Raw genomic sequence first — 144,179 nt, forward strand, 5'->3', positions numbered from 1 at the left:
AGCTCTCTGTAAGATTGTGCTGTCTGTGCTATCAAGAAAAAATATTCATGTTGATATTTTTTCCTGCATGTAGAGGATAACAGTATCTGGCAAAGAAATCTTTAATAAAGCTGCACATGACCACTAACCTGTTGTGTTAAGGAAATTTGAATATTTTTCCATATTGTAAAACCAGCAAGACTTAAACACTGCTGTAGATAAATACCATAAATCTTGAAACGAAAGCATATGTTTCTTTCACACATTCCCACTTTTCTGCTTTAATTTGTCCCAGCCTACCTGAGGTGTTTCTACTGAAATTAGATCTGTTACTAGTATAAAATTATAGCTGTTCTATTTCTGTGATATAAAAACAAAGAAATAAAAATGTATCTGGTTAGACTTAGCATTGGATATTTTAGTATTGTTTCCTAATCTTGCTGTGGAAATATAATGTAATATAGAACATAAGAGATCACATTATTATACTTATAGCTATAATATAAGCAATCAGGAATTAAAAAAACCCCAACAAAGAATAATGGATATTAAAAATCTAATTATTTGTGTCATTTAGAGCATAGTATTTGTTTTGTAATACAACCATGAATATGGCACATTTGTGTAACACATTCTGTTTATTGAAAAACAAATGAAGATGAGATAATTTTAACTGCATATTGTATCATGGGAACAGGAGATCTGTGGCAAAACACCAGGAAAAAGAAGTAACAGAAAGGAATGAAAAAAACAGTAGGTGAGAAACATACAGCAAGGGACCCATTTCTTCTTTAGGATGGTTATGCTAATTTTTGGTACTTGCTGGAGCAGCAAAGTAGAGATTTTAGGATGAAGGCATCAATTACTAAATACTAATGCTATAAAGATATCATTAGCTTCTCAAGGTAATTTCAAACACCCATTCATACCCTACTTTTCAAGTGCTGCACTTTTACTTGAACTCGGTAAAACTCTTTGAAAGTCAATAAAACTTAACAGTTTCCTTAAGAAAACAAAAGTGGTTTCCTTGGGAAATATTATGTTCTAATCCTCCACTAATTTGAAAAAAGATAATAAACTATCTAGAGGCCCCTAAATAAGACCCAGAATTGAGATATTAGACTACTGATGTACTATTTTTAAGGAAGTGTATGCTTGAATGCATTTTAAGCCTTACTAAGCACTTCTTACCTGAGCTTAGATTTGCGTCTGTTCCCTGACAAAATAAGGCAGTGCATGAATAAAATTCAAACTATTGATTTCTAGTAACTTATTTTTGACAAAAACATACTTCTCAATTTAAGTCACATAACTGCATGAAGTCAGAATCCCAAATTATTAAGGAAAATGACTGGGTGAGAGAGGGACACTGCATCTAATGAAAACATTCTAGCAGGAAAGCAGACATATTTTTGCCTTAACATTTGACTTTATACATTGATCTATAATGAAATAGTCCTGCTTCTTACTTTCCCTCATTTTGCTGAAACTTAATACACAGATGGAAGTGCAGCAGTACTTGTGAATGTATGGTCAGGACTATTTTCTTTCCATATGAGTTCTAAATTAAAAATCTGAAATCAGGCCATTATCACCCATTGAATTCTCAGGCATAGCTTACAGAAACAGGCGTTTGGGGGTTTTGTTGTTTTTTTGTTTGTTTTGTTTTGTTTTCCTAGTGACTTTTCTTTCTATTCTCACAGCCACATTTCCTTTAAGATTCCCCAAAGCAGCAGTTCTCCCAACTCTTCTTGCAGTGTCTTGCAGTGTCAACTCTTCTTGGGGTGTCCTGTGCAGGGCCAGGAGTTGGACTCAATGATCCTTTTGGGTCCCTTCCAGCTCTGAATATTCTGTGATTCTATGATTCTGTCTGCCTTGTTATCCGAGGTATTTTTTTTATTATTGATAATTATCAATATATACACAGCTGAAATATTTTTTTTAAAACAATTGTTTTGCATATATCATCTACCTGGCTTTGCGATATTAAAGAATTAAGCAATGAGATACACATGCAACAGTCACATCAACATTGTGGAGGTGGTATTCATGGGTGGGTTGAAAGCACCAGACTTCAGAAAACAGACCTACTTTGTGTTCTAAGTGCAAATGAAATTATTTGGAGGTGGACATAAAGACACAACAGCCTTCTCAGCAACTGCTTTTGAGCTGAGCAAACCTCTGAAGGCAAAGGTTGATGATTCTCCTCCTTTTCCTTAACTCTGCATCACAGCAGATACCAAGAACAGGATGCAGAGAACATTTTGCACTGCTTCATCCTTCCATTGTGGCCTGGCAGAGTGGGAGCATGTATAAAATCCATGTTTCAGAGACTGATTTGCCTGTGTGCTTTGAGCGGGAGCTGAGTCCTCCTGTCTTACATGGTGAGTTCCTCTTTCACCTGTTGCCTTGTAGAAGGTACAGAAGGAGCGTGGTTCCATTCCCAAACAGAAAATAAGTTAAAATATTTTATGCCTTTTTTTGTTTGTTCGTCCCTCCCTCCCATCAGTTCCTTTTGGACTCTTGTACAGCTGCTGCTTTGCTTCATAATCTCACTTCAGGTATGCAGACTCTTGAAGGTCACTTAAGATCAGCATTACTTTTGCATAAACATAGTCTGTGAAGTTTTCATGAACTGTGTTCTGGCTCACCCTCCAGCATTTTAAATAAGATTTTTTTATTCCAAGAGAAAAATGGATATTTTACTGCTATCCCTTCTCCCTCTTAAGAGAAGCTTAAGAAATGCTTTCTATAAGACTGCTTTATTATTACTGTTTAAAGTTTAAAAGCAAATGCAATAAACCACCATCACCAAATGGCCTCTATTATATAATAACTTTAATTTACTCTGACTCTCTGAGGATCTGAGCAGTCTGAATAATGTTATTTTCTGATATATTATCAGAAGAAAAGAAACTGTGGTTTTCATGCAGAATAATGAAAGAAATGGGCCATGGGTAAATCAGAAATGAAATATCACAGAAAACAGCGGTATATAGGAGATATTAATGCAGCAGATTTATTTCAGGGTTGGAGTAGCTAATATTCTTCACCTTGGTTCCACCAGGTGACAAGGAAAACGGCATTGATATTTTCAAAGATCAAGTATCCAGTAAACTCATACAAGCAGACAGAAAAACACAGATTGTAATTTTGAATGGAGTTCTGTTTCTTTTTCAAGAAAACATCACCATACAAAGATAAATGTTGTGAGACACATCATGGTCTTACCAAGACAACTGATAACTTATGGCTGATGAAGCCTTGGTAGTTAGGAAAGACAGTCTGTGAAAGACAAGTTTTTAATGGATTGAATATAAGAGGAAAAAATTAGCAACAAACAATTTCACTCTGTAAAAAGCTGTCCTAAGAACAAAGGAGAACATTCATTAGCACACAACACAATGTGCTAAAAGATGTGAAAGCAGGAAGAGGACAGGTGCAACAGAGATAAGGGTACACTGGATTTGGCATCACCCACGTTCAGAGCAATAAAAGAGGCATGTGGGAGGACCAGATGCATCAAGGTTTGCAATACACATTGATTGTCCCAGCACTAGAGAAGGCAGTCACAAAGTACTCAAAGCAAACCACTTTTGTAAGCATACTAGGCAGGAATATAGGAAATTAAAGAGCATACAATTTTGCAAAAGCTCCTAGCAGAGGAATTTAGCAATAGTACAACATTCCTTTATAGCTACAATATAAGGTCAAGAAAGGAGTACTAAAAAATTATTTATATTCAAATATGACACAAGAGAAAAAGAATAACCAGAAAAAGTTTTTTGCCATGATAATATCTTTTGCATCATTGGAACTATAGGAAGTGTGTATTAGCAAGTACATAATAGAAATTACAAAATCTAGATTTTTAACAAATACTTGTACAAAGCAAATAACAGGCTATAAAATCATTGTGCCTTATTCAAAACAAGATTAGAAAAGACTCTTTTAATATGACAAAATGCTTCAGAGCAGAGAATACAAAGTTCATCAAGATGCCTACAGGCACATCATATGACCGAGGCACATGTGTGTGCAGCTCCAGGACTGTGCACACTGCTACAACTGCCATTAGCAAAATGCCTACAGGAAAGAAAAAAAACCCTTCAGATCATGGCATACATTAATATAGTGACAAAGGTGGTGAGTTCACTGCAATGTATTGCCTCAATTACTGCACTAGAAATGGGAGAGACTGTTCTGATACAGTGTGTTAGCCTTTAAGACCTAGAAAGAAAATAAAGTGGAATAAAGTGGATAAAATTTACCTGCTACAGATGATGTAATCATTTTGTTTTACAGGTCTCGTACATTCTATGTACTATGTTCTACCTTAACTTGCCTGATTACCTTGATGAGGTCCAAAAAGAGCCTAAACTTTGAACTATGAGGCAAAAGGTATAAAAGAGAAACCTGGGAATTTTTAGAGAAAAGCTTTTGAAAACAATTTCTTATGGACATCTTGTATGACAGTATACTCTTATCTATTTTTTTTTCATATTTTAAAACACATGCATGTTAAAAAAAAAGAAAAAAAAAAAAAGCCAGAGGAATATTGGAGAAAAGAGCGCAATGTTACTTTCGTCATGCCTAATAGAACTTGGCAAGTAACACACTACAATATTAGGGAAGCCAGAACCTACTTAGCAACATGCTAGTCAGAACTGTGGTGAGTCACATCAATCACTAGATGTGGTATTTGTGACAAACTATTTCCCAAACAGACCCTGCTTCTACAGGTCTTCAGCTATGTGCATTTTAATGAGTTGAAGTCTCAAATAAATAACGATTCTGTAACAGTCTGTTGTGGTTTGAGATTTAAGTCAGGAGCCCAGGAGTTAATCAGAGGCAAGAACTACATTAGAGGCATGTAAAGTCTACCACAGAATTGTAAATAACCCCAGCAGGATGACAGCCTGTGAGTGTGATGCCTTCTGTATCTGGAGTGAGGGTGCTATGTCAACAGACTCGCCTTGATCGGGCGCCTTGTTGTAGATCCCAACCACAAGGTTGATTTTGCCTAAATTACCATCCACCCAGCTGGGTTCTTCTCCTGTGACAAGTGTTCCATCTATTCAATGATCACACCAAGCTGCCACTGACTGTGGTGCACTTGTATCCCACAAACCCAACCCTTCCCTGGGCAAAGCCCCATGGGCAGCAGGTCTAGGGAGGGGATTCTGCCCCTCTGCTCTGCTCTCGTGAGACCCCACCTGCAGTGCTTCATCCAGCTTTGGGGCCCACAGCACAGGAAAGACATGAATCTATTGGAACAGGTCCAGAGGAGGCCACAAAGAGGGTGAGAGGTCTGAAACACCTTGCCTTTGATGACAGGCTCAGTGAGTTGGGGCAGTTCAGCCTGCAGGAGAGAAGGCTCTGGGGAGACCTTATAGCAGCATTTTGGTACTTAAAGAAAAGAACAAACATTTTAGTAGAACATGTTGTGATAAGACAATAATGGTTTCTAAGTAAAAGAGAGTAGACTCAGACTAGATTTAAAGAAGAAATTCTTTACAATGAGGGTGGTGAAATGCTAGACCAGGTTGCCCAGAGATGTGGTAGATGCCCCACCCCTGAAAACATTCAAGGTCAGTTTTGATGGGGTTCTGAGCTACCTGATCTAGTTGAAGATGTCCCTGCTCATTGCAGTGACAGAGTTAAAGTGGATGACTTTTAAGGCCCCTTTCAACTCAAACCATTTGATGGGTCCATGGAAAGACAAATATTTAGCTGTAATTACAGTATTAGGAACAAAGACTTAATGGTGAAATTACTGCTTGTTACGTTGATCCAACAAATAAATAAAATGTAAGTTCATTAATTTGTACAGAACCCATATTCCAGTGAGAGGACATAGCTCAGTTTCTGCCTCTTTACACATGGTCCCCTCACATCCTGTTGGCACAAGAAAGTGAATCTCACTCCTGAGAGTGAAGATAGCAACACAGACTAATGGTTCTAACACATATGAGTATTAATTTTGGCACCTACAATTTTAGCTTATAGATATGCAGGCACACTGTCAGGTCAGATAACTGGTGCCTTAAAAGGAGCAATGGATATTAGTCTGACATGGTTCCTGACTGATGTCCACCTAACAAACCGACTTCCTGAGGCTACCACATGCATTAAACAGCAAAGCAGACGTGTACTGTTAGAGAGCAAACACATTTAAGTCATGAGTTTTAGAAGTCTGGAGTCGCGGCTTTTCAATATTCATGAATCCTACAGCTAATACTTACTGGGCAGCTCCTTGAGCAAGCTGCTTTTCAAGCTTTGTATAGATTTCGGCAGTAAGAAAGCAATCAATCTTCAAGAAGATGGTGTTTCCTGCCTTTCCTGGACAGTAAAAATGATGCTCAGCAGACTTTTCCCAGCTAACCACATCCTGGGCTGCTTTCTAGGGCCCAATGCTTGTCATTTCCCATCCTTTCTTCCCTCCTCTTGTTTTATTGCATCGTAGTGAATTTCATTGCAGAAAACAATATCCTGCACTTGTTATGTGCATGTTTGAGTTTGAACAATAGGGTACAACGTGGATAATTTTATAATTCCTATATTATTACAGACCTGGAGAGAACCAAGTCTTCAGACTTCCAGTAAGTCTTTCTCTGTTGAAAGCCAGAGGGAATTGGTATAATTTGGGAAGAAATACTGTGGTTTCTTGAAACACCAAATGTTTATTTAATCAGTTACCAGGGAGAATATGACTCTTTCCAAGAAAGGTACGTTGTGTTTTACACAATTTGTAATAACATAGCTACCTTTCTGTCTGAGGTCCTTGATGCTTTAGTGGGACTTTAAGTACATTTAGGCTTTAGCGGCAAACATAGGGATTATTTTGCTCCAGGTCATTCAATAAAGATTACACTCCTACACATTGTTCTGTGTCAGGGTTGTATGTGCCTGCCTGTTTCACAACAGATGGCTGCATTTCAGTACTTTTATATAGAAGATGTATATGGAAGGTTGAAAAAAACATTTGTTTTTAATTCAACTTCTTCCAGCTGCTTGTATGCTTTAGTTGTATCCATCAAGCTTGATGTCATGCAAGAGAATTTTTAAAATAGAACTTTGCAAATTTGTTTCTGCTCATTCTGGATCAAGATTTATTTGGAATTGTTGTACAGAGAGTGTACATCGAGTATGTTTCATGTTGTACCATACGAGGCATGGTTTCATGGGATATTGCAATCTGTGAAACACAACAAGGAGTAAGATACCTTAAAATATGGTCTTTTGGTTTTCAGGGTGAAAGAGCACTTGCAGTTCTGAGAAGGGAGCCTTAACCTCTGCTTCCAGGCTTTGAGTGAGCATTTCTCATGCTGGTTTACCTTTTCAGAGCTTTTTTCCTCCCTGTATTGCAAGGATATCAGTAAGATACATTGCATACATTGCAGGTCCTTTTTTTTTTTTTTTTTTTTTCAATACAAAACTAAATGTATGGCTGTTCAATTTACAGATAGAAGAGTGTTTTCAGTGGCCTTTTAAGTCTAGATCATCAAAGTTTCTTACTGGATTTTCCAGTAAATGTTGATTTTAAATGCTACTTTATGGGTTCGGCTTCAGTGATTTAGTAATTTTCCTCTGCTTTGCCCTTGTGCTCTGTGACAGAGAAGAGCTGGTCTGGCTTCCTCCGGGCTTTTGTCACCCAAGATTTATTGATGAGATACCTAAGGACGAATAAGGAACCGATGTAAAGTCTCAAAGCTAAATATCAGAGTGAATAATGATCTAGTATAACAAATGCATCCCCTGAAAAAATAGGAAAATAGGCTAGAGCAAGGTCTTCTGAACTTTGCTTCTCTTTCCTGTTTTAGAACAGGGTGAACCCCAAATCCACTTACAGCCGCACATCAGGGCAACTCATCAGAAATACGGTTTTCTGACTGGTATTTATAAAGTGGCTTGTATTACTAGAGGTGCAAGTACAGAACGCGGGATAGAGGATACCGCTGTTTGGGGCAGTGGAAAAAAAATAATCCCCTTTGCACTCCTTTCAACACAGTCTTTGTCTTTCTCCGCAAGGTATGACAGGGACGAAGAGGACGCCGTCCTGGATCTCCAACCCCTCTCACCGCTCCTACACCCCGGGGAAGGCCCCGAAGGGAATCGTGTGTCGGAAGGGTCGCTGTGGGGTCGGAGGAAGTTCTACGCTCCTCGCTGGCCCGAACACAGAGCGGCTCCAACTCCGCTCCCGGCACAGAGCCGCTCTGGGAGCGCTCCCTCAGATCGGCCCCGCACCGGCCGCGGGGAGGCGGGGCCAGCAGCACCCACCAATGAGAAGCTGCGGTCCGGCGCTGACTGACAGGCCACGCCATCCAATAGGAGCCTTCGCTTTGGCAAGGGAGCGGTGCTGGGGGGGCTCTGCTATCCCCGCCCATTGGAAGGGGTCGGGGTGGGGCACCGCTCCTGGGCGGGGCCAGGTGCCGGCGGGGGCGGGGTCTGAGGCCCGCATATAAGCCTGGCGCGGCGCATTTCCCCCGCTCAGTCGGCGCAGCGTCGCCGCGGGGGTTGTGTGTGCTGCGGGTCTGTGCGCCGCGCCCACCGCCTTACGGTCCCCCTTTTATTGTGTGCGGGGCCGCCGTCCTGCCTGGGTCAGCGGCTCCCGGGACGCCTCTCTTCCCCCTTTCCTCCTTGTGCGCCTCCGCAGAGTGATTTCTCAGCGCCCCTCGCCCGCTGAGGGGGGGTGTCCCCCCGGCCCGCGCCCCTTTTCTCCCCGCTCCTGGTCGGGGGCTTGCGGCGCTTCCTTCTGGATGCGTCCCCGCAGCCCCGGGCGGGAGGCGGCCAGGGGGAAGCGCTGCCTCCGAGGATTTACCGCCGCCTGGGACTCGGACCCGCTCCTTCCCCGCGGGTGCACCCGGCACCCCGGCTCCGTTGCCGCTCCGGGCCGCTGCCATGGACGAGAAGTACCTGCCCGAGCTGATGGCGGAGAAGGACTCGCTGGACCCGTCCTTCACCCACGCCTTGCGGCTGGTCAACCAAGGTGAGGGGCGGCCGGGCACGGCGGGGCGGAGCGGGGTCGCCTCATCCCGCGGTGGGGTCCGGCCGGAGTGAGCGGCGGCCACCGCGGGTGCTCAGCCGGAGGTTCACCCCTCCCATTGCACCGCTTGCAGGGGTTTGTTGTTCTCAGGCTGCCGGTGTTTGTCGGCGCCCGGCGCCTTCCCCTTTCTCTGCCGGGCAGCATCGCCCCGGGCAGCCGCGCACGCTGGATGCCTTCTCTCATTGCTCCTCTTCCATCGGTGTTTTCTCTGCCATCGCTCTCTGCCCGAGTTACAGATTATTCCGAGTTGAATGGCCGTGTAGGACCGCTGGGTCTGCTGTCCTCTGCTCGGGCTGCGCGTCATTTAAAACCCCAGAAGGTCTTCTGTTTTACCCCGTTTCTGAACAATGAACAGCCGATTGTTTACATGTGCGTGAGCCTTCTTAAGAATGAGCCGACTACCGATGTTCTTCCTGAGAAACTTTGGGCTCTGCAGCTAAAATATTAAGGAACCATCAATACATTTTAGTAAACCTTTAAAAAAGCCACAAAGCATATTTTGTTTTGCAATTACATAACTCCAGCTAATAAATTACTCTCACCCCTTCTGCATCTGTCATGTCAGATGTGCTTTAAAGTGCTAGCTTTTTGTTTTAGTGATGCAATACTGGCTAGAAAAGTCATTCTGTGTGAATTAAAGTATGGATTACTGTACATTTGGAGATACAGTATAATTGGCAGGTGACTTTCAAGTACAGCTCTGGAGAGCTAAATGCTTGATCCAGTGCTTAGGATGCTGAAGTGAAATAAGTTATGAAGTGATCCTCTTAATATAACACAGTGACAGCTAAAATGATTTTCTGCTTCAACTGCAGTGATTACAAAGCTGTGCTTGATGTACTTTACATCTTATAACAGGAACAGGTTTAAATTGATGTGGCTTCTTCTAATGTCTTGTAGGTTTTGATGTGTAATAGATGCAAATGCCCGTCGCAGAATCGGGAGAATTACTATTGTCTGAAATACTCTGGAGTTAGGGGTTGCTGTCACAGCTTCAGCTGTGGAATGCATATGCCAAGTGTGTTGTAGCAGCATGTCCATGGGTGGTTGAGATTTTGCATAGTTTTCCTAACTTTGAATCCATAAAAATGCTACTGTTGATAATGAGAAAAGGAGAATTATGTTAAAAAACAATTATTTGTTGTGTAAATAAAAAAACTTACAGAAATTCAACTTGATGGCTGCATATAATGAAGTTCCTCTCCAGGTAGTGAAGAATCTTCTTGCATGTGTAAATTATTCCAGGGAGTTAGAGAAGTATGTGATTTACTATTTTGTAAACAGTGTTAAAGGAAGTATACCTGACTTCTTGACTTTTATGAAAATAGTGCTTTTTTGAGTTTGATACTTTTTGAGGCTCTCACTGAAGTGAGAAATTGGAGGACTGAAACTTGCCTTTTCATCATGGTATCTGCATGCGTACATTCAGCTCAAAAAAAACATTGTCAGTGAAAAAATGTAGAAATATGTGAATCCAATCTCTGTAGTCTAGTAGGTATCTTGATTTTTTTGCTTGCTTTGAAAGTGAAGTGTTTCACATGTTAGAGATGGGAAAAAGAAAGACTGAGGGTGACTTACCAGCTGGTTAACTCTAGTTCAAGATGGAAATTTGTATAATACCTATGTAAAATAGATATTTTAGTTGTAGAATCACCAGAAAGCCAAATAAAATGAAGTAACTGTGTAATACAGGTGGGAAATGTGACTTCAGGAGGGGGTGTTTTACAAACCCATCCTGCCATGACACTAACTTTATCAGGGACTGTTGTTTTTTTTCCTCAATTGTAATAATTCTATGCACTTAAGTGAATGCAAATTATTACTGGAAATATATATGTAATGGTTCTGGCTTGGATTTTGTGTGCCAGGTCCACTGAGTATTTTCTATGTTAGTTCATGTGGAGGCGAATGAAATGGCTTGTCTAATTTTTTTAACTGGATTTGTTTATCTTTTAATTTTAGAATGAAACAGGTTTCCAAGTTTGGCTTCTTTTTGGTGTCTGTGAGAATGTCTTAGCAGAGGTTTTAAGTGCTTTAAATAACCATCTTAATTATGTAATAGCATTTTGGTGTCTTAGTAGTATTAATTTTGCTATCTGTATTTACTTGAACTGAAATACTGTACATCAGCCAGATTTCTTCAGAAACTCAAGATTAATTTGTGAGAGTTGTATGGATGAAGTAGAATCCTTCTGAGATCCTGAAGTAATTCAGGTGTGTTTACTGCTTAGACAGAAGAGCCAAATTGCTAACAAATTCCCAGGCATGTTGAAATTTGGTTTCTAGGGAAAATCCTGGATCTAGACTTCTGAAATCTGGTAATTATAGTTTTCAAATGGAAGGGGACAAATTTGCATATTAAGCTTATAATTACACATTGTAATTTGTGTACACACAAATTACATAATTTTAAATTTAAAAAGTGGAGCTTGACCTGCTTCAAGTTCCTGGGTAACATTTCAGTTAGAAAAGAACAGTGTGGAAGTAACTAAGGTGCTATAGGAATACTTTATTGGGCAGTATTATTAACCTGTCTTTCTAAATTAAGATATGACAGAAATTTCTCTGCCTTGTTTTGAAAGCACTAAAATCAAATATCAATATCCTTCAATGTTCCTGCATAGTACCTATAAGTGCTGATTTTTCTTGTTGAGAACTCTGCTCAAGGATTTGATGCTTTGTCTCCTTGGGACACAAATACAATACCCATTGCTTAAATATTGTTTTAAAGCGTTATTGAAACATTTAGCTGCTGCTTAAATTTTAGAACAGTGGGAGTCTTTTCCAGGAGACTAGACTTTATCCGCTTGATCTAATTAAGAAGATTTATTTGTATACCTGAAGATTAAGCCATCCTAAAAAGGGGATTTTTTGCCTGTAAACCATTAAACATGTTATAGATTGGAAGTAGACTTATTTGCGTGTGTAGTACGATGACCATGCTAATAAGATTAATTTGTAGCTGGTACCAGCCAGTGGGAACTGGAACATTTTGTCCAGTTATTAGCTTATAGTAAGTTCTGTAAATGAAGAACCTTGAGAAAGATGAGGTTCTGTGAAGAAGCAAGAGCTTAATGCATTTGTATTTGTATTTTTCCTGTTTTCAACTCTCATGCGCTCATCTTTATACAAAATCTGAAAAATATTTCCGTCTGTGGAAGTGATGCTAGTCATGAAATCAAACCTTATTTCGAAGGCTGACTTGCAGTGGTGGTTGTATGTAAATGTTGGTAAATGTGCAAGTGTAGTGTTGATTGTCACAACTTGGTTCATGAGTGATGCTCTAAAAATACTGAAAGATCTGTGAGAAAAAAGTTACCTTTTTTCACATATATTTATAGTAGTGATTCAAGACGAGTGGTTAGTGAATGTTGAATGAAGTATGTGAAAGTGCAGATGGAAGAAGCTAACTGTAAATAAAACATGTTGATACCAGACTCATTTTGTAACAGGGGAGACATGGAAGTGTGCTTGGCAGTTGCTTGGTTTGTGTAAAATAAAATGTGTAGGTAATGAATGTTAGGGCTGCTGAAATCCTTATGTCAGAAGGTGATGAGTCCTGCTGCCGTTGCTGAAAGACAACTCTCTTGTGCAGACTGGAGCTCTGGAATTCTTCCTTACAAGCTCATTTTAGTGGCTTTGAGATTTGGGGTAATGTCAGAAGTTGGCAAGGCTTCCTTTAAAATGTCAATGAGATGATGTACAGGAATACCAAGCCTTCCTATCAGTAGATGGCTGTATGTGCTAACTGTGTGTTGAATGGTCTCCCTGAGCCACATGTCTAGTAGTGATCAGCAGGAGCTTGCTGTTTATTGTGTCAAATTTTGCTTAGGAGTTCAATAATCAGAGTAGTATCTCCCTAAATTTCAGGGAGAATGGAGTGTGAGGAAGTGTACTCACTTTCTGCTTTGTAGAGGATATTAGTGGTCTAATTTTTCTTTTTTTCCAGCAGGTAAGGGATGGCTTTGTAAAAATGGTTGAAGTAGGAGCTCAGTAATAAATTAGGGTTCCATATATATTACTGACTTTCCATGCTTTAAGCTCAGCTTGGTTCGTAGGTACTGTGCAGCCACTTGTTCCCTGTCCCCCGGTGGAATGTGGGGGGAATTGAATAAAGGTACTACCTGTGGGTTTAATGACTGAAATAACGTAAAATATAATATTTGTATTGAAAAGGAAAAAGACAAATAAAACCCAAGAGAAGTAAGTGGTGCAAAATACAGTTGTTCTTCATCTGCTGATTGATGCCAGGCTGTCCCTGAGCTGCGATCAGTAGCTCTGAGTCAACTCCCCCCAGTTTATATACTGGGCATGCATCCTGTGGTGTGGAATATTCCTTTGTCCAGTTCAGGTCACCTCTCCTGGCTGTGCTCCCTCTGGGCTTCTTGTGCACCTGCTCCCCAGCAGAGCATCAGACACTGCAAAGTCCTTGATTTAGAGTAAGCACTACTTAGCAACAGCCGAAACATCAGTCTGTTATCTACTCTCATACTGAATCTGAAGCACAGCACTGTACCAGGCACTAGGAAGAAAATTAACTCTATTCCAGAGAAACAGGACAACTTCCAATAAATCCATCTAGGTATGCCAGGGGTTTTGTGCTTTTCTTTAATATATCAAAAATAAAGTTGATTATTTGTAGTGACATACATATGCTGTCATGTAAGCAAGCATTTTGCTATTGAAGCACCCACTTTCCTGTGTGGACAAGTTTCATGGCATGGCACAGACACATGGTGCTGCTCGTTCCCAGTCCCTGATGGTGTTAAGTGTACTCCATCAGTGCAACCTCAGACTCTCCTTTTTCTTATTGTAGTATCAATCACAGGAACAGTAATTGTTTCAAGTGTCCTACTCTTTGAGGATTTCAAAGCACTTCATGAAGGTCATAGGTGTTTTGAAAATGAGATATAACTGTAGAAAGCTGACAGTGTTTTAAAATTATTCAGAGCATACTATTAAATATAGTAAATTTTGTGCTCAGATTTTTTCAGACAGCAGGTCACTTTTAGTTGTTGTTCTTAGAGGTTAACCAGAAATAAATTCTTCTGGTTTTAGTCTGATTACTAGAAGAGAACAGCGTAAGAAAAACATGTTGGTGGAATTGGATATTTTCCAGGCCAAGTGTGATGAGAAGTTTAAGTGACAATACTGGGAATGGATATGATACAATGGTTGCACCATCAAACCAGGGAAGGCTGACTTAGGTTCTATTTCTGTCTTATTAAAGCAGCATGAAAAGTAGTGAGTCTTGGAGGGGAGAAGGGATATATCAGAGTCTGTCCCTTAGCTATCTGTATTTGGTAAAACTTCAGAAGTTCACATTTTTGTCATGGTTGCTCTTTGCTTTTACTGCAGTGAAACCATTTTGGGACAGTCATAGGGCTAACTAAAAATTAGATTCCAGTCTTTCTCTCTTAAAAGGCTGGGGAAGTGATTTATCAGATATTCCAGTCATGTTAACAGGGCTTCTGTGAAATGCAGCTCAATATAATCATACTTTCTTCAGCCCTGGGCTCATCTGCTCTGAAGCCTGACTGAGCCTAGAGCCACTCACCGCGATCACAGTTAGTCTAAAGCTGACTCCTAATTCACTTGCACACTCACTTTGGCAGTCAGTGAGAGAGATCGAACTTAAAGGTTTCAAATGCAGGCTGACATGGTTTGTCACTTTCAATCCTTTTTGACACCAGCCATGCAAATTAAAACTGTAACCTTCTGAGTACTTATTTACTGGAGGAATCAGAAAGGAGGTCACAGCACTGTTCTTCTGGCCTGTGGCTTGTTTGACTTTACTTGCATGTACTTAAAATTTATGTATATGACCTTTCTACCCTCTGACTTTATTCCCCTCTCTGTCTTCAAATATAATTAAGAAACAAAAGAATTTAGGATGTGCTTTTGTTTGAAAGAATCGGGTATCAAAGTTCAGAGTTGAAAAGCCTCTAAAGTATTCAGTGTAGCACTGCATGAGTTTTTAATTAGTATTTAGCAGGGTTCAGTGAAAAGCGTGTTTAAATAGATTACCTGGTAACTGACACACCTAATATTTTATGGTGAATTAACTGACTGTTCTTAGCTGAGCTCTGCAGGAATCTTGCAAGCTTAATGTTTACATTATTAATACTCTTTTTCAAATAGAAGATGATGAAGGACAGGGCTTTTATACTGGGCATGTGGAATATCTTCACAAAGTGGGATTGTCTGCCCCTGAATCCTGGGAAGGCAAGTCTCACCCATGCCATGGGAGCTGCTTGGCAGGGGTGGTGGTAGTTCTGGGAATTATTTTAGAGCCATATATTTCTAGCCAAGTGTGATTTTTTTTTTTTTTTTCCAAGTACAACACTAGCTAGAAAATGAGTATCTTCATGGCCTTAAGCTGAGGCCATAAGGGCATATGGACTCAGGAATTTAATTTTCTTGTGACATTCTAGATACGGAAGTCCGTATGTCTTAATCTTTGAGGAAATCATGGAAAGAAATACAATGCTTTGGAAGCTTGAGATGGTCCGTAGGCCTCTTGCTAGTCTGATTGGTTTGTGAAAGTGATCTTCAGCTTGTGATTTGAGAACCTGACTGCCTTCAGGGATGAATAAAGGTGCTAAGAGGCCCTTTAAACCGATGGTGGAATGTGTGGCCAAGAAGCAAAAATGAAAAAAATGCACAGTGCTTTAGCAATGGATGATTAACTCTTAAACCAAGTATAAGGACTAGTAGATTGAGTGTCTTGACATCTTTGATTCAAAATGAGGTGCATTTATGGACATTTGGTCTCTGCTAAATTGTAGAGCTCTTTGAACTGTCAATGACTTGGGCTGTACAGTAGCTGTAGGTTGGCTGTTTATGACAAGGAACAAATTAAAGAGCAGTAACTGGAGAGGTAGCACAAAGAAGTATTGTTTGACTGACTGATGTATTTTTGTGCCTCAACAGCTGAGCAGTGCATGTTTTATTCTTTGTGTGCTTATCCTATCTTAAAATTTTCCTTTGCTTGAACTCACCTTTATCATGTTTATCACTTATTGTTCTTCTATGTTGTGTTGTTGTTTCTCAGCATTTTACCTTATTGTCAAGGTAAACTTATTAAGAAACTAGGCAGTTAAATCGATTTCCTTTCTATTCTCCATCTCCAGTTGCAATTTGCTGGATGCCTTTCTGTTGGGGTGGCTCAGCCTGCTCTCGGGCTGAAACCATCAAATGTCAGTCAAACCAGGGCCATCCACTGGGTGGATTTCCCCACCCAGGGCAGCGGATCGGAAGGCGGACCAGAAGAGATCTAGGTTACCTCTGCCTGGGTGGCTCCCAATCCTAAATTACCTCCCCCTGTTCCAGAAAGTTCTCCCTTTTTTAGTTATTAATTGGTTCCCTGTTATGACTCCTGCCTCCCTGTTTTCCCCATTTGTTCTGAAAAATTGTATCCTCCCCTCTGCTTGTACCCCATTGGTTCTTTTCTCTCTCCCTGCCTTGCTCCACTGCCCCATAAAGGGGTGAGCCTGATTCTTCTTGAGGCTTTTCTCTGGTTCCTGGACCTTCCTGCAAATAAACCTGTTGGAACCCATACCAGAAGCCCCTCCGGCCTTCTTTGCCTCTGGGCTAACATGAGCCTAATCCACGAGGTGCTTCCTCTGAGGAGGAGCCAGCGCCCGCACCCATCCCACGCCGATTGCACTGAGCCGTCCAGCGAGGACACTGTGGAGGCCAACGCTGCGTCCCCTCTGCCCGAGGGCACGCCGGGGCTTGTGGTTACTAGCCCCCGGTTGCGTTACCTTTCATTTCTTACTTTGATATGTTTATCAGACTTTTGGCTTCAGGTAGCAGCTCAACTTCAACAAAGTTGCAAGGCAGCAAAAAAATGTCAGCTTAATTCTTGTAGATGGTAAATCTTTCACTTTTTTGGCTGGTATAGGTGTTCTTTTATAGATCTTTATTTTCTAGGAAGAATTTGTTGACAAAGTGGTTGGAAACCTAAAAGATTAGAAATCATTTCAGTAAACCCATTGTACTTGATCCAACCGAAAATTTGATGTAACAACTGCTGGTGTGCTGTTCTTGGTATAATATAGTGACAGTAAAAACCTGAAGTTTCAAATCCTTTGAGGATTTACTGATATTCTTTGACTTTAATAATCCATCAGGATTGTTCAAAAGGAATAGTCTTACGAAGATGCCTTTATGTGGACAAGACAGACAATATAGGAAAGTGTCTTGAGTTTTGGGTGCGGTTTCAGACACCACAATATAAATCACAATATAAGAAAGATAGAAAACTATTAGAGGGGGTCCAAAGGAGGACTATGAAGATGAAGGGTCTGGAGGAGAAGTGTTATGAGATGCAGGTGAAGTCACTTGGTCTGTTCAGCCTGGAGAAGAAGAGACTGAGGAGAACTCATTGCAGTCTGTAACATCCTTGTGAAGGGAAGAGGAGGGGCAGGCACTGATCTCTTCTCTCTGGTGACCAGTGACAGGACCCAAGGGAATGGCCTAAAGCTCTGTCAGGGGAGGTTTAGATTGGATATTGGCAAATCCAATCCCAGAGGGTGTTTGGGCACTGGAACAGGCTCCCCAGGGAAGTGGTCACAGCACCAAGCTTGACACAGCTCAAGAAGCATTTGGACAATGCTTTCAGCCACATGGTGGGATTCTTGAGCTCATCTTGTGCAGGACCAGGAGTTGGACTTCAGTCCTTGTGGGTCCCTTCCAACTCAGGATATTCTTTCATTCCATAAATTGAAATTGCTTCTCCTCTAACTGCTGCTGCATTTGTTGAATGCTTGGAGAGTGAATATATCTGTAGCCTTTTACTGCCTCAGATTATTCAGTAGCAGTACTCTGGGAAGCAGACGTGTTTGAAAGCAAAAGGTTTTAGATGTTCTCAGCAAATTTATTCTACTGCTTTGGGATAAAAATGATGATTTTCAGATGTAGAAATGGAAGGACTGCTTTTAATGTGGTCATTCTTCCTTTCATGTGTGCTTTCCTGGTTGCTGGTAGTGTGCACAAAGGTTTTTATTACTGGTTCATTTTGATCCATGTCCTAATTAACTAGAGGTGGTCAAGTACCAATCCTGATGTGTCTCTGGTCAGCAGCCCAGTTTCTGCTCCCTGCAATCACATCCACAGTATCTGAGTCTGAGGGTTAAGGAGATTTTTGTTGCCTTACTTCTGCTACCAGGCAGAAATGCTGTGGTACCCTGTATGCAGACTTAAGTGATACAGCTCCATGGGGTAAAAAATTCACCCTTCTCTACCCACCTCCAGACTAATGCTAAATGATAAATTTCACTTTTGTGAAAGGCACTATGGTTCCTCATGTCTGTTTGGTTGTTTGACTTTTTATTGTGCTTAACTGTCCCCTGTCTCCCTTTCTGAGCTTGAAGGAAAGCAGATTTTTCTCAGCGAGAGGGACACAGTTTGGGTATGATGTTCTTGATCCATTTGTAGAGTCATGAAAGTTCAGAAAACATTTTTGCACTTCACTAGGTATTAAACTGCTTCATGACCACTTACAGCCTGTTATTTTAGGCTGAAGAAGTCCTAATTTTGAGTAAACTTGGTCACTGATCAGTTTTCTGCCTTCCTTAAAAGGGTTCCCCAAAATCTTTGTGGTAGTTGGAGGTGTTTCTCAAAGCAGAACAGTTTGTTCTTAATGATTGATTCAGTTTCTCCATGTAAAGCCTGGTGTGTCTGGGGGAGCTAAGCTGCTTCGCAGCAGATAGGCTGCAGTGATACCTTTAGCCCTAGTTAACACTTGCTCCTTATCTAGAGTTATCCCAGTAATATCCTAGGCTGGATAGTCTGCAAGGTGAAGTGCAGCATCTTTGTACTACATCTTAAGGACTTGGGGTCCAATTTGTCTTGTGTTACTCAAATGGGTCTTAAAGATTCTCTTCACTTGACCTTTTTATTATACCATGCATCCATGGTCTGGAAAAATGATTAGGTTTTTATTGGCCTACTATATAAAAGTATACAACAAAAGATTTATCATGTTTTTAAGGCTTACTGTATCTGTTCTTTAGACCTTTTTGTTTCTGCAGGCACCTGAGTCTTCACAGAAGCCTGTTAACACCATGTGAAACATGCTGGGAATGATGTAAGTGTAGTCATATAAAGTGCTTGTGAGGGACGTGGTGTTTTTGGCTGGGGTTAATTTTTGTGTTCCTAGTAGCCAGTGTGGGGTTGGGTTTTAGATTTGTGATGAAAGCAGTGTTGATAACACAGGGATGTTTTCATTACTGCTTAGCAGAGCTTACACAGAGACTCCACTGATGAGGAGGCTGAGGCGGGAACAAGGAGTGGGAGAAGACACAGCTGGGTCAGCTGACCCCAGCTGACCCAAGAGATGTTCCAGACCACATGGCATCATGCCCACCATATAAAGCTGGGGTGAAGAAGGAAGAGAGAGGAAGTTTGGAGTGATTGTGTTTGTTTTCCCAAGTCACCATTATGTGTGATGGAACTCTGCTTTCCTGGGAATGTCTGAGCAGCTGCCTGGCCATGGCAAGTGGTGAATGAATTCCTTGTTTTGCTTTGCTTAGGTGCGTGGATTTTGCTTTATGTACTATTAAACATTCTTCATCTCAACCCACAAAGTTTCTTAATTTTGCCTTTGCGATTCTCTCCCCCATATGCCTGGGGGAAGGGAGCACCTGTGTGGGGCTCAGCTGCAAACTGGGGTTAAACCATGACAGAATTAATGACCTCTGAAGACTTTTTCCAGCCTTATATCTTCTGTGAATTTGAGGATCTCGGGCGATTAAGAACTATTAATATGGGCACTTTGGAAAGAGCAGAAGTCTCCCACAGTGGGTTTTTCTACAAGAGTCTAATACAGCATCTTACATGTAGTGATGCAGAAAGCCTGACGATGTAGCCTATGCAGGAACGTTTTTGAATGCATCTTTGTCAGGCAACTAAATTATGCTTAGGACACTGGATGTTAGAGAAGGCATTAGGCGTGTTTCATTTTTGGGGGAACTGTCTCGGGAGGGCTTTAGAGCGTTTCGGGAATCACTTCGGGAGCCGTGCCGCAGCGCCGCGCGGTGCCAGGAGGGGGCGACAGCGGCCCGGCCCTGCGGGGCTCCCGGGATCGGGTGTGAGCCCCCGGGAGAGCCGGGATCGGGGCTCCCGGGATCGGGTGTGAGCCCCCGGGGGAGCCGGGATCGGGGCTCCCGGGATCGGGTGTGAGCCCCCGGGAGAGCCGGGATCGGGGCTCCCGGGATCGGGTGTGAGCCCCCGGGGGAGCCGGGATCGGGGCTCCCGGGATCGGGTATGAGCCCCCGGGAGAGCCGGGATCGGGGCTCCCGGGATCGGGTGTGAGCCCCCGGGAGAGCCGGGATCGGGTGTGAGCCCCCGGGAGAGCCGGGATCGGGGCTCCCGGGATCGGGTGTGAGCCCCCGGGAGAGCCGGGATCGGGTGTGAGCCCCCGGGAGAGCCGGGATCGGGGCTCCCGGGATCGGGTGTGGGCCCCCGGGAGAGCCGGGATTGCGGCTGCCGGGATCTCCCCTCGGGAGAGCGGGCATCGGGAGCGGGTGTCATCCCCCTGGGAGCATCGGGATTGGGGCTCCCAGGATCGGGTCTGAGCCCCCGGGGGAGCCGGGATCTGGGACCGTCGGGTAGGGTTCCTGGGATCGGTTGTGAGTCCGTCGGGAGCGACTGTCAGCCCCTCGGCAGAGCGGAATCAGGGCCGCGTGGGCACATGCGGGTGCTGGGTGCGATCGGTGTTCGCCTGGCACAGCAGCTCTCGCAGCCAGATGTGTTCTGTGTGTTCTGCGTCTCCAGGCACAGGTGTGTCCCTGTCCTGCTGTAACCCCAGCCCGCAGCTCAGCCTCCACAGCCGCTCGCTCCCTCCCCCGGAGGGGATGGGGGAGGGAATCGGAAGGGTAAAAACTACAAAACTCCGGGTTAAGATAGAACACTTTGCTAAGCAAGGTAAAAGCTGTGCACACAAGCGAAGGAAAACAAGGAATCCGTTCACCACTTCCCATGAGCTGACAGATGTTCAGCTGTCTCCAGGAAGGCAGGATTCCATCACGCCTGACTGTGGCTCAGGGAGACAAACGCCTCTACTTCGAGCATCCTCCCCCTTCCTTCTTTCTCCCACTCCAAATGTCCACCTCTTCTGTCTGCCCTACACTTTATATATCGAGGATGACACCGTATCATACACGGGGATGACTTTAAACTAAAAGAGGAGAAATTTAGATTAGATATTAGGAAGAAATTCTCTGTGAGTGTGCTGAGGCACTGCCGCAGGTTGCCCAGAGAAGCTGTGGAAGCCCCATTCTTGGAGTGTTCAAGATCAGGTTGGATGGGGTTTGGAGCAACCTAGTCTAGCGGAAGATGTCCCTGCCCATGGCAGGGGCTATGGAACTGGATGATCTTTAAGGTCGCTTCCCCCCCAAACCCTTCCATGACCTGAAGTAGCTTTGGCCTGTGGTGTTTTCTTCATGTATGCTTGAATTAGTCAGACTGCTGTCAGTCAAATTTGATAATGTTGGATGAAAATTTAAAAGAAACTTTCCCAGACTTTTAAACTTCAAGCTTTTAGAATATCCCTTTATTATCAGCTGATTAAATGGAGAGTACAGGGAAATTACCATAATGTTATTTATAAATTATTTATTTATAGATGCACTTATGTAGTTTGCCGACCTGAAATAATAGGCCTTGTTTGGAACCCTAAGTAATAGTTCACATAGTTCAATATAAGGTTAATTAAAAATGCTGATGTGTATTTCATTATGGCATAAGTGGCAAGTAGCTGGCTGTGGGATCAGCTCTCTAAAGAACTCTAGGCAAATTATCTTTTAGATTAATGCCCTGACAGTGGAAAATGGTTGTGATTTGCTTTCTTAACTGGTAGATCATAGTTTCCTTAGACTTAAGTGGTGTGCTGAGCATTGTGCTAACATAATGTATTTTCTGCCTCTGAGTAGGTTGTAGGTCCTGAAGGCACCAATCCCTTATTCCTGTTCATGTGTTCAAAGCAATGACCAAAGCTTCAAATGACTGCCTGGGCGAAGGCTGCCTGCTATGATGCCTTGCGTGAGGTTAATGCTGAGTATTTATTTACTTATAAATCTGGGCAATAGCTAAAGTACTCAGCTTGCTGGATAGCCTCCTGCTTGGTCCTTTTTCTGCAGAAAGCAGTGAAATGGATAGGAAATAATTGAATCCAAAGTTTCTTTCCCACTTGGATAAAGTATAAGGTAAAACTGTAGGCTTAATTCTTTAAAGTCCTTTCAAAATATTTTATACTATTGCACTGGAGTAGTAACTGACTAGAGCTCAACGCTGTAGCTTGTGTTTCAGTAAATTTTTTCAACAGTAACTATTCATGATTTCTGAGTCTGTGCAAATGATGCTCATCTTGTAGGTATGTCTTGTCAGCATCTGTATGAGGTATTTTTTGGCTCCTCGTGTGGAAGGTTTCATTGCTGTTATCAAAGCTGAGATTTGAAGCTTTTCTGCAGAGTCATTGAAAAAGAGCTGAGTGTAGGGAATGCAGAAAGCAAGCATAGTTCTTTTATTCAGGTTTAGTACCTTAAACATGGCTGTGCATACTGTTAGTAATGGATGTCAAGCTGTGCTGTAATAAAACAAATGTTAGCATTATTTTTCTTTCATTTTATTGATGACTAATCAGCTGTTTGAGCTGTATCAATTATAGTCAATCAGTTTTTGGTAATAACCCTTTTTCCCCTTACAGTATTTCATTCTCAAGACAACCATCCTGACATGAGAGAAATTTTTACATGTACCTAATTGAAATACTAACAGAATAGTGAATGCAATTTCAAGCTAAGCCACAAAATGAAGAAGCAAGAGCAGATGGCCCCTTCAGAAAAATAGATTAAAGAGAGTAGATGCTCCTGGCCAGCTACATAGTTAATCTCATGCTTCTTGTCAAGGGGTACTGCCAATAGATAGTTATTATGCAAGAGTAAAGTAAAAACTGTATGAGTTTAGTGAAAAAAGCTTTTCTTCATTCCCAGCTCTTTCTGATAACTTAGTGTTATGTTTGTATTTTTTAAGTTAAGAGTTATAGCAAGTGTGGATAGTAACTTATTAAATTAGTTTTGTCTTGCCTTAGAAAGGGATCCTGCAAAAAGAGTGGCTCTGGGAATGTAGTTCCATTTATGATCAACCAAGACGCATTGTAGCATTTCTGGTATTTTCTGTCTCTGTGACACGCTGGTGATTGAGTCTTTAAAACCATATGTCAGATTTGGTAGAGGGATTTGTGAGTGTGTTTCTCTGTCGGCATGAGGAAGAGCTTACCTTCCCTGTGGTTAAATGTTCTTTTCAGATTTCTTAGCGCATAGTCAGACTTTTCAGTTCAGTGAAGCACCTTTATTTCTTGGGTATAGGCAAAATAACACATTCCAGCCTTTTAGGTGGTTATTCTGTGTGGAGCTGGACATGTCATTCCCGCGCTTGCTCTGAGGTCAGTGAATCGAGAGGGGGAAGTGAGATTTGAAACTTAGTAACATGTGAGAGTTTCTTTAGGAAGACTTCTTTATGGGTGCACAAGTATCCATTGTGACTGGTTGGGTTTCTTGTTTATCCAAAATGCACTTTTCTGCTTTGTTTCTCTCTAGCAGCAATAGAAAAATCTACCATATTACTTGGTTATTGTTGTTGCAGCTGTCCTTCATCTTTTAGGCACCCAGACTCTAAATTTCTAAAGCAGCTGTATTTTTTAAAATGCATTGCCTTTGTCCTCTGCCACAGCTAGAAGGTAACTTCATTCTGTAATTTTGGAAAGTGGAGCATCAACATTTTCTTTCCCATATAAAAGCAATTTAAACATCACTGAATCAAGAAGTAATGGCACCTCAGGTAGTTTGCGTTGGCACTTTTCTTACTGTTTCTTGGCAGACAGAAGTGATGAAGGAGCAGAAACTTGAATATATGGGGCTATGAAGGCAGGTGGGGACAGGCAGGGCAGGTGTCTGGTTAGAAGGAGCTTCTGCAGGTTCCCAGCACTACTGTCATAAATATGACCACTTTTGTTTTTGCTGTCTCACCTTAAATGTAGGTGAACTTCCCTGACTGTGAATTGTTCCACTGCACTTAAATGTGTCAGCTGCCTTGTGCCTGTGACACTTTGTAGTAGTTGATTTTCTGTATATAATCTGTAGAAATGTACTGAAATCTGCTATTTAAACTATTGAATGTAGGGATTACTCCCCTAAGAAGTTCATAACAGACACACGCAGCCTGTCACTGGGAAAAAGTTGTGTTCAGTGAAAGTTGGCATTTTGAAATTAGCTGGATTAAAACTAAAACAGTAACAATGTCTAAAGTTAATTCATCACGCAACTACATGACAATGTGGTTGCAATAAAACTCAGGCATCACATTTTCAGTTTCTGTGTATGCATTTGATTTTAAACTATCTTCAAAACAAGTTAGTAAGACAAATGAATTTGAAGTATCTTGACTGCTGAGTGGTTGCACAGAACATGCTATTTTCCTGCTTCTTACAGCTATACCATAACCATGTCTGTTGGAAAGAAACTTGGACGTTTAAAAATACTTTTTACTGAAGAAAGATGCTTTTTGTAAACAAATTTACTAATCCAGAGTATAATTTACTCAGCAGGAACTCCTTAGTTCTGTTTAAGGTAAACATGAAGATACTTTCTTTAGAGAAAGGTTTTTGAGTCAGAGCTGTTTCTTATGGCAAGTAAAATGCTGCTAAACCTGTAGTATATTTTAGCTTTGTAAGGTGTGTTTCAGCAAAAGCTTACTGGCATAATTTGGTAGTTGCTTCACATATTTATGCAGGTATAGAATGTGGTCTGTTTCATTTTTTGTTAAATTTGGAAAGATGAGTAGTGTTCTATTAGGTGAATGCTAAAAATACTAACTTAAGAAAAAAACCTTTCTTCGAGAGATGCCGTGAAGGTTGGAAGGTTACCTTCCTCAGGGAAGGTGCTACGTGGACAGGCACATGGTCCAACAGAGCAGAGGTCTGTTGCAGCTGTAGATGTGGCTGCTCTCCTGCAGAAGCTGGTCTGCTGAAAGATGTTTGGTCCTTTCCCTGTGAGTTGCAGCTGGAAGGAGTCCATAAGCTGGGCTTTCAAGTTTTATAACACTTCTAGGGAAGTCTGATCTGGATCTACAGTTCTGTGAAGTGATTCAACTAATTTCATGGGAATAAGTTTAACAGCACCATATTTGGAAAAAAAATTGAATGTTGTAGCAATATGCATTAATTCTGTGTGATATGTGTCTTCATACACAGAAGATAATTTAGATTCACCTGCTATTGAGCATGTGGAAGGGATTGTAATTAATGTTATCCCTCTGCTAGTTAATTTTTGACTTGGATGCTAAAAGTTTTTAACATCCAGTTTATGTTGAAGCTCATACATAAAATTACCATACAAATTTCTTTAAGCTGCACTTTCCCATAGGACAGTAGATATACAAGCTGCGTCTGTATGTTTTCCCTGCCAAGGTACATTACTGCAACCAAGGATTGTAATGGGTGATGAAAAACAAAAGTACTGCCCACAATAGTTTTGTCAAAAGTGGTGCTTTGCCTCTTTTATCTGCCGGCAGTGCCAATGGTGGCCTTTTGAAGAGATCATGAAGCAGTTTGGGTTGGAAGGACCTTAAAGGTCATCTAGTTCTGTAGTTCTGACCCCCCCTGCCATGGGGTGGGACACCTTCCACAGGACCAGCTTGCTCAAAGCCCATCCAACCTGGTTTTGAGATTAGAGGATTAAGGGTTGTGTTAACCTAATCCAGGATGGTGTGTTGGAATTAGTCCCTTTTCTTTTACGTGTGCCAACTAATATCTATAGGTTTGTTTTCTACATCTGTAGATCAGAATGCACCAGTGCTTTAGGTTGTTACCTTCTTCATAAATATTCTGAAAGCATTTTTTTAGATTAGTGATTTTTTTTTTTGTTTTACAGATTAATAGACAACCCATCCATGTTATGACCTGGGACATCCACCTGTTTTTGTGGTTTTGTGTTCTTTCTGTACAAGATTACCTTTTCACACCTTAATTGCACATCAATAGTTTGTGCTTTAGTAAACAAAGTTTCAGACATGGAAGTCTCAGGATTCTGAGGAATTTACATCAAAGGACAAGGAGGCTTGTGTTAAAATCAGCAAGATGAGAAAATTATGAACAGTGGATTGAAACGAGATTATGAATGAAGGTTACTCCAGCATATACTGTTTTCACTGGCTGATCTTTTAGAGGCTCTAAGCAGTGATTGCATTCACTTTCCTAGTTCATTTGATCAGTGCAATGCCACAGAATGTATAGATGTTTTTATCAGTTCTATAGTAAGATTGAGGCTATACTTCTTGGTAGAGGTTATGTAGGATCAGTGGGTATGATTTTAAGTCATAGCAGTGTCTGTTGTTAACTCTGAATTTCACTGAATTAAGTATAAGAATTTAGAAACGTGATAGATACTTGCAGTAGCTTCATCTTTCCCTAACTCTGTGTGAAATATGGACAACGACAAGTTTTTATTGGACAGAAAATGCATTTTGGACAATGTGGTGTTCTGGGAAGCAGTGGGAAGAGCTGCCTGCTGTGTGCATTGTCAGCCATGCAGAGTAGGGTAATGGTGGGACAATGGAAAGAGAAAACAGAGGACTACTGTACCCTGGGTCTGTCTGTATCTGTTTCTCTGGATTGTTTTAGCATTCCTATGATGAATGATTAACATTAATTTATAGCATGCTTTCAGGTAACAAATCATGGCTTTCTCTGCTCCCGTATTTCATGACAAATAAATCTTGGGCTGGGGGAAGAATTTATTAGAACTAGTATTTTTTTAAAAGTACCAAAGATGGAACAAATCTTTACTTAAAAAAGTAATTTCAAAACTCTTCAGCAAAACAGCAGAAATCAAGATGCTTGCTGAAACTTGCATGAGTGCTGAGAGGAAGTATCACCAAAGTGCTGGCAGTGCTGTTCTGGTACAGCCCAGGTGCTGGTGGCCTTTGCAAGTGCACCTTCCTGGCTGATATTCAGCTTGTTTGAGCTTCAGGTCCTGTTCTGCAAAGCTGCTTTCTGGCTGTTTCGTTTCCAGGCTGTTCTCTTTTATGGGGTTATTCCTCCACAGGTACAGGACTTAGCACTTCTCTTTGAACTGCATGGGACTGCTGTCAGCCCATTCCTCCACATCTTTGAGGTACTTCTGAGTGTCATCACAACCCTCTGGTATTTGAATTGCTCCCAGTTTTCTGTTATATGTGAACCTGCTGAAACTGTGCTCTGTGCTGTCAGCCAGGACATTGATGAAGATGTTAAACATCATTGAGTGTTCCACTGATGTCTGGCCCCTGGCTGGCCTGGTTGTGCCACTGACAGAACTCTTTGAGCCAGGCAGGTCAGTTTTCAGTCCTCCTCATGGTCCATGTCTCTATCCTGTGCCTCATCAGTCTACATGAGAATGGTGTGGGAGGCTTATCAAAAGCCCTTCTTCAGATGGGGTGGACACATCAGTTCTTGTCTCATCTCATATTGTTGATGGCTCTGTTTAGTACAGTGTGACTTCCCTGCCGTAAATTTGTTCGAACTGCTCTCATCTTGTCCTTCTATGCCTGGAAATGGTTTTCGAGAGGTGCTTACTATATCACCTTCCAAGAGATCATGGTGAGTTTTACCATCCTGTGATGCCCCAGATCCCTCCTCCCTGCTCTTGAAGGTAGGATGGATATTTGCTTTGCCTCAGTCATCAGTGATGTTTCCTGATGACCATGACCTTATAAAAACAGTGGCCTGTCGATGACATCAGCCAGCTCCCTCAGTATGTGTGGATGTTTCCTGAAACTTCTGCTTTAGTGATGATTTCAAGTAAATTGCGACTTACAGAAGGTGTTAGTTGTGTTTTATTGGTATTTATCAGTGGGATATGACACATTACTGAATTAAGGATTGCCAGACTGTGAGGCTCAACCCTGGCCTTCTGTTAGTGGAACGGAGGGTGCCGGCAGAGCTCTAGCTGCCTAAAAATGATTTTTAGAGAAGTAGAAGATAACACTACTTTGTCTTGCTGATGGCTACATAAATCTTGCATAATGCTAAGTAAACAGCTGTACACGTATTTGTGTAACTATCAATTATACAAAACACAGCGATGTGTTTTGTTAGCACAGCTATCTGCCAGTATTAAATATGGTTTGTTTGAATCTGCTGGCAGATTTTTAGACTGCAGTCTTTGCCAGTGCCTTAAAGTGTGGTCTTTAATAGTGCTCAAGTCTGTCTGTTTTAAGGGTCAACAACTGGATGTGCTATGGCTACTGCTTCACCTTGGCAATAGTTTAAAATGTAATATTTGCATATTAAGAACTGTAGGTTGTATCCATTTTTCAATTGAGATCTGACTTATGCTTTTTCTTGTGAAAGTTGTCAAAGGAGCCACAAAGTTTGTAGCACTATGCAGTGCTATGTACAGGAAGAAAGATTATAGACCCTTCCTGATGACTCACCAAAATACCAAGTGAAATCTTTTGTAAGAGCTACCTGGCTGTGTTTGTATGCATAAATGGAAAAGGTGGAACAGCTGCTTGTAAAGGACTCTTGATAGAGAATATTAACTTCATTTTGCCTGAGTCCTATGCTCCCAGTAGTGTAAGATTCTCTGTATACTGGATTTTATTAAGTAACAGAACAAATGAGTTGACTTTTTGTGGTTAGTGGATGCCTGACCTTGCTAATTTAAAAATATTCATGCCTAAAGAAAGCTGTAAGCAATAGGTAAATCATACAGCTGATTTTAGCATTTTGTTATAAGTTATCTTCACAATGAGATAAATAATTTTCAGTGAAGTAGGTTGGGTATATGGGACTATGTCTAAGTCTGTGTCTACATCTTGTTTTCTTCCAGAGCAAGACTGACTAAACATCTGTTAATACCTTACACGTGATTTTGACAGTTCCTACTGTGGTACTTCCTGCATTACTGCTAGTATTAATCAGTTTAAACAGATTTTAGTGGAGTCATTTTTGATGTGAAGGTAATATGTGTTCAATCAGTTTTTAATTGCTTAGATAAAAAAGCCCATTCAAAATATTTGTCATATTGGTGACTGAAATGTGTTTTCATATCAGTGCAGACAGTAGTACTTAGACTGTAAAATAGAACTAATAATGCCTGTGAATGCAATTTAAATATAGATTGGTTTGAGTCCTTCAACAGGGATATTATTATTAATTTGAGGATTCTGAATGTTGTAGACATCATTCTAGCATGAACTGCTTATTTTATTGTAAATTGAAATTAGATTCTTTGTCAGTTGCTTTTACAAAATTAAGGTGGCATGTGAAAGACAGTTACTCGGAATTCAACTATTGTAATAATGCGCATTAGTTGAAACAAATTATTGTGGTTTTTTATGCACAATTCACTCTCTTAATGCTTTACTTTCTATGCCAGTTCAGAATTAGGACTTATTATGGATGCAAAACTTGTGATTTTCAAAAAGACTTTTTAAAGGATTAAAATGTTGGCTAAAGAGGGTAGGTGAAGTTTTCTGAGGTTCTTAAGGGAATGGGGTTGGGTGCAGTAATAGAGCAGCAGCATTAAAAATTGAAAATTCTGTTGCATTTTTTATTTGTGTTTTAGACCCATTCATGATGAGTCTAAATGTTGCCATTCCACATATATTTAGTTTCCTTATTTTAAATATTTTGAGGCTGTTTTTGTTTGCTTGATTACTTTAGTTCTCTAATTTGCCTTTTTTTCTAATAAAGATACACTAATTAGTATTTACTTTGGAAATATCTTGGAGGGTCGAAAAGGGGATATTTGTCTAAGCATTTACTCATATCAGAAAATGTTTAGTTGCTGAACTTAATTGTGTGTGTTTCTGGGAGATTGGGATGCTACATACAGTGGAAATTGGGAAATTCTGCATTTTTTTGTGAATGTCTACACAGAGAAATTGAAGCAAACTAGACTATGCTAGGCATGTTTTAAGATACTCAGAAGTAGGAGGCTAAGGTTGCCTCTTCTGTTTAGTGCAAAAATTGGCAGGGTTGTCCAGCTTCATGCTGATCAAGAGAACAGGGAGTGAGTAGTAGATCTCTCAGAGGCTGTTGTGAGGAAATCTGTGGGGTTTATTTCAGCAAGCCTTTTGAAATGTATTAAAGCCTTAGTGTGGTGATTCTAGTTCGAATTCATGCTGTGCAGTACTGTTTTCAGCTCAAAAGATGAGAAATACTGGTTGGAGAGGTGCTGATTCAAAGAACTTTTAATCATTCCCTAGTAGGACAGGGAATAAAGGAGTCTAGGGTAAAAGCTGTTTAATCTGAAGCAGAATCAAGACCATTTTACTACAACAAAAATGAGATTAAGCTCTCATAAGTTTAATCAAAATTAGACTTGTAATTGGGTTCACCATCCTGTGTTAATGTACTCTGGATTTACACAACTCATGGAAGGACTCTGGGCATTAAGTCAGCAAGTGGCACAGCAGACTTCCTATGACTTGGCTCCATTGGGAAAACGAATTTTTTTTTTTTAAGAATTGGGAAAGTTGTAATTTTTTTTTTTTTTTAAGAATAGGTATTCTTAAAATGTGTCTTCTGAGATAAATTGTGGGTTTTGCCACAGTGAAAATTTTAAAATAAACAGTATGGAATGCTGATATTGTCAGTTTTTTGTCCATTAAGGAAAAACTACTTTTTTTTTCTGAAATTCTGCTACAGCTGACTTGGAGTCCCCTTTTTCCACTGGGAGCTTGTTGCTTACCAAAGCTTGAATGTGTTCCTTAAACAGGGTCTTGATAAAATGCAAACTAATAAATCAAGGTCTGTTTTATGTACTACCATCACTTTGATTTTTTCTGATGTGAAGCCAAAAGGAATCATGCTGTCTTGGGGTGACGTTATGATGTGTATCCCATATCGCTGCCTATGCCCAAAATTAATTTTTGTGCCTTTCTGTGCCTCTAAACTGAGCCTGAGAGGGGGAAGGAAAAAACTGAGCAAAACTTTTTCAGGGCAGTTTGCAGCTTGTTCAAGGTCACACAGAGATAGCAGGTTTTTTTTTCAGCTGCGGGAGGAGAGCGAGGAAGCACCCGGCTTGCTGCTTTCCAGCCAGCTTTTGGCCAGTTGTTTCAGCTTCTTGTTCTCCGGAGAGAGAGACTGAGAGTTGGACTGTGTTTTTCCTTCTCTGGAATTCCGGATTTTCTCCCTTTTATACTGGACTGTTTTTTTCAACCTCAGAGCACATCGGGAGGACTTTCCACCGGGCACAGAGGGCCTGGCCCTGGCCCAAGCCCCAGCGCCGAGGAGACCAAAGGGAGGACTCTTAACACTTTCCCAGGTTTTTTTTTCCTCCACAGTGAAACATTTTATTATTTAGCCTTATTTTCCTTTTCCCGTGTGTTTGGTAAATAAATAGTTTTATCTTCTTCACTTTCCTTCGAGGAAAATTTATTTTTTCCCGAACCTGGGGGGGGGAAGGGGTAGCTGTGCCTTCTCTCAGAGGATATATTTCTAAATTTGGCCGAACCAGAACACATGCTGACAGAGGAGATGGCCATCCAGCTCAGTGCTCTGTCTCCAGCAATGGTCAGTAGCAGGGATTTTTCAAGAACTAAAAGGACTGGGGAAGTATGTAAAGATACTTAGGCTTCAGTTTGATGTAAGAGCTTTCTGAATTGAGGAGGGTGTGATTTTTCTAAGTCAACTGTCAAGTCTTGAGAATTCACTGATGAATACTATTCCTATTGGACTATGCTTCAGTATATGTTGTGTAACATGCTTGACTGAGTCAGTCTAAATTTTGGTGTTTACTTAGAAATTCAATAAAATTGCCCAAATAAAGCAAAATCTATTGTTTTTATTGTATAATGTTAGTAATTTTCAAATCTCCTTGATTTAGGAGTGTTTTTTAAAGGATAATGTGATTCTTAGAATATTTTCACTTTCAAAATGAATGTGGAAACTACTTCTAGTGCAATTGCAGTGCAGTTCTATCAATGCCCTGTTCTTGGAAGCCATGATCACGTGGATATCCTAGAATGGGACTTGCATTTTTCACTTGTTCTTCCATCCAAAGTAGGAAAAAATTAGTATGAAATTATTTGGGTATAATGGGGTGTTTGGTAAGACATCTGAATCTAAGGAAATACAGTAGAAAGTTTCTTAAGGATTTGAAGGTAGATTGACCTGGTTTCTGTTTTTCCTGTTCTTGTGTAAAGGAAATATTGCCTTAAGGACAAATGCAGTAATTTCTGTTTACTTTGAGTTTCACATTTGATCTTATATTTATTATATTGATTTACTACAGACAAATAGGGCATCACTTTGCTCAGCATTTAACACAAGTATTTATATTGGCTTAGCAGAGGCAGCTGGAATCCTGGATTGTAGTTTCTCCCCAGGAAGATTAATTCTCACTGAAGAATAATGTGAAACAATTCTACTTAGTCATTATCTGATGTATCTACCACTGTTATTTGGAGAATTAACTGAGGACTAATCATTGCTTAGATGTCTACTATGATTAAATGTAAAGAAAAAAATCCATGCAGTTATTACTGCATGCAGTTTAAATTCCTGTTGCATTAGCTGCATCCTTGGTCTGAGAACATGAGATTTTTATCTCTAGCATTATGGGAAGCTTTAATCACATGTTTATTTACTGTTAGTGATCTAGGAAATGGCATTGCTTCATATAGCTAAGCAGTGCAGAATGTAATCTAAGGATTAAGAAAAGGCAAATCTTCCTATCCATTTGACCTTGAAAATCTGATTGGATTTCCTGTGTGATCTGGCATGATTTTTCCCTAATTATCTAAAGCTTGATGTATGTGAATGATATTGCAAGAGCTGTGCAGATATGGATAAAATTCTAATGCTTAGCTGTATTTCCCATTAATCTTCAATTTCAAGTGCAAAGAAATAAAAAAAGCAAAATCTGAGATAAAATGTGATCAGTGGACTGGACTTAGTTCATTCAAAACTAAAGTCTTATACAATAGCAATGAACAGGCAGAAAGTCTTGAATCAGTTTGATTAACTTTAGACCATAACAGGAAAAAAAAAAAAAAATTTAATCTTACTTTGTACTGCTGTGGCAGTGGGCTATGGCTGTTTGTTAGTAAAGTCATTTGTCTTTAAAACAAATGGGGAAAATGGTGATCCATTTTGCTGAGAGCTGATTTGCAGCCTCTTAACAGGTTTCAGTAGTTTCTTCAAGCAAAAAGAAAGTTGTTTAAACAGTGCAAGTAAAAGAATAAAGGGTGTTTGCTTAAAATGGTCAATAAAGTATGTAGATATTTGGGGTAGGAAAACTGATTTTCTGAGTAATTAATGTGTTCCTTTAAATAATTACTTTAGCAACTTGAAGTTCAATATCTACTAGAGAAAGAAGAAAATGGTCTTTTTATGTTTTTTATTAGCTCGAAGTAGTCCCAAATTATGAACATATTTAGCATTAATCACATGGTTGCAACCAAGCCCTTCAAATAGCTAATTCAAATAACTTTTCTAAGCTAAAGTATTTAGGAAATACTATTAGCAATGTATTGATCTCTTAAGGAATTCATGCAGCTGGCTCAGCTGAAGAGTGTTACTGAGGTGGAACTCTGTGCCTAACTCTTCAAGTACATTTTAACTGCGTCTGAGGTGTCTGAATGTTCTTGAAACAACTCATTTCCAGGTGTAATATTTCTTGGCAATTTCTAGGAAGTTCCTTAAACCACTGTTGATTCATAAACTTGTGGTTCTCGTTTTCAGGTGGGCAGGGGGATTGCAGTGTATGCCATGCTGTGCATTTGGGAATAACAGCATATGACTCAACAAGAGAAAACAAATTTTTAGCTTTACCAGTTTATAAAAACTTGGTGGGCTTTAACATTGAAAGTACTTTTATTTTGCAAGTTTAGATTCTTCAGGAAAATGTCATTTACTGTAACAGTAATTACAATAACTGAGGACTTCTAAAAGTCTTGTATTAGGCTGGTATCAGTTGAACTACCTGGGGCTCTTGGTGCACTGCTCTGTCACAAAAAATACAGCACAGTGCATTAATTGAATTTTAATATTATATGGAGTTTAACTGTACTTTTCTGACTTTGAACAAATTTTAGTCCTAACATTTAAAATCAATACTAAATCAAATCATATCAATTTTTTTTTGTGACTGCATTTGCTTCAGTCATAAAAAATTGATGTATTTTTATTACAATTTTAACAATCAGCATTTTGTGGTGTAAAATATTGCTAAAGAAGAGCAGATTTCTGGTCAGTTTTAAGCTTTGAGTGGTTGTACTAATAGTGTAATACCAACCACAGCCTTAAAAATTAGTGTTGTACCACAGCCTTAAAAATTAGTGTTGTGTTCTTACTTTTAAAACATAAAAACTTCTAAGTATATAATCTTGTTTTTCAAGAGAAATCAAAGAGCTTTGTCACTCCTTGTTATATAAGGAACAAGGGGTATTAGATGTATATCTGTATTTGAATGCTGTCATAGTACCATGCTTTTACATCTGAATGTGATATTTGAAAACTTTGACTTCTAAAAGATACCAGTCAATGATTTCTGAGTGGGAGCATCACAGCCTATAAAATTTTAGTCTTAATTTCACCAGGAAATAAGTTCCAAATCAAACTGATGTAACTTTAAATCTGTTTAATTGCCCATAATTTCCTCATCTATAATGTGGCATTTCCAAATTTCCATTTTTACCTGAATTTTGACTATTAAAATGTTCTTCATTAGCTGTTAGCTGCTGAGATAATGGTGCTGGAGGCATTTTTTTACCAAGCAAAGGACATTCTGGAGCAAGGACATTCTGGAAGCAAAGGACATTCTGGAGCAAGGTTTCTTTGATAGGGATTCTCCAGAATGTTTACATTGCTACAATCAATAGGAATCAAAAACTTCCTAGAGACTTGACAAGGAGTTTCGGAGTACAGCTGGGGAAGGCTTTTCCTTCAAGAAGCCTTCATAGAGTCAGAGGTTTCAAACTGATAGTCTTGTTTGACTTTCTTAGTTTTCAGCTACTGTTCAGTAACTTGGGTAAATTGTGTTTACTTCCTGTTGTGTGTTAGTGAAGTTAAAACTTGCATGGAAGACAGGTTTCAGTTATTAAAAAAGAATTTGGCATCTTCATTTCTGTAGTGGTAAATGGAAATGGACGGGTATTCATTGCACAAATCTGCTAACAATGCGTGGATTTTTTTCTGTAGTTGGAAATGTATTGGTTTATTCTGTTTTTATTAGACCTTATTTCAAACTAGATTGTCTTTGAAAGTGTACTAAAGGGTGGTTTCTCCTATATTTTTGGTTGGTTTATTTTCATTCAAGTTTTTATCGCTGTCTCCTGTTGGCATAAGATCACATTCCCATTAAAGAAACTGGGAGGTCTCGATAAATGTCCTTAACTTCTACTGGTCGAGTAGAGTGGAAGAGTGTTGTGAAGAATTAACAAGATACATGGAGATGCTTGTGGAGGACAAGTGCTAGATTTCCACAAAAGAACTTCTGTGGCACTTCTGAAATGGATTGGATTTTGGTGTGTGCTAACATGTTTAACACTGCAGCCCCCCCATCATGATGGACCCCATCCAGCAAATACCTCAAGCAGTGCTTCACTTTGTCTCCCAGTATGTTCTCACGAATCCTCTCTAATGAAATGAAATCTGTAGTTTTTCATTAGCACACTGGAGAGTCAATATTTGGAGAAATTTATAATCAAGAGTCAGTTTGTGTGTATCTCTGGAATGAATAGAGTCATGCAAGCCAGGGTTTGAACTTCTAAATCCCATTCCTAATAATGTCATTGTTGGTATAACCCTAATCTCACATTTTTGGGTATGATCTATGTGCCTCAATTACATTCTGAAATTCTGAAACATTAACTTGACATTTGTTCCTAAGTGCAGTGTAGAAAGCCACTATTAAAACTGCATTCTTTATTTATAGAAGTGAGTATTAAACTATGCTGTGTGTTTTTTAATTTGAACATACTCAAAGGTATCTAGGAATAATGTTCACTTCTTAAGCCATATAAAAAATGTAGGTGTTAAGTGAGTACAGTGTTTGCAATGCTTATTCAAGGTGCTGATATAAACATGAATATAAAACGGCAAAACATGCTTTACCCTATTGGCCTTGTATAACCAGTTGCATGTATTAATTACACAACATGACATGTATGCCATACAGTATTAGCTCTGAAATTTATTTATACTGAAGATTCTCAGCTTTTAGATTGTTGTATTAAACTGATAAAATAACTTTTTTCTTTAACAGAAATTGAAAAATTCCAAAAAGGGGAAGGAAAGGAAGAAGAAAAGTATATTGATGTAGTCATCAATAAGAATATGAAGTTGGGACAAAAAGTTCTGATTCCAGTAAAACAATTCCCTAAGGTAAGACAAATTTTCATATTTGATAAATTTAAGTTCTTCTAAAAGATATTTCACTAGTATCTTAACTGGCTTTTTTTCATGTAACATTTAAAACTATTACCAGTCACTGCTGTTACTGTTCTGTAATCTGTTCTGTAGGAGCTCTAAGGTAGAAATTATTCTTGTTGGAATAAATGTGCAGGAAAGTGGTGCTGGTCACATAAAATAGTATGTTGAGAGCAAATAATTGAACCATATTTTTGGGATAGCAGGATCCTCCTCTTCAGAATATCAAAAGGAAAAACAAATGTTGAAGTTGAATCTGATGCCAGGCTTTGAAACTTTCTTATTGTAGCTAGAAGTGCAGCTTAAAATGCACCATTAAGGAACTAAGTGTGTAAATTTTCTTCTCATCCTCCTAAGTTTCAGCCATTGTTATTCTTGAATGAATTATAGCTTGACTGCTAAATTATGCAGTCTGTTCTGGAGGGGTAGAGACTGTTTCATTAATATCTTTGCCCACCATGAATTCTTAACACTTCTTTACTGCCGAGTATTATCCTGCACTAAAATATTGCTGCCTGGAAGCATTTATGCAACATTCAGTAGGCTGTGGAACTTTATTATTTTGGTACTGCTTAAAATTTTAAGGTTAATGTTATGACAATCAAATTAGCATTTTTTTAATTTGTTTGAAATGGCTTTTTCTTCCTATTAGAAATTTCAAGACTTTCTATTCATGGAGGAAAAAAATCACCATTCTTTCCTCCTTCTGTTTAGGAAAACCTTTTATAATTTTTTTTTTTTCTGCTCAGTATCAGTGTTTTTCTCACAGGCCTGTGCTGGGTGACTTGCAGGGATGTCTTTGCTGCCGTTCCAAGTTTCATGAAATACTTCTTGAGTGAATGCAAGGCTGCACATCATGTGGGCACCTCTTCGGAACTCTGACTTAAGTTATCTGTATGACTAAGTAGAGCCAAATACAAGCCTACAGACACAAAGATTGGTAAAATATAGGGACCTCTTACTCCACGGTCAGTGTTTGTAAACAGGATGTTTTTCTTCTAAATGTTGGGATGTAGATACTTGGGCTCAGGGGCAAGAAAGGCAAAATGGCTATTAAAAAGGGAAACTGCCTTCTGAAAGATACTTCTGCTTCTTTATCTAGTGTCAACTTTCTTTATAGGACTAAACACTGAAATTATTTAGGATAGCTAGTAGGGAAAAGCCCTTGCCATATTTTGAATGGCTAGAGATGCTCTGCTGTTTGATCAGTACTTCTGACTCATAGAGACACTGAACTGGAATAAAGTCTGGCATGTGATATGGAAAAAAGCCTGAACTTAGATCCAGGGGTGCAAATTAAAGCAGACATGTCCTGTGAGTTCCTGCATTTCCACTAGGACTGCTCCACAGAAAGCAAAATATTGGTATCTCTATTCACATAAATCTCTCTTCTGCCAGAGTGAATAAAATCCTAGATACTTAATATTTAAGAATATTTTTACCCCAATATTTGGGGGCTCAACTTCCCTTAAAAATTTCCATTTTATTACATATAGATGGATATTTGTTAAAGGTTACTCATTAAAGATTCTGTAGTCAAAATGAATTAAAATTTCTCACAGGAGTAGTCTGGGAGGTGAGTATCAATTCAGAATGATAATAGGTACTCTTGATATTCTCTGAAAAGCACCTGCCCTAAACCACAAGCAGTTACTGCAATTTGCTCTCACTTGGTTACTAGAACCAGGCTCTTGGTTTGATTTCTGAGATCTAGTAAATTATGGTACATTTTATGAAGTGACACAGCTTGAACATGGCAAACTAAGAACCTTATTCTGGCATACTGTAGTCTGCATTAAGTGACACAAGTTTTAAGTGCCTATGTGTAGGAGAACAAAGTCTTTTTGCATCATAATTTTTGAAGTGCTAATCCTATTTATATTTCACGTGTTCAGAGAAGGGCTCAGAAGCTAGAGATGCTTTGTCAAGATTTTTGGGAGAGATGTGGGGTTGTTCCAGTCATCTTGGCTCCTCTGAGCTGTATGTAGAATGTATATGTTGAATATTTATCTGTATTGTCTGATTGGTGACAGCCAAGATGGCTTCACTAGGGGCCAGTTGTGCCTGAAGAAACTGGTGTAGTCCTTTGACAGGGTTACAGGGTTGGTAGATAAGGGAAAAGCAGCTGATGTCATCTACCTGGACTTGTGCAAAGCATTTGACACTGTCCCATGTGCCACTCCTGTCTCAACTGGAGAGACATGGATTTGATGGATGGACCACGTGGTGGATAAGGAATTGTCTGGATGGTCACAGTCAGAGTTGTGGTCAAGGGCTCAATGTCCAAGGGGTAACCAGTGACAAGTGCTATTCCTTGGGGGGTGGTACTGGGACCAGCAATGTTTGACGTCTTTGTAGGTGACATGGACAGTGGCATTGAGGGTACCCTCAGCAAGTTCACTGACCTCCAGCTCTGTGGTGCAGTTGACACAGGCTGGAGGGACGGGATGGCATCCAGAGGGACCTTGAGAGATTAAAGAGGTAGGACTGTGCAATCCTCATGAAGTTCAGCAGGGCCACATGCAAGGTGATCCCTGTGGGTTGGGGCAAGCACAAATACTGGCTGGTCAGAGAATGGATCAGGAGCAGCCCTGAGGAGGACAGCTTGGGGTGTTGGTTGACAAGAACCTCAGCATGACCCCTAAATGTGCTCTCACAGCCCAGAAACCAAATGTGTCCTGGGCTGCATCCAAAGCCCTGTGGACAGCAGGTGAAGGAGGGGATTCTTCCCTTGTGCTCTGGTGAGATCCTACCTGCAGTGCTACATCCAGCTCTGGGGTCCCCAACATAAGGACATGGACCTGTTGGAATGAGGTAGTGGAGGCCATGAGGATGACTGGAGCTGGAGCACCTCTGCTAGGAAGATGGGATGAGAGAGTTGGAGAAAAGAAGGCTCCAGGGAGACCTTCCAGTACCTAAAGGGGGTTTACAAGAGAGCTGGAAAGAGACTTCTTAAAAGGGCATGGAGTGATTGGACAAGTGGGGATGGTTTAAATTGAAAGAGGAGAGATTTAGATTAGATAGTAGGAAGAAATTATTTACTGTAAGAGTAGGGAGGCATTTGGCACAGATTGCCCAGAGAAGCTGTGGGTGCTCCATCCCTGGAAGTGTTCAAGGCCAGGCTGGATGGGGCTTTGGGCAACGTGATCTAGTGGAAGGTGTCCCTGCCCACGGCAGGGGTGTTGGAACTGGATAATCTTCAAGGCCTCTTCCATCCTGTACTTTGTGTGATTCTCTTCTGCGGAACTTACAAAAAAATATTGTGATCCTCATAAAAACCTGAAATGGTGTTTCACATAAATGCTTTGTGCCACTGCACCGCTGTTCTCTGTGCATGTGTGCAGTTTCCTCGACCATTTTACCTGTGGTAGGTTGTTAGTATTGCAGCAAATATGTTGGTAGAAAATACCAAGGGAGAATTCCTCAGAAAAGTGGTTAAAAGAGTTGTTTCTCATTTTAGAATTTTCTTTCCTGCTGATCAGTGTTAGTGACAAATGCTTCAGAAGAATGAAATTTAAGACTTAAATATGGATTAAATCTGTACAAAAAGATCTTCTGCATGTTAATATTGAATTTAGAGCTCTCCTATCAAGCTGGCATGTTTGCCTGCAGTCCACACTAATGCTATTACCTGTTGTGCAAAATCCTGGACAGAGATACCTCAATTTTTTCATGAGATGTAGTCTTTATGGGGTTATTGACCTGAGAATCTGCTGTTTGAAGCTGACAGAATCATTGCAGTAATTTATAAATCTGTCAAACGAGCATTGCGTTACCAGTTTCGGTTTAATCTAGCTAGCTTTGGTAATCAGGATATAGTGAGAAAAAACAAGTTTCCTTCAACTCCATCGACACCATAGTCCCCTAAATAAACAATCATGATTTTAAACTGGATCAAAAAAACCCCCAAGTTATTAAAATTGTTTATCCTTAAGAGGGTTAAATATCTGATAATGAAACTAACCACAGATATAAGTGATTTTGTCAGCAGAAACTATTCCTTTGTTTATACTTGCCAGGGATGACTCTGGGAAGGAAAGATGCCTCTGCTATTCAGGTATATTGATATTTCATTAATCCTATCTTAATTTTTTCTTAAAAAAGAGGTCCATGAACTGAAACAGCCCATCAGTGCCCTGCCCCATTCAGACAGCTTGCTAAACCTGAAATGTGTATTATATTTTGCCTTCTTTTTCTTCAAAACTTTTCTGTTAACTCTGACTCCTTGAATAAGTCATAATAGCCTCAACACAGGTCAGGCAGTCCAGGCTCTGATCAGACCAGCCTGGCATGGTAATGCTTGCTCACATTTCCTGTCCTGTCAGATACATTCTCATGAGCCCATGGCTGGGTCCTGTGCAATTACGTCTGACAGCCCCGGAAGGTTACAGGTTAAGTGCAGGAGAAGCTCTTCAACTAAAGTGCAGAGCAGCTGGGTTTCTGTTGGAAGAGAATCTGGTAGACCTCACGTTCAAAAGTATGTATTGCACTTTTTTGGGCTTCTTTCCTCACCCTGGAAAACCTTATGAGTTTCTGGTCTTTCGCTTAGTGCACAAATAGTTGAGTGTTCCTGGTGATGTATTTAACTGGCCTCCTACCTAAGAGCTCTTGGTTCCTTCTGTGCTACTCTCTAATTATATCCTTTAACTGGGAACTTTTGACTTGCTCAGCCCTTGGTAGTGTTAGTTAACAGGCTTAATCTCATGCTACAGATAGTTAGTCTAATTTTTTTTTTTTTTTTTTTTTTGTATCTGGATCTTGATAGAATGTGATAGAATAACCAAGACAACCTGAATTTTGTCTGTGCTTTGAAATAATTCAAGATGGTTAGTCCTGGGAGTTATGTTCAGCTTCTCCTTGAGGCTGGTTATGCATTTGAATAATTTTGTTTGTGTTATTTACAGACTCCTGTAAAAAAAAGCCCCTGAATTAATATGTCTTGATATGGTGACAGCTAGTCTTACCGGGTAAGACAAAACCTCTACAGATTGCAGGCCCAGTCACATCTTTTCAAGTATACGATTGTGCAGAGTCTTATAGTTTTTTGGTTTGGTCCAGCTCTGCAGATTTCTCCAAGAGGTCTGAATTGCTGTGATACAGAAATTAATCTGAGGTATTTAGGTGAAGCTTGAATAAGCTTTGGTAATGCTGTCTGCAATCCTGTTGTAACTGGGGCATCCACTACAAGTAAGGATTAGAGAGGTTAGGCTTTTATGCAACCTTATAGGAAAAGGGCCAACTTTTTGAGGTAGAATTGAGTTCTAAATCAAGTTACCTATAGCTGGGAGTCCATGTGGATGCTGGATGTCTAAATTGCAGGTAGAATGAGATCTTGTCAGCTTAGGACACTAAGATTAGGGTGACTTGCTGTTTGATCAGCTGAATACCTCAACTGACTCTGGGTTGTGTGTGAAAATGTGACCTTTTGTCTCGGTTTGACACATGTGACAAATGTGTCACCCCAAGACACCCTTAAACCTGTATTTCTCTTGTGTTTCATGCTTGAAAATAATCTTCAAACTTGCACAGACTTAAAGTCAGAAAAGATGAGCTGGCCACTCAAGGAAGGTCCTGATGTGGTTGTGTTGGTGAAGGGACTCTGTGGATCTGTCCTGACTCTGCTATGAAGAGCCATCACGTGTGAAAGGTGTTTTAGAGCTTTGTTGTGCACTGAGAGGCAGGAAGATGTTATCCCCCTCTCATACATCTAATGAATATGCATTGTGAAGTAGTTTAGTCTCAGAAATCTGATTTTGCTTTGACAGTTTGCTGAACTTGGGTATTCTGAATTAGGGGAAAAAAATAGCTTGCATGGATGGTAAATGGAACCGTGATGGTTTTCCATGAGATGGAGCAAAACTGTGGGGAACAATTATTTCTGTTTTGACAGGCTACCATTTTAAAAATTGCTCATAGATCTACACTTAAATACTGGGTAAGTCTCACATTTCAGGCAGAAATAGTCTGTTGTTCCCTGAAGTGATACTTGAAATATATTTTCTCAAAAGTTACTGACTTGTGGAACTGGTATCCATTTAAGCCTTTTAGCTCAACTTTTAAAGAGACAATATCTGTTTTAAGATATTGTATTCATATACAATATATCTGCAGTTGTTATATAAAGTCATGGAGAGATTAGTATTTTAATCACATGACTAGTTAGAAAGCAATTTTTCATAATAACTAAGCTCTAAGGATTTCTTAGAGTAGAAATGAGAAAATGTGGTTGCGTAACCAGAAGTGATGTGGAGGAGCAAGCATCAATTGTAATACCAAGGATAACTTTTGAGCAACTTTATAGTAAAATGGACCAAGCTTTCTGCTGTGAATAAATGTTTAAAGACCTATTACCACGTTACATGAAGGAGAGTAGTTTGTGGTGTAACACAGATGCTTGAAGCACTTACCTTTCTATAGAAACTTTATCTTTCTGAGATGATTGGGAAAACCTCAAAGTTTTCCTTTTTTCAGGTCATTCTAAGGGAAAGTGCTCTGAATCTTAAATTAACTTTTTATTTTTTTTTTCTAGTGACCCTGTCACAGAGGAACCTTTGCAGAAAACTAATATGTCAAGAAAGATTTCTATGGCTTTAATAACAATGGAGTGCTTAAAGCTTTACAGGAAAGCATTTGGTCAAGAATTTATACTTTCACTAAGTATTTTAAGCTGGATGAACCATTCTTAGCAGTCTTGCCTTGGTTGGGGATAAACAAGGATTACTTTTTCTATTATATCCCCTTTTCTGTAATATATACATTTTAAAAATGCTGTAGCACTGGCATTAATTTTTTTTTTTTTTTTTTTTGTTATAATTCATATAGTAGATCAAATGGTTCTGAAGAGAATATCCTGTTCTTTAAATGTTCTTCGTAACTGTGTTTCTCTGGAAATGTTTTCAGGGAATAGTTTCAAGCAGTGATTTGGTAAGAAAACAAATCTCTAGATAACTGTTCAAGTCATGTTTTGATTCGGTGATTCTGAAGTAATGGGTGCTATGCAGTGATGCCCATAATCTCCATTGTATGATAACTGAAAAATGCTTCTTAAAATGTGGATTTTTGAACATCTAAGAAAGGAAACAATTCTCAAGCAAAAACCTTATAATCAATTTTATTTTGTTGTTTCTATTGTGAAAGATGTTTTCTATTTAAGATGTATTTTAAATTGGAGATTTTTGTTACACACTTTAGGGTAATCTGTAAAAGGGGAACAGATAGACTCTTTCAGTACAGTAAACCAGTACTTGTCAGCTAATAGACACCATGGTCAAGAGAAAACCCCATATCCCAGGAATTTGAGGAAGGGCTGTTGCACTGCATGGTATCTTTACACATAAAGTAAACCAGAGGTCCAGGAGGATGTGCTTTCAACGATCAGAGATTTTAGGAATAAGAACACCCCTCAAATCTTGCATACTTTTGCTCAAACTGATGTGTTATCTGATGATACTTTGTTCAGAGGGTACCATTTATCAATAGCAGAGTATTATTTGGTTAGAAATGTAGCTGAGGTGCTAATTTTTCCCATTTTATCTAATTGTTTCCTCCCAAGTCTGTTAATCTGAATCTTGATACTGTTTTTGCAAAGATGCCTGAAGTTTTGCTGTAATTTTGTTTGAGATGCCATATTTGTATACTCTTCAGAGCTGGCCTAGAAGCAAATTTGAGTTGGGGACTTTATCTCTTTTATATGCCGTTGTCCATAGTTTACTGATACTTACCTAATACATTAGAATCTGTCTTAATGCAGAGACAATTCCTGATTTGACAAAAGTGATCCAGTGTAGAGTAACATTTATGGTTGGCTCTTTAGAGTTCATCTGTCCTGTAGAACTGAAAACTTCACCAGCTTGCAATGGAAAGCAGTGTGACTGCTTTAATACAGTGTTAAACTGAAGCTGGTGAAGGTGAGGATTGTTTTTGGTATTTACACCAGTTTGGAGGTGATTGTGCTATACTTGAGAGGGGCAAGTAAAGAGGGGAGTCAGGCATATCTGATTCTGAGCCAAAACTAGTGATTGTGACTGGTCTGACTTGGGCAGAGCTGCTCAGATGTCTTTTTGTTACTATCCAATGTGTCTAATTCAGAGATAGTTTATAAGCTTGAGTTCAGTAATGGACCTGAATTTTTTCTTTGTTCTTGTGCTCTTGGGGCAAATAAACCCTAAATGTGGAACATGGGAAGCACCTATGGAACTTGTGAGCAATTTTGTGTAAGGGCTAACCTGGATCTGCCAGGCTTACTTGCTTCTGTTACACCAGCAGATAAACAGGATTTTCTAGTTTTATAAGTAAAATTTGTTTTACTGTGTGCTGGTTTTGTACCTTTAGGTTTGAGTCCTACTATTTGATTGAAAGCAGTATATAAGTAATAATAGTAACTTAGTGACTGATACTTTGAGTGTTTCTAACCTTTGATCAGATGTTTCCAATTTGATGTAAAAGGAAGATAAACCAATAGTTTGAAAAAAATGCAGTACCTGTTCAAAGTAAATAATCTGTTTTCTACTGAAAGGATTCCTTCAATATCATAAATGGATCTTATTTATGGAATAATCAACTGAAGTGTTCCAAAGCCTTTTAGCTTTGTTATGTGGGAGCAAAAATGCTTTGTGACTACATTGTAAGCCATTTTTTACTAACCTTTGTTTGTGCTTTTAAGCTACACCTAGAAGTACTGTGCTTTCAAATCAGCAGAATTTCAGACTTGCAACACAAGTTTCTTATGCTTCAGACTTGTCAAATTGAATATTTGGAGCCTCAGTGCACAGAAAAGAATAGTTCAGTGGATATCAGGATGCAGACAATGCATTTTCATGTTCATTAAATGTGTCTAGAACATGCCATCTGTGCAGTCCTTGTATAGCTGGTGCAATGTCTGGCTTTGGCACTAGAGATTTCATGGTTTTATAAAGATGACAACTTTTGGAGGTATGAAGTTTTGTTTGACAAGTTTTAGGTTTACACAGCATTAAACTGTTTGGTTTTAACTAAAAGAATACATCTGCAGTAAAGAGTTAGTGCTTGTTTTTATTTCTAGTAGCTTAAAAGGCTATTATAAACAGATATAAGTAATATTAAGTAATGCTTGAGAAACTGAGGTGGTTCCCTACATGAAAGCTTTACTTTGAGCTTAACTATGAACTTCCTTTAAGGAAACTCTTGAAAAGGAGTAATTGACTTCTGGAAGTTCAAATTTGTTACAAATTGTTTCAATTTGTTCGCTTTTTTTTAGTTATACCTTCAGAAACAGTAAAATCAGAAGTCTGAGTTAAAAGGAACCTCTAGAGAACATCTGTGCCTTCAGATGTTCAACCTTCTGTTGAAATAATGATTGTAAATTAAATTGCACAGGACCCCATCAGTGGCCCTGGGTCCTGAATATTCTCAGCAAGGGAGATTTCTACCTTTATCTGTTCAATCTTTCTGATTGATATTTTCCTTGATTTTATCTTAGGACCTACATGAAAACAAATGGACCTCTCTAATAAAAAAAATTAAAGAAATTGCCTGAGAATTTCTTGATGTGACCTGATAATTTCAGAAAAGACTGGTTCATTCAAGGCCTTAAATAGGTTGTGTGGACTGTAGCCATGCATAAGCTATTTTCTCAATAGCATTATGTCAGGTCTACATTGGGAATTGAACTTGCAGCTAGTAAGGGGAATAAACTTACATTTTCATATTTAGTTGACTTTTAATACTTGCTTTCCTTTTTGTCTAAAGCTGAAAGAAATAAGCTGGAGCTGTAGACTTTCTGCACAGTAGGGTGAGCGCAGCTGCGCCTTTCTTCCATCAGCACTTCCAGTGTAGCAACAAGAGATTTGGGACTGCCACTGCCCCATTGCCAAGTCCTTTCAAATTACTTCAGATGAGCAGGGAGATCAGTGCTGCCCATCTTGGCTCTTCAGTGATTCAGTAGTAGAGGGACAAGCAAAGAACTTACAAATTGTTTCCTAAATTTGAGGCCACAAAGCTTAAGCCCATTTGTTGTTCAGCATCACTATATTTTATTTCTGCCTAAAACTATCTTTTTAACATGATTGTGTCACTTCAGTTATTGAGTACCTCAACCTTCTTATCTGCTGTGACCAGTTTTCCATCACGGTTTATTGGTGGGAGCGGGGGATAACACCTTCTTTAATCTTCCTTTTCTGTTTGGGATACCTGCAGAAGCCCTTTCTGTTACTCTTTGTGTCCTTTGCCAGTTTCAGCTTCACTTGTGCCTTCCTCACCCCAGCTCTACACAACCAGACTTGATCTCTATACTCTTTCCCAGGTCACCTGTTTTAACTTCCTCTGTCTATGCATTTGTTTCCTGCCCTGTAGTTTGACCCGCTGGTCCCTACTCAGCCATGCTGGTCTCTTGCCTGAACTCTTGCTCCTGGAAATCGCTAGCTCTTGTGTTCAATGGAAGACTTCCTTAATGATCTGCCAGCTCTGTTCCACTCGCCTGTCCCTGAGGGCAGTCTCTCAGGGGATCCCACTGACTAGCTCCCCAAAGAGCTGGAAGTCTGCTTTGCTAAAATTCAGCAGCCCAACTTTACTCCTTACTTGATCCATATTCAATGCATGATCGCTGCCTTCAGTCTTGATGTCCCCAGTGAGCTCATTTGCATTGGTGGGAGTAACACCTCCCCTCTGGCAGGTCTGTCTATTACCTGGGTCAGGAAGTTATCCCACATGCATTCCAGGAGTCTCCAGGCTTACCTGCAGCTCACCGTGCCACTTCTCCAGCAGATGTTGGGGTGCTTGGAGTCCCTCAGCAGGACAAAAGCCTTGGGCACAATGCCTTCTGTAGCTGGAGCAAGAAGGCTTTGTCAACAGGCTCCTCTTGATCTGGTAACCTGCAGTGGACACCAAGTTATCCTTGAGTTCAGATACTTCTGTGTTGCTGGAGCCACTGACATTCTAGTTCTATGGTTGTACTTAATGTTTTTTAATTTATGATCTAATCATTGTTTGCACCTAGGACTAAAAGTTGTTCCAGCAAAATATCCCACTGTGCTCATTAGTTTATGATTAAAAATCCAGTGAGGTTAATGGGAGTTTTTTTTGTTTTCTTACAGTTCAACTTTGTGGGAAAACTTTTGGGTCCACGTGGTAATTCCCTAAAGCGTTTACAGGAAGAAACACTGACAAAAATGTCTATTTTGGGAAAAGGTTCTATGAGGGACAAGACAAAGGTAAGGCCTGAGTATGTCAGTAGATTTTTGTTACTTACTTTAAATTTTTGAGGAGGGGTGTAAACCTTGTAACAAAAATTGGGACAAATAAAAAGCATGGGAGATCCTAATACTGGTTTTTGGTTAATGAATCTCCTTGGCTAACCAAGCCAAGAATCCACATGCACTGGGCAAACCAAGCCAACAGATGTCAAGTAATGGAAGACAGAGAGGATTTTTTGGGAGCTAAATTGCTGTCAAAGAGGGATACTGGAAAGGGAACAAGCTGTAGCTTTTGTGTTGGTCTTCATGGGAAATGAAAAAAAAAAAACCTGAAATGCTTAATGTATGCCCAAGGTTGGAAGATGTGGGCCAGTGAGTGAGCTTATTTTCATTTGTGTGCTGTTGTAAGAGTTTTAGTGTGTAGTGTTTTCTTAGAATCACAGAATATCCCAAGTTAGAAGGCACCTACATGGATCATCAAAATCCAACTCCTGGACCTCCAAGTAATGGAAAAAGTAATGGAAGCATTGCCAAGTCATGTTACAGAAGTAAAATAAAATACAATAATAAAAGTGAACTTTGCAAAAAAAAGCATAGAATGACTTCAAAAGCTTGTTTATGGGAATGATCTTAGAAAATCCTGCATTGAAATTCTGTATGTTTTGTTAAAGGTGCTGATTGAAATGCTTTTTTACCAGGTACTACACAGAAAATTGTGACTTTTCTATTGCTTGTTGCTGTTACCAGCCAACTTGATTGATAAACACGAAAAGCAAGATTCTTAGCACTCTATTTTCTGCATAAACTAGCTGCACAGTGATTATTTTTCCTCTTTGGGAAAAAGGGACGGGGAATGCTTTATGCCAGTGTATACGAAAAGCCAAAGTATATGGGGAACTCAACTAGCTTCCAGTGCTAGTGATGGCTCATACATTTTGAGTAACTGTGCTTAAAGTATTTAACTGAGAAGCAGTTCCTATTAAAACTAAATATTTGAGCTGTGATGTTTATATTAGGTTAATTCTTATTTTTAAGATCTCTTATTTATATTGACAAAATAATGATTTTGCTGACAGTCTTATCCTGCTGAGTGACCTCTTAATATTCTTGCTGTGAGTGCTCTGACAGTGATCTAGACTATTTTTTTGTTTTTCTTTTAAACATCCTCGTAGTTAAACACAAATCATGTAGATAAGAATGTTACTCAGGAGAAGCAGAAATGGATTGTCACATATAAACCTCAACCCATAATTAAGGGGTGTGCAGGGGAGGAGATTTCAGCTATCATTGCAACTTACAATTTTAGTAATCTAAACGGTGAAGTGCTTGCCTGCTGCTTGCCAAGGACTGGAAGCTGCAGGGGAGCTTTAGTTTTTTAGACAGCAGAACTGCTAAGTATTTTATAAAATGTTATCTGGTAAAGCAATGAAATTATTTCTAGTGCTAGTTTCATCCCTCGGACCTGTCAGATACACACGGGTGGGGGGCAGCCTGAGAAAAGCAAGTGCTGCCCTTTAGGTCTGTGAATATTTTGCATGTGAATGTCAGTTTTTGAGAACTGAGCTCTGCTTCACTACATTGAACTCAGCTTTGCAGTCATTGAAGTGGGTTGGGTGAAGGAGGATGAAAGACAAGCTTGCTTCTGAAATAGCTAGTGAACTCTATTCGTTGATGTTCTCTTCCCTCATCTCACATGCTGTTAGCTTTATGTCCAAATAGCACAGTTCTGTGAAGGATGCACTCATTGGATACAAACTTCAGTGAGAACAGAAAACAAGTATCAAAGAGGTGTAGTAATACCAAGATTGAAATAGTATTGGTAAAAAAAATCTTGCTCTTGTGGAATACTAGATCAAACCTGTTTCTGTAGACTTTACTTTCAAGGAAAGAGTGTCTTCTTCATGGAACTGGTGCACCTGGGAAAACTCTTGGAAGCATTCCCGCTTGTGCTACAGTTTCTGTATGTGAGCAGAGCTGTTGGCTCTTATTTCATGTTACTTTCTTAGTTGCAGACATCTGAACATGAGTAAACAGTGTCTGCAGATTCCTCTGGAGAAACTTCAACACTTGCACTACAGCATTTAAAACAAGAATGTGTAAAACCAATCTTTTTCTTCTCTCCTAGGAAGAAGAGTTGAGAAAAAGTGGAGAGGCAAAGTATTTCCACCTAAACGATGACCTGCATGTTTTAATTGAAGTATTTGCTCCGCCTGCAGAAGCATATGCCAGAATGGGACATGCATTGGAAGAAATCAAGAAGTTCCTCATCCCTGTTAGTATTTTTTTTTTTAATGAGAATTCTGGTAGTCTTGAGTGAGAAATGTTATCTCTAAAACTGAGTAAGCTGGTTTAGTGGAAGGTGTCCTTGCCCATTGTAGGGAGTTTGGAACCAGATGATGTTTAAGGTCCCTTCCAGCCCAAACTGTTCTGTGATTCTGAACAGCACACAGTATTGGTCAGGTCATGTTCCTTAATTTCCTGTGTGAAAGAAATTATGATGTTGTCAAATACTTTACATTTTGATACAGGCAGTAATTGGGTGAGTCTGTAACTGTCCACACAAATCTCATGATCTGACCTACAGTAAAAGCTAAACTTATTCTTGCTTAACTAGTCGTGTGCAAAGTATCACAACAACTACAAACAGTTGTAAAAATCTGCAAAATGTGTGGCTTGTCTGTTTTCTTGGTACATGTGAAACATTAGTTTTGTTTAAGAATAAATACATTTGAAGTTGTATTATTTCTCTCACCTCCAATCCTGGTTTAGTGTTGAGTGCTGAGAATCAATACAGGTTTATCTTATATCTTTATTTTTATCACAATACTAGTGATACATGAGCTATACTTGTCTTCTGGTGTATACTTCAGCTTCCATTGTATGGATGTATAAAAAGAGATCTGGTTTCCAGTACAAGTTTGTACTCCAGGTTTGGGATACATATAGGCAATGGGTTTCTAGTGTCTTCTATAGAGAGATAGCTTTATTTGCTCATCATGTAAGGACCAACCTTACTGCTTTACAATATTAAACTCTCTTAGGAAGCTGGGGCACTTGAGGTGATGTTTCTGTGTGTAAAGTTCCCAACTGTTTTAGCTCTTGAGTGAACATTCTTCAATCTTTATTGGTAATCAAAGGAATGATTGTAGAAAGCAAAGCATCCCCAAGGTGCACTGACTTCTGTTTATTTTTACTGCTGAAAATGCTACCCAAGTGTTAGTCTTTATTTGTGTCAGATCTGGGAAGTGTGGGGGCCTGGCTAAGGAAACTTTCCTGAGGCATGTATCTGCATGACAGCAGCTTGTAAATGTTTGAGTGGAGCCAGCGTGGCTGTATTGGGGACCAGCTGGGGATATCTCTTGTACAGCAGTTGTTGCTGATGACCTGTCAGTGCTCCTGTATGTATTTTGGGGATTATAGTTGGTACCAAACCTAATCCACATCCATGAAATCACCCAGAGAGTGGTTGGGCATGGGAGCAGGCTCTCCAGGGAAGTGGTCACAGCACCAAGCCTGACAGAGTTAAAGAAGTGAACAGCACTCTCGGGCACGTGGTGGGATTCTTGGGGTGTCCTGTGCAGGGTGAGGATTCGGACTTAATGATCCCTGTGGGCCCCTTCCAGCTCCGGATATTTTAAGAATCTAAGTCCCCAGGTGACTGGAGCTGTGTACTTCTTGAGTGTTTCTTCTGGCCTGGTTTTGTTTGAATGGAGTGAGTTCACGTGCCCCAATAATGCACCATGGCACGAACCAAAACATGATAAACAACAGTTGTCAGGAGGTTTATTAGGAATATGACCTGATGTGAAATAACCCTAATGTAGATGCATCTTAAGGCTGTTAAAAAACAAGGAGATGTCCTGGGCATTAATGTTCTCATGTTACAAAGATCAAGCATCACATTATAAATTTGTCTGCAGGTTCCAAATGGCTTTTTCTTGATGTATATGAAAAGAGGTGAATGAGCATACTGCTGTTCAGGCATCCTAACTGATCAGACAGGGGATACTCAACAGAGTATTTGTAGGAATTCTGGGCTGTCATAAGGTCAAAGGTTACTGTATTTACGTGATTCATGATTTAATGGTGTGAAGAGATAAGGGAGAATTAAGTTCTTGGGTATTCTAGACAGCAAACAGCTGCCTTCTTTTAGATGGGAATATGTTCAATTTGATAAATGCTTCTGGCATGTCCTGGAAGGAAGGATATGTCTGATGATCCCTGTGCTCCCTCCATCAGAGGTCTTGTTTTTGTTCACTGAGCTTGATTTCCCTAATGTTGCCATAAATGAAGTAAGATTATCAAAACCTGGTCATTAGTTGTTAAGCCAGTAGAATTACAGACTGATAATGAGCAATTCCATTGACTGGTGATTATATACTTTTCCATCTTGATTTTTGATCATTGCATCTTTATTATACTGAGCTGAACCGATGCTACATAATCTTTCTTGAACTGTGGGATCAAGCCAACACTGTCTTAATTTCCCTTTGGCTTTTCAAATGTAATCTTATCAGAATTGCTCTAAATGCTGTAATCTCTTTTGCCTGCCCTCCCCTTGCAGCAGCCACTGAAGGAATAAGGAGCAGCTTTTTCTGCTCTACGACTAGTGTTTGGTTCACTGCTGCAAATGCAATTTGGTTTTTATTTTCTCCAAGGTCTGTTGTGGCTTTCTTAAGAAATTGTCTGTTTTATTTCAGGAAAGATGTCCTGCTATGAGTATATGATTATGATCATAATTTGCATTCTCCTTACAATGTAAGGTAACCATGCCTTCCTACAGTTTCAGGTGCTGAACCCAATTTATGAATATGATTATTGTTCATTTTTCAGATCAGTGCTGAACATAAGATCACATTTGGTGCTAGAATGCAGAATACAAAATATCCTTGTGGTAGTTGACTATAGCAAAAATACCTCAGCCTCTCTTATTGGATCTTCAAATCCATGTGCAAGAATCCTTGCATTGATGTTAAACCTCAAGCAGCTGTAGTGGTGTAATTTTATTTAAACTCTTGGCATAACTCAAACCAAAGCATAAAAACTGGTCTCGAGGGTATTTTTGGCTGTGCTTACATTGCCTTGACTCTTACCTTCTTCTGCAGTTAGAATTGTGGCTTCTGACTTTAAGTATATTCTTTTATCTTCCTTTAAATTAGCCAGCCCCTTTATTCTGGCCAGACTCTCTGGTCAGCACTCTGAGTATTAGATTGGTGGGTGTTGTGCTTGATAATAATTATCTCAGAATTACCTCTGTCAGGTCAAAAAGAGAGGTACTTCAAACCTCACCTGGCCCTGGTTGCTGTATTATACCGTGGTTTCAAGGCCAGGCTGGATGGGACCCTGAGCTACCTGGTCTAGTGGAAGGTGTCCTTGCCCGTGGCTGGAGAGTTGGAACAAGATGGTCTTTAAGGTCCTTTCTATCCCAAAGCATTCTGTGATTCTATGGTTATGGCAGTTTTAGCCATTAGAAGTTAGTCTGTTTTGCTTAATTTTTGAGTAGTGGCAGTCATTTGTCTTCTGACAGATACAGCACTAATTACCCTTTCCCATTGCTTACCAGAGTTTCTTGTTTTCCTTGTCTTTAAAGCAAAGTATAGAAATGTCTTCAAGAGAATAATCTATAGCAGTTATATGATGATGTGAGCAGAATTCGCAATCTTTTCCTGTAGCCTGTCTTACCTTCTGCATATTTGGTTTGTAAGATGTGGTGATGAAATAGCATTTAATGGCATTTGGAAGAGCTTGGTGGCCTTTGGAAACTCTCAGACTTTTCCTTAAGTAAGCTGGGAAATAGCTGTAAGATGTAAAAAAGTGGCTGGAAACATGAAAATAATGGATTGCTCACTGCCAGGATAAAGATCTACTTGAGTGTTTTGCAAAGCTGCAAAGGGTTTTGTAGGGATCTGTTCTAACATTATATAACTAAATAGCTCTGCTAATAGTTTGAGTGATAAATTGAAATAAGGTCTTAAGTCAGAGTGATCCCAAGAAGAGATGCTGCTAATGTGTTGTTCTGGCTGGGTGAAAAATCACAGATAAAATTTAAAAGAATGTTTAGTTAGATCATTAAAGTATGGGGACTTGTGGGATGAAAACCTCTTTCATGGATCTTGATGTAAATGCACCCTCCATGTTTGGATAAGACTGTAGTTAGTCAGGATAGGGAATTTATTCATAAAATGAGAGTACATCTGTTCAATTGAAATTCAGCAGCAGCATTTGACTGAAATTCAAGTGCTGCCACTGCCTAAGCTGTTCAGAGGAGGGATGCAGTCTAAAGGGCTTCCCTGTTCATCTTCTAGGTGAGGAAAAGATTGTCTGCTTAATTTGACTTGAAGTGTGCTGTTTCCAGCAGTGAGTATTCATACACTGACCATCTGCTACTTTTAATTGAGGAATCCATTTCAGAGTCTCATAGATTTAACACTGCAGCTTATCGTGGCTGCCTTGTACTGCCCCTTCACTCTGTATCCTCTGGCTGCCTCTGGCATGTGTGATAAGGGCCGTTGTTTTCTGTTCTGTGCTGTGCACAGTGGAGCCCTTGTCTGTGACCTAAGGCTGCTGCTGTGTCTGGTAATGTGCTGCAGGAAAGTGAGAAAGCATCAAGGAGAAAAGTAAAGGGACTCAACATACACAGTGGCAACCAAGCACATCTTTGCTAAGGAATTAAATGAATTGAGTATAAAATGATCAAAGGTATTTTTCCAGGGGCCCAGTTCTGAAAATGATGTTTTGTGAAGAAATTATAAAGGGCATCTGATACAGGCTTTCAGAACTTTGATATTGTGTGTTGGTGTTACAGTTTCTTGGCATTTTGTGTAAAGATTGAAGTTTTATTCTATACAGTACATAGAATTTTGCATTTGTAGCCAGTTCTGATCCAGCAACAAATAAAGTGGGTTTCTGTCTAATATCTGGCCAGAATAGTGTTCAGTTTCCTGTTTCTAGTCTACTCCCTGTGATGGATTGGTTATGTATTGGGTCTTGGCTGTTTAATAATGGAATCTGTTTCTCAAAAGCTTCATTTATGCCATTTGAAACAGTTATTTCAGTCTTCTAGACCTTTTTTATATTTGCTCTTTGGTTTCTGCTGATAAACAGAGGATGATCTCAGGTGGGCAGTTGGGAGTTAAATTTCAGAGCCTATTTAAGTCAGTTTGGACAAAATGCTGGTATGATGCTTCTTTTAACACCAGTAACTTCAGCAATGGCATGTAAAAGAAAACTTTTTTATTTCCATTTGTAGAAGTCTAGGAGAAGCAGAATGTTTCAAGGATAATTGAGATATTTGAATTCATGGAAGTTTTAATCTCCTTTCAATGCAAGGTTATGTTTCAAAGTCTGTAAGACTGCCTGATAATCTTTTGGTCCCTGTCTAGTGAATAAATGTAATAAATTCAGATTTGCAGTGAGATGCAGATTCTTTGTTTTGTCATTGAATTGTAAAATGGTTGGTATTAGAACAAACCTTCCTTCTTGAAATGGGAGGATTTGCAGCTGTTGTATCAGAAGTATGCCTTTGCTCCTATGGGAGGACCTATTAATATTTTGATACTCAGTTTGTACTTATGCACCTTGGGTAAAATAGTTATCTTTAATTCACCTTTATGGCTGCCTTCTGCTCAGCTCACTTTAAGTGGAGGAGAAATGATAGAAAAAACACCTCAAGAGTTCAGTGCTGGCTCTGTTTTATTCCCGTGTACTCTGCTTGTTTTGGAGGTTGACTCAAGGTCCCTGAAAACGGTGCTTGAGAAGTACCATATTAATTCCATGTACAAAAACCTGAGCTTTCTTTTTGCTAGACCTTGAGAGTAGAGGATTTGTGCAGACAGAACTAAGCCATATGTCCTTGGCATTTTTACCATTGCATATTATCAAATTTAATTTTTTGAGCTCTTCTTATTAGATAACAGTGTGAGTATTGAAAGAATTCCTGTGTTTATTCTATAATTCCTGATTTTAAAAGTGAGGATTCCTAATCTATTCCTTCATTTTCATGTCTTGCTCTCAACAGTGTATTTATTCTCTACTTGTTTGCAACTCTCTCTCTCTCTCCTCTTTGTCCTGTTTTTAACACACAATTGTTCTACAGCTGGAACGAAAAACTGGATCTCAGTTCAGAATATGGGACCTTGATTTTTTTTTTCTGGTTTCCTCCAATCTCTGCAGCATTTTAGCACTGGCAATGTTCTATGGCTAAAGCTACATAGAAATAATATGCAAAGGGAAAGAAAAACAGGCCTGAGTAAAAATGGCAGTTATTAGATAGAATTTTAAAATAATTTTTGGACTGAATATTATTATGCATGTTAAACTTTTTCAGTGGAATGTTCAGCTTTTTAAGAGGAAACTTTCAGGAGCAGTGTTTGCTGAGAGTGGTGCATAAACAGTTTGATTTCTTTTCTTATTCTGCCTCCCCGCTGTTTCAGGACTACAACGATGAAATCAGACAGGCACAGCTTCAAGAATTAACATATTTAAATGGTGGCTCAGAAACTGCAGAAGTTCCAGTTGTCCGTGGAAAAGCATCTATTCGAGCAAGAGGAGTACCTGTTCCTGCTTTGTCCAGGTACATGGAATTTCATTTGAATGTACATATTTCAAGCTTCTCCCTTCAGACACAATTTCCCTCCAGAGTACAGCAGTAAAATACATGAAGGATTCCCAAAAGAAGAGCAAAAGATCGGGGAAACAACTTTCATTTATTGATGAAAGTTTAGTTCATTTGGACTGAATTAACAATGGTGCTGAATTTTGTCTTGTGGAACTTGAATGCTGCCTTTGTAAAGAAGCAATGCACACCATAGGAGATGTTCAGTCCTACTGTGAGTAGCTTGATTTCTAGCTGTGAGTTGCTCTTTAGGTGCAGTCTGTGTTTGGGCCCTGTGGAGTTCACAGCTTTGCAAAACTGGTAAATCTGTCTTTCCTCGATTGATGTGAATTTCAGGCAGTATCTCCAATTTACACAGTATGTTTTTCTTTTTTTATGGTACTACTAAGTTTTCATAGTCATGATTAAATGATACAGAAGTGCTCTGGAAGTAGAATTTGGATTTTCTTGTCTGAGTGGCACTTGCTTTGTGAAAAGTGGCTTTTGTTTGATTTGGGAGTAGGCAAAGTCTACTGCTTTTGCTGTTTTTCTTTGTCACAGAAGATGTTTGATTTTTACTCTAGCATCCCCTGTCTTCCTTGCAGTGCTGAGAGTTTCAACTCCTTCAAGTTCTGAAGTGTGAAAACAAAACCTAAATAAAGTTCATAACTGTTTATGTTAGAGTACAGAGATTGTGGCTGCAGCACTTAAGTGTGACTGTTTACTGTGGTAAACTGTTTTCTTCTGTTTTATCCACAGTTCTTTTTAATGCAACTTGAAACTTGTATTTTAACTTGTAAAATAATTTCAGAATAAGACTCTGAAGCATTTTACCTCAGATGATAAAAAGCATGTTTGAAGAAGCAGCACTAAGGAAATATTCAATTTATATAGATCTTCTTAGTTACATGTATCCTGATAATGATTGCAAATGCAATGCAGAATGAATCTTAATTTAAAGAAATTACGTGGGTTGTGCCCTGTGAGGTAAAAAAAAAAAAATTCTCAATCATCACATTGTTGTTCTTGTATTTTGTAATATTGTGTAAAAAATATATATTCTGCTTTTCTTGATTTAAATGTTCTGAGTAGTGGTTATTATATACCAAGGTTCACCCCTTGGCACTGTAATCAGCCATACAAGAATTCTTTCAAATTGGAGACCTCATTTGATTTTGGAGGTTATTTTTTTTGCAAATTTTATTTCGGTTTTTAAACGGTTGTAACTTTGCCACAGATGCCTGTAATTATTCTGCTACAGATGCTCAGTACAGATACATTTGCAGTACTATTTCCACTTTATTTCATTTTCCATGTCCTTTAGCTAATATTTCTGGGATACAGAAGCTGTTGTTTGGTCAGATCCTATCATCAAAGTTTGATAACTAATTTACACTGTTAGTACCTAGTATGTGCATATATAAATAGTTTTTTATAGTACTGCTTTCTAACATCACTAGTTCTATCCTCTGGATATTGGTAAATTATTTTTTCAAATCTGGATTTTTTGCAAGAGATACACTGTTACACAGCTCACAGAATCCTGTAGAATCATTCTACAACTATTGAAGCGTCTTCAGGGTAAATTTAAATGTTATTAGTGTTTGATTTAGAGGTGACAGTAAAAGGTTGTGGTTTTGTCATCACCATTTTTCACATATATTCTAAGGAAAGTGAAAGGGTGTCTGTTTGACTTGTCCTTACTTTAAGGCTTGTCTTAAACTCCAAGACTTTGTTGTCTCAAATTGAAGTGCTCTGTTAGCATATTCCTTCAGTGAGATTCAATTCTATTGCTGCTGAGATCCTACAGCCATTGAGCTGAAGATCTCAAACTCAGTTATAATGCTCTGTTTCTTTTTTAGCAGAAATGGATTTCCATTAATAATACTTTTGTTGAAGCAAAGCTTTAAAGGCTTTGTCTCAGTGTTGGATAAAACAGTTTCAATAGGCAGCATCCCTGAGATATCCAGAAAAAGTTGAAGCAAAGCCTCAAAAGACTTGTAAAACGAAGTCTAAAACCTTGATCCTAACCTTCCTTTGTAATCTGCAGAATGGTTTTATGATTCCAGCCTTGATACATGAAACATCCTGTTGAGTGTGTTTAAGTTCCCACTTTTGAAACCTTTATTACTCCTGAATAGTTTCAGTTAAAAAAAAAAAAAAAGTACTAATTTATGCCTTTTTTGCTCCTTATCAGATATGTGGGAACTGGATATAATACATCTTATCAAATCTACTTTTAGCTCCGTAACAAAATTTTATTTTGTAGAAACAAATACATTTGGGTTTGCATAAAAAAGTCTTAGCTTATGTACAGGCCTTCCTGTATGTGACAAGTAATTTCCTAATGGTTGTGGTTTGGTAACTTTTTTACTCTTTTTCTGGATTGTTCCAGCTTTTCTTAAGTAAATTTTTGTTACTCTAGAGCGAAGTAAGGTTTTGTGGTTGACTGGATGGAATTTGTTCTGGAAGAGTTGTGTGTGCATTGTAAGCTTTGCCTTCAGGAATGTTCTTTTCTCATCATTGATCTTGGAGGATATAGCTGCTTCCTATAGCTGCTTCCTTCTCCCCCACTTTGCTCCCAGTTTTTGTCCCTAATACTGTTAAAGACAACCTTCAGAGGTAATCACAGCACTTCTATTTTCTGTAGTGTTCATGCTGAGCACTTAAACTATTTTGTCATAACCCCTCTTCTGTACAACAAGAAGGGAAAATAGTGGAAGTCTGCCTTTCATTTCTTTGTTTTTATTATGATGTTCTTAAATTCTTTTTTGAAAACAACTATATAAAATGATCATACCAGTTGCTTTTTAATTTATTGTGCTAGCAAGCTTAGAGGATCCATGGTGTTTCATGTGATGCTGTTATGGTGAGAAGCTAGAATATGTAACTCTTTAGGAATCAATGTTTCTTCAGTGCGTTTGTATTCCCATCCTGAATCAGTGCATCATAAATTATACCAACCAAAATGTGAATTTTGGCTTCTGATGAACTAAAAACTTAAAATGTACGTATGTTAACATTCTAGTGGAAGGTGTCCCTGCCCATCGCAGCTGGGTTGGAATTAGATGGTCTTCAAGGTCCCTTCCAACTCAAACCTGTCTATGACTCTGTACATGTAAATGTACACCTCTAAGGAGGTTTTGCAACTAAAGCATCATTTCCTCTCTAAAACCTCACACTATTTTAAGAATAAAAATAAGATTCAAAGATCGCTTAATTGTGACTCCAACTAAGATGTTTTAGTAAAGTGAAATTCTAGAGGATGATAGTATGTCTAAGAACATGGCTCAAAGTTCCTTGATACCTTGTGGTGGCATAGGTGGAACCACTGCATGTCACTTACAGCAGGAAATCAGTGCTAGAATCACAGAATGCTTTACATGGGAAGGGACCTTTAAAGACCATCTTATTTCACCCCCTGCCATGGACAGGACACCTTCCACTAGACCAGGCTGTGCAAAGTCCCAACCTGGCCTTGAACACTTCCAGGGATGCGGCATCTGCAACTTCTTTGGGCAACCTGTCCCAGTGTTGTCTGAGCACCCTCCTCACAGATTGCTTCCTTACGTCCGATCTCAACGTGCCCTCTTCAATTGAAAGCTGTTGTCCCTTGTCCTATCAGTACAGACCCTGATAAAATTACTCTCCTTTTCTTATAAGCACCTCCACTTAGGTATTGAAAGGCCACCGTAAGGGAGGGCTGGCTGAGTTCACACCCCAGATTGAGAGGTAGTATTTGAAAACAGGTATTTTGGTTTCATTAAGGTGAGGGAAGAAAAAACATAATTTGTCATAAAGCCAGTATCTATCAATAGTCTCATTAAAGAAATGGCAGATTTCTGGTTTATGCTTTCAAGAGGATGTGGAGGGTTTTTTTACTTTTCACATTTATTATTCGTATTTCAGTCTACGCATGGCTGAGATCCTAATGGTTGAATGACTGTCACTCTGTCTGGGGAAAGGTAAAACTGCTACAGAAGTTGTGAGTTAGAACTTGTTCTCTTATATGTTAGAAGTAAAATGAGCTGATGTGGATCACTGCAGCAGTGTGTTCACAACTTCCAGCTGTTTTCCTACCGTATATCTGGAATCAACTAGATTTCTTTTTTTGAAGAATAACTTTCTGTTGAAAACATGTAGGTAGTGAAGTGCAGAAAATTCTATAGCACAAAAGAAATATTTGACAAAGCCAGTTCAGGATCCAGGCCAAAGGCTGCTATAATTAATGTTCATTGTGTTTTGTTTTAGTTTTGTGATCTCCCATTTTTCACAAAATTGAAACATGAACATATATATTACTGTTCTAAAATGGAAATACAAAACAAAGCTTGTGTAAGAGTGTTAACTCAATGGTGACTTTCTGTTTTTTCAAAAAGGATGAAAAGGCAGAAATCTCAGTTCTGAGTTGTATCCAGATATGAGTGTTTTAGTATTTTAAAATGTCACCACCAAAATAACAGGTCTGTTATTTTTCAGATGTCTAATATGAAACAAAAATATTTACTGTTTGAGGAACATTGAGTGTAGCTGGCTGTGCTCAAATGAAGAAAATATATCAGCATCTGGTAAACAGATTTGTTTGATCTGTATATTGAACATTGTAAATCCCTGCAGATATATAGAACTGTGAATGCTAAAATTAAAGAATTCCAGGTGTTTCCTCATTGAATAATATAGGGTTTGAGAACTGGTCCTAAATTTTACAAGTATTTTTTATTTTAAAACTATTCTTCCATTTAGTGTTTTTGGGGGGAGATAAGGAAAAAGATCTTCATACCATAAACTGTTTTAATTTTTGTGTTACTAAAAGTGAAGGAAAGCTGTGAACTGACTCTAGTTGTGATTTCATGATCAGAATAATTTTACTAACTCAGACATCCAGTGATGGGTGAAACTTGAAATAAAAATCAGTGTGATTCTAGAGCAGAGAAAGTTCTAAATGAAATTATGAAAGTGGTTATTGCCGAGGGCAGCTGGAGATGAGCGTGAGTGAGATGCTGTGCCTGCTACTGTGGTCAAGAGCAGTAACTTAGTTGGCTGGAAATAAATCCTAGAAACACTAAGGGACTACTGTAAAGTAGAAAGGTCAAATATTATTGCTGACAAAGGCCAAAAAGGAAGTATCTAAGTTGTATGAGCTGGTAAAATACTATTTTAGTGGGAATCAATTATTACATTAGTACTTATGAATTCCTTCTGAACATTCATGAATGTTTTGAGTCTAACATTGTGTAGTGTAGCTCTAAGTGGTATTAGATTTTCTTGAAATATTTTTACACATATAAAAGCCTTGATTCAAATAATGAGATGTTAATCACAAAATTCAGTACTTTAGTAATACTGCAGCTGGACACAGTAAGATAGACTGTACATTTTTAGACATTAACCATCTTCTGTCTTTACTCCACAGTGTTTACAAATCACCTTAGCACCTTCTGACACTTTTGTTAGACGCTTTTTCCCCCTTCTCTAGTGTGTTTATAGTTTTATAGAGATTGTGCTTCACGTTGTATTTTCTTTTTCCTCATATACTGAATTGCAAGTATAAGTAATGAGATCACATCATGGGAGGAGAGTTAGATTCCAAGAAAAACAGCTTTCATGACAGTATCTTCAAGAGATGATGTGATATGTGAGTTAAATTAGATTATTCCTCCTGTTTTGTAGTGAAACAAAAGATACTAAATTTGCTTTACTTAGTCTAGTCCATGGTACCCAGATTTAAAAGCCTTTTTAAAACAAAGCCTACAAGTTAACTACCCAACTTTGGGAGTAAAATTATTCAGAATTTAATGATCTAAATTACTTCTGTGTTTAATGGGGAAGGCTTAACTTCCTTCACTGGATTTGCTACTGCCAGATTAATAAATTTAGGAAAATCAAACCCAAAGTGACTATAAAGATGAAACAAATATTTCAGATTTTCTGAAGCAATAATTATCTGGCAATAAAGTGTTTCTTTGAGAGCAGGGCACAATGGACTCAAGTTCATAGATGATCATTTTGTTGCTAAAGCCTGTCTGGAAGCGATGATAACAGCACCTGGCTAGGAGGTGGGATTTGCTGAGTGTGTTTACTGCCAGCCAATAATTAAGTACGAGTGTGTGTTTGATAGAAATTACAGTTAATAGGTACTTGAGTTTTTCCTAAAAATGTACCAAAAAGGAGACCAAACACTAGTGTCCTGTGTGATGCTCACTTGTGTACTGTAGTGTCATCCTCTGAGGGGGTTGCTACCAAGGACCTTTTTATTCCACCTGTCCTGACCATAAGACACTTGAACCCTGTTTTAAAGTATTTGCATAATCAAAGTACTCAGAAAGTTTGGAGACAGATCTGTGGGAGGTTCAGGGCTTATTTGTGCGCACCATCAGCCTGGATATATGGACTCAACATCGTAAGAAGTTTTTACATGTTCTTATTCATAAGGGGTTCTTACTGAGAACATTCAAAAGATCTCTCACGGGGACAGAGGTGACACCATGGCAGAGAGGAGGGAAAATAAAGGCAAAAAAAATACCTTTTATGTACTTAAGAATATAAGCTGGTAGTCAGAGCTGACAATGGGCTGACAAACAAGTTCTGATAATGTGTAACTTGTTATAAAGGTTTTATAAAGAAAATAAAACTAATCAGCAGTGTGTTAGCAAAGACTGGGAGAGTTAGTGGCACTTGAAATTGGGCCTGCAGAATGATCTCCTTGGGCAAAGAAGCAAGCAGTGTAAGTAGTCTAGGGAGCCATAAGAAGTTTGATTTGATTGTAAGCTATCTCTGAGTGCAATAGCACAGAGCTGAGATGTCTTGATTTGGATGAATTATGTAGAAGAATTATTGTAAGTATTAGCAGTTGCACAAAGGTTTTTTAATTTATAAGTGAGGTAGTTGTAGAAGAGAAGAGATAGAGAACACACCCTCTGTGTAGATTCTTCAGAGGCCTTGGAAGCAGATGGATACTCCTCAAAAGCAGTTGATTAGGAGACGGAAAGCCCAGGAAAGTGAAAGAACAAAATTTTAAAATCACCTCACTTCAGTTTTTTTCGGTCCTGTTGCTGGTCACCAGAGAGGAGCCCAGCACCTCCTGTTGCACTGCTCTCCTTGAGGAAGGTGTGGACTGTGCTGAGGGCACCCCTCAACCTTCTCTGTTCCTTTGATGCATCTGTTGGATCCATCAGATAAGCCTTAGTTGTCCTTGGTAGTATGAAGTGCCTTATCTACTTAATTGATCTTGGTATGTGAATGGTTCTAGACTGCTTGTCATCTTGACATAGTTTCTGATGCACTTCCAGTTACTTTATGTTTGGGGTTTTTTTAATTAGGAAAGAAGTTGAATTAGGAAACAAGTCTGTGAACACACACAGTTGAGTAGCAAAGTTTTGTATGTACTCTTATGTTTTCTAAAATTATTTTTTTTTAATATCCTTACCTCTGGACCAATCTTAATTCTAGAGATTCTATAGGCAGTCATAGTGCAGAACCTGTTGGTTTGTGTAATGGTAGGATATATAAATTTATATGTGTGTATGTATTAACTCCCACATGTCCCCTCTGTAAGCTGGATTTTTTTAGCTATTTTCTTAAACATTCAGGTTGGGATTCAGCTACAGATTAGAGTAGGCATCTGAACCTCTGCTGCATTTCATAGAAAAACAGTGCATGTACTTCTCTTTGTTCCTTTTGTTCTGTAATTTGTCTCTAAAGCATTGGCAGCAGTATCCAGTGGATTACTGTAAGAACAGCTCTACCATGAGAAACTTCCTCAGTCTTTCTTGATTGTGTAGCAAAAAACTTAATATGCATGTACATGTATACATTCATATATACAAATTGGTCTGCACTGGTGATTGAGGCTCACTCTGAGAGGTTTCCTGATTCTGGGAGGATTGAAGGGCTTCAGTTACTGTGGACCTGCTTTTCTGAGTATTTTGTTTTATTAGGATTTTTCCTTTGAGGTTAGAGTTGGGTTCAGCCTTTCAAGTGATACCTCTTTTAAAACCTGTTCTAGCCTTACTGAGCTCCTATTGCCCTTTCTCAAGCTTTTTCTTTTTTGATGATTGTTGTGTATTTGTCTGCCTTCCTGTAGAATTTCTGTCTTCCCATATCATGTGTATATGTACCTTTTACTCTTTCAAGCATTTTTAAACACAATTTGTATAGCTGCCCTTTTCAAATTAAGCAATACCTGAAGAGATCTGTTGTTTTTGCAGAGGTATGCAAAGGTTCCTGTTCAAGTTGTCCCTCAGTATTTTGAGTCTGTTCATTGTAAATGTCCATCAAGCTTCTTTAGTTCCCTGATAACTTCTTAAAGAAATAACAATTTACAGTTTCTAAAAATTTCCTCTTAGCATCATAGCCTGATACAACTCAAATCTGTGTGGTGGTGATTGAACTCTCCTGTCACTGGGTTTTCTATCTCAGTGTCTTTCCAGTCTCATCCAGCCTGGTGCAGTAACCATGAGAACCATACATCTCTCACATTAAGAGCTCCTGTAGGACGAATGGACAAAGTTATGATAAATTAAGATCATAAATGATCTCGTAATACAAGAGAAATACTATTTCCCACTCATCACCATTCCAATCCTATAAACTGTTTTTTGAAATGCAGAAAAGACCTCATCACATGGATCTGCTGTTCTAATTCCTTCTCAAGAATAAATCTATGCTAGCTTGAAAAGCTGTACCTTTTTTCTTCTCTTAAATGTTTTTCCATGTTTTTCAGCATGTCCCATTTCCTGCTTTCACGTGCACCCTGCCTGAAGGATGCTGTCATGATTATGCCTAGTGATTCTTGAATCTTTTTACTGATGTTTTTCTTTTTTTTTTTTTTTTTTTTTTTGACTTGGTGTTGACTATCGTCTGTGCCACTAGGTTCATTTCCCTTTCTCTGGCTTCTCTTGGAAAGTATCACATTTGCTATTTCTTTATATTACTTCAGCAGGCTGTGTCTGGGAACTTCACTGCTCACCCCTGCCCCCACTGCAATGAAGTCAAATAAGCAGCTGGTACCCTGTCCTGAGGAGGCATTCTACAGATTAGCCAAAACCAAGTAATAAGCACAGTTTTAAATCACTTACTGTCTAGGCTTGTTTAAAATACTTTGTGACTGTGTTTTGATCAGTAATTAAAATTAATAAAATCTATCCTGGTTGTATCTTTACATTTTTTGCATTCCTCGTTCAGTGATGCAGTTTTTGAAATACTACTTATTTGTGATAAAATGATTGTCTTGTTTTCTGATTAGTTTATTGACGTGAAGTTACCTGACTTGTATGAAATGGGATAGGAAATCTTAAGGTCAAATCTGGATCTTTATAATACTGTTCAAGTTGGAAATTTCTACTGAAATCAGGACAGAGTATTTCTACTCCATTACTACTCTTGAAATTAATTAGATAGTGGCTTGATAGGTAGGGTAGTGCTTGTGCCTTGTTTCCTTCTATGTATCTGCTAGAGTGTATGATAAGGGTTTGCCTTCTTTGGAACAATTCTATTTGCCCACAGCAGTCATTCAGACTCAGCTATAGTCTATGAGGTGAAATGATCTCCTTTAAAAAGGGGATGTCTATTAGAAGTGTTTTAGATGTCATCTTTAAAAGAGTAAATGATGCAAATTTCTCACAGATTGTACCTCTAAGTCTCTCCCTTTACTACAGGGAGGCAGGAGGAAAAGCCACCTCTAAATGGATCAATTGGGTTTTGAAAACTGGTTCAACTGAAGTCTCATATTTTTCATCCATATGTTAAGTGTCCAAAGTAATGGAATGCAAGTTAATACTTATCATGCTTTCAGAATTTTTAGACCAAATATACGGTTATTTAGTTTTCTTAAATACATGTAGGACATCAGGTTATATCCTATAATCACCCTGCACGTTTTATTACGTTTGGATGTTTCCTGAAACAGATGGAAATCTCTTCAGAAGCAGAAGAAAATGTATTTCTTGTGACCCAATCAGTATCTCACACACAGTGTGAGTTGTGTTCAGAAGCTTTCACAGGATCAGAAGGGAGTGGCAACTGATTCCTTGGTGCAGGATTTGAGTATGATATAGCCTGACACCTTCAAATGAAGCTGTTGTTCTGTGGTTGTGGTTTCACATACTAAAAGTCACATTCTAGTGAAGTTGACTGATTCCAGCAGATTGTTTCGGGTGTGTCTGCATATGTGAGAATGACTCAAGTCAGTGCAAGGTTCATCACTGAATCCCATGTCTTGTTTGTATCTTCCAGCATTTTTTTGCATAATGCGTGTAATCAGATTTAAGTTTACAGAGAAATTACGAACTTTAAATCTCCTTTAGACTTTTTCTGACTGTAGCAAAGCAAAACTGTCATGATGTGGGAGAGGGAGGTGTTGGAAGGGAGGCCCTGGGTATAGTGTTTAATGGTGAGTGATCCGTGTGTTCACAGGGGCCGTGGGGGAGTGCCTCCACCACCAGCAGGAGTGCCCAGAGGGGCACCAGCTCCCAGGGGAGTCCCTCCCAGCAGAGGTCCAGTCAGTCGGAGCCGGGGACTTCTGGCACCCAGAGCACGAGGAGTTCCTCCCCCTGCAGGGTACCGGCCCCTGCCACCGCCCCCGGCACAGGAGACCTATGGGGAATATGTAAGTGGAGCTGTGGATGTGCTGTGCATGCAGTGTGTGTCATTCTGGAGAGGGGACATCCCTTCAGAACTCTGTACAATCTCTGTAATTGCACCTAATTAAGTCCTACACCCAGCAAGTATGAAAAATTGTGGTCATCTCTCTTTACCCATTTAGACTTGAACTGCTTAATTTAAAAAAAAATTCAGCATATATGTTTGCACCACCATAAAGACATTTACAGTGCATTTGGCAAAGTAGTTATGTACCTCTTAAATGTTTTATATTAGGTTTTTGCTTTCCAAAAAATCTGAAAAATCACAATGTTGTAGACTTTTAATTCTCAACTAAAATAGAATAATATTCTAATCTTCCTTCCTAAGCCTATCTTTGTGGTCATATAGTTGTTTAATGATTAGACAAGTAAAATATTTTTATGAAGGCTTCAGAACTAATCCTAAAATTTTAACAATGCACAGTGTATCTCAATATGCCATACATATTCATCTTGATTTTATTGTATTAAACATTAGAATCATATCAAAATACTTTTTATGTTGTATATGACAAAATTACACAGTTATGAATTGTTAGGGAAAACTTAAATTGAACTTACAGAGCAGTAAGATAGAGAAAAAAGATCATTAAATCAAAACTATAGTGATAAAAATGAATTTAGTCTTATAGAAAAATAATACCTTCAAGGACAATGCTTTTAATGCCTTATATATACACTAAAGCTTTTAGTGTACCCTCTTTACAGCCAAATGTGTCTGGACTTTGTCTGTGTTGTTTAGATAAGCAAAAAAAAAAAAAAGATCCTGCATTTCTGAAAATGGTCTTTCTATTTAGAGCTTTTATGCTTTTCTCTTAACCCTTTTTTCACCTACCTTCTCCTCTCTTCTTCCAAAGATTCCCACCAAAACCTGCTAAATCAAATACCAGCTTTTGTTCTTTTGATAGAAATCCAGTTTTCTATATAACACTTACAGCTTTATTCAGAAAGAAGTTTAATGTTGTTAGTGTCAACACTTATGCATATGACTGAACAATTCAGAAGAAGTTTATGTACTTCATTAATTTTGAGGAAGAATACTTAACAACATGCCTAAATTTCCCCTGGCTATATTTGACTAGTCAGAGTGGGCACTGCAAATAAGTGGATCTGTCGCAATGCTTTCAAAGGCATCAGTCCTCATTGAACAGCCTGTTTCCAGGACATACATTCTTGAACACAGAGAGATGGTAGAATATAAACCTCTGAGTAACTTCATATTTATATATAATCTGCTATTTACAGCATGTGTCTATAGAAGTGGCATGGAAGTAGCTGTTTGACTCAGTATCCTGATGTATGCTTCACTTCTGAGAGAATAATTAGAAAATAGCACTGTACAGAAAAAGAGTGCTGTGCTAAATAACTTCTAAAAAGAATGTTCTTTAGAAATGGATTGCTTATCTTTTGAACAAGATACCTTAACTGGGATAGATATAGATATAGATAGATATAGTACTTAAAGCTGTAGTTGATAAAGCACAGCTAGATGGACCATTTCTTCTTCAGGAGAATGTTTAGCAGGGACATGAGCCATTGGTGTATTGCATGTTCAGTGCTAAATTTGATGCTTGGTATTTTTTTACCTGTCCATTGGTGGTACATTATCAAAGTGCCTTAACTGTGTCTTTTACTGGTTAAGGGAGCACAGTAGGAGTCATGAGCAGTATTTCTGCCCCTTCTTTACTAATTCCTGTTTAGTTATATCTAATATTAAAGCATTAGTTTGCCAACCTGAGCAGAATAAGGTCTTGTTGATCGAGAAGTGTCTGTAGAATGAGAATGTCAGAAAGTCTGGTGGGTACCATAAGTTATTTTAAGCACCATCAAAGCTTTGGAGACTGAGATATCCAGAGAGGTTAGAGCAGCCTTTGTGAGTGTATTGTGTTTGTGTGGCCCAGTTTTGGTACCAGAGGGGTGCAGGGGTGGCTTCTGTGAGAAGCTTCTGGCAGCTTCCCTCATGTCCAGCAGAGCTAGTGCCAGCCAGCTCCAAGGTGGACCTGCTGCTGGCCAAGGCAAAGCCCAGCAGCAGTAGTGGTACTGCCTCTGGGGTAATGTATTTAAGAGGGGAGAAAACCCCAGTCTGGAGCAGTCTGTTCCTAAAGGGCTTCACCCCATGGAAGGGACCCACACTGAAGCAGTTCATGAAGAGCTGCAGCCAAGGGGAGGGCTCACATTGGGGGAGTTTGCATTGGTCTGTCCCTGTGGGAGGGAACTGATGCTGGAGCAGGTGAAGAGTGTGAGGTGTCCTGTCCCTGGAGAGAAATAAGCAGAGACAACGTGTGGGGAACTTAGTACAGCCCCCATTTCCATCCCCCTGCATTGCTGTGAGGAAGGAAGTAGAGAATTTTGGAGTGAAGTTGAGACTGAGAAAGAAGGGAAGAGTGTGGGGGAAGGCATTGCCAAATTTAGTTTTTATCTCTCATCATCCTACTCCGGTTTAATTGGTAATAAGATAATTTCCCCCAGATGGGTCTGTTTTGCCTGTGTCAGTAACTGGTGAGTGACCTCTCTCTGCTCTCATCTTGAGCCGTAAGACTTCTTTGGCATGGTTTCTCTCCCCTGTCTGCCTGAGGAAGGGAGTGGTACAGAGCAGCTTTGGTGGGCACCTGGTGTCCAGTCAGGGTCAACCCTGAAGCAAGAAGGCTTTCCATTGAGGATTGGAAAGTCCTAAGGATTCATGGGGCTTTTCATTCCCTTAGGTTTACAAGCCTTTGCTGTATACTCATTAACCTAATGTCAAACTGCAGGTTCAGGAGGAAGCAAACCGTGTGCAAATGGAAGCTTTGAACCACTCACTCCTGTAACTCTGTGAATATCTCAAAGGTGATTTAGGGCTTTCAGTATGTAATGTCCTTGCCTATTTCCTCTGTTGAGTGCTATTAAATCTACCTTGTTACAGACAAGGAATTACAAACAGCTTCCCTTTTCCTTCACTCCCTTTGCTAACTCTGTGAAGTCCTTGACACAAATGAATTTTTAACACCTGTGAGTAACTCAGTTCTGCCTCCTGCTTATCCTGATATCTCTCCTTCCTCTTCTTGATTAAGTAGCTGTGGTTTGTTTGGTTTTTTTAATAGTTATCATTAAAATGGGAAGGGGAATGGCTACTTCATTCTGAAGAATTGGAAAGATTACTTCTGGAGGCAGTATTTCACATGGGAAAAATATCCCAGGCAAAAAGTCATAAATTTGAGATGCATTGTAATGTGGGCTCAAGATCAAGAAAACTGTGAACGTTGCTGTGCTGTGTTTAGAGCCCACAGGGAAGTCTTCCAGAACCTTGCCCATTACAGAATGCTCTACTCAGTGCGAGCTGCCTCTGTCTTCTGTCATCTTTCTGGGGACTTTGCATTGGTGGCCTTTGAATACTTTGCCTTTCTCTGCAGCAGTCACACAACATACTGGACTAATAGCAGTGTTTGCACATTTCCCCAGTTCAATATAAGCAGTTTTCCCACTCCACTGTTGCCAGTCTCACTTACTTATGAGTCTCAGCCCCAGAGCTCATTCCTCCTGAGACCCCACGCTGTTAGTACCATGATTGAGCTCTTGAAACCACTAAATGACGGTTCTTTATCATTTTCTCTGAAGACTTACTCTTTAATAGCTCTGGTTGCTGTGATAAACTTTCTCTGAAGACTAACAGGACTCTCATTTTTATTTCCTCAACTGCTCAGGTCAGGAGAAAACCTTTTGTGACATGTGAAGCATGGCCAGGTTTATTTTTATAATAGTTGGCTAAGGGAAACCATACTAGGTGGAGGGTACATTTATTGAAGCACTTACAGATGGTTTCAGGAAAATTTTTCTCATAATTAAATGTGATTTTTTCTCTACTTATTGAACTATATTGTGTAATAGATAAAAATATTTTTATGTGTTTTTAAGCTGACAACTTAACTCCACTAAGATAAGAAGTAGAAACTTTATTTAGCTACTAGCTGAAAATTTTAAGCTTTTCCACAATTTTCCAATAAGCAGGAAATTAGTAATGGTGTAAGGTCAATTCCTCAGTGAATGTTCAGTCAAACATAGGCTAGAACAGAACTGCTTAGCCTCAGTTACTGTCTCGTAACATTTGCTGCTCTTGGCCTCGTCCTGCTGTCATCTTCTTAGCAGCTTCCAATCTCTGAGGCTTTTTTCCAAATTAGCAACACAGCAGTGGGGCTGAAGCTTTTTCAGAGTATATTTTTATTTGATGCTGTTTTCATTTTACAAAGGCAAATATTTTGCAAATATTCTGCCAGTATTTCACTTCTGTACTTTGTGTGAATGTATTTGTGATGATGCCATGTCAAGTCCTCTTTTGGCTGCTTAAGTGTGTTAAATGCAAAGTGAGTTTTATCTGAGTTCATAATCAGATTTTGAGACATTACGAACTTTAAACATGGATTTAAAACCTGTTGCTCTGGCAGTGTGGAGTGTCTACATTGAAAAAATAACTCATCAGTCTAGCATGTTATGGCCAAGACTTGCTTCAACACTACTTTGAAAGGCAGTCAGATCTAAATATTCCTCCCAGTTGTGGGGAAAATTTGTGGCAGAGCCTTATTTCTTTTTGTGGCTATTTATTGATGTTTTCTGGTCTTCAGACAGGGGCTAACTCAGTGGCAGAGTTTTCTAATGCACTGATCACATGTATAATTTCTAGCAGCTAATGCTTTGATGACATTGCTTTGTGTGTTAAGAAATGGAACAAAGATGGAATGTCTACTAGTGAGAGACCAAGGGAGCCTTTCTAATGTTAAGTAAATTGTAACTTGAAAAAGAGCATTGTGAATTACTTCCAATTAGATGTCAAGTTTATTTTAACTTGGATACAGATACAGGCTACTCAGAAGGATGTACAGAACAGCCGGATACAAAAAAGTTTCTGATAACAACAAACTTCAAAATCTACTTCTTAAAATGTACATTTAGTTATTTCTGCTTTCTGCAAAACCATAAATGTTAGGGATGTTTTAAAGCTTTATCATTCCTGAAGCATTAATTTCTGGATATTTCCAGAAACACATTGCTTTAACTGATCAACAAAGCAGACTTCAGATTTAAGATTGTAATTTTCACACTAAGTCTGTATTGTGAGACTATAATTAACACTATATGTGTACTGTGAAGTACATGTGTATTACAGATATTACAATAGCATGAGACTGTGCTTGTTCTGCGTCCCATGAGAAATGGGGATGACCCAAAACATTACCATAACCTGCTGTCTAACAAGACCTCTCCCAAAATAAAGAGCAGATGATGTGTTGCTCTGTCTCTCTTTGTAAAGTGAAATCTCAGTAGTTTTCTGGTAGTGGAAGGCCTGTGGTTTGAATTCCTATTGCAGGTATTCATTTTCCCTTGGTTCTCTCTGGAGATGATGTGCTGAGCACCAGGGTACTGTCCCAGCATATGCAGTGCTTTCTGTCCTTTTGGTTTTGCAAGAAATCCTACAAGTTTGTGGTAAGCCTTAGGGAAAGTGGATTCACAAATAATATTTGGCTGGATGGCTAAGAATTAATTTCATGATCAAGTGATTATTACAAAATATGAATGTAGGTATCAATTAGCGAAAAACAATGATTGCAAAGTCTTACTGTTTACAGGGGAGAGCCCATTCCATTGAAAAACCTATAGCCTGTTATTTAGTTCACTTTCTTAGAAAGCCAGTGCAAATTCTGTTTTAATCTCTGGCCTTGAGCTTGAATTCCTTGTCTCCCTATTGAGATCATAATTAATTTAGATTTTGAAAAACTGAAAGTTAGGATTAATGTGGAAGCAATTTCTTGGAGCTATTAATACACTGCTGATTTGGTGTGGTGAACTGATTTTAGAGTTTTCTCATTAATATTCACTTGCTGCTTGGGGTTGAAGAAGGTAAGACCTGTAGGAAAAAAGGAGAAAAAACTGTATACCATATAGAAAAATTAAATTTTTTTTATTTACAAATAAAGGCTTCTTGAAGTTGAGGTGGCAGAATATTAGTGAAAGTAAGGGCTAGTCCAGATGACATGCGAGTTTGCAAAGAATTTAAATTCTTGAATGGAGTTCAAGTATAATTTCAGTGTCACTTTGCAGGATTTACACCATGTTTTAATTTACTTTGGTCTTGTGAGTATTGATAGCTTTCTAATGACATGCAGCATTTTAAATCAGTGGTTTTATTTGCTTAGTTGTTTTGACTGTGAAGCTTTTTGTTTGGGTTCCTAGAAAAGGGCTTGAATTAGCTTCAGTCTCTAACAACTAGAGAAATTATCTTTTGTCCTTGCTGTCCCTGTTCCCCTTTGTGGAAAATGTTGTATTTTCCATTTAGGTATCACACCATTTTCTGAGCAGTTTGTTTACTGAGTTCTGGCTTTTCAGAAGTGCTAACACTATTCTTAAATCAGGGGGAATTCGAGTAAGATTATGGAAAGCAAGTTCGTAACATGAAAACATGTCTTGGTTTTTACTTCCCAATCCAATGTTTTCTTTTTCATAGTAAATAGGACAAACAAGAAGAGATAAATGTAAAAAAAAAGGTTTCAAATTTTAAACCCTTCAATTAATTGTTTTGTTTAATTTTGACTCTCTTATCTTCTCTGGGGTTTTCAGGATGAGATGGAGAGAGAATGCAAAATGTTTCCATTTTCCCAGGAATTCGGTGACATTGGCTGTGGAAACAGTGGAGTGTTTTGGAGAAAAGGCTGAAAAGGTTTTCCCCTTGCCTATCTCAAAACTCATGTATAAAGTTCCTATAAAATTCTTTCAAAGTGTTTTAGTTTAAGCTGTTTATCTAAAGCTTGATATTACTGAATGAGCATGAGTCTTCCTGAGTCTGACACTGCTCCCTGCTGTTGTGTATAGAAAACCAGACTTGTTTTGGTCTGATAGTAATTTGGTTTAAATGTTGCTGTCTATATTCATTAGCAACTCCTCAGGGCTTTTTTGAGGTGCATGAAAAACAATCCACTCCTGCATCTCTTATTCCAGGAATACCTTATTTGTTCTGGTTGGATATGCATTAGGCTCCTTCTGGATGAAAACAGATGAAAATCTCCAAAATAAGAGCTTACAGTCTGTGCATGCTTGCTGCTAATGTCCTTGATGTTGGCACTCAGACTTTAGATGGTTGTAGCTACCCATATTTGTTTTGATTACCCCATATTCCCTGTTGATTAAATGAAGGGGGGATGTTATTCCCACGTAACAAAATGTTCGTTCCTTCCCTTTACAGTTCTAATTTGCCAGGAAAAGTTCATTGCACTGCACTGATGTTGTTTTGTGTTTTCTCCTTCAAGTTAATCTCTGCACAAACTTTTTTTTTTAATTTGATAGTTTTTTATGTAAAAGGGATATGTTCCTCCAGTATTCTGGGATAAAGTAGTTGTGTAAGTATTAATTTCAGAGACTGGTAAGGGAAAAAACCACAGTCTTTTACCTATAGTGGTAATGGCCCTTATTTTTTTCCCTTGGATGAATTTCTGTAGATGAGAACAGCTGGAAAATTGATTTCTTATTGATTTCATGATTTTTTTTTTCCCCCAGTGCTGCAAATGGCCTTTTTGTTAAAGGCCACTTTTACCCTGTTCTTTCTTCCTGTTTCTCTGTCTTGTTCTTTGAAATGTTGTTCATTTTCCTTAAAGAGGGTCCACACAGTAGTCTCATTGTCACTGCCAGCCGATTACAATTTAAAACCACCATTTCCTGTTCTCCGCTACCAGGGGTTTGTTTAGAATACTGCTGTAATTAAAAAGCACTGATAAGCAAGGCTTAACATGATTTATAATGTTTTGAGGAGTGCAGAGGTTTTGGCAAAGATTGCTTTTATAATTTTTTGACCCATTATAGTAACTTAATATAGTTGAAGGATGCATATTTACACTTTGCCTTTGATTCTATTAATGAAAAATGTCTGTACTTTACGCAAACCAATTAGAGCTACTAGTGCTGCTCTTTGGATTTATATCACCTGTGGGCACTATCATTGAGACCACTGCAGGCAGAGGCTTTAAGTAGAAATGCTTACAAGTTGGCTTAATAAAGGACTTTATTAATAAGCTTTGAGATTTTACAGAGTAATTTCATATTCTTTTTGGATGATCTGTGTTGTAACTCCAGCTGTTCTGTTACTTTGGGGGAAGATTCTTAAGGCTGAAATCAAGACACTTGTACCTTCCTGGTGGATACTTCAAATGTTGAGTGATAAATACCTGTAGTTTAGGAGGACTTCAGCATTTTCAGCTCTTTTTTGCCTGCATTTCTGTTGTAAGCACAGACTGTTCATCACAGTTGCTGCCTTTTGATCAGACTAAATCTGATAGGACAAGCTAGAAAACTTAACTCTTGAAAAGTAGAATAATGAATAACAAAGAAAAGGCTTCTGTTCATGGAATCAAGACATGATCTGGTGTGGGTTTTTTGGTTTTGTTGTGGGAGATGAACTGTGGGTTTGCCAGTAAACTTTCTTATATCTGAGTACATTTAGGAAAAGCTATTTATAGACATATGTAGTATGAATACAGAGGGAAGTCCATTGTATTACATTTAGTAGGTAGAAGGAATACAGACACTGTCATCCATGTGAAGAAGAATAATGGCTTTAAATATAAAAGTGAATGCTTTTATAAGTACCTGAAAGATGCCCTAAAATCAGCAGGAAAAATGTAATGAGAAGATCCTTATGAAGGTGTAATTCTTTTGTTATTGGATAGAAAGAAACATGTATTGCAATGCTTGGGCTTAGTAGAATGTATTTAGTACAAAGATGTACTTTAGTACAGGATTTATGTGCATGTAAGTTCAGTCCTGTCCATTTTTGTTATACACGTGTAAAAATGATAGTTACTTTCATTTAAGTTAGCATGGTATTTTATAGTGCTGAAACATGCCAGATGGTCAAGGGTATTTCACCTAAATACTAAATAAAGTTAAAGAAAACATTTGCTGAAGCCACTAGAGGTCTGATTCAGAAAGAAAATACCCAAGTAGTGTGGATTTAATTTAAAATGTAAAAATTTCTGTCTTGGTTGACCTTATTTGTAACCTTCTGAAAGAGAAAGTTTTCAAATACTGACTAAGAGCAAATACTGTCAGACCTAGTTCAGGGAAAGCTCTGAGACATACTTCAGCTGCTCCTGCCTAATTGCTACTTCAAAGGAGTCGTGCAGAGCAAACATGTATTTTGGAATTTGAATCTCTTGTTTCTTAACAGAACAGGCTATTGAGAGCAAACCCGTTCTATTTTTTTAGCATGTTGCACATGTTTATCTTTTTTTTAGTGTAAACTTTGAGGTTTATAACTGTAAATATTAGGGAAAATTTCTTTACTGTGAGGGTGGTGAGGCACTGGCACAGGCTGCCCAGAGAAGTTGTGGATGCCCCATCCCTGGAAGTGTTCAAGGCCAGGTTGGACAGGGCTTGGAGCAACCTGGTCTAGTTTGGATGCATGGAAGGTGTCCCTGTCCATGACAGGGAATGGAACAAGATGATCATTAAGGTCCCTTCTGACCCAAACCATACTGTGATTTTATGAAATACATTAATAAAAGGTAATTGATCTATTTAAGCAGATTATAGTAATTTCAAAAGCACAGGTTGATGATTTTAATTCTAAGTGACAGGAATCCCACATACAAACCACAAATCAGATATCTTTCCATACAAGGCTTCTAAGAGCCACCTTCAACATCATAATGCAGGGCTTAATTTCAGGAGTTGTCAACTTACTAACACACAAAGTGGTGAACAGTAATGAATCCTGGGCAAAAATTCTCTGGAAGACAAATTCTAATAAAAGAAATAATGCAGTCTGATACAGAATGGATCTCCCACAAATTTTCCTTTTGTTCTGTTAAACATCTTATGAAGAATCCTTTCATTTCAAATTTATTTCATTCATCTGTTTTCAAGAAGTCATAGAAACACAATAACTTCAGAGTAGTCTTTTATCGCCTTTTCTTCATGATCCATTTTTTCAGTAAAATAGTTAACATAAATGAGAATGAGAAGACTTAATTGCTCAAGAGGTCTCTAATGATTCCTTAGTGGCAAAGCTTTCCCATCATGTTAAAAGGTTAATTTCAGTTCTCTGCTTTCATTTGTTGCCACTGCTGGATGTGCCTGGTTTGAAGTTTGGAAGCACATCTCAGGGATGGCTGGTTCACAGCTGGGAGAGTCTATGTGAGGAGACCAAATGTTGTGTAAATGTTCTGGAACAGAGCAAATAAATTGGCTCAGGCAGCTTCTGCTGTTGGTCAGGGTCCGTATTGTTAACAGATGTCTGTGTATTGCATCAATAAGTAATAAAATGCCTGTTTGAAATAACTGCCAGGAGGCAGTGGGGTTGGGGGTTAGTCTGTGGCTTATCAAGAAAAATCCATACCTGATGGGCAAGAAAATCCTAAGAGTCTGGTTTAGTTTTTAGTTTCAGGGCAGTGAATTACTGAAAGAGAAAATGCATTTCCTTTTAACTGTGATTATTTATCCATGGATCTCCACACAACTGACAGATGAAAGAATCCTGGTTTCTTCTTCCAAATCAACGAATCAACTTACTTAACTGTGCTGGCAAATATGCAGAGACACCTTCTCCTAATGACTGCTGAGAAACAATCACATGCACTGTTCTAGCAGTGGTGAAGTTCTATTGATAGACAGGTTGCCTGTTTCCCATAGAAGCAATTTCAAAAGACTGGAAAACTTGCTAAAAACTCATAGGAAATTAGGTTTCCTATCAGTTGTTTTGAGGATGTCACTAGCTTCTGCTATAGAAAGCTGTCAGATTCCCATCATTGGAGATGTTTTCTACTTGAGTTGGACAATCCATCCATCATTTGTCATCCCTATCTAATTGATGCTGCTTGTTGCTTTTCTTTTGTCATTGCTGAAAGATTCTTAAACATTCTTTTTTGTAAAAATGTTGGCTCTTTCATGAGGCTTTATCCTTTGGTTGCCAGGGTTGGATACACACTTATCCAGAAAACACCATTTTTATTTATTTGTACACACATATATATACGATTTATATTAAAGATGATCCCCCAGTCTTCACAGTGTCTTGTCATAAGGTCTTTCTCATCTGACAAGCCTGGACAAGATACTCCTAAATATCCATTGAGGTCTTTGATGTATTTAGATAGGATTTAGATATTAGGATTTCCTAGGAATCAATGCAGTGAATGTGCCATTTCTACTTTTACTGTGTTAAGTTCAGATAGGTGTATTACTGGACAAAACAGTAAATTGATGACAGTTCTTCAGATTTCTATAGCTCATCCCTCTCTGTAAAAACACAACATCACTGTCACTTGTTTTTATCTTAAACTTCTGTATGGCTGGGGTTAGGGGTTTGTTCAAATTGGTATTCAAATACAGTGTTGTTTTGAGAAGAGTGTTACAGTGTGTATTTAAATCATGTGTATAATGTGGAGAGCCTGAGTAAGAAGTCCTTACTTCTAGTTTCTTGTTCACTGCTGAACTCCCACAGGTTGAAGAGTATTCACAGGGCATTCAGAGTAGTAAAGCTATCATTGTTACTAGTCTTAGCTCTAGGAAAGTTCTTTCCTATCCAAATTCTACACAGAATATTGAATTTATTGTCCAGAAAGAAGTCAGATACCTAAGTCAATTGCACAATATTTATTCAGATGTTTTGATTCCTGAGATGCCTCCTAGAGGTTTCCTGAAGATCAGTAGCTCACTCAAACTCAAGAACATGGAGACATGAAATGTTTGTACTGTCTCTGCACAAGCCAATGTTAACTAAAAAAAAAAAATCTTTTTGAAGTGCATTGCCAATAGCTCAAATTACCTTTAAAGGAATTATGGTCTAAAATTTGTAGGTAGAATTGGTCTCTATTAATCTTAAGATCTTGCCACTTCATGGTGTACATATGTTATACATACATTTCAGGAGAGTGTTCTCGCTCACATATAGAACTAGGTTACTGCTCTCTTTCTGGGGTGTGCTTGAAATTAATATTGCATCTTATATATCATTTCAGGAGTATGATGATGGCTATGGAGCTGCTTATGATGAACAAAGCTATGATTCCTATGATAACAGCTATAGCACTCAAGCACAAAGGTAAGCCTCCAAATCAGCTGTAACAACAATTGAAAAATTCTGTGGTTGGCCAGTTAGTTCTGCTTAGAGTTTTTCAATTTCATGTTAAGCAGCAAAAAGTTTATGAGAGGATTTTAGAAATAACCCCCATGTTACTTGTCTTTACTATCACATAAGTATAAAAGTTAAATTTCTGAGTGACTGAAAAGAAACAGAACTGAGAACTTGTAACAGTTTTAGTGATGCCAAAACTTAAATCAAAGTTCTCAAGAGTTCAGGAAAATTTTATTCAGATTCATTGTGTGAGGGAGGGGAGAGGAGAAAAAAGACTTTATAAAAGGTATTAAATTGTCTGAAACACAAGTGATTAAATTTTCTTACAATGTTAACAAAGTTGTATTTGACTGTAAGAAAAGTACGCTCTTCAGTTTGTTTTACTCCTCTGTGGACTTCCTTGTGACAAATTTGATTCTCTTGCCATTTGTTTTCCTTCTCCTGCTTAATTTTCAGCAGTATTTTTAAGCACTTCTGATATTTTTTTTTCTTTTTAAATTTTGCTTTCTTCGGAGGAGTCGGTATTTGGCAACTCCATGAATAACACTGGGTCACAGTGTGACCCAATGATGGGAAATATGCTGTGAAGTACAAACTGCTTCCTTTAAGTGGTAGTTTGAACTTCATGGCAAAAATCCCGTTACAAATTTAGCAGCTTGGCTGATGACCTCCACTTCTGGGTATTTCCAATGTGCCTGTCTGGAAAGAGAACTTCTGTGCACTTTTCACTGAGTTGTAATTTATTTTCACTCTTTTTTCTCTCAGACCAAGAATTCATAATTTTCTCAGTAGTAGATGCTTGAGTGTATTTGACAATGTCTTGAAATTTTATGGCAAAGTTACCTGCCTCTGAGGTAGGGTTACTGAGGTTCCTGTTAATAAATCCCATGTGGGGAATTGGAGTTAAACTGAATAGTGTATATGAGGCAGATTTGTTCTATCTTCTGCTAAATATGTAAGATTTACAATGCAGCTTTATCTGAAATAGTACAGAACTGTTCACAGCAAAGTTGAGAACAAGCTGTTTACACCTGGCATCTGCTTTGCTGTAGTGTTGTCACACCCAACTTCAGTTTTGTTGTGTAAATGAATATTTTTCTGTGCTCAACAACTTAGTCAATGTGAAAAAGCATAGTGGAAAGCTCAAGTGTCATTATTGTTGAGAACTAAAATAATGAAATTGCCTTTGTGTCTGATACTTGGCTCCTACAGACTCTAAGCTTGATAAAAATATTACTCAAGAAATCAGCAGTGTAGAATCTTCAAAATATGAGACTGTAGAGGGTTACATTTTGAGAGCAGTTACTAGTAATGGATTTTTTTTTTTCCCAAAAGACAATTGCCAAAGTAGTCCTCAACTTTTATGTTTGTAATTTTGTTCTGGCTTCGTGCTTGAAGTGTTGGTAAATGGGTTTATTGCACACAAACGTTTAGACTTCATTACAAAGTCATTTGCCTGAGCCAAAATTAAACATTACTTGGATTTGGTTATTTTTCCACATTAAGGTTTTCATTGAGATTTTCTTCCTTTGAACTAAAATTAGGAAAAAAGCAAATCTCCCAAGGAATGAAATTGCTCCTGTAAAGGATTAATACATAAGAATATGTATAATATTCTTAGATACATGTGCACATGCTTAGTTGTCTAGAATGAGATACTTCATAAAATGATTGTTCTACTTTCTACTTGTTATTTTCCCTGTAGTTTCACAATACATATATTGTTAGATTTTAATGAATTTGTTATCTTTTTAATGATTGCTTGACTTTTTTCCCCTAATTTTATTAAGTGCTCTGTGGTAAGAGAAAACAAGAAATTATTCACTTGCACGTTTCTCACAGGATATCAACACTCATTTTCTGGCATATTTTCTGGTTTGGCAGAAAGATTTTTAGGATAGTATTGGCAGGAAAGAAGTAATAACTATAAACAGCCATCTGAGCTACCTAGACCAGCATTCCTGTCTTTAATCTGAATATCAAGTAATAGCCCATATTGCAAAATCATTGTGTAACCACTATGAGATACTTACCATATTTAGGTGCATTACAATGCTGTTACTATGAAGGAAATTAGGGAAAAGTGCACTGTTTTCATAGTTTAGCCTTATTTCATTCTTGATATTTTTTGCCTTCATAAAACATGGAAAGAAACTGCATTTGCACATGGAGAGCAGTCATGTGTTAAAATTCATCATTTAGTGACCAGTATATGGAAGTACTCTTTCCTTTTCTAAGATGAAAATAGTAATCTTGAAATAATAGCATTTCTAGTAAGTCTTCTGATACCGATTTCTGTAGAAATATTGTGATTTTAATGATACTGTATAATAAAGAGGAAATTTGAGAAATAGCTAGTTAACTGCAAATGAGTTGTCTCATTAAATTACTTGCAGTAGTTTTTAGTATTAAGTTTGAGTGCAAGAACAGGGCTTAATGCTCACAAAGTGTACATTGTGTGATATGGTGGAAATAGTGAAAATGCTCATTTTTGTTTTAAACATTTTGCTTATTTAGTGATTCCTTTGTTAAAGATGGAAACTTTCAATAGAATTTTAAATATCTTTAGGAATTTTGGAGATCTGTAAGAGGTTGCATGACAGCAGATCTTCTGCTATAGGTGCACAGGAGTGCATTCTCCAGATTCAACTTTCAGCACTACACAGTGTGACTCTCCTTTATTGCTCTTTTAATTTGGATATTTCAAGTGTATTTCCCAGAAATGGCAAAATCTGAGAGGGGTTAGGATGGATGACATGTTTAGATATGAAGAATAGGACACTGTGTATTTCTGTGTGCATTAAGGTAGTTGAGACTTCGTTTGTTCCGCAGATAAATTATTCCTTTCTATATACTAACTGCTTGCTGATAGCAAATTGTGAGTGGTTGGAAGTTTAATGGTATTTTATTTGACATTGTGTGAGACTGTATCCTTCCATGTGCCTGGCAATCTGAAGTTTGAGTTAAAACCTGCCACAGCACTAACAGAGAGAGAAACATGAGAGTTTTCTGATAGTTTCATCTATCTTAATGCCCTGTAATCCTATAAAAAAATGTTGTTTTCCTTTAGAACATTTTATTATCCACTCTTGATTGTTCATGCAACAAAGCCCCAAATAGTGCTTCAGGATGTCCTTTAACAGAATTATTTTTTATGGTCAAAATGACTTAAAATATCCCTTGAAGCTGTACTGTGCTTTGCTAGATCCTTAATTGATTTTTAGAAGATTAAATTATATGTACAGTTTTTGCAGAGGGATTGTTAGATGATATTTTTGTCAGTATAAACTGGAATGTTTAATCAACTGGACTGCTTAGTCTTGTTATAAAAAAACCAAAACAATCTAAAATTAAAAAAAATAGTTTGCAATTTCTGAAAATCAGAGGATAGCAAGTATTTCATAGAATCATGGAATGGTTTGGGTTGGAATGGACCCCAAAAATCATTCTGTTCCAAGCTTCCTGCCAAGGGCTAGGATACCTTCCACCAGACCAAGTTGCTTCAAGCCCCATCCAACCTGGCCTTGAACACTTCCAGGGATGGAGCATTCACAAATTTTCTGGGCAGCCTGTTCTAGTGCCTCACCACCTTCACCGTAAAGAATTTCTTTATAATATCTAATCTAAATCTCTCCTCTTTTAGTTTAAAGCCATAACCTCTTTTCCTATTACTACATGCTCAGTATGCAATCAGGCTTTAGGGTTGTATGATATGCAGTCAAGGGCATGTTATGCAGTCAGGAATTCCTTCATAGAATTTCTTCTATATATTAGAAATTTATTAATTTTTTCTACATATTAGAAATTTACTCATGTCACATGTGCAGTGGTGTGCCAAAAACCTTTTCAGGATCTTATGGTAAATGTTAATTGTCATTCTGAAAGCCAAACTCGTGACTTCTGGTGCTGATTGCCTTTGTCAGAGACATGGAGACTTGTCACCAGCATGTATGAATCCTTACACAACTTAGCTCACTCTAAAAGGACTTCCCCAGCCTGTCTATAATTGTATTTATTTCCTTGGATTTATTGCAGAAAGCAGTGGGTGCTTTGATGGCCTGGTGTTAATGCTAGACCAATTTTATTATGAAAATTCACCTAATAGTGTTGTGGAGGAATCATGAGGATTTAGTTGAATCTTCATTTAAAATTGTAGTTTAAACATTTTCAGCATGAAAAAATCTAGTTATTTTAAATCTCTGAAATAGATTTCAAATTGAGCCAAAGTGCTTTCGGTCCCTTACTGACTCCATACATGATCTGCACAAGTGCTTGCGAGGACAATAATATGGCAAAGGGAAATGGATGCTAATAAATCAATTGTCACTGTCAGCTCACTGTTTAATGTTCTCTAGAATACGTAAGATTTATCACTGAGGAATTGTGGAATAATGGTGGTGTATGGAAACAAAGTCCACCAGGGAGATGTACTACATCATTTGGATTTAGCACTGCCATCTGCTTAATGGCATTGAGATGACTACAGAGGTACTTATGATCAACCATTCATAGCAGTGACAGATGCTGCAGAGAGTTAACATGCCAGGGAATGAGGTTTGGTGCTGAAGTCCAGATTATGTGGCAAGGTTGCTGAGAAAGGGGGCTGGATTTGTTACCTTTCCAGTAGCGTTAGAGGGTTTACTGTGTGCTTTTAAGTTTACTGTCGAGAGAGAATGGCTAACACAGTTACTGTAGTGCAAAAAAAAAAAAAAAAAAGCGGAGAAACCCCATCTGTGTGCTTCAGGCACTCAGAAGTTTCAAAGAACTTCTTTAGGCTTGTCAGGTAACATTTAAAATGGGATACTTTTCCTAGGGGAAAAAGAAAAGCTTCTGTGTAGCTTTATTTTTTAGCCTACAACACAGATCAGCAGCCTAAACTATGCAAGGAACTTTGTTTAGCTGTATGCCAGTGTCTGTTGAGGGACAAGAATGAGTCATTTATGTAGTAATGTCATTTTGTGTTTAATTATAATTTATAATTTTATAAGTATTTTAGATCTTCAGTCGAGGTGATCTCACCTTCACTCTGTTGCAGAATTTAATCTAAACCCATGCATAAAAGTGGAAAAATTAGGACTTGGAGAAATTGCTGGCTTTGTTTACAGTTTTCTGCATTGTTTTCTGGTTTCCACTTTTACCTAACAATGCTATAGCTTTCTTTTGGCAACAATCATTTTGCCATTGGCTTAAATAGCATTTCTCAATTGCTCTTTGTGCATATCTAACAGTAATTACTATCACTTCAAATCATACCAAAATGTGATAAAATCAAATCCCTGCAAGTTCCCTGTGAGCCTTTGTAGCGGGTTGGGTTTGTAACCAGGTGGAAACACCAATTTAGTGTAGTGGTTTGGCCCAAAATACTCATTACTGTTTATCTTCTGTGAGATAAGAATTAGGAGAAATGCAAAGCAGGCACCAAACTTGAAAGAAGTTTATTAACAGACCTAAAAGAAGGAGAAAAAAAAAAATTTACCATCTTCAGAACTCTCCTCCTCCCCCCACCTTCCTCCCTTCTCCCACTGACAATGTGAAAAGACAACCCTTAAGATGTTCAGTCTGTTTACCACTTCCATAATAACCTTGGTCAGTCCATTTAGAAAGAGAAGTCTCTTCTTGCTCATGCTATGAACACATCATCACACCGAGACAGCCACCCACTTCCAAATATTGTTCAGTCCATTTAGGAAGAGGAGTCTCTCTGCTTGCGATGTGAGTCCCTTCCCCCGACTTGCAGCTTTTCCCGCAACTGCTTTCGAGGGTCCACTCTTGAAGTTTTCTGGGGTACAATTTTAAGGTTGAGCCGTTCAGAAACAAAAGTTCTCTTCACCCATCTCTGGGAGCATTTCATCTCTAAGAACAGAGGCCTTTCTCCTTCCCTGGGAGCAAAGGGTCTTCCTCATCTTTAGGACTATCTCTGGGAGCATCTCTAGGAACTGAGGTTTTCTCCTTTCCCATTTGGAGCAAAAGTCCTCATCTGGTCCATCTCTCCCTGTCCAAACTTCTCATGAAATTACAGCTGCATCAGCATCTGCCTATCTCAGCGCAGGTGCTTCTGCTTACGAGTTGAACACTCCACCCCCCATATCTTCATGAAATTACAACGGGATACTCTGATATATCATAGCTTCACAACAGAATTTCAGCTTTAAGCATCTCCTCTCTCTCTCTTCCCTCAGGTTTTCAGCTCTTCACAGCAATAAAAGGGTTAATCTCACCTCAGCCTTGCAGCTTTGCAGCTGGAATGTTGAATTTTTCTTATCGCAGTGGAGAGGGGGGAGAGCCGAGCTGCTCCGGCTGCCCATGGCAAGGCAAGGGGGGGGGGGGGGGGTGGTTCCATGGCTGGAACAGGTCCATCAGCTCCAGAATGGCCGTGGCCCAGCCCGGCCTGGCCCAAGCAGGGCCTGGGTTGGGCCTGCTGGCCCCCATTTGGGCCCCGCAGCCACCTGTGCCAGCGCCGGAAACGAGAGAGAGCTTGGGGGGGGAGTTTGTCTATTCTTAAGTGTGGATCACAGAGGCGGTCACAACTTTAGGTGGCTCAAAGAATTGTCCATATTCAAATTGGCCAGCTGATAGGTTCTGTCAGGTCATGGGCAAAGCTGTAAGCACCCCTTTGCAAGAACATCACTTCTGGGACTATGCTTGCTAACCCATGACAGCCTTAGAGCCACCCAGTTAACCTAATCTGAGCTGAGGGAATTGGCATATTCTCTTTAGTACACCTACGTTTATTCAGTGCCACTAAATCATTCTATGGTTGTTATTTATGTGTTGGGAAGTAAGAATTACATGCTGAAACTTAGATCATTTGCTTAAATGCATAAAAACATAACTGCCTCTATGGTCAGTCCTAGGCACATTAGAAACATGGTGTTATGAATCATGTAATTGTTAAGGTTGGAAAAGACCTCCAAGATCAAATCCTGTTGTTAACCCAATTCTACCATGTTCACCACCAAACCATGTCCCCAGTTACCACATCCACACATTTTTTAAGCCTTTCAGGATGCTGTTTCTTGGGCAGTGTGTTCCGGTGCCTGACCACCCTTTCAGTGAAGAAATTTTTCCCAATATCCAGTATTTCTCACATGGTTCCGGTGCCTGACCACCCTTTCAGTGAAGAAATTTTTCCCAATATCCAGTATTTCTCACATGGGAGACCTTTCCACATCCTCCTTTCAGGTCATTGTAGGGAGTGATAAGGTTCCCCCTGAGCCTCCTTAATTCTTTGCCATCGATTTCAAAAGTGACTGAGTCAAGACAGAAAATTTCATTGTAATAGGGAATACTATGCACAAAGACCCTGTGGGGTGAAAGGTTTGAGGAATTTTGTGTTGGTAGCTTGTGGTAGTTACCTAAGAACAGAGAAACTGGATGTTTGGTTGAAAAGGACTTAAAAAAACACCTTAAAGTCCGGCAGTGGCCATTGTTAAACTGATGCCTGAAGAATACAACTAAATTGGTTTGGTAAAATCCTTCAAGTCTCTAAATACTGCTTTTTATGTTATTCCAGAGGCACTTCAGTTACAAGAGAAGCTGATTCCTAGTATGTAGCTCTCAGAAATACCTTCCTCATTTTCCCCTAGGAACTAAATTTTCAGGTGTTTTTTTGAAACTGTGCTTAGTAGTCACAAAAGATGATGACATTCCTGTTTAATAGGATTTTCATGAAGAGCTGAGCATATGGATTTGAAATTGGCTTATGGAGATGTTGCTATTGGTATTTGAAAGTTAATTGCTAGCAGTTTGTTTGTGATGCTCAGTGTTTTAAATTTACATTGTTGAGTTTGTCAGCAATCATGCATTTCCAGGATGTATAAATATGCATTATATGCAAACGAGTGTCTGTTACTGTAGTTTTCCAAGATGTAATTCTCTCCATTTTAATGCTTGTAGCTGTTTGTATTTCATGCTTTGGCTTATAAATCAAATCAATCCACAGGAGTTTGATTTCTGGGGATTGTGCAAAGGGTTGGCATCTTGTGTTGCTGTTGCTTATGTACGCCTGGTTTGTACCAGAGTGTATTGGAGGTTATAATTCTGCAAAATAAAACCTTAAGGCATTAGCATAAATAAGCTAATGTAGCTTTTAACTGAAAATCCTGCCATGTGCTTTCTTGCCTAATTTTTGTACTTATATTATTGAAAGAGATTATTTACTGCAGTTTTTCAGATCTAATTTTTCAGGTTTAGATAGATTTTTTTTTATTACATGTTGAGATGTGACAAGGTAAACTATTCAGAAGTGCCTCAGTAGTATAGATAGTTTTAATTGTGATCTGGTGTATTTTAATTTTTTTCAATTGATTTACAGAAATCTGGTCTGAAATGACAGTAAAAAGGAGTAAGACTAAGATTATTCAACTGTAGGGATGGAAAAAACAAGCATATCTCATGGTGCACTCAAACTGGAAAAGATTTTTTTGAGTCCTCATGGTGATATTGGTATATGGCTTCACTGTTTAATAAATGTTAGGTTTTCTCTTCATCTGTAGTAATTATACTCAGTAAAATTCATTTGGTTCTCTTCATGATTTTTCTATTAAATTTAACTATGACTGTGCCTCTGTATTTAGGAAACAAGTAAAAATGCATTTGAAAACAAATTTAGAAAGCTGCTACAGGAAACTAATATGCAGGTGTTATAGTAGTGCAGAAAGTAGTAACATCAAATCAAAAGTATTGAGGAATCAAAAAAGTCATTATTTCATAAAATTATATCAATTTTGCATGATTGGTTTCATTTTACTTAGGTGATTTTACAGCACCTTAAAGTGGGTGGTTGAATTCCACAATACAATTAAAGAGGATTAGTATTTGATAGGATTTTGATTTGTTTTTCCCTTGACTGATTACACAAGTGAAAACATGAGGAAAGGGAAGGTCAAAATGGATCTTGCAAGTCCAAAATAGGGAAAAAATTAATTAACAGGGAATATTTTTTAAATATTAAGTGCTGTGTTGTAGTTATTAATGGTAACTTGTGGAATTAGTCATAGTTAAAAAAATCTTAGTTATATGAAGGCTTCACATTGATTACAGGGTGCCTTTTTTATTTTAAATAAGGTGTTTTAAGTTGGAGGATGGAGGTAGCAAAGAGGAGTGGAGAGTTTCCAGTTGCCAGGTGTCAGCAGGATGCTTTAGAAATGGTGCTGGATATACAGGCTTTGGAGACAGAACATAGATAATCAATCTTACAAATTAAAGTTACTCATTTAGAAAGGACTTCTCAAATGTCTCACATTATAATTAACTTTCCAGCAGTTTGATTAAGAGATACAAGGAAGAAAGACTACATAGTCTCTCTAGACTAGAGGAAGGACATCTTAAATTTACATTTGCAGTAGACAGAGAATGACATATATATATAGAGAGAGAGAGAGATACATATAGGGAAGACTTTTTTTCCCTGGTGTGAGGTAAAGAAGGAACCTCAGTGGTAACTCACACTTGGAAGCCAGTGCCTATTAGTTGAAAGAGAAATGAGGCTGCATCAGCTCAGAGCATATTTTTGTCACAGAACATGTTTTTGTAGATGAAGATTTGACACTGTTTTGCTGGTAGATAGTCAACGCACTTTGTCTGCTTACTAGCAGTAATTGAAAGTTGCAGTTTTCTCTTTGACTACCCTGTTGTATTCAGTTTGCTTCCAAGGGAAGAAAAATGTTCCTTCTTTCTGTTGGTAAGGAAATACCTACTTAATTGGGCAACTTAAAAATGGGAGATGGTTGCAGGAAAACTTTATAATGCCTTTATTGTTTCTCCTTGGTATTTCATTTCAGTAGAAATATTGAGGGCTGTAAATTGTGCTTTTAAGCACAATTCTGATATAGTCCAGGTATAGATGGTGAAAAATATTGTATTAGTAACCATTGCAACCACATTTATCTTGATGTGATTGTATCATGAGTGCTGTATGTGAACCACCTGAAACACATACATTGATAGAAGTAGCGGAGCTCAGATGAGGCCAGGAAATGAGTCTTTGCACTTAAATGGATTGAATTGTCCTTAGGAGGAAGAGTTCTGCCTTACTGTACTTGGAGGGGCAAGGTTTGGATCCTGCTGGTGCAAAGGACATTAGGGAAGTACTGGAAAGGTCTTGAACATGGTAAAGCTTATGATTATGCAGGCCTGAAAACAATTAAACCTAATCTTTCTTTTACCAAATGTATGCCTTGATGGCACACTCATTATTTTTGAAGTACATAAAGCCAGGATGGACTGATACCTTTTTTCTCAAATGTTCTGCAATTTCAATGGGTGAGTAAGGCCTCACATTTTTAGAAAGGTGTTGAAAGTTGTACTGTTCCTTCAGTAAATTAAAAAGATAAGAAGGTATGGTGTGTTATCTTCTGGAGCAATATTTGTGGTGATGGAATGGTGACAAACTGCCTGTGCAGTTTTTGGGGCGGTGTTTTCGAGGCAGTGTTGTCTTGTACTCCATTCTGTGACAAGTGACATCATTTTGGATCTCTGACAACAACATATGCAAGACTTGGGGGATAACCAAGAATTCGCTGGAATAATACCCAGATCTTTCCAGTATCGCAGTGAATAGTCTAAGGATTTTTTGACTGATATCCCTCAGATCTTCACTGTTCTCTGCTGCTTCCACTGTCCAGGGTAATTTTGTCTGTTTGCAGGGAGAGGGAAGAAAACACATCTTTTTCTGATGTTAATGTTATTTCATGTCTTTTTTCCCCATTTAGCAGCTGGAATATGATTGGTACACACCTGGATAGTTAAAGAGTTCAAGTTTAGCTGCCTCTGGTAGCAGTTCACACCCTGCCTTGCAAACCAGACAGACGTGGTGTGGGGTGGCTGGGGCTTGGTTCTAATTCACCAGCCAAAATGCTGAATTTATGCAACCTGAGCTTTTAGTTTTTCTGCTGCTGCTTTATTTGATGCAGCAAATTTTTGACATTAATATGGTTAGCATTTCTCATGTTCGGGGATGTACTGTTGCTGTATTCTATTCATAGTTTCAAGGTAAAGCTGTAGCTCCTGCTGCTGCTGCGGTTCCTGAGAAGCCTTGTTTTGAACCATGTGCTCCAGTCTCCTCTTTTAATTGCCATTTTCCTTTCCTTTTTGAGAGGTGGGACACGAGAATGTAGTGGGCCTGGGGGGAAAGACTAATTGAGACAGCAATAACTGGACATTTCAGATGGTAAAACTGTTCTAGGCAACTGTACAGTTCTGTGAGAAATACGTAGATCGTTCCGTGCCTGGTAGGTAGCACCAGAATGCAGATACCTCTGAGGATATTTCACTATTCAGAACTGAAATTTCTCACCATTTCTGCCGTAAAAAGTAATTCCTAAATAGTGATAGCTAAGGGGATCCTTGAGAGGGCACTCTGGTCACCTTTTAGGTAACAGATAACAGATCTGACCAGTAACAGATCTGCTGTTTGTAGGTTCCATTTGAGAGTACGATAGACTATAATTCAAGGAAGATTGCATAATTTTTCTGTATTTTATAAAACTTTCGCATGGGGGTCTAAATTGTTTTCTGAGATCATTATCTGTTTTACAGACATAAACTGAGCTGCAGGGATAATAATATGTACTAAAGAAATCTTTACTTAGTAGCAGCAGAACTGGCTATTAACTAAAAATTTATCTTCAAAATGCAAGCAAAGATGTGGGTCTCCTCTTGATATCCTGGATTTCTGCTGCCCTGCTGTAAGCTGGGTTCCAGAATAGGGCATTCTAGTGATTTACAGAAGCATTGAGAACAGCTACTCAATGTTCAAGACAATTACAGAGTTATGAGAAGCTTCACTGCAGTGATTGTTGTCTTGGACACTCTTCTGTTGACAGATGTTTTTTGTTATCAAAAGTAGCTGAGCGTGAAGATCTGACAGGAGTGATGGAAAGAGGCTTATCCTTATGGAAGAGTTCTCTTCACATGTGATCATATCAGTCAGGGTCTATCATATAAGAACTCTTGCTAGAGAGATCCTCATTTGTTTTCTCTGCTTTGCTATTCTGTGCAACTCTGTAGAAGCACAAAGGGTGGTGCTTGTGGAGCTTCCCTTGGCACAAAAGGAAACCGCAGTTCTTCTAAGGGTTTTATTGTCACCTTCTGAAACTGCCCTGGTTTCTGTCTAAAGGGATCAAAGTTACTTGTGATACTCATGTAAAAAAAGAAAAAGCGGACATTTTGGTCAGTTTTTCCCTAATAAGCATTACTGGAAGCGGAACTGTGTTGCAAAGGCTGTTTTTCATCAGACGCCAAAGAAAGTTTCAGATCACTCCATTCTTATACCAGGGTTGTCAGTGCTTAAGTCTGGGATTTTCAGTAAACTGGAAGCTTTCAGTCAGAGACCTTCTAATCTTTTCCTGAGCAACCAGGCTCCCTGCCACATGGCTTCTCTTTCAAGCACAGAAGTGTCTTAATGACCATTCTAAAAGATGTCTGTATCACATAAAGAACTGTGGCCATCACATGAATTAATTGCAACATATTTTTGTTACCTTTGTGCATTTTTGGAAGTAGACTCAGATTGTGTGGTTGATCTGCCTCTTTCAGGATTGTCCCAAAATAGCCTGGTGAGCTCTTCTGATACGGAGTCACAGAATCATTGAGGTTGGAAAAGACCTCCAAATCAAGTCCAACCTTTGACCAAACACCACCATGTCAACTAAACCACAGCACTCAGTGGTTCATCAAGATATTTTCAGCAACAAATCTGCTTAGTAGAAAAGCCTGAGAAATTGAGGTCGTTTTTCATAGAGCCTTTGAAGGCTTATGTTGAATACCTCTAAATTAAAGTATTTAAGATAGTTTCAATAGTGATTCTAGACGAATGGCAGGAAGCTTCCCAGTCCTCTAGTTTACTAAATAAAGTCTTAGAGAAGCATTTCTACTTCATCAGTGATGCTGTGCTAAAATCTGAGTTTGCTCCTTTCTGTGTGAAGCTTTTTCTCTTAACACAGAAAACAGGCACTTCCCCCAGCCTTATTTAAACTATTTAAGCTTCACTTCACACTTCCTCTGAACATTGTAGGATTACTGCCCAGCCCTCAGCAATTAAAAACAACATACTTAAATTTATTGTTGTTTTCTAATCCTTCCATAGTATTAAGTGGTTCCAATTTTTTATGCTGACATGGAAAATCAAAGCATTTTTTATTTGCTGTCTCTGTCTTCTCTCTTGTCAGTCCAAAGCCATTACTCTGGAATGGCAATACAAAAGAAGTTAAAAAGAGAGGGACATAAGCAAAGTGTCTGTGTGTACAAAAGATCTGAATCACATCTAATACTCCAGTGTTAATTGAACTTGTACCATTTACTTGATGGTTACAAAGATGCTTGAAAACTCAGCTGGCTATAGCATGTAATCCAATTATTTATGTAAAAAGAAGAGTCATAGGAAATGAGGAAAATTAAATGAAGTGGTTTTATGAAGACAATTCACATCTGAAAACAAAAGAACTCCAAGCAGTCTGTGTTTTAGTCTTGCTGGGTTAAAAAGGAAAGAATCCATGGCATATTTTATCCTTTTTTTGTGAAAGGAGGGAGTCACATGGGGTAAAGAAGAAAATGAACTGGGATCGTGGATGTTTTTTTTTTTCCTTTCTATGAGACAAAATGAAAGGAAGAGGAGCAACCTGAGCTACCTGGTCCTAGGGAAGGTGTCCCTGCCCATGGAGTTAAGTGATGTTTAAGGTCCCTTCCAACTCAAGTCTTTCTGTGATTCTATGAAAAGGCCTTTCCTTGCATTACGGGAAATAAAAAGTATAATAGCCTTCAGTCAGAATGCTAAGATGTCAGAGAATATATATATATCTAAAGAGTCTAAATGTAAAGGATTATTTTGAAACAAAAATGTGTATCATATCTTCTGTCCAGAGGAAGAATTATTTAATATAGCTACTTTAGTCCTCGAGCAGAATTGACCTCAACTATCTCAGTTATCTCAGTTGATGAGTTAAAATGTACAATTTAGAAATTTGGTATTGTTGCAGGCTGTTTTGACTAGGTTTCCTTTTGCAGGCAATTGCTTTGAAACAAAATACAATTCTATGAGCTGTAAGTTCATATACAGTACTAGGTTTTTCTGTAATTCTAAAAAAACTCAAAATACCCATTACCGTCGGTCTTGATTGATAACGCCATGGAATATTCAGACTCTGTAACAAATAAAAAATTATCTTTTAAATGTTTGGGTTTTTTTTTTTTTCACCCAGAACTCCTTACAACCATCTGTATGTCCCCTTTTCTTTGGGTCTTTAGGTTTTCTCATCTGAAGCTTTGGGTTTGTTTAACACAGAGTTGACTGGAGAGCGTTGGCATTGTTCATAGAACATGAATGAAGTAGAGCAGGGAATACTCAATTGCACTGGGCATGGTTACTTCCCATTATACTTGTACTTTTCAGACAGATTATTAATTTTGAAGGGTTTGTCTGTTAATAAAGATGAGTTGTGATATACTTGCAGTGTAAGTGAAAGGTTCCTTCCTTTCTGATGTTTGTTTTGCAGTATGTGTGCTGTAAAATCAGTCATTTTTTTGTTTAGTAGATATATTAGATCTATGAAATGAGAGCCCACAAAGTCATTCTGACAGGATTGACAGATACAGGGATGGGGCTCAGCTGCTTTAGGCTTCTATTCTAAACTTGATGACAGCCTTAAAATAAATAAGTGCTGTGTGGAAGGATAGTGAATGTCAGTTTTCAGTTCATTGTCAGAATAAAGACTTTTATTACTGGCTGCTGCAGAGAAAAAATATTTCTTATTCAAACTTTACCCTTATTCTAGGGTCCTCATTACATGAGAAACCATAGAGAACTGTTTTTTTCAGAGATACTTTTTTGTGGGTCTTCACAGTGCATTCTGGTTTAGTTTTTGTTTAGGAAGCATTATACCCGCAATTAAAAATATTCACCCAGACATTTTAGATAAGCATTTGTACACACCAAAACTGTATTTTTTTCTGGCCTGGTTATTTTGTGGGATTTAAAAATTTTTAGTTTGGAAAAAAAAAAAAGAAACCCAAACTAAAACACAAACAACCCAAGCACAACAAATTATTTTGTCAGTTTGGAAGTAATTGTGATGTGTTGTTTGTTTTGTATAAATGCTTTACCTGCTAATTTGTGTTAAGGCTATAAATTGTTTATTTTCTCTCTGTTGTTTATTTTGTTAGCAGTCAATCTAATGTTAGGAACATTTTGTCAATATCAGTAATTACTTGCTAGTGATCATATATTAGTGATTTCCTTTTCACTCAGAAGGTAATGACTTGGTAGCATCAGTTTGTAGAGTATTTTCTGAATATTGTCAACCCTGAGTCTGGCTATGTCGTTAGAAAGAAAAGGAAAAAAAAATTATTTAAGCACTTGATTTTCATGTCCTACAAACTGTGTAAAAGACTACACATAGCTAGACTTACATGAAATCTGGAAGCATAATGGAATAGTGTGTACTAAGGATTGTTCTTCAGTTTTCATTCAAGAGTCTTAATACCAGTAAGATACCAAATATATATACCATTATATACCAAATATAAATACCATTATGAAATGGAAGACTGGTTTAGGCCATGGTTATGGTATTCATACACACTTTTGAATCCTAACAACTACAGATTTCAGCTTTTTACGTAGTTCCTACTGTCATTTCTTATCTTCCTGTTAAAATGATAGCATTTATATTTGGGTTCTTCTGTTTTGTTTTGAAGACACTGGAAGTTGTACACACACAACAGCTGTATAACCCTCCCATCAGCAAACTGTTTGCCTTTTATTGCAATCTTATCAGTGAATTTGAAGATACAAAGGCAAAATACTAGGCAGCAGTAGGTAATGAAAAAAAGTTTATTAGACAAATTAATTGGTTCAGTACCTACATCTCCATTTTTTTCATTAACACTTAAGATCTTTAACCTTCCCAACTGTAATTTTAAATGAAAAATTCCCACATCTGCATTTACAACGTGGATGAGTAGCTAAGTGATGAAAAAAAATCCTAAATGGAATTAAATACAGTTTCTAATTAATAAACAAGCAGGACCTCAGTTGTCACTGACACATGGATACTCACCTTTCTCAGGGCATGTCCTATATCATGTAAGCTTTCTTTTCAAGGATAGAATAAGTAATAAGTATTTCTTCTCATAACTGTTTCTTTCTTGTTCTCTCCACGTCCCTCCTGCCCTGCAGTGGAGCGGATTACTACGACTATGGCCACGGACTGAGTGAAGACACCTACGACTCCTATGGTGAGTGGCTTTATCAGCTCAATGATTGCAGCAGCAGACTCTTGAAAAAAAAAACCTAATGAAAGGATAATTTCCATGAGGCAAGGCTCAGTCCTGCAGCGGGTAACGGCTGCTCAGGGATTCCTGAGCTGTCACAGAGCTCCTCGTGTGCTTATTGAGAAAAATGCCCTCTGTGGTCTGTTAGCTAACGCAGTCATGGGAAACTAAAACCAAAGAAGTAGAGAAAATAAAACTTAAATCATGATGCACGCAGCCTTTCCATGTCACATTCAATGAGTTTTAAGGAAAAAAAATGGGGGTGTAGGACCTTTTTCCAGGAACTTTTGTCTGCCAAAAGCAAATGCTTCTGGTGTGGCACAGCTGGCACTGAGACTTGGTACAAGGTAAGAATATGGTGAAGCTCCCAGCTGAATTAGTGCCTAATTGAGTGTGTTTTAGCTTTGTATGGTCTTTTTGTATTAGTTCATTTTCTTGCATCAGTCGTGGGAAATCAAGCAGGGAGTCATTATGTAAAGGTTAGGGAAGTGCTTTAGGTAGCTAATAGACATGAGGGCAGTGGGTTACTCTGTATAGAGACAAAACAGTGCATAATGAAGCAAAAAACATATACCAGTGGTAAAGATCACTTTTTTTTTTATATATAGAAGTGTGGTAGTGACAGGTTTAATTAAAGAAATCTGTTACGGTTAGAAGCATAAAACATATTAAAAGGCACCTTTGCTTAAGGGATAAATGTTAAGTCTCTGGCTGGAGATCAGAGAAATACAGTCTAGGTCTCTCAAATCTCAGACATTTGAGGTTTGTTAGTAACCTGTGTAAAAGTTGTGATTCTGAGTATTGAATACTTCAATGATTTTAGAGCTCTACTTAAAATTCTCCAAGGTCTGTTTCTTTAGCTCCACTTGCAAGTGCTTCCTGCTGAAAACTAAAATGACCTTAACTAAGTTGTGATAAATGCACCTAATGCTGTAGTTTGCCCAATGTTTCTGCTTAAACTGATTATTTTGCTTAAGGGAAGAGTCAGTTCATCAAAAGAAGAGGTCACTTGAAATTCCTTTGTCCCCTAGCACTTCCAGTTGCTGTTGATAGATATATAGCTTAAATCTTTATTTCAGCATTAAAATAAACTGTTTGCCATTATAAACCTTCTATTTCTAAGACTATTTCATTAATGGAAAATTGATGGGGGAAAAAAGGTATGAAACTGCTTAATGTAGATGGATTGATGGGGAGAGATATTGATTGCAGTATTTAAGCTTGAAAATATGGATTTTTCATTGCTTTTGCATTTAAAATTGGTTTTCTATTTATCAAAGCACAGCCACTCAGAATATTAAGTGATGTATTTATTCAGGTTGAGAGAAAGACTATAAATGCCTTAGAAGAATGATTATGGGTTGCAGCCACTGTAGTTTTTGCACATATAAACATTTATACACTTTATTTCTTAAGTATATCCCTTAAAAGCAGAGTTAAATAACCATCTTCACTATATATAAAGAGCATTAGGTGCCTCAAACTAAGTAGGACTGCCTAGTGAGCAGGTAGTTGTCAAGTGCTGGGCAGGAGGAAGTTCAGATTCCCAGGAGGTATCGGAACTTTGCCTCTGAGAAACTCAGGTGACAATCCAGAGGATGTAGGAAGAATATCAGTGTTTTTAGGATTTGGAGCCCTGAACAGCACCAAATGAAAACTGAGAAACAGTAAGGTAACTCTTTACCCTGCTCATTTGATCAGCTGCTTGAAAAAGAGGAAGTATTCCCCTGAAACTGTAATCAAGACTGCTCTTTTCATTTAAACAGTTCTTGCAGCAGTGTAAGAGCTTGGATATTTTTAATTCCTACCCCTCAGTCGCCTGCCCATACTCTTAGGCATTAGGCTCAGGGTCTTTTTTTAATGTAAGTCTTGCTTTCTGTGTGATGAAGAAGCACAAGAGGTTGTTACCATATACCCATGGAACTTGCCTGAGGTGCAAGCTTAATTCTTTCAGCCTTACATGGAATTGAACTTGTTCCTTTTACCTCCTAGGCAAATGTCCTGACCACCTGGGTATGATTTATAGCCTGCACTCTGTAGGAAGCCACCTACATTATTAAAAAGTTGTTAGGATGAGGCTTTTGCGAAGGGCTTGTGAAACTGAACCCTTGACATACGAGATTCTTGTCATCTAATTTCAGATATCTCATGTCAGAACAAGTTACCTCAGCATTCAAAGTGCAGGGGTTCTTTGAGTTTGTTTTATTTTTTTTAATGGACTAGAAAGACAAAGTGATGTTTACATTTTTTTCTACCATAGATTTGGATTCCACCTTTAGTTTCCGGATTGCATTGGGTTCACTGGGGCACCTGTCTGTTTAGGGTTGTTCTGCAAAAATAGATATGGAAATACATACACTGTTTTAAGGTGGTTTTGCTTTTTGGGTTTGTTTTTTTTTTGTTTTTTTTTTTTGGTGCTGCTTTTTAAAGTTTTTTTCTCACAGATGTGACATAGTACTCTGATTTTTTTTTTTTACATCATTAAAGTGTACCCAAGTACTGTTTCATTACACTTTGCATTTTAATCCTGTATGTTCCCTTTTTGCATGTTTCCTTGCCTGGCATAGTAGGTCTGACTCTCATTTAAAATAATAAATTTTTGCTACTTTTTAAAAATATTTATTACCATTAGGAGGTAGTAGGATTATGAATCATTAAGTATAGCATGAGCTTTTTTTACAAATTTATTTTATAGCCAAAATTCAAGCAACCAACGTTTCTTATCCTTTTAACTTTTTTTTTTTATAATTTGCCCTCCTATTTATTGCATTTCAGGGGAGGTGTATGTTTACCTCCAGAGAAATGGAATATTTGCCCTAGGATGTTAAAAACCACAGGTATTGGTAGTGATACTTAAGGCTTGGTTTGTGTGTTTGAATTAGGCCTAAATTGGTACTAATGCAGAGAAACTTAATTTTTGAGGGCATTTTATTTTACTATACATAATTCATACCCTCCATTCAATTCATCCCATTGCAATTATTGGTGTGTCTGCTACTGGAGCTGATATTTCAAATGGCCATGTCCAACAAGCAGGTGCAGCTGAATTTCCACAGCCCTAAATATTTTTGCCATTAGCCTGTCACAGTCCCTGCTCTTACATGCTGAGAAATCACCGTGGGATAGCTCAGATAGATGTGTTGTACTCAGATTTTGTTTCAAGTGTTAGACCTCACTTTGTAAACCTTGGTTTCTGTAAACAGAATGTGTCTGATTCACAGATAAGAAAAATTAAGTCCAGCATCTGAGAATGTTGGAAGGGCTCTGACCATATTTTCTTTTCTTGTAGGGCAAGAAGAATGGACCAACTCACGACACAAGACACCTTCTGCAAGGACAACAAAAGGAGTCTACAGAGACCAGCCATATGCCAGATACTGATTGTACTGTCTGATGTTGTGAAATATCCAATCTCCACCAGTCCTGTATACTGTTCAAAGTAATTTTTTCTATGAACAATCCCTTTTTATTAACTCAAAGTGCATAAAAATTCTGAATGGATGGACTGAACTTAAAACACTTTGTTGAAAGAACAACCTGGACAGAAAGATATGTAAAAAAAGGAACTTTGTTATTTCCAAACTGTGTTTGAAAAAATAGGTGATCAAAAAATAACCCTTGATTAACTAGTGTTAAACAAAAAATAGGTTTACTAAATACATTAGTCCATTCTTTTTAACATAAGCGTAACCTTTTATTTTAAAGGTTTTCAGCAATTTAGTTTTTAGCTTTTATTTTCAGCCATTTGCTAGATTTTCTCTTTGCAAACATGAGTAAAAAGGGAAGCAAACTACAAATGCGAATAATGTGGTATTTTGTAACTCAAGTCTTGAAATGTTCTGTAGTGTTAAGCAAAGTTTTACCCTTGCTTGATACTAAATAAACTTTTGAAAGAAAATCAGTGTGTGTGAGATTAATTTTATGCTTTATCTTATAATAAAACTTCATAAATAGTAGTAAACAGGGAGAAATGTTTAACAGTGATCAGCATAAAAGGCTCATATTAAACATTGTGCAACTTCTTTTAAAACAAAATGGTTTAAACCTAAATGTATCTCTCTATATACTCACAGTAGATATAAATGCTGTTTAAAATATCCAAATGGTATGGATCTGCTTGAGTGCCACATTAAATCAAAATACTTTTTGTTAAAAAATGGTTTAAAATAGCTAATGAATTTTCTGGAAAAAGATGTGACTAGTTTTCACCTTGTTGAGCATTTTTTCACTAGTGCAACTTTGGAATTTTTATGAGAATTTTGGTACGTTAATGACCACCTCGCTCCGTGCTGGAAGCAATAAACACAAAGCTTTTAAAGACTTTCTGACTTGACTAATTGAGGTCGCTTTCGTCAGAGGCAGAGGATGTGTAACCCTTAAAACGGTCTTCATTTGCAAAGGTAAATAAATCAAATAAGATTTTAATCTCACTTAAGTTATCTTAATATAACCAATAAAAACAGGGAGGCTACAACTTAGAAAGTTTCCTTTTAGAATGTAGGAAAGACTTGTGAGGACACCTAAATTCTCATTTTAAAACGTTTAATTTGTGTTAGTCATCTAAAAAGCCTTAGCTTAGCTAGTTAAATTTGGACAAACTATTCCCTATTAAACAACTGTAAAACCTCATAACCAGTAGTTTGTAATATATTATTTTTCCATAAATTCTAGTAACTTAAACATTGCAAATGTTATCTAATGCTTTTTTTTAAGCATTGTTTCTATAGTTTGATTTACTTTGTTTTCTTTAGTTTTTGTTTTAAATTCTTTGAAATTTAGTAAAAATACCTTTTTTTTTTCCCTCTTGTCAGGAAACTCACCTCCTTGGACAGCCAAGAGAACAAAAACCCTAATCTTCTGATGCTTTGGTAAGTATGTTTACTCATCTGTGAAGTTATTAGATAAATAATGGAACTTTTGATCAGGTCCTTAATTCTACACAAGGCTTTAATTTAGGTGTCACTGTCTGTGTTCAATTCTGGTAAGAAAAGTAATAGTTTTGAACTATCATTAATCAGGACCTTAAACTGTCACAATGTGTGGACACTCCCCTGGCAGTTTATTGAAAGGTGTGCATAGCTTTGACAACATCTCAACCCATTGGGTATTTGATTGGACAGAGGTAGCTGAAGAAACTGAATGTAATTTGATGCTTGTAGTTTTCAAAAGGGAATTTAAAACTCTAATCTGGTCAACAAAAATGTCTAAAGTTGAAAAATACATTTTGCAGACTATTTTCAAAGTTAAGCATTTTTGCACAAGTAGCAGACTGATTTCTGGCATTAATTGAAGGAGAACAAATCCATTAAGAAGCATTAGCTGAAGAATAGCTTGCTTTACTGTTTCTGGTAAATTCAATATATAAAATAAGAAATAACTTAATTGTATTTATGCTCAGATGATGTATATTTTAAACAAAACAGATTTTTTTCTGCTAGGAATGGTAATTCTTCCTGCTAACCTCATGATCTCAGTGCCTTTAGTTGACAAGGCTCAGATAAATAGAGCTCTGTATTGTGAAATACTGCATAAGTTGCACTGCCTCTGTGTACTGCAGTAAATTTAAGAGGCTGCTGTCACTGGCTAAAGGAACCTTTTGTACATATAAAATGGCTTTAGAACAGCTTTGAGCATTTTAAGGGCTTAAATCAAAGTACTATTTAAGAGTAGGAGAGCTTGAAGAAGATTTCTCCCCTTTGGGGCTCAGAGGGCAAAGATTTAATACCAGCTGCTAGAATTGTTATGGCAAAACTGAATATATAAATATCTTTTAAAAATATTTATAACAATTGGCCAAATCTCTCCTTCTGTTCACATCTTAAATCACATAATATGATGAATTACATAGGAAGTGTTCATCTGCAAACATCATGTATTATATTAAACAGACAGAATGAAACTTGAAGGGTTGAAACTAAAATATCTAGGAGCAAGGGTGGCTAGTAGATAAATAAGTGAATCAGAAGTGAATTCAGTGTTCTGTAGTGTTTATCCAACTCTTTTATTTAATGCCTTATTTTCTTAGTGTCTCCAGTATGGAGGATGAATGTGTGATCAGCATGTGTGATTTGTGCCACTTGTCTGCTACTCTGCCCTGAAGTCCTAGACAATCTTGAATTGTTTCAGGTTCCCTTTGGGGTGGAAAAATGTGTCTCCCTGATAAAAGAGGCTCTTTAAGTGCACCATTGAATGATTACCATATGAATTAAGTCTTCCTACTTCCAATGTTCCACATTGATACATCTTACTTCTCCTGAGAAAATATGTTTCCATGCCTCTTAAAAAAATTCTGTATCAATTCTTACTCCTATGTCTGCACAATAAACTACATCCAGCATCCAGTCAAACAACTGGTATTGGATATTCTTCAAAACTATATTCTTGCAGTGCAAAACTTCTCTTGACATTTCCTAAAACAACATGCATTAGCATTGTTCTGCTATTGCATTCTCTTGTGGGTATTTTTTTTTCTGTGGAGTAATCTCTTAAATCCATTCGATTTTGAGCAGAAGGAAAAATAATCTAAGAAGGTCTCTGCATGAAGGAAAACCAGTGTAGAATGCAGCCTTTCTTCCATTATGACAAACAACTTAGAAGTGTTTTTCCATTCTAGTAGAGTTTTGTACTCTGACACTGGTCTGTTACTGTATGTTACTAGTCAAACAAGTAATTTTAATCATATCAACAATTTGCCTTTACTGAATCTTCTTACAACATTTTCACTGAATTTCAATGATAGCAGTTTCTGCAATGCTTGCCTAGATCTACATACATTTTTTATATATGTAATTGTCTGATTCCCCTACTTAGTCTGACAGGCTTCAGAGAATTCATGATCTCTCCTCTCAAAATACATACAAATGAAGTGTATTTTGCTCTTTTTCAGGAACTTCTACCATGTTAATTATGGACTGCTTAGAGCATTGTACTTACCCATGTGCTCAGACACTGGCGAGACGGAGTATGAAAATCTTGCTCAGCATTTCTTGTATGAAAGCCTTAAAGTGTAAACAGCATACACTTTTTAAAATAATTGTATATTGAAACTCTTAATTGTATAGTGATGCAACAATGTTTTATTTGGAGCTCAATAAAGAATTTCCATCTAAGTTTCTGTTACAAAGCAATAACACAACCTCCCGTTCTTCAGTGACTCTTTTTAGCCTTATGCAGCAAGTGTAAGAGAGTGTGTGAAGTCTCATGACTAGAACTGAAATGCTTTTGGAAATAGCTTGTCTAATGTATGAACAACATGGATAAGTTAAAATGAAGATTGGTGTTTTCTGCTGAAGCTTTTTTTAATAGCTAATTGTAAACAAGTCTGCTTCAAACAAGACTCTTGGGTAGAAATAATGCTCCAACTTTCCATTTCCTTCAAAAACTTGTATAACAAGGTGTTTAATCCCTGTCAATTATACTATGCTGCTTATTCTCTTTCACTTGGTGTTTGATGCATAGAAATCTTTTCCCTAATACACAGTCACAAGTTTTCTAGTAGTAGAGTCTTGGATGAGGCTTTTACACCTTGATAAATCTTGTATCCAACTGTCATGTTTCCTCAGTGCTTTCTGTTTTATATTAATTGTGTTTGTGATAATTTGTAACAGAAATAAAGTTCTGATAATTTATTTTCTTGTGTTCTTTTTCATAAATAGTGCTTGCAAAGCATGTGTCCCATTCCTCAGTTACGGTTCCATCAGATGCATTTTTCTTCACTGAATCTCAATTTCTTGCCAACAAAAGCATTATTTGGTTCTGTGTTGTTGCTATTTTGAACATAAACAATACCAGTTGATAGTTCCACACCAAAATGCTGCCTCTTCAACTGGTTTTCATAACTTCTAATTCCATATACTGACTACTGAAATATAGCTTTGAAGTTGTGGGGATGTGGATAAAAATAAGATTTCCTATTAACTGTGGCACTGAACAAATTGAGTGAGACAGTTTTTAATAGATTTAAACAACTAACCATAAAAAAGTCTGTATTTTTAACCTCTGAATATTTAAGGTGATTTTCTCAGTTAATCTCACAATCTGGAGAGGTTTTCCCTGCCTTCATCTCTCACTGTGCTAAAACTGCATTTCTAAAATGTTTTCTACAGCCAGCAATAGTAATTATTTAAATAAGTGAAAGCAAAATCAAGAAGAAAAACCCTTTGAATAAGCACAAGAGATGTATAATAATGATTCCTTCAGACTGACTGGCAGGAGCCTCTGGTGTGGAACAGCACCTGACATCCTAAATGCAGGCCAAGTATAAGAACTTTAGATAGATACTGTGTGGGGAATTTAGATAAGCAGAATGCAATTTCACTTTCTGTAATTTGTACACCAGGATTACCAACACAGGCTCATTTGAGGAGTGCTATGAATTGTTCAAGGAGTGTCACCTTCCACTCTGGAGTCATGAACAACAGGGCTGCTTAATGGCAATACTGAAATATTTTGCTAGTATGACTTATGTGACTATCAAATCTATCTAGAAAATGTAATTTTCCGGGTGTCTTGTGTGATTGCTGATTGGCCTAACAGGAACCACTGGGGTCTGGTCAAAGTGGGCTGACTGTGGCCATCCAGCTGTTGGGGTTACAAGTACTTTGCTTTGTTTCACTAAAAACTTAAAAGACTGGCTGTCTCTGGCCTTTGCAGCCTGGACTTCAGGCCCTTCCAACCCAAACCATACTCTGACTCTGTGGCTTCATTTCTGCTGGGTTTTATCATCACTAGGTAAAAATTTAAGTTTTTATGATTGTGTTTTGAGTGAAATTCTGGTCTCATTTGTCACTTCAAAAGCACACATGTACAGGGCTGTGCTGCCTCAGTGGTGTTACGCTGTGGGACAGTCCTGATGCTCTGTTCCCAGGTGCCAGTTCTAGGTGATGTCAGTTTACTTCAAAGGTTTTGAGCAAGGACGTGAGCCTGCTGCTTCAAACAAGTTGTCCAGTCAGCATCACAGCCTTTCCAGTTGTGTCTGCTCTTTTGGGGATGACCCTATCTTGAGGTCCTACATAATAAATGTATGAAAAGATGTTCCATGGCTATGAATTAGAATGTACTTTGGTGTCAGACATCTTTCTAAATGATGTTGCAGAACATACATTTCGTGTTGGAACTTAATCCTTCTCGTAACAAAGGAACTGAAAACTTAAGGGTCAAAATTCAAAGTTAAAATGTATATATAATGATTTGGGATAAATAAAACCAAATCTGTTCTTGAGTGGTTCTGCTTCAATTTCCCCCCACAGAATTTTCCAATCTTTTTAAACTATTTTAGCTGTTAGAATTGGATTTTTGCAGCACGTTCACAGATCTGTGCTAAAAGGCCAAAGTTGTAGTAGAATTTCCAGGTTACCAATGTCCAAGAACACCAGTACTGTTGGCAGCTGTAGTAAATGCACACCAAGAATCCAAATATCTTTGACTTTTTAACTTTATGAAAAAGACTAATTGGATGACAGGGCTGAGAATTACTTTCACAAGCTCAGCAGTTTTGTCCAAGACAGCTGCATTTGTTTAATGGGGAGAAAAACCCCTTTGGTAATGGAAATTATTGAAAGTATTTAGTATTAAAGCAGATATTGTGAAGATAAATGTTTGTGTAGCCTCGGATGCTTCATTGTGCATTGACCCTTGTCTTCAGGCAGGCTTTCTACACAGTTGCAAGTCAAGAGAACATCTCTGGCAAACCTGGATTTTAAAGATGTTTAAGCTGTAGCCAAGGGCCAAAATAAAGCTGCTTTGCTGCACAGGTTTTTTTTAGGTCTTTTTTTCCATCATTGGGAAAGTATTAAAAAAGTGTGAGATGTCGACACTCCTAAAAATAGCAAATTAGGAAATAGGCTTAATGGAAACTTCCACTCTTTCATCAAAGATATACTTGAAAAATATGAAATTAGTTTATATTTAATAAAGGTTTATGACAAAACTTCTCAGGAATCTATATATCTGGTAACCAGAATAACTCATGCTCTTTCAAGATAGCCACTGAGCCAGAATTCCTGACTAAACAAGATGCTGGTCTTGGTACCCAGAGAAAAATCAAATCTAAATCAGTCCTTGGAGTATAGTTTCTGCTTTTGCAAAGCTAAATACTAAACCCATTCTTTATGCTTAGAACCATTTGGTATGAAATAGCATAAATGGTTTAATCTTTATGTTATTACTGAAATTTAGAATAAGAAAAGTTTTCACCTGAAGTGAGATACTGACCCCTTTGTGAAGACAATGTGGGGTTTTTTACTGACCTCCACAGAGTGATATTTTTTTGTCTCTCTTAGACAAAATGTAGTGAACTGCTCCAAATCCTTACTCAAGCAGTAACCCAGGAACTCAATTTTGTCTTCTATGGCGAACGAGTCAGTGGTGACTTGTGCTCTTGCTGTTGATCTGGTTATGAAAGATCCTGATGTCCTAAACATCTCAGGAGGGTGAAACACTTTTTAGTCATTTGAATACTTGCCCTGGTTTTTTTTCCTTCTTCTATTAAGAGTTTTTTAGTGTGGAGATATTTGTTGTCTTTCTTACTGAAAGAAAATATGTAGACTCCATCTCAGAATTAACTCTTATTAGGATATTTTAAAAGAAAGGAAACTACATTTTTCCTTAAGTTAATTCTTCTAATAGGGCAATTACTGGTTCAAAAATCCATGGATGAAGGTACTCTTGCTTCAGACAGTGAGATTGCTACAGGATTACACTGCTAAACCTGCATTCGTGGACTTTGGGCTTTTTGCTGAAGCATTGTGCAATGTTTATATTACAATACAAATATTTAGAAAGTTTGATAGACCTTTGAGGATAGGTAATTACAGTTTGAAATCAAATGAGAATACTACATAGACTTCTGCCTGCATGCATATTGGAAATCATCTGACTGATGGTGATTTTTAGAATTACCCACATGTGGAAATTGACCTTAATCTGTTTAGTAGAACTTTAGAGATTCACAGAATATTCTGAGTTGGAAGGGACCCACAAGAATCATGGAGTCCAGTGGCCCACACAAGGATTGAACCCAGAACTTTGGTGTTATCAGCACCATGCTCTGACCAACTGAGCCAATCTCAATTATAAGCATCTAACAAGACTGCACAAACCTGCTTTCAATATTCAAAATTAGAGCATATACCATGCACAGTTTCACTTTTTTACAGCACTTGAGGCTCTAACTTCAAATGGTTTGAATAGAAAATTCCCATAGATATTTAAAATATTTCAGTGATGATTTTCTCATACAGCTTACTAGTAAGAAAAGTGTGTGTGGTTTTTTTTCATTATTAAGATTTTTTTTTTTTTACATCACAAATAGGGTCCCTCTAAGATTGACAGAATTAATAAGTCAAGAAAGCAGAGGTAATCCTGAGGCAGTTCTCCTGAGAGAACTGCAGGATGAATGCATAAGGGATTTGGGTAAAGTTTTGTGGTGTGTTTGATGGTGGCGACCATGAAATGCATTTACCTTATTACACTAATTGCAGGCTCGAGGAAATGAAAATGTAAAAAAATAATACAAGCATATTATACAACAGGAGACTGAGGAGTGGTTGTTAAAGGGCAGGCTAAATTGTAAAAGACATTTTGAATTTCAAATTCTGGAATAGAGGAGGAAAACCTCCACGTTCCAGAGCATATCCTCCCCAAGCTAGTTTACAGAGCCAAGTTACATTTGTTTGTTTGTTTGTTTTTTGTCTAGACTATTCCAGGTACTTTTCTCTGGAGCTCACTCTCAGTTTAGATGTATTTGGTGGTAGGAAGCTGAAGTGATGTATCCTAGTCCAGAGGGGCAGGGTAAACACAGGTCCCAGTTATAGTCTCTGATAACTGATTTTATTTTTTTTTTTTTACCTATGTATGTAACTGGTCTGACATTGAAATTCCTCACATAGTAGGAACAGCAGCACTAATTTTTGGTGATATACTTCAAAGATATAAGCATATAACTTTCATAAATGCCACAATCAATATTCCTTTGAAAGGTCACTTTGTGTACTGAATAATATTTATATGCATGTGTACATAATTTAACGGTTTTGGTAAGGGCCCTTCAGAAGAATAATTCAAAGGACAGAAGATGATATCTTACTGTGAGAGACTTAAAAAGCTTGATTATGGTTTATAATTGCTCGCACAGGGAGAAAATAACAAGTACTGAATGACTCTAATCTAGTAGTGAAAAAAGTAAGAACTAATGCTGAGTAAAAACCCTGCGGTCTTAAATGAGAAATTAGGCTCTAATGAGAGTGATTAACCACAGCAGCAAGCTACATGCAAAAGAATGGGCTTCTCTTGGTTTTCCTATGTATCAGGTAGATCAGATAATCTAATAACTGTGTCTGAACCTGGGAGTGATGGATCAATGTTGTATTATAATTCTCACTTCCTTTAACTGATTTTCAGACTAGTAATATGTGAGAGTGAGGATGATCAAAATTCCTTTTATTATCAGGGATGAATTCTCCAATTCTGTGTGTTATTTATGTATTGCACATCCTACTGCCTCTGCAAACTGAAATGGATATGAGTTGGTATTTACCAGAGTACCAACACAACTCTTGTTCCTCATGCAGGCTGCACCTAAAAGTTTTGGGTATTGCTGTGGTTTCCTCATAAATTACGCTTTTTGAAAAACACCATCTACTTTTTAAATTAACAGAAGGCTCTAAATTTTGTTAAAGAAATGGGCTGGATGTTTTTAGTTCTGGCTTATGCATGTACAACTCAGATGACAAATTCTTGACTGTTTGGTCAGGCTTCACTTATCATAGACCAAGAGAAACAAGCTCAAAGGATAAATCAACTTTTTGTGAGACAAGTGCATTGAGCTCAGGGGACTGACCCTCTGAAAGCACCTGGCTCTTCCCCCTTGACTCATGTGCGTGATTAAACTTGTTTGGATGTTTAAACCTTAGATGTCTGAAGTAAAGCATGATAAATCCCACTCATATTTCTGTTCCAAAACCACTTTTATTGACACCTTAAAAAAACAGTGAACAAAGAAAGGTAGACTCTTTTTTGATGGCTTCTGCTCCAAATATTTCTCTTAACAGCCTTCTTAGCATATCATTGATCAGGAGGTTTTCACACTCAGTGTTTATTTCCAGAGCCTTCTGTTGAACACAGCCACATGCTTTTGTTTGTAAGCATCTGAAATATCAGGATTAGGTAGAATATTGGCTGAGACAACTTGTAGAAGAGGGAATTTCCCTTCTAATTCAGGATATTCTATGTGTCTTTATTCTTGGGGCTATCCTGTGCAGGGGCAGGAGTTGGACTTTGGTGATCCTTGTGAGTCTCTTCCAGCTCTGGATATTCAATGATTCTATGAATTTATGGTTATGCTGTAAATGTTAGTTGCTGCTTAAGAGAAAGCTTTAAATTCTGAAGGAAAGCTTAGAGATTAATTTCTGTGCATAATTACTTAGAACAATGTGAAGTAAAAGTTTTCCTGTTTCAGTCTAGTGTTTGAAATATTAGTATCCAGTCCCCACTAATAACCATTAAATGTTACGCAGAAGGAAAATAAAAACCTTCAGTGTACTTATCCAGTTATTGAGAGCTGTTTAAATAACATTATCTATCCTTTGGAATATGTGCAGGTTATCTTTTAACTAGGAAACAGAAAATATGCAACACTTCTGCTAATGAAAATCTAAGATTTTATACCTCTGTGGCTCATAACACTTAAGGAATTCACTAACTTTCAAACACTGTTCTGTTAAGGGAGTGGTGATGCAGGTAGATAATTTTGCACTGTACAGAAAAAGAGCCAAAGCAAGCCTGAAGTTCAGCATTGGTGAAATATTCCTTGGAAGCTGAAATTTTCTCAGAAAAACATAGGTTTGCACAAAAACATGTATTGGGAGCAGAGATACTATTTAATTTTAAAATAAGTTATTTCAAAAAATGTGTATTTTTAAAGGATGACTTTCTTTCAGGACAGTGTACAAGTCAGCATTTACCCAACACCCAAATGAAGGTATTTGAGAGGAACCTAAATCTATACAGGTCCTTCCTTCTTCCCCTTCTGTAAAAAAAATGCATGAGGAGGAGGTTAAAAATACTCTGCATGCTTTCTTGCTGTTACTTTTTCTTCACAAGTCCATCAAGGTAAAAGAAACATGTTTGCATATCTTTATTTCCCTCTCAGCCAGCAGACCTTAGGACCATTACAAGTTTCATGCAGTAGTTTGGAAGCATCTGCACAGCGTCGGTGTCTGTTGAGGTTTTTGTGTTTCATGTGTGTTGGACCCAAAAATGTGACCCTAAGTCTGGCCTGTAGCTGTTCTAGGCTCCTTTATAGCCACTGGTAGAAAGCCATTGAAGAGAGGGGGGAGCAGAGTGCCAGGTATGATTTGGTTACCCTGGGAAACATCAGGAACTCTGCTCCTAGGCCAGAAGCCTCGTTTGGTTGCCTCAGGTTATCTCACGCCTCCTTACTGACTCACGTGAATGGCTTTTGAAATAATTGCAGTTGGTAATAGAGCTATAGGATTAATTTAGTAATGAATGAACACACTAAATATGAAGTCTGTGCTCCCTCCTCTGTCTTCTGTAGTGTGCAAACACAGACTTTAAGTGAGCTGATTAGAAATAAGTTCACAGTGATCAGCAGGATAGAGTTGACTTCCTTATGCTTCTCCACCAGCCCTGTTTTTGTCCTTCACTGCTGAAACCCTGTTCTGGTAATTCCAGTGAAGGACTGTGTAAGTGGAAATGCTGTTAATCAGATGGTGCTTGAGGAACAGTGCTACTGATTAATTATCCCTGTAGATCTTTTGGTCTACTACAGGTACATCTAGAGAACAGGCAAAATTTTCAATTATATGCAGGCATTTATTTTTCAAGGGGCTTCTCAGTATTAAAGCATCAGATAATCTAGCAGACTGCAATTTATCATTTATTTTCTTCTCAGCACCTTCTGAGTATTTCAGGTCTAGTGAGCAGAACACAACTCTGCATTAGTCTGTGTATCTGTGAATGTCTTTTTCCTATTAGCTCCATGTAAGAAGCATTCAAATTTAAAAAGCCTCAAATTAAAAAAGTATCGTTTATTACATGCCTCATGATTGATTGGTATCTTTCAAAAGAACAATCAGAATTTTAATTCCCTGGCCACAATATATTTGGTTAGAATGGAGCAAGCCTTGAAAGGTTTACAGCTTTGATTTAGACAGCTACTCACCCGAGTACAAGCCACTGGCCTTTAAGCAAAGAGAATTCAAAATTTTGTCATTAGGGTCACATTTGCAAATCAGGGCTTCTATGGTTGTGTGTGTATATATATATATATTTTAAAAAGTGTATTTCTTAAGCTCATGGGTCAAGTGAAAGATGGGCAGATGACTGGGGTGGGTTGGCCTTGGCTGACCACGAGGTGCCCACCAAGCTGCACCATCAGTCCCCCTCTTAACTGGGCAGGGGGAGAAAATATACTGAAAGGCTCATTTGTGGGTGGAGATGTGGAGAGGGAGAGATCACTCAGCAATTACTACCACGGTGTTGATTGAGGTAGATATGCATTGCTTACCACGAAAAGCTCCAGATGGATGGTGTGAATGCCTCAGTGCTTAGGGCTGATGGACCCTGGGTCCATATACAGTGCAGAGGAGGAGCAGATCTGACTCACAAATTGGTGGAAATGGTGGGGTGTTGTGGGTATAGATCAGGCCCTCAGTGGGACTTGGGAGCATCTGTTCAGCTGTGTCTCCACCCTTCACTTCAAACTTAACTGGAAATTAGGAAAAATTTCTTCTCTTGTGGTCAAGCATTGGAATAGGCTGCCCAGGGGAGTGGTGGAATCACTGTCCCTGGAAATGTTCAGAAAACATGTAGATGTGGCATCTGGGGACATGGTTTAGGGCTGGACCTGGCAGTGCTGGGTTAATGGTTGGACTCAATGACCTTGGAAGTCTTTTCCAACCTTTATGTTTTGATGATTCTTACTCTCCTGACCAGGCCTGTAGGTTAGTGACAGGGTGCTGCACTCCTGCAAAACAGGCACCTCTGATGACTTAAAACCTAAGGGAGGTTCTAACAGATCACCTGCTCTCCTCCTGGTTAGAGCAGCGATTTGTGAGCAGCACAAGAACTGCCTCAGTGTTCCTTCTTTGGGTGCCTTTTACATTTACCGGTGCTTTAATTAGGTGTAGCATTCCTTTAAGGGCAAATCCATCCCCACCTCCTAAGCCTTTGGTGAAGCTTGTTAAATATTTGTCTCTTAGATTTCCAGCTACTGTGTTAATTTTCACCCGGCACTTCCCCATTCAAGAAGCGAGTAAACCATATTGATGAGCTTCTAACATTCATCCAGAGCCAGGTATTTATTATCTCATTTCAGTTTCCCGTTGACTCAGTAGGTGGTACAGCTTTTGATTTATATTTGGATTGCTGCCTTTCCTGTTTTCAGGGTGTTTTTTCTGGTTTTGTTTTTTTTTTTTTTAATTTTATTTATTTTTTTTTCCCCCCCACCCCCTTTTTGAAAGCAGCCGAAGTTATTTGCACCAGCAAACTCTGTTTGTAACCAGAGATTGCTCATGAATGAACTCATATCTGCTGTTGTGACACCAGAACAGCACTCTCAGCAGCAGCAGCAGAGCAAAGGGCCCTGTGAGGTGGTGGTTGCCAGGCTTCAAATAAGATATCAGACTTCAGGCTTTGCCACAGAGGAGTGTTTAAAGGCTCTGTGCTACAGGAAGCCTAATTTCCATCTCTGTCCCGATAATCTGAAAGGGTAATGACTGCATGGTTTGTCTAGCGAGGCTCTTGGTGCTGCTGTGCTTTCACGTGCAATTTTTCCTTTCCCGTCAAGTTCCTGTGTGGCATCACTGTGTTATTACACAGCTGCTTCTCTTTACCCCAGAGAGAGCTGCATTTCAGCAGAAGACAAAGCAATTGCTGTTCTTCAAGCATGTGAAATTCCCTGGGAGTAAAGAGCTCCTAATCTTCTGCCTTATTTGACTTTAAAATCTTTTTCAAACATCTGCAGACTTAAGATCTGCTGTTCAGATATTGGTAGGGTTGCATCCTTAAATTATTATATCCTTGCAGATGACTACTTCTTTTCACCTCCCCCCACCCAGAAAAAATATTTTACTGATCTCTTCAGAAGAAAGAGACTTTCAGGCTTACTAAATCAGACTAAATGTTTGCAATTAAACCTCAGTGTACTGGAGGTCATTTGTATTTGAAACTGGAAAAAAAAATAGCCAAAAAAAATAGCCTTAAGATCCTGCCAGATGTGCTCCTTCTGCCTGTTCTTGGAATGAGTTATATTTAATTTGAGTTTGTGTTTATTCCTACTGTAGTTTTTCAGCTGACTTCCTCCATTTATACCAGAAGATCTGACATAAGTGTTTTGGTAAAATTAGATAATAAGTAAACAATCTGTTACGCAAACAAGATGCTAAAAAACCCCACCACAAAACACATCCATACACCAAGAACCTAGTTTTTTTCAAGAAGGAAGATGGATCATCTTGGCAATTTCACATAACACAGAATGAGGACCGTGGAGTGACCCTGATGCAGCTCATTCAGATTAGCCATGTGTGGTGTGCAAGCTCCTTCCTGTCACAGAAAAAGTCTAGTCATGAGCTGCTTCTGGTTTTCAGTATCAGCCAAGCTAGGCTTAGAAATGGCTCCTGCAAAATTCAAGGATATTAATTTTTCCAGATCCTGAGGATTGGTCTCTGTGTACAGAGACCTAAAAATAGTCTTCACACAAAGGTTCTCTGTGCATATATGAAATTCAATTTCCTGTTGCTCAAGCTCTGTAGCCCACCTTAATTTCAGCAACTTTACCTTTTTTAAAGTAGAGGGTTGAAAGAATTTCCAGAATGTAGAATAAGTATTTTACACGTTAGAAGGGTTGTGTGTCATGAACGGGACAAGTCATTGCCACACTGGCTGGGACGATGAGTTGGAGTGCTTCCCTAAATGGTGGACATCAGATAATGAATCCAAATGAAGCAAAGACATAAATTTAAACAGGTTAATTAAAAGTCATTAAGTTTTGTATGACATTCTCTGGTTCACAGAATCACAAAATGGTTTGGATTGGAAGGTACCTTAAAGATCATCTCATTCCAACACCCCTGCCATGGGCAGGGACACGTTTCACTAGACCAGGTTGCTCCAAGCCCATCCAACCTGGCCTTGGACACTTCCAGGGATGGGGCAGCCACAACCTCCCTGGGCAAAAGAGCTGAACAGGCTGTAAAGAAGTGGTGAAAGGAGGCAGGAGCTTCTCATGTGGGCATCTAACAAAGTTTCTTTTGGTTCTGGTTCTCAATGGTTGATTCCACAAACCTCAGTTTCATACCTGGATATCAGCTTCTAAAACTCCATGAGATGGTGCCTGGTTTGGACACTGAGCTTGACTTGGGGTGAGAGTATTTTAGCTAGGAAAATTTAACAGTGACAACCACAGCCAATTGCTTGTAGTCGCACTTCCATCCTATTTCCCACCTCTCATATTAAGTATGTTGCTATGGGACATGCTATTGAATGTGTATGTCTGCAGTGTGTTCACCTATGTTCAGAGAGACATATCCTACATTTATTTCCTCTCTAATAAAAGTTTAAAAGGTCATTCTAACTCCCACTTGTACCAACAGTAATTGCACTTTGCTCATTACCAACAGTAACAAACAAACACTGAAGGCAAGGGCCACACCAAGTGGAGCACAAAATACCTAAATCTGATGCCCTTTTTCTTCATATTTTATGTATGTAGTGAAATCTCTCTGGACATTATAAGTGATAATCTGATAACATTAAGTTGTCCTGCAAGAAATTATTAAGCCTTAGCTAAATTACTGTGCTATGATTGCATTGAGTACAGCACAAGGAATCCCAGTCTTGATGCTGGTGCTTGTATTCATTCAGCAGAATAGACTCAAATGTCCTTTCCCCCTCAAAAAATGCAAATTCAACAATTTTTTTCTGGATAAAAGGATCTCAAATCTTGTTTAAAAGGTCAAGGAAGACATTTCCTGCCTTTCCTTTCCTTGTGTAAGCATTGTGCTTGTTCCAGCTCTTAACAATATTATTTCTAGGGAATCATCACTGATTTTAAGGTTGAATTTTGTAGTCTCCAGCTTCCGGCTCTTGTTAACAATACCAAAATAAATATTAGGGTGTTTGCATGCAATCCTGTGGAGTGAATTAGCCCAGACCTGCTACCAAGTATTTTTATTTTACACTAGAAAAGCATCGGTGATGAGAATATTACATTCTGTTTGACTAGGAGATGCAAGTCTAGAAGGTGGAACAGTGATATCTTTTCTAAAGTTTCACATCATGTCACTTCACAAGTGCCAAAACACAGCAGAGAAAGTCTGAGGAAGGCAGGTAGAATCTGTCCCCAACAACACAAACACCACAGGGAGAACGGCTATTAGGAGAATACACTGTTGGGATAATACATAGGAAGGCTTCAGGGGGAAAAAAAACAAACAACAAACCAGTCAAAACCCCCCAACAAAAAACTATCAAAACCCAAAGAGTGATATTCAGATTATAGATGTCTTGGAATGTAAAATTCCCTGCCCTGTTCATTAGCCAGCACGTTCACAGAGCTGCCTGTGCAGACGGATGCAAATGCTGTGTTCCATCACAGAGAACAGCGTGGGGAAAGAGGGAGCAGCTCCACTGCTCTGGTGGGACCAGGAGATGTGCTTAGCAAAGCCAGAGCTTTTGGTCCTTTTAATAAAATGACAGTAATTTGACAGTAATAAGCATTAGGCTGTCACTGTAATGTAGCAGTTTGCAAATAATGTTGACATTATCTTATGCTTCATGTCAGAATGTGGGTCTGCTGTATCAGCTGATTAATAGGGAAATTGGATGAAATTCTTTAAATCTGACAAAAAGGAGCTTGGATTGCGCTGGGAATGAATTTTGTTTTCACCTGTTCCTTTTAAGCACTCGCAGTGCTTTTTCATCTGCTTTTTGGTTTTTTGGTGGTTTTTTTTTTTTCCCTAATTTTGAGCATTTGTGCAAAGTTGTGACAAGTTCTACATAAATGGTAATGTTGTCTAAACTACTGAAAGTGCCATTTAAAGAGGTCCTGGAGGTGATTTTTTTTCTGGAAATAAACAGTTCTGAAATAGTGAAGTTTTGCTTTTTGTAGATAGATCTTTTGGGGTTTTTTTTTGGTTGGTTGGTTAGGGTTTTTTGGTTGGTTTCTGTGGGTTTTGGGTTTCTTTTAAGTGCTTTCATCATTAACTTCTGTCTCCCTGCTGTCACAGATTGTTGCTGTTCCTCCATAGTAGTGATCTAATACAAATGATGATCAGCCTTCCAGAATTCATTTTAGAACTGAGGGAATTATGGACACAGAAATTTGCCAATGCCTTGACAGGGATTCCCTTTGTCACTGCAGCCAATCATTGTGAGCCAGGCAATCTGTCACAGCACAGCCCTCCTAACCACCTATTTCCAAATCTTACACTTCTCTTTCTTTCAGGATTTCCTAGAAATGCATCTGACTCTAACTGAGAGGCACCAGGAAGATTTGATCTTTGCATTCATAACTGTGTACAGCTCAAATGCATTTCTTGCTACTGAAGATGAGGGTCAGGAGCTGGCTAATGGACATTTATACAGATACCAGACAAAATGATCAGTTGTCTTCTTTTCAAAGAAGGCAAACTATCTCCATGTAATATCCCCCTTCAGAGGTGTTTGAGCTTTGTGATGGAAGCACATCTGGCTCATACTGGTTGGTGTGTGTGCTGAATGTGGAGAATGATGGAGTCCCACCTGTCCATTCTCCCAGATCACTCGCAAAAATGGAACATCCAGCACCAATGTGCCCATTTCATGGGGTCAACAGGTTAAATTGGACCCCAGGAGACCTCTATTGAAACTTCCTTCTCGAAACAAGGTCAGATATGGGATCCTGTAACACCTCTCAGTTTGATCCATTTGGGTCTTGAAAAGCTCTAAAGATGAGAAGGCACAATGTAGCTGGACAATCTGCTCCACTGCCTGGCCATTCTCATAGGGGGAAAAACCTCTTTCTATTCAATGTGAGACTCTGATATCCTTCCAGCACACACCACTGGGAAAAGACTGGCTCTGTCTTCCTGAGGACCTTCTCATGGGAGCTGCTGTAAGGTCCCCCAAGGCCACCTCTTCTCCACTTTGGACACTGCCCACACCTCAGACTCTCCTCTAGAGCATTCCAGCCCTCTGATCACCTCAGAGTCTTCCACAGAACTTGTTCTGGATTGGTGATGTGTTTTCTGTATTGATCTGTTCAACTCTTAGTTAAGTCAGAGGAAATATGAATTAATCACTTAAATCCCTGTGAACCTGATACCAAGTGCTCAGACCTGTTCTGTGAATGGTGATAACCTGCCCTTTCCATCTCTGAATCCCATGGGCAAGAGGACAGGATTATCTTGCTTTCAGGATGAGGGATACAAACATATTACTCAAGCTGCACAGAGGTGGTCTAGTCATTCAGTGACAGAGTCACTTAGTCCTTTCCTAGCTTTTCTGGACTGGACTCCAAAAATCCATTTGTTTTTGCTGGCATGGGATGACAATGATGATTGAATTTGGAATGAAGTGCCTCCCAAGAGGCACTTGACATCCTCTACAGGAAAGTCAGCAGCCAGTATTAAAAATCAATTAGCATTTTCACAGCACAACCTTTGCCATACAATGTACAATGACCTTTATAGGCCAGAGAAGAGTCATTTTAATGTACTATATAATGCCAGGTGGTAATGTCTTCCCTCACTTAGGTGGCTCATGATTAAACTCAATTATCTCAGCCACCAATTGACCTTTATCCATCTCCCACAATTTAGTGAATAGAAGTTGGTAAAAGCTAACAGGGTAGATACCTCATGTTATGACAACTTCTCCTTACAGGTGGGAGTCAGGCATTTCTGATATGCAGTGGCTTCAAGCAAATTTTGTATCCTTGAGATGCAACCAGGTTACTTTTGTGTCCTACGTGTACATTTTCCATTCCTCTTTTCGCTGTCATGCTGTGTTGGAGGTGCTCAGTAGATGAATATTTTCCATTTAACAAGAGTAGGAAGAGACATTTCTCATACCCAGCTGGTAGTCCAGTAAACAAGGGGGAAATTTATCCTCCTTATTCACCTTTGGAGGCTTTATTCAAAGTACATCCAGTAGTTGATACTATGCAGAGCCACAGTGTAAGAAATGGCCTTTGCAGTAGTTGTTTACCTCCTTGCTGATGCAGTAGCTTTCCATGATCCAGACATTTGCTAGCCCTGGAGGTCTGACAAAAAATGTTCTGAGGTTAGTAGTAAAGTGAAGTATCACAGTACAGTCTCCTCTTGTGTGCAACTAGATTGCTTCATCTCATTTACCCCACATTTAAATGCATGCGGGGGGAAGACTAGTTGATAATTCTAAAACCCATATATTTATATTTTTCCAACCTCTTCAGTTCAACCTGAGGAGGGATTTATCATTTACAATTGCATTTTTACTGGGAAAGTTTGAATTTAACAAGGCCCTAGCACATATCATCCTGATAAGACTTCTTGACAAAGTGTTTCTGTTTCTTGTAAATGTTCCTCACATTACTGTGTCCAGGATACCAGAGTTTGAAATCTGGTTTAAATGAAAGCTGATTTGAGCTCTGCCTGTGGAACAGGGTGTGGTTAACTCTGCACTCCAGTAAAGCAAACTTAGCATTTAAAGAGTATTTTTTTTTTTTTAAGGAAACAGCACAACTTTGTAAATAATTGAGTATTTTGCTTCTTTGGTTCTTCACTATGTTTCCTTTCTATTGAAATACTCTGGAAGTAAGGGAAGGGCAGTTTTATCATACCCTGTTCCTATGGGCGTATCTTTTCTTCTCTTGCTGATTTTCGCTCTGCTCACAGTTTGGCAATGCCTAATAGTTTTTCTCTATTGCAATTGTCATTTGGAGTTCTCATTTGGCAAAGCTCTCCTTAAGATGTTTTCATTTCCTCTCCAGACCCCAAAGATGCCAGCATATGGCCGTGAAACACTGTCACTGAATTACTGTCTCTTTTCATGGTAATTAGTTTAGACTTTTGGACTACATCTATCCTGGTTAATTGAATGGCACCAGGGAATGTTCCCAGCAAGGGGAACTTGATAGACTGTCCTGTTAAATGGTTCCTGCTATGATTTTGGCCCCATCCAGTTGGCACTCTCCCAAATGCAGCCTGGACACAGTTGGGGAATCAGCACAGACCCGGGACCATTCCCAGAAAGCAGTTTGGATGCCCACCCTGTTTCCAAGGCTGGGAGAGTTTAACAGTACAGATATAGGCAAATCTGTGCCAAAGAATGATCCCAGACACATGTAGCATAATTATCTAGCCATATTGTAACCCAAAAGCTGGTTTGGAGTCTCCCTTTCTGTCTTTACCTAAAAAGAATCACGATTACTGACCTCAAAAAAAACCCTGTGTGTTTTTTGACATGTATAACACATAGCTTGGGAATCACTAGAACTATCATTTTCTGTGACAGCTGAATTGGTGCTGTTCATGAGTATCTCTGGCCTTCCAGCTATTGATTGTACAAATACACACACATCTGTGCATTGGACCTGCTCCACAGATAAATCAGGACTGAGCAGTGAAAGGGCTCCACTGCCCAGGCACGTGGCTTGTTGCAGCAATTAGGTGTTGTATGATAGATAAGAAAGAGAATATGGGGAAGGAAGAGAGGAATTTTTGCTTATCATGGTTGAATACTGAACTGAAGAACTAGATACTGTCCCTCCACCCAGTGCAGAGCTCCCAAGAGATGCTCCACAAGAGACTCAGAGCCAGTAGTTTAGCCCAAGGTAGAAACTTTTATTTATGACAGCTCAGAAAAGTGGCCATTGTCTGTATCTGCTGGTTGTCGACAAATTCAGAGTGGGCTACAAAGAGGCAGCCATGACCTTTTTTCTTCCTAGTCAAATGTGTGGAGGAGAAAGAGGCAGGAATTACGGTTTTTTGAAACAATCATATATGGCTGTATCTAGATTGATCTTTTGGGGTATTCAAATAGATCTTGTGGGATTTTCTGACTAATCAGATAGCAGATGTTTTCATGCCAAGACCTTTCCTTCTCTCAGAAGACCTTGAGGCAGCTCCTTTCCCATGGTTACAGCTCCACATATTGCTTTTCTAGGTGACCACATACTCCCTTCAATAGTGATCTCTTGCAGTAAAAGCTTTCCTGTGGTATGCATCAACCACACATCAACCACAGATGTTGTGGCCTTGACACCAAAAGTTGGTGTTGGCTTGGAATGATCTTAACGTGATTGCAAACTATTCCATCTGCAGTAGCCTGACGAGAAATTTGCAACAACACCTAGAATTTCACATCAGAATTAGAAAGATCCTACAAATAATTCGCTTTTCATGGAATGTGCAGTTCTCTTTTACATCAAATGAAGAGAAATTCTTCTATCATTAAAAATGGAACAAAATAGTTTTTCAATTCAACCTGCTATTAATATTAAAACATTGTAAAAGCAGCCCTGTGCTCCAGAGATGTACAATTCAGTGTCCCCAGAATGTAATATCAAGGATAGCAAGTATTATTGATTAATTTCATTATACAGGGTACAGTATTCACTTTGGAGAGTCACTCAATACTAGTTATCAAAATATATGCAGAGGACAGGTAAAGGTTACAAAACTGCCTGGAGAACAGAGCTAACAAAGTGAACTCTCAGCTGTGAGTCCTGTGCATGACTTAGTACTACTAATAGTGCAAGTATGTGCATATTAGAAGCCCTATTGATCATCAGGAGCTACTCTTCAAGTCAGAAATAACAAAGGTAGGAAGACAAACACAGAAAATAACAGCCCATTAATCTGGGTAACAGAAGTGAACTGTGAAGTTTGAAAGTCACTGGTAGAGCATTTTTATTCTACTCATGTAGTAGCTACAGAGTGAAAAAGAAGGAAAAGTGGTATCTTTCTTATATGTCTGAGATTAAATACTGCAACAGGTACAACTGCAAACCCACATATTTACTTTTTAATGCTATTATTATTTTTCCCGGTGTCCTTAACATCTCTATACACATAGGTTTGTTTTCATCAGTGGACAGTAACTTCCACTAAAAGCAATTTACTGACTGGAAGGCAAATATAAGGGTTCTTTCTCTGAAACAAAGATGCTCTCAAACCACAGGCCATTTGATTAATCCTCCTCTGCTTTTACCTCCTTTCCATTGCATTAGAAACCTTTATCTGGAATGGTTACTTACCTCATCTTGCTACAGCTGCAAGCTCTAATGATGAGCAATACAAATGAATAATAGCTGTTACACCAACTAAAAATTTAAGATTAACTTCTGTTTTGGTAAAAAACAAGCCCCACCCTTAACAAACAACAAATAAATAAATAACAAAAAACATCCCTTCCCCAAAAATCTTAGTATCAGTACCTAATTTTTAAAGTTTCATACTTATGACACTGCACAGAAAAAACAGACTATCTGGAAACTTTTTTATACATTATAATTTTAATCTGAACTACAGCAATTTCACTGACTTTGCATGGCCATTTTCAGTTATTTGAGGTGATGGGGACAGTGAGGGAGGTGAACTCTGTCACCTGGGTGATGAACATGTTGGACATCATTCAAGCTTCCCCTTGCCAGCTGAAATGAGAATCCCCTCCCCATATGGATGCAGTCAGCCAGCCCCCTGCAGCTGAGGGCTGTTGCACCCACCCAATCACACCACCTTGCACTACCCATGAAGAATTAGAATTCCTTTTTTTTATTACTAAAGAGGAAAAGTAAGGAAAGATGGCCTAGGAAATGAAATGAGTACACTCAACTCTGTGGCCACCTGTGTCTGGGAGGCTTGCAGGTTCATTTAGCTGGTGGAAACACATGATGCACTTGATTACAGTGAGAAGATGGAAACTTGAACCCACCTGAATCCTGTAAAATTACTTTTCCTCATGATGTGGCAGCTTTGTCATCTTTTACAGTGACTTACAGGAGATAACAAACACCCTCTACAGGGAGGCTACTCTAACTCTCCTATTGATTTTTGCCAGTCCTGTGTGCTTGTTTAATAAGAAAAATGTTGCTCAAAACTGAGTCTGATAATCTTAAATATGTTATTTACTTTTTGAAAGGTGAGCTGGATTATGATTAATATGGTAAATAGCTCAAACCTAATAGAGTCAATGCTTCTTTATAGCTCACAGTGGTCCAGTCCTGGTGCAGAGAAGAAAGTAACAGTCAAGCCTGAATTAAACACTCTCAGCTTTCATGTTTGTGCAAGAGGTTTTGATTTATTTGTTGATATCTATGTATAGGCCTTCATTCAATCACAGGAACTAATGTCATCCTGCTGCACAGCTGGGGATAAAAACTCATCTATCTGCCAGGCACAACCTCCTTTCCCACTTCCCCTGCCCCTTTCTGGTATCAGTCTTAGCACTGGAACCCCTCCCTTTTGATGATCAGCTGAGAAACACCTATCTTGGTACATGTTTTCCTGTGATAGTATCAGACACACCTTTTACAGGGAATATGTGACAGTTCCTGTCTCTTGTTCCCACTGTGAGGCTGTGACAGGCGCTCACGGCACCAGCATAGCCCAGGAGGAAGGGCACAGGTGAACCACACCAACCTGGACCGATCCCTGTCCCTCTCTCCTCTTCATTCCTTCCTCCTGCCCTTTTTAACTGAAATCACGTCTCACCAGTACACCAAGACCCTCAGCAACTCCCTTAGGAGTCACCCTAGGCTGTGACCAGGCCCCCATCAAATACCTCTTGCCTACCTCCAATGGAAATGGGGCATCTTTTATCACGAGTCTGCTGAAGATGCAGCTTCTCTTTGGCAGGGGTGGCACAATGGATCCCAGCCTGGCAGTCCTGCCCTTCCTTGCTGGTTCTCAGAAGGGTCTCCAAGGCCCCTGTCAGCTATGAACCTGTCGTAGGAGGCCTGTGTGGTGTCTCTCCTGTGGAATATACAGGAACAGGAGTTCCCCTTGCTATTGATCAGACACAGCTCAATATAAAAATGTTTTAGGGAGCAGAGCTTTACTGGAACCGCAGTTGCTCCTGGTGCTGCAGACTCCCAAAGACAGAGCACTGCTCATTACGCTCCTCCTGAGCTCATCTTCCTTTCTCTTTAGATCACAATGCACATTTGTTATGTTGTGCAGGAGCCTACAAACACCCGTGCTTGCTTTGATTTTCCTCTTGGCATCCCAGATGGGCAGTGATAAGTTGTCATGTCATGCTGAACTACCACTTTGTTCTGATATTTTTTTACACAGTGACACAATATTTTCTAACATCTTGCCTTGAAACTGGAGCTGAGCCTAAATGGAATAAAAAAAAAAAATTGGTAAAACTTTCTTGTTAAAATGGAAAAATAAATAAAACTAAGATATTGAATAAGACTTTATGTGTTAATTCTCATAATGGAATTTATCTACAATGCCGTGTGGTTTAAAGTTACAATTTTAAACTGGTGGTAACTTTTTACTGTCAAGATGTAAAAAGCTACCTGCCAACATTACTTTAGTAACCATCTACTCAGAATAGCAACATTTCTACCCTGTTCAAAATAGGATTGGAAAGAAACTCAGTCAGTCTAAAAGACCATTCAGTATTTTTTTTTTTTTTTTTTTTTTTAATTGATGCTGGGAGGGAATTCTGATGTGTTTTGTGAATTTGTACGAGAAATGTTTGGTTCTTCAGTCAGGACTCATTCTGTGGAAGGAAACAAGCACAATTAAGTTAGTAAGACACCAGTGACACTGGGTTGAAGTCATGAAGAATAATGAAAACCCAAAATAATTCAGGATTACTGATCAAGATTTCCCAGAAAACTGTGATTAAAAACAACAGATGCAGGGGTTTTTTTGTTTGCTTCAGTTATTTTGCTTTTCTGCTTTAAAAGGAATAAAATATACATAAGAAAGGCACCAATACAAAATGAAACTGAGGAATGTTTTAAGTAATTGACTATTGGTTTAGCAAGTGCTGCTGTGAGCAGTGAAATGTGTGTGGTGAAACCTACATTTTGGCTCTCATGTCAACATAATTGTTCTCATTAAGCGTGTTTCTATGGATGGCGAATCCACACCATGCCCTTCCATATGGATTATCTGGTGCCTAAATTATAGTTGAGGCTGAGGTTCACCATTCCTTGGGGATGACACTAACTTGGGTTCTTTCACGTATTTCATCACAACATGAAGAAATCTGGTAATTTAAATTTAGGTTCCTTCCACCAGTCTGAGAGGTAGAAAAATTTAATCCATTTCCCTACTCTGTCTTTTCTTACCCCAGTGATGTTCCCATGTTGCAAGTATTTACCCTTTGACCTATTTGCTCCTTATCTCACATATCTTCAAAGAAAAAAGGAAAAGGAAAATTAAATATAAACAAACATGGATAAAAAAGCTATTTTCCTTCTCAATTTCTGCTGCTTGTCCATCTCCTGCTCTTACTAATGTCACTGCCTAAAATCCCAGTCTGAAATGTTTTGCTACAGATAATGCCACTGTTCTGTTGAGCTTTCAGTTCCTTAGCAATGTTCACATATAAGTCTCACTCTTTCCCAAATTTTTTGGGCCTTTGCAGCCATTCTGACATTCCTGCCCAGGTTTTGATCAGCACTTGTTTTCATAAGCAAGAAACTGCCCTGTCACCCCGGCATGTGCAAGCTGACCTTCCTCATCTCTGTGTAAGTCACTGCTGTCAGGAGTGATCTCCCAGGCTACTGAGACCACATCATCCCACCATGACGTCTTTCAGTTCTTCCCTCAGGATTCTCTTTTCTTATTACAAGAAAACCAAAACAAAGCACCTATTTGCCTGAACTGAACCAAATGAACTGAACTGAACTGAACTATCTCCCCAGCCTCTTTCAATCAGCATCACAATGTCAGCTCCTGCCTCTGCTCCACCCACGATCTGCCAGCTGCCACTAGTTGCCCTCTCCCTTAATGCTGTTTGTTTCCCATAACAAATGGCAAAATTCATGGCTTCATCCTCCTTAAATGCCCTCAAAGTCCATCCTCATCATGAACCCTACAAAGAATTTAACTTTATGCAGCCATCCCCTCTGCAACTTGGATTTTTGCCTTTGTTTTCTTGGTTTTCCCACTTTTACCCAGGTGTTCAGTTTCAACTTCATTGGAAGCAGCTTTGGGGTAGAGCCTTCATTGGCTACCTCATTGGAAAGCAGTCTTTACTTCTCAGTGTAAGAATTTTTTTCCCCAAGTGTCCCAAGTCTAACTTGATGTGGCTTTGCATTTTATATTTTACAATGTTTTGTTGTATGAATTTAATTTCAGAACACTTAGCTTCAAAATAAATAGACTATAAAACTTCACAGTCATCCAAAAGGCTGTTCTAGAAGTCTAAGAGAAGAAGCCCCACATTCATGTTTCTCTTGGACTCTTCTTCAAGCTCACTGGTGCTTTCCCATAACTCCCACCTTTGTGAGAAACTGCCTTGTCAAGACTCACAAGCCTTTTTCTTTTGACCTTCATTCTTTTTGTTATCAGATCCATTCAGCCAGTGCCTTTTCTTCTTATCCCTCCCTCTTCTGCCTGAATGACTCATCTGTTGTATCCCTTCTGGCATTTAACTTCAGAGGTGTCTGGGCAGGGACTCTGTTGCTGTGATTTAACTTTATAGCATCCAGTCCTAAGGGACTCAGATCCCCAGTGATGGTCTGACAGCACTCCTGTTTTCCCAGAGATTCTGTCTCCTATAGCAGGCAGCTCAAGAAGTACCTGAAAATATATTAAGCATATAGCACAATGACATATCCCAAAAGAATCTGATTTAAGGCCAAATCTTTGTTTTTACTGTACATTTTCTTATTGAACAGTTCAATTTAAGGACAAAGTGTCAGCCTAAATTTACCATCTTTGGTTATCTCCTGTCACAGTCTTCATCTTATTTTAATGCAGCTTTCTTAGATATGCAACAAATAAAGGTCATTTCCTTCTACTTAGAAGAATTTGTATTTCTTTATTTTTAAGAATGACCTTATTGCTACTGAAGAGACAGACAGGCAGTTGAGGATTCTGGAATAAGTTATTCTGGAGTTTATCAAGCATGGTGAGCATGCTGTTGACAGTGCTCACACAAATGCAAAAGGGGCAAGGCACCTGGTGGTTTCTTCAGAGACGTGTGTCTGAGCTGAGGGTATGTGTGCTTCTCTCTAAGGATCTGCTTGGTCATTAGCTGTTAAGGCACAAATTGGTGATGTAAATGCAGAGAAAGCATTGGGATAGGAGTGATGGCTGCATGATGTTCATGAAGACATAGCTCTGTTCTTGATGGTGAGGGGCTTGGACTGAGGGCACAGAGTTTTGCCATATGGAAAGCAAATGAGGGTGCAGAAATGGGGGGATGACTCATCTTAGATGTGCAAATTATCCAGAACAGAGCTCAAAATGGACCTAGAGCTGTTCTGGTGTCCAGGCAAGCCAGTTCTGAGAAACCCTTGTTTAGGTGCACTATTCCTTCAGACTACACCACACTCTCCAGTGGGACTGGAGAGTTCAAGGTGATTTATCCCCCAGCCTCTCTGTGCTGGCTTCACCAAGGTCCTGTTCTGTACCTTGCACAAGAGATGATGCTACTACACAAGAATTTAGGGGAAGGCTGCTATCTGTCCCTGTACCATGAAGGTGGCATTACATTAATTCCAGGAAGGTAAACAAGAAGAGGGGGAGTTGTCACTGGGGAATTGTAAGGCAATCTGGCATGAAAGCTGCCTCTCACTCCTGCAGGAAGTAGTTCTTCAGAAGTGCCAGGAGAATTTAAATAAGAGTGAGACAGAACAGCTAAAATATTTAACTCTAGACAACTTTTAAAAATAAGGAAAAAAGTATAGTCAAAGAAATATTATGAAGACACACAAAAAGACAGCTATTTTTAAATATCCTTAGGAGCATGTGGGACCATGAGTTTCATATAATGGTATTTTTCAGTGTCAAAACCAAAATTGAATTAATTAACTATTCAATGTCAGAAATTACCTCTTCTATCTTAGGTTTTTTTGACTTTGAAAGCTTTTTCGTCTTTGAAAGCTTTTTCTAAATAGCCTTTTTGAGATTGTAGTCTTTCCTCCCTCTAAAGCAGAGTTACATATAAAAGTTTGTTCTGCAGTTGTTCCCTTCAGCCCCAGCACTGTATCTGTATCCTGTAAAGACTGGCTCACTGTGTAATATCTGAAGTGCATTGAAATCAAAGTAAGCCAAAGGATGGGTTAGAGAAATTTACATCAAGGTTTTCATGTCCCCCAGGTCACCATCTGTGTGCTTGGTGACAGATTCAATGACTGCACCAGAAATGCATCACTTGCTATTTAATACCTGCACCATTGGCAGGGAAATTTCCTCTTTGTCTTTAGGGATTAGCCAGAATAATGGAATTACTATAACAGGATGAATCTTCACAAGACAAAGTAAGGATGTGTTTCCCAAGTTATTACTTTTTTAAGTGGAAAATAGAAGTAATAATATTAATAATAATAATAATACTAGTACTATTTGCACAATAAGACTCTAGTGAATTATACAAGATGTGACCCCTTTATTAAAAGGCTCATACAAACCTTTTCAAAAAAACCCCCCAAAAAACCAAAAAAAACCACCAAAACCCAAACCAAACAGAAGTAAAGAAAAAACCCAATGTATTTCAAAATAATTATTCTGGAGTCAAGTGACATAACCTGCTGAACTGAAGCCTGGAAATGTCAGTGTAGTGTGAAAAGTGACATAATCCATACAAAGAAGTGTTACAATCAAATTGCTCTGCTCTGGTCATAGGCACATTCAAATTTGTTCTACAAGATACAGTAGAGGAGGTCCTGCAAAGCAGAATTTCTTTGCAATTTCCATGGCATTGAACCCAGCAGATTGATGACTTAAACAAGCTATCTAGATTTCCAACTAGATATGCAATCAGAATGTGAATGCACTGGAAATTTTTTTATTCATGCTACACTGGATTTATCTCTCCATGAAGACACTTTGCAATGTCCTTTTCTCAGGATCAGTGCTGAAATGTCATTCTTGCTAATGCTTTGCATAAAAAAGGGATATTCTACAAAATGTGAAGTTGGGTCTCCTAGCAGGTAAAAGAATCAGCCCTGATGGAGGATAAAATAATAAAGGATACAACACTGGAAATATCAATAATGTCTTTTGTTTTGTGTGTGTGAAAAGGAGTGGGAGAAGGAAGCTATTTTAAATTACTTAATTAAACATAAAAAAAATTGGACATGCTGGCAGCAGCTGTGAGGCAAGGATGTAATGTATGGGATTGCCTACTAATCTCAGTTCCTGCTCATACCACATTTTGAGAACTATTGCCTTATAATGGCTAAGATCATAGAATCACAGAATGTTTTGGGTTGGAAGGAACCTTAAAGATCAAAGTTCCAAGCCCCCTGCCATGGGCAGGGACACCCTCCACTAGAGCTGATTGCTGAAGGATGGTATCTTGTAATTTCTGCTAGTAATTAGAGAAAGATTGCAGATGAAGAATATGCTGGAATTACAACAAGAGTAATAATATCGGGGGGTTTTGCCTTATCTTACCCTTAGGTGCCCTCTTGCAGTACTTGCAGCCATTGTTTAAGTGAAAGAGTGATATCAATCAACATAACAAAAGTACTGCAAATCCCTACCTTGACAGTCCTACATCAGTTTCAATCAAATATTTCGCACTCAGGCAGCTAGGAATAGTATCTGGTGAGACGCTAAAGCTGCTGCTTTGCAGTCCACAGAGAACTCTATGGGAGTTTGCACTGACTCAGCACCATCAGGTGACGGGTGGTGCCAGATCTGTGCAGGGACTCCCACCTCAGGGGTGTGGGACAGTAGTGCCTGTTGGCTACAGGTTGGGGCCCTTTTACCTGAGATCTGTAATTCATTCTGTGAAACCTCTGTGACTGTCACAGGGCAGAATAAACTAACAAGCAAATTACACACATACAGACAGCCCCTGGTTTAGTCCAACCCACTTTATACTGTATAGAAATGGACCTGATAGGGCAGTAATTGGAAATTAAGAAATGACCATGTATGAGATCATGAGATGACACTTGTCTGGTAACATCCACAACAAAGTGATACCTGTGTGCCAAAGCTGGTTCACCCTGGCCCCATGTTTAGTATTGAGGAGTCTGAGCAGGGAAGTCGGTCACCTAAGATCTGATATAGAGGAATTTTGTTTCACTGCTTCTCAGAGGAAAATTAACAATTGAAAATGATCTGCTGCAGGGTATTGAGCCCTGCCTCTGGAGCTGTGGAAATCGTGGAGGGCCCAAGAGCACAGCGGTCTTGTAGTTATCAGAGAAGAAGTTTTGGCCCCTGAGGATCCATCAAGCAGCTCTGTGCTCAGATCTTGTCCTCTCTGGCAGGTAAGCTGTCAAGAAATTATCAGAAACTTTGGTAACCTGGTGGACAAGGAAGTGGGCTGAAAGGTTAGAATTAGAAAAACTTGTAGGGTACCTATGAGAAGCCTGGAAAATTAACAATCTCCTCAAAATTGCACGATTTTGAGCAATTTCTAAATTCTGATAAGACAGAAATCTTCAGCCTTGCTTTGGTTGCATTCTTTTTTCTCGATATTTCTACAGAAGGGGGAAAAAAAAAAGAATTCTTCTCCTTTTCTCCAGACATTGCCAAAGAAATAATATTAAATACCATTATTGCTCAGACTGGTGTCTTTGGTGCTAATGGAATAAAGCATCCATTGGCTTTAATGGAAGTAAGTTTGGATTCATCTGCCATTTTCCAATTTCTGTTCACTGATGTATCACCCACAGGAATTGCTACAATGTTGCTAAGAGGTAGATTAGCAGAAGGGAAATGGAGATGAGATCCCATACGGGTGATCTTGACTCACCAGAATACATAATCAAGTGTTTATCTGCTTTTCCTGGCTACAGACCTTTTCCTAAGTCTTTAAAAGGTTCACCTAGGTCCTGATTAATCAAGGTAATCAAGGAAGATAAATCAATTAATCTATCAGATTTTTGTCGATGGTGATATTAATGGAAAAGAGGAATTGAAGGCATGAATCTTACTGACATAATTCTAATTTGGCCATAGATGTGTTTCAAACATCCTGCCCCTGAGAAGATGCAAGAAATACCACTACTGCTTGTTACGTACCAACTCTGAAAGGAGAGCTTTTGTCCTTCCCCCTAGAGACAGCTATGGCTCACTATTGACCATGAAATTTTATGGCCTTTGTACTTTTGTTCCCCTTGCTTTTGCATCCAGATTACAGCCAAACTTCAAGGGCATGTAGGCAGATCGAATGCAAACACTAGAATTCCTTTTCCTTTACATATGCAGTATCATAATAAAGCATACCAGAGTGCTCAATTCTGCACACCTGATTTTGAAGAAAACAGGAATGCCTGCAGAATTTGGTGGTATTTTTTATAGTTTTATGGACACTCTCTGCAGGAGGCCCCACCTCTGCTGTTAGCTGTGTTCAACTTTGATGATTCTCCACATTCTCCATGTACAAGATTAATTAGTTATCCCACAGAAGGTTCCTGTTTTCTTTAATTTGGTAATACATCCATCTGTCAATGCAGACTTTCTCTGAAATCCTCTGCATCTGTGAACTGTCCATTTTCAAACAACCTTTTTAACTGTGGATTATCAATCACTTTGTATTTTATTTCAGACACAGACTAAGACCTGATATTTTCCTTTTTTTTTTTTTTTTTCTTTTTTTAAATCAAGTGTGTTCAGGACAATCTAAAGATATTTGTAATCACACTTATGTTCTTTAAGTTTCCAAGATTTCTCAGCATTCCTAGAAATCCAAGTTACTCAGATATAGTAAAAGAATATGTTTGTATGTATATATGTATGTGTATATGTAACAACTACTATATAATTACAACAACATTGTTGGTATTTATCAAACTCGCTTAATGAAATTTGCACACATCTCTTTACACTTCAGGCTGGCATGAGTCAAAGCGATCTCCTTACCCCTTCCTTTTGTCCAGAGGAAACCTCTCTGGTAGAATTTGCTGTGTTGCCTCACCTCCCCCTGCACGGGGAGAGGCTGAGGAGGCTGAGGGGCTGCTGATGGAGGCTCTGCGCAGCGGTACCCGGCCTTCCATCTGCTCAAGGTTGTTGCTAAGGAACGCCTGCTGCAAATAACAGCAGCACCTTCCCCCACCTGCTCCCACGCCAGCTCCAAGGGCTCTGCTCTCTCTCCTTGACTCCACAGACCAGGAAGCACCAGCTGCTGCAGGATTGCGTGGAAGTTTTCCTCTCACTTTTCCCCCCTCCCCAGTCACTCCTTAAAACCTCCAGAACTGAAGCACCTGCTGCCAGCCCAAGAGGAAACCTTCCAGCCTGCTCCTTCCCAGCCATGCCAGTACTTACAGAGCTTTCCCTTGAGCTCCCTTCCTCGCCTACTTTTCCATGGTGTGGTGAAGCACATCACGATTCAGGCTTTCAGACTCAAATGCTTTGTGCGTGGATTTACAGTGAAAAGGTGAGAATTCATGCAGCAAGTTCCCTCCTCTCCACAAATGTATGAACAAGTCCCTTACAAGAACTGTGACTTGCATCTCATAATTCATATGTGCTTGGAGGGAAATGAAAAAGCATGTCTTTGGCTATCCTCATATTTTAATGGTTATCAGTTTGAATTAATTATACCCTTTTTGGTATTTTTTGAAAGGTCTGTGGCTGATGGTGTGAGATATGATTTTATAAGAACAGAAGAGCCAACCACTCATGTGATTATGAAATGATATACAGTTGAACAAATATTCTTTATCTCTACTGAGAGTTAAGAAAAAGTCCATAGGCAGAGCACCCTACTATGAATAATCTTCTTATTTCTAATGCCACCCAGCCATGCAGACTTAAAGATAAGTACAGATGAACTAAGAGAGGCTGAAGTTATTAAATGTAATGGAAATGGACTTTAAATTTGGCGAATCAAAATTTTGAATCAACTTTTTCCTTTAATGCACTTAAAATGCCACCACAGCAGTTCCATTTTCCTCATCAAATTAGTTAAGTGGGAGATGAAGTGATGCAAGTTCTATTCTATCAAGGAATCACAGCCTCCGAGAAGAAACAATTGAAATATGGAAATAGCTGTTGCAAAGCCAGGCCTTGTGCCAGGGTGAAATGGAGGCTTTTATTCTTTAGAAAGCCTTTTGAAAGGAGGTTTTTACTCCCAGTGAAAAAGTATTACCTACCATAATCTGACATTTCTTTCAGTTTCAGGTCCTCCAGGCCATTTTATCCCTAAGTTTGGGCAGTGCAAAAGAGGTCTTGAGGCATCCAACAGCTGGGAGAGGAAGAGGTTTGGAGGGAACATGATCTAGGTCAGAGCTGTTGCAAGAAACTTCCCACAGCTGCTGATGTTTAAAGCAGCCCATTGTTTGGAGGGAGTGGGAAGGCTGGGAAGCTGCTTCTAAGGGATTCTGGGAAACCTGTGGACAACATGGACTTTGCATGAAAAGATGGTGTTGGGAGAGCCTGCCAGGTGTCTGCTTGCTCCCCTGCCAGGGCTGGGAAGGCTGCACCTATGTCCTGGAGTTGGTGATCTTTGTAGCCAGGATCGTGTCCAGAGACTCACAGCTCATGAGCAGCACCACACAGAGTGAGGGGAAATATGGGAGGTCCCTGGCTAGGATGGATAACTCCATCCTGATCTCACACCTATCTGTGACACACGTGTTCGTGAAAATCCTTTTTCTTTTTTTTTTATACAGTTTTCAGTACCTTGGCAGTAACAAAAGAAACCAAACCACACAAAACACAACGTGTTTCCATCCAGCCACAAACCGATAATGTGCAAATTGCAACAATTCAAAATCAAATCATCTTCATGATACAGTCTCCACTAGAGGAATTACAAAGGCTGTGTTTGGTTTGTTTTTTTTTTTTTAAATTTCATTCCCATTTAATTTCCTTTCATTTTCAGTAATACTTCTGTTAAAAATATTCCCAATTAACATGGCAGTGCAAATTTACATTATCATTGAAATCAGCAAAATTATCTGAAAGTTTTGCCCTTATATAAAAATGCTTCTCTATTTAAAATCAATTTGGTCTCATCTGTGCTGTCCAGAGTTATGATTCCATGAAAAATAAAGTGTGTGAATAGCTTGCCTCTGGTTACTATCCTCATGAGTCAGATGTCCTCATGTATAAGCACGTTTGGGAGCTATAAACACTGTGATTCTTCCCTTAATTGAATCAATGGGAGTTCTGTTAGTAATTTCTGTGGGAAACGTTTTTTTCTAATGAAATGTTTTATATTTTTAGGGCCTCTCCAAGTCTGCATGAGGATTCTTTTCATCTTGGGTATAGGTTTAGCCCAGCTTTAGACTAGATAGGAGTAACAAGTCTCCTCTGTATGCAAATCCCTCAAGAAAGCTGATATTGTGTAGAACATCTCAGTTTAGCCACTAAAAAAAGAGAAACAACCAAAGTGAAGAATCCCTGCCAAAGATTATGTCATGGGGTCACCCCACCTGTGCCCAAAGGGCTGAGACATTGATCCAGGGCTCTGGAGAATACTGTGAAGGGACCTCCAGGCTGGTTTGTACAGGTCATTTTTGCTCCCAGAGAAGGACAACAGCATTTGTGGTGCTGAGCCAAAGCAATTTTGCTTTCCTGGTCTCTGCCCCACATCATGAGGATGCACTACAATCAGAGCAGCTTTCCAAATCTCTGCCCTTCACTCTATTGCTTTGGGAAGGTCTGTGCTTTCTTAGTCACTGGGGACATGCTTTTCCTTCTTTCCTGTTTTGCTTATTACAGCTTCTGTTCTTTGATGTTATCAGAGAATGGGGGATCGGGGTGTTTGAGTTCGTTATAATTTTTTATTTATTTCCAATTTTTTTTTCATTCGGATACATTGATTGTTGATATGGCAAAAAGACTTGTCTATTTCACCCATTTGTTCATCAGTTAAACTTCCAGGTGCCCAGAGATATTTGTGTCTGAGAAAAAAAGGGAATCCCAACCACAATCACACGGAAAAGTGAAAAGTGCAGATAAAATATCAGTCTAGGTGGATGGTGAGGATTATTTCACTATTCCAGCTCACACCCCACAACAAAGCTGGGCTGTGGCTTTTGCCTCTAGTTGTTCTGCTCCCTCTTCCTCTGTTGCAAAGATACAAAACAATATAATTGTGTGTTAAGGCTGCCAACTCTTTATTCCCTAGCCCTGAATCTCCCTAATATTCATGCTCAGGAACTGATTATAGGGTGTACTGTTGGTTGGTGGCTTTTTCCCCCTTTTTACCATCTGTCTGCTGTGAATCCATCTGAAATCCCTGACTTCACCAGCTAAAATGTTCTCAGCAATGCAATTTTTTTTCTCTTCTAATTATCCTTTTAATTTTCTTCTGCTCAACTCCCACACCTCCTCCCCCTTACCAGATTGTTTATATTTTTTTCCAAAGAGCTTCTGAGAATTGCTTATCCTGCTCTTTTCACCCTTTCCCTGCTCCTTATTCCAGAAATTATTCTCTTGTACCCTCCCTTGCTGTGATCTTGCAGGAGTGAACGTGGATCACAACCTTCACGACTGTTTCTGACAAATTGCTCCATGGAGAAATAGTCTGTGATATTAAGAGTATGTTCCTGTTACTCAGACCTCTCTACTCTGCTTTAGCAAGTGGGAAAGATTCCAGTGATTATGAAGAGGTTTGGTACAAACTAATAGTACTTTATTTCTGGAGAGAGATACTTCACCCAATGACATCACCAAGCTCCACAAGCAGCTGCTAACTGAGAATTGACTCAAAACATGTCTGTAAAGAAATATTTGAGTGGCTCGATAAGTGCAGCCCAGAAAGAAATCATGGGGCTGGTCCTGGGAACAGTATATACATGAAAAATTTAGGAATGAAACTATCTGTCATCTTCCCAGCCTGGGTGCTTGATCTGGGCATGGATGCACAAGGAGTAAGTGAGACTGAGGTGTCTGGCTCCAAAATCTCATTGCCACAACTTGTTTTTAGGTGTCAGTCAAGACAGGTGACATTTGAACTCTCTTGCCTCTTCAAATTTCCTGAGCCTCAGCACAGCCCTGGCTGAGCCCCTACCTCTTGTTTAAATGTAATCAGGGAGCAGGAAGGAGGCAGCACGAGGCCGGTGTCTCCTGAGGAGATCCATGCAGTTTTCAGATCTTCCCTAACATGCAGTGACAGAACTGGGATCCTCAAGAAGCTGTTGCTGGTGGTTTTATGTAATAGCCAACTCCATAAACACATTTGTAGATATCTATAAAAAGCCTTTGCTGTAGTGTCTGCCTATGAACTGCTAAGCACTTCATGTAACATGTATAGAACACAGCACATGCGAGGTATTAACAACAAATACACTGTCAGTTGTACAAAAATAACCATATTAATATAGTATAATAATATGTGTTTTGTATAATACTGCTAGGTTTAACCCCAGATGGCAACTAGGTACCACACAACCACTCTCTCCAGTCCTCCCCTGCTCCCTGTGGGATGGGAAAGAGAAAGAGAAGAGTAAAAGTGAGAAAAGTCTGGTTGAGATAAGGACACATTAATAAGTAAAGCAAAAGTCATGCACACAAGCAGAGCAGAGCAAGGAATTAATTCACCACTGCCCATGTTCAGGCGAGTGTTCAGCCATGCCCAGGGAAGCAGCTCTCCCTCACTCATAGCGGTTACTTGGGAAGACAAACACCATCACTCCAAATCATACAAGATCATTGAGTTCAACCATTAACCCAACACTGACAAGTCCAGCACTAAATCATGTTCCCAAGTAGCACATCTACAGTGATTCCACCACTTCCCTGGGCCTTTCAGAAACAATGGCAAGGATCTTGGCAATGGCATCAGTCAACTCTCAGCACCATAATTTGCATATCCTGTGATGCCACGGACTTGAATGTGTTCAGTGGGTTTAAGTGCTTCCTACCCACATCTTCCTCTGGTGAGGTCAGTGTTGCCTTCCCACGAAATCTGCTGGTGGGATCAGGGAGCTTGGAGGCCAGGAACAGACCTTTTGAGTAAATCTGGCAGAGTAGAAACGGGACTTAACCTTTCAAGTCCATGCACCTCACATCCAAATATTTAATTCTAACAAACATTCAAATTTTTGCAGTTCAGAGGTATTTCACAGAATCACAGAATCATTAAGGTTGGAAAAGACCTCTATGATCATTGAATCCAATCACTAACCCAGCACCACTACCATGTTCACCATTGAACCACGTCTTCAAGTGCCAAACCCACAAGTTTTTTGAACACTTCCAGGGATGGTGACTCCACCACTTCCCTGACGGCTTGTTCCAATTCTTGACAACCCTTTCCATGAAGAAATTTTTTCCTAATATCTAATCTAAATCTCCCCTGGGAAAACTTGAGGCCATTTCCTCTCATCCTGTCACTTGTTACCTGGGAAAAGAGACTGACACCCACCTCACCACAACCTCCTTTCAGGCTTGACATTGAATTATGTCTGTCTAAGCTGCTGTGGTGAATCATGAGAAGATAGCCCAGAGCTTTTCACTCTTCCTCAGGCTGGTGTCCTCACCTCTATTTCCTTTCCCTTTAGGCACCCTGGTTCCCTTGATATCTGAGCTGTCCCCGTGATTCATGTGTCACTTATTTTGAACAGTAACTTTTACTGTTTGAAAAACAGAAAGGACATAACTTTTCCAGACAGTTTTCTTTCATCAAAAACCAAACAAATCAATAGAAGTAGATCAGCTCTCACTGGTAATATTTTCACTGTCCATTATGTTCAAGCTCAGGGATTTTCTCTGAGGTTAAATTCACTCCTGTGGAAACAGAGCAATGCAACAGAGACCTTGTTCTTGGTCAGCCAGCTGGAGACAAGAGGCCACAGGAATTCTTGGAGCTGACAGGGGACAGGCTAGCCTGAGCAGAAGAATGGAGGACAAGAAGGAAGCCCCCAGACCTGGACTTCTTACATGAACAATGAAAGGCAGCTGAGGGGCAGAGATAGGCAAGATACAAGACACCAGCTCTACAGTGATGCAGAGTTTATTATAGTACAGCTACTGACCCTGAATCCTCCTGCCAGCCAGAGATGCTGCAGTTTTGACTGCGCAGTCAGGTTTGCAGCAGAGCAAGGACCCTGACTGCACAGCTGATCAAATGAGCCATCAATCAAGTGACCCTAATAAACACGAGAACTCCTTTTCCTGACCTCCTTCAAATGGCATCTCATAAAATTATAGAAATGAGGTTTTTTAACTCATTGGGAATTACCTTTATAGCAATGCAAGGAAGAACATTAGAAGATTACTGGAGTAGGAAATTGCTGATCACGCAAAGAGTGGGCAGTGAACATGGCTTTAAAAAGGACAGGACTAGCCAGGTGTGAAAGAGAGGCATTGTTTCCTTGTGTGACTCTGCACAAACTAAAGGCACTGGAGCTGGCTGGATCCAAGATGGATCTTGATTTGTTTACCTATAAACAGATTTCTAGTGCCACATGAGATGGCTTGAGGTGTCTGAACAACTGTATAAGGAAGTCTGAAATGAGACAGTACTTCACAGACTGACAGTCTTCAAGACCAGATGCTAAAAGCCAGATTGTGAGACTCTAGGAGATCTCAAATGGCACTGTCATGATCAGACACGGAACACATCTATAGTACAGATCACTCAAGTTAGCTCAGGTGACTCCTTCCCCTTTCATAGACTAGCAGAGGGGAAACCTGTGATGCAACACTACTCTTGTGCACAGAGCATCTGCTGCTACGTTAGTTTAAGCAAATTTGGTTTAATGGAATAGGCAAGGAAATTAAAGTAGTGTAGCAATTTAAATTCTGGAGTGTGATTTACGTCTGGGGCACAGACTTTGCATGTAAGTCATTGCAGTGTTTCTGTGCTCACCTCCTGTGCACAAGATGAGCATAACTGCATTTTCCCTTCGTTATAAAAGCGACCTGAAGTAGCATGTATTAATCAGGAGGAGAAGCTCTGACAGCCAAATAGAAGGCATTGCCATAGACATAGGGCTGATGTGCAGTAATAACTATTTTTGTCGGGTCAGCTGTGTTAGGGTCTTAAATGGAATACAGTTATTATGAATAACACTGTAATATTCAGACAGCTCCCTAATGTTGCATTCAGTAGGAACAAGGAAATAATGGCTTTCTGGAAAGAGCTTTTTACTTTCTTAAAAGACAAAAGGCCTAAATGTTTTGTCCAGATATCCTTGTTTTCCCAGTAACAAATTTTTTTTTGGCAGAGCTGATGTGCTAAAGCACCTAAAAAAATATGACAGGACTATGCCAAGGCCTCTGCAAAGGTAGCATAAGCTACTTGTTAACAGCTCCTTTAATAGACACCCTGGTGCAGATTGGGCTAGTGAAATAATGTGGAAAAAATTTGGTCTTTATGTCCCAAAAGTGAGCAGAAGGGAACAATTAGATATCAGGATGTTGGTTTTAATTGTTGTACATATATCAATTTTAAAGTCAAATTTACAGAAGTAGTTTATCTGCTGACATCATTGCCATGAACAGTACAGAACTGAAGTGTCAGAGTATAAGTCAGACCCCAGAAAATGGTCCTAACTGCTGCTCCTAGGAATATACATCTTTGTGTCTCTCTAAAGCCAAAGCTACTCTGGAAGCTGATGAAGCAGATCTTTGAACATTGTTCAAAATTTTTTCAGTATTTGGGGACTTCTCCTGTGGCATGGCATAGTCCAGGGATATTCAGGGATGCCTTTGTTACTTCCTCAGACGTCTCCTTTCTTCTCTCTGGTAAGATCTGGTAATCTCTGGTAATCTCTGGTACAGAGGCTGTGAAGGGGAAGGCTTAGAATTGGGTCAGTCCTTAAGATCCCATGCCATGGAATCACAGAATCATTTGTTTGGAAAAGCCCTCTAAGATCACTGAGTCCAACCACCAGCACAGCACTGCCAAGCCCACCACTAAACCAGGTCCCTCAGGGACACATCCACACATCTTTTAGATATCTCCAGGGATGGTGACTCCACCACTGCTTTGGGCAGCCTCTTCCAATGCTTGACAACCCTTTCAGTAAAGAAAATGTCCCAATATCCAATAAAAACATTTTGAGGCTGTTTCCTCTTGCTTTTGGAACATGAAGGATTGTCTTGAACATTTTGTTTTTTGCTTCTCTGTTCAGTCATTTCTTTGTGCTCCCTGAGGACCACAAACCATTAGGACCAGGAGCTGGAAGACACTGCACTTCACGCATGGCTTCTGCTTTGTCTGGCCAGAGCCCCTGCTGCTGTGCAACACCCCAAAACTCTCTGTGTGACCTCACTGATATCCTTCCCAGCTGTGCTGCAACACCTGCTGCCTGTATTCCTATGGTACCACTGGGAAAATGCATAAATAAACACAAAGGAAAGAGACAAAAAGAAAGTTGCTCCTTTGGGGACTTTTATTCAAGGGAAAACAAGACAAAGATTTTGGTGGCTCACCTCTCATCATATTTTGCTCCCATACAAGAAAGGTGTAATATATCAGGACTGCATGTCTATTTAAAGTGTTGGCAGCTATTGCTTCCAAAATAAAGTTGGCTTTTAAGTATTGGGGGTCATATCAAATCCTATCACTATGTCAACACTGGATTGCCTACTGTCATGAAATATTGAAACCTGCAGAAAAGAGAAGCTATCAAAATTGGCTGTCAATAAAATCAGTGAAGAAAAGAAAATGAATATCAGTAAAGGCTTTAAGATAGTTTCAGAGAAAAAGAGAATGTTTTTCCTCTTTATCTGGTCTTAGTTCCTAAACTCAATTCATGTTTTAATATGTAATTTGGATTTATTGGCTTTTTATTATTTTGTACAATAGATTCAGCACAAACAAGCTATTCAGTCCTCCACTGTATAGACAGGTGGGAATCCAAAATTGCTTTAAGAACATAATTTCCTGATATGCAGAAGCATTTGTAATGTGCTATCTGTATTTATTGTGTTTTTATAGTCTGAAGTTTCATTAAGAAAAAAGTTGGGAGAGTGAAAAAAAATGCAAATTTTACCCATAGTTTTGTTGTTGCTGTTTGATTCTCTAGGCCTGAATCTTCTTTCTTGCTGCTGTAAGCAGATCAGCAAAACTCAGTGGAGATGCATAGGTGTAATGCCAGTGCAAATATTTTCTGTGCTATGCTATGTGATGATCTGGTCTCTCACCTCCTTTTCTTATAAAAACCTAAGAATTTAAAGTAAAATCTAAAAGCTGTTCAGCAATAATTATATTTTGCTTTTGCATCATGCTTTCATCAAGGTTCTTTCTGTGACAGCCTCCATTTCATGACAGGACAGTTCTCCTAGGAAGACCAAGGGATTTTTCAGACATGCCTAGAGGATCTGAGAGCAAAGTTTCTATGAAAGTGCACTAGTCATTTGCCTCTTGTGCTGTTAGGAACCGCAGGTCATTTTTGGAAAGGGTTTTTTCTCCCAAATGTGGGTTCCAAGAAGCCCTTCCCTCATGAGGAAATCTTTTTTGGCTGTCAAAATTAGGCAGCAGCATTCCTAGAATGCTTTAAGGATGCAATTCAAAATTCAAGCCAGGTGAAATATGGAAGTCTATGTCTCTGACGTGGGGAGAGCTTGGACACTGCAGATTGTGCATGTGTGGCTAAATTCCCCTCTCCAAAACACGCGTCTGCATCCAAACTGCTTCTTGATTCACACTGTTCCCTGGACCAGTCTGACCATTTTCTGTGAAAGTGGAGTATGCAGGGAAATAAAAGTTTGTGTTTCAAACAACACTGGGGCCCCAGTCCTGTGGTGTTCTGGTCCTGTTTATTTCATTAATCAGGATGTAGCCAAAGAGACAGATTGGGAATTAAAAGCACAGACAGGGATCAGATGTTTCAAATTTCATCTACTAAAATGTCAAGAAGCCTACTGAGCACTGACCAGGCACCTTGTGCATAAATCAGCAGGGAAAAACTAGGAACCATTTTCAGTTAGTGGAGAATTTTTACTTTCACTCGCAGAAAAAGACTCTGTTGAAGATGAGGATATTTTGGGTATAAAAGAAAAGTTCAGTGCTTGTGTGTAGTCCGAAACCCCTCCATCATGAGGAACACTGCAGCATATAAGAAGGACAAGGTGATGCAAGACCTAGAGCAAACATAGATGCTCTGATCCAGTTATGTTGTAGTAATCTGGATCTCAGATCAAAGCCAGACCTGCTGTAAACCCTTGGAGCTACCACAACTCTGTTGATCACACAGCAAAATAGAAAACTAAAGAAGCCAGAATTATGGAACTGTAGAATCACAAAACGGTTGGAGTTGGAAAGGACCTTACAGATCGTCCAGTTCCAAATCCCTTCCATGAGCAGGGATGCCTTCCACTAGACCAGGCTGCTCAGAGCCCCAGTCAGCCTGGCCTTGGACACCTCCAGGGATGGGAAGTCCACAGCCTCTCTGGAAAACATGCTCAGAGGGATAAAATAATTTATTCAAGGTCTAATCCCAAGTCACTAGCAGAGTAAGAAAAATAATTCTGATCTGCTTTTCCAGATGATCATGTTGCTAGCTGACTTTATTCATAGCATGCAATAGCATGCTGTTAGAGGCAGATCAAATCTCAGTGTGAATAAAAAAGCCTCTGAAAGCACCATTTTCCTTTCCTTGTCCAGGCAGGGGCCAAGCTACTACATTCAGAAAAGAAAAGCTTAAAATAATCCACAAATCATGTTTTCAGAAATCCCCATACTTCCACCTGTGGCACATAGAGATTACAGGTGTGTCTCCTGGAGAAACTGCAATTTGGCTTATAGTCAACCAATCAGTCTACTGCAGTTCTAGGTTAGCTTTACTCATTTTTTTTTTAGTACCTACATTGTGCTGGCTTACATCTAAGTTGAAGCAACTCTTTTGGATAGTCTAAGAAATTTGTGTTTCTTTTTCTCTAAGCCTGATTCCACCTGGCTGTGTAACTATGGGTTTCCTGTGTATGTGCTGTCTTGGTTTTCAAAAAGCATAGTCTCTCATGCTGACAATGAAGCCATCTCGAAAGGCAAGCTTACAGATAGCCTCAGGTGGGATATTCTTGAATCTTCTTGTATACAGACCTAAAAAATCTTTTCAAACTCAATCTACTCTCCTGTCAGTTGCAGCATTCCCCCATACCCCTAGTTCCCAACCTCAGTGTCCTAATTTCCTCCCTGACTGATTGCATGAGTCTTTTTTCCTTCTGCTGCTATTGTTGCTGTCATTGTTACCCTTGTTATTTGGGGAAGTGTTCTGCAGCTCCGTTAAGCATCCTGAAGCCAAAGAAAAATGTGTTAGAAAGTCACAACAATGGGGAGGGATTCAGTAGGGACATGTGCTGACAATCCTGTTAGGTCAGCAGCCCATGACATTGACAGCCTAAGACCTAAAAAACTGCAATACTGGAAAGCTGACAGTTTCTGCTGCCAGAAATCTGAGGGTCACTTGTCATAGCAAATGCAGGTACAGCTCCTGAGCAGTCAGGGTGAAAGCTGAGCCGGGAAGGCTCTGTGTACCTTCACCTGCTGCTGTGTAATGCAAATTGAAAAGGATCAGGCTGCAGAAGGACTGGTTTGGTTTTTTCTTCTGAGCCCACATCTGCACTGCTGTGTCCAGCACTGGACTCCCCTTTGCAAGTGAGACATTGCAAAGTGCAGGAGATCAGCAAAGCCCCACGGAGGTGGCTGGGGCTGAAGCACTTTCCTGGTGAGCAGAGGCTGAGGGGGCCCAGAGAAGCTGTGAAATCTCACCTTGGTCATTTAAAAAATCAGATGGATGAGGTGTTGAGCAACTTGATTTTAGCTGGCCTTTCTTTGAGAAAGGCGTCGAACCAGATGGTCTTCAGAGTTCATTTCCAACCTTGATTATCCTGTGGTTCTGTCTGCAGTGAGGAACTGTTATTCCAGAGTTTTAATAATTCTGGCCACTGATGTGTTTTATGCTTTTGCACCAAGTTAAAAAAGAAAAAAAGGGCTTGGAAAGAGTTAATGGTTAAAGCTACTGATCAGTTAATGGAGACCATTAACAAACAAATGTTCTGTGGACAACAGAAGGGAACAAAAATTTGCCAAGTGTAAGCAAAAATGCAGTATTATTAATTTGTTTGAAAAAATAGAAGAATTTCAGGGGACTCAAAATAGCAAATGTTGATGAATAAATAAGTTAATTGAAAATTTTTGTTTCCAAAATCATCAGAGTAGGTTCTTTGGTTTTTGGGTTTTTTTTTGGTTTTTTTTTTGAACTTAAAATGTGAACTTGTGACTTAGAATTCAATTTTTCAGTCTTCAGAGAGAAGGCTCCAGTTCCATTTTTTTCATCTGCTTCTAATATACAATGGCAGAAAAAACCTGTATATACCAAGACATAGAAGAAAACTTTCTTGATGTCACATTACGTGACTACAGAGGGTTTGCAGGAATCTCTGAGCAAGCAGCACCAAAATCTTTTAGGGCTGTACTCTGTGAACCAGTAGAGCAAGACTTTACTCACCCAGTAGAGCTGTGCCCTTCCCTATTGCCAAAGGGTAAAGTTGCCTCTTTGTTCCACTTTTGACTGCAGCCATTTTTTATCTTCTGAATCTCCAGCCTTAGAGTGAAATTTGTCAGGTTTATCCTCTGCCAGAAGGTCACCTTCAAAGCCAGTTCAGCTATTTTTTATATAACATACATATTAGGTAAGAAACCTGCATTCCTACCATATTCTCTTCCTCCCACCATCATTTATTTTTATTCAAACATTTTGATTTAATCTGCATGTGTGGCTGACTGAATAACTCTTAGATTGAAGCTGGACACTCTTTGTTTACATTTTATTGTCCTTCCTCCATTAAGCTAAGGACAATCTGACTCTATTTATGCTGCCTCTGAGCTTTTCCTTTCAGTTCTTGCTGAAATATACTTCTGATCCCTGCATGGCGATCGGGGTAGTTTAGATTTCAGAATGGACTGCTCCCAGCAGAGTCCTAAAAAACCCTCAGGGTCCAGGTATTTGTGACATCCATCACTTGTTCGTGAGGTGGCATATGCAGGACCTCAGCTAATCTGTGGGACAGGTTACTCTGGAATGGCTGAACACAGACTGCAGATGGGTCTGCCTTTATTAACAGATGCAAATGGGATCACTTTTACAGTTCGCAATAAAATGTCTATTACAGAACACTATAGCACCTACTTTTTGGTATGGCTGGCATGACCATGTCCTCTTCGTGTGCAGGAACATCAGGGGCTCTTAAAGGCTGCCACTGGAAATGCTCTAAAATCCCATACCAGCTGTTCCATCTGGAGAGACAGGGCAAAAAGACATGCAGTTAGATAAGCAGCATCCCAGAACTGTAGAGGACATGTCCAACTTCTAAAACAGTCATTGGACTGGAAATGCTTCACAAAAATCTCCTGCCTTTGGAGTCCTCAAGGTATCTTTGGAGTCAGACCAAGTGCTCACCCCTATAATCAGTCAAGTCCTGACAGTGACTTGGTACTAGAACTTGAGAAAAAAGTACAGAGGGAAAAAGCCTTTCCACATGGGACCCAGAAAGTCATTGAAAGGAAGAAGGACCTGCCTTCCTCAGGGTGAACCAGCTGGAGGTCTGATGAAAATCTGGATGAAGGTTGGACTGAGGCTGAAAGAGCTGTCTTGCTTTCTTGTGTTGTTTCGGATGATGAAACCATCCTGTGATTCTGTGAACAAAACATGCCCAGCTGCAAGCCCAGCTGTCTGTAAGCATATCTCACCTGTTTTTTTGGGCATTGAGGGGTGTGTGCCTGCATACACATCTGCAGAGAAAGGCAGAAGGAGAATTCATGTTGGAACAGCTGAAACAATGGCAGAAATCAGAAAGGTGGTGTGTGTAAGGGGTGTTAGCTACACTGTCACTGGAGTCTAAAGCAAGCTCAGACCAAAAGGTCAGTACAGTTTCTGAAGATGTTAAGTACTTCTAGCACAAGTGGTTGGTGCTGCAGATGCTTCTGGTT

At 39.0% G+C, this 144,179-nt stretch overlaps 1 protein-coding gene and 1 long non-coding RNA gene across 3 annotated transcripts; both read left to right on the forward strand.

Moving 5' to 3' along the window:
* Positions 1-8,483: 8,483 nt before the first annotated feature.
* Positions 8,484-102,769, forward strand: KHDRBS3 (KH RNA binding domain containing, signal transduction associated 3). 2 transcript variants are annotated; one of them, XR_011148501.1, is made up of 11 exons: positions 8,484-8,968; positions 36,286-36,404; positions 47,519-47,635; positions 49,743-49,889; positions 56,050-56,189; positions 66,624-66,816; positions 78,826-78,908; positions 95,116-95,174; positions 98,500-99,610; positions 100,022-100,078; positions 102,097-102,769. XR_011148501.1 is itself a non-coding variant. In XM_069005530.1 (9 exons), exons 1-9 carry the CDS (start codon positions 8,881-8,883, stop codon positions 98,589-98,591), a joined length of 1,038 nt encoding a protein of 345 aa, XP_068861631.1. In that variant the 5' UTR covers positions 8,484-8,880; the 3' UTR covers positions 98,592-99,762. The 2 variants fall into 2 exon arrangements, 1 of the variants encoding a protein (XP_068861631.1); XM_069005530.1 differs by lacking the exons at positions 100,022-100,078; positions 102,097-102,769 and having other exon boundaries at positions 98,500-99,762.
* Positions 102,770-130,235: 27,466 nt separating this feature from the next.
* Positions 130,236-132,375, forward strand: LOC138105492 (uncharacterized). The gene is made up of 2 exons (XR_011148502.1): positions 130,236-130,724; positions 131,465-132,375. It is a non-coding gene; the product is annotated as an uncharacterized lncRNA (long non-coding RNA).
* Positions 132,376-144,179: the final 11,804 nt, after the last annotated feature.

Source organism: Aphelocoma coerulescens, chromosome 2 (genome assembly GCF_041296385.1).
Source record: "Aphelocoma coerulescens isolate FSJ_1873_10779 chromosome 2, UR_Acoe_1.0, whole genome shotgun sequence".
In the NCBI taxonomy this organism is placed as follows: Eukaryota; Metazoa; Chordata; class Aves; order Passeriformes; family Corvidae; genus Aphelocoma; species Aphelocoma coerulescens.

Excerpts from the sequence above, each read along its gene's own strand:
- KHDRBS3 (XM_069005530.1), top strand. The coding sequence starts at position 8,881 with ATGGACGAGAAGTACCTGCCCGAGCTGATGGCGGAGAAGGACTCGCTG. Across the intron at positions 47,636-49,742 it reads CTATGAGGGACAAGACAAAG|GAAGAAGAGTTGAGAAAAAG; the intron begins GTAAGGCCTGAG and ends CTTCTCTCCTAG. Across the intron at positions 49,890-56,049 it reads TCAAGAAGTTCCTCATCCCT|GACTACAACGATGAAATCAG; the intron begins GTTAGTATTTTT and ends CCGCTGTTTCAG.